This window comes from Gymnodraco acuticeps, unplaced genomic scaffold (genome assembly GCF_902827175.1).
Source record: "Gymnodraco acuticeps unplaced genomic scaffold, fGymAcu1.1, whole genome shotgun sequence".
NCBI lineage: Eukaryota > Metazoa > Chordata > Actinopteri > Perciformes > Bathydraconidae > Gymnodraco > Gymnodraco acuticeps.
The window spans coordinates 2,820,204-2,963,910 of NW_022990940.1; the positions used below are offsets into that span (position 1 = coordinate 2,820,204).

The 143,707-nt window shown below is 40.0% G+C and overlaps 9 protein-coding genes, 2 long non-coding RNA genes and 1 pseudogene across 13 annotated transcripts; 3 read left to right on the forward strand and 9 right to left on the reverse strand.

Moving 5' to 3' along the window:
* Positions 1-463: 463 nt before the first annotated feature.
* On the reverse strand, positions 464-12,706 carry mylk4a (myosin light chain kinase family, member 4a). Its single transcript, XM_034234599.1, is given in 18 exon segments — positions 464-1,733; positions 2,065-2,119; positions 2,473-2,551; positions 3,710-3,862; positions 3,936-4,048; positions 4,050-4,065; positions 4,156-4,196; positions 4,198-4,215; positions 4,217-4,231; positions 4,319-4,460; positions 4,719-4,828; positions 5,163-5,256; positions 5,738-5,843; positions 6,541-6,851; positions 7,062-7,431; positions 7,747-7,843; positions 8,309-8,446; positions 11,950-12,706. Coding segments are annotated over 17 exon segments (2,376 nt in total). The 5' UTR covers positions 12,469-12,706; the 3' UTR covers positions 464-1,733; position 2,065.
* An 8,629-nt stretch (positions 12,707-21,335) lies between these two features.
* Positions 21,336-28,813, forward strand: wrnip1 (WRN helicase interacting protein 1). The gene is made up of 7 exons (XM_034234598.1): positions 21,336-22,143; positions 23,365-23,559; positions 24,047-24,279; positions 25,409-25,629; positions 26,750-26,905; positions 28,200-28,279; positions 28,366-28,813. Exons 1-7 carry the CDS (start codon positions 21,511-21,513, stop codon positions 28,645-28,647), a joined length of 1,800 nt encoding a protein of 599 aa, XP_034090489.1. The 5' UTR covers positions 21,336-21,510; the 3' UTR covers positions 28,648-28,813.
* A 333-nt stretch (positions 28,814-29,146) lies between these two features.
* LOC117558412 (chymotrypsin-like elastase family member 3B) lies at positions 29,147-30,942 on the reverse strand. Its single transcript, XM_034234600.1, has 7 exons — positions 30,903-30,942; positions 30,640-30,811; positions 30,350-30,475; positions 29,951-30,087; positions 29,553-29,695; positions 29,318-29,470; positions 29,147-29,222 (listed from the first exon to the last, which is right to left on the reverse strand). Exons 1-7 carry the CDS (start codon positions 30,940-30,942, stop codon positions 29,205-29,207), a joined length of 789 nt encoding a protein of 262 aa, XP_034090491.1. The 3' UTR covers positions 29,147-29,204.
* Positions 30,943-33,238: 2,296 nt separating this feature from the next.
* Positions 33,239-34,950, reverse strand: LOC117558443. Of its 2 annotated transcripts, XR_004570834.1 has the most exons (9): positions 34,893-34,950; positions 34,750-34,800; positions 34,622-34,666; positions 34,442-34,506; positions 34,208-34,246; positions 33,752-33,905; positions 33,549-33,659; positions 33,347-33,444; positions 33,239-33,256 (listed from the first exon to the last, which is right to left on the reverse strand). It is a non-coding gene; the product is annotated as an uncharacterized LOC117558443 (long non-coding RNA). The 2 variants fall into 2 exon arrangements; XR_004570835.1 differs by lacking the exon at positions 34,208-34,246.
* Positions 34,951-37,035: 2,085 nt separating this feature from the next.
* Positions 37,036-37,863, reverse strand: LOC117558444. Its single transcript, XR_004570836.1, has 4 exons — positions 37,807-37,863; positions 37,510-37,672; positions 37,216-37,410; positions 37,036-37,141 (listed from the first exon to the last, which is right to left on the reverse strand). It is a non-coding gene; the product is annotated as an uncharacterized LOC117558444 (long non-coding RNA).
* A 1,020-nt stretch (positions 37,864-38,883) lies between these two features.
* Positions 38,884-48,598, forward strand: dhx30 (DEAH (Asp-Glu-Ala-His) box helicase 30). The gene is made up of 19 exons (XM_034234641.1): positions 38,884-39,091; positions 39,298-39,434; positions 39,544-39,654; positions 39,759-40,007; positions 40,109-40,258; positions 40,345-40,497; positions 42,327-42,812; positions 43,634-44,017; positions 44,109-44,187; positions 44,300-44,404; positions 44,492-44,667; positions 44,772-44,978; positions 45,089-45,170; positions 45,617-45,810; positions 45,921-46,080; positions 46,183-46,340; positions 46,971-47,074; positions 47,163-47,302; positions 47,954-48,598. The coding sequence occupies exons 1-19, from the start codon at positions 38,923-38,925 to the stop codon at positions 48,211-48,213; spliced, it is 3,504 nt and encodes a 1,167-aa protein (XP_034090532.1). The 5' UTR covers positions 38,884-38,922; the 3' UTR covers positions 48,214-48,598.
* On the reverse strand, positions 48,281-52,355 carry LOC117558339 (annotated as a pseudogene).
* Positions 52,356-52,395: 40 nt separating this feature from the next.
* On the reverse strand, positions 52,396-66,132 carry LOC117558340 (alanine aminotransferase 1-like). The gene is made up of 20 exons (XM_034234457.1): positions 66,000-66,132; positions 64,510-64,614; positions 64,329-64,418; positions 64,105-64,213; positions 63,287-63,420; positions 62,951-63,194; positions 62,783-62,862; positions 62,554-62,690; positions 61,871-62,045; positions 61,591-61,746; positions 61,382-61,494; positions 57,632-57,644; positions 57,256-57,345; positions 57,075-57,164; positions 56,849-56,957; positions 56,066-56,199; positions 55,730-55,973; positions 55,562-55,641; positions 55,333-55,469; positions 52,396-52,561 (listed from the first exon to the last, which is right to left on the reverse strand). The coding sequence occupies exons 2-20, from the start codon at positions 64,573-64,575 to the stop codon at positions 52,396-52,398; spliced, it is 2,367 nt and encodes a 788-aa protein (XP_034090348.1). The 5' UTR covers positions 64,576-64,614; positions 66,000-66,132.
* Positions 65,994-75,955, forward strand: LOC117558441 (ranBP-type and C3HC4-type zinc finger-containing protein 1-like). Of its 2 annotated transcripts, none has more exons than XM_034234644.1 (9): positions 65,994-66,484; positions 71,961-72,135; positions 73,325-73,417; positions 73,515-73,656; positions 73,746-73,836; positions 73,917-74,202; positions 74,636-74,730; positions 75,021-75,119; positions 75,218-75,955. In XM_034234644.1, the coding sequence occupies exons 1-9, from the start codon at positions 66,215-66,217 to the stop codon at positions 75,266-75,268; spliced, it is 1,302 nt and encodes a 433-aa protein (XP_034090535.1). In that variant the 5' UTR covers positions 65,994-66,214; the 3' UTR covers positions 75,269-75,955. The 2 variants fall into 2 exon arrangements, with proteins under 2 accessions (XP_034090535.1, XP_034090534.1); XM_034234643.1 differs by having other exon boundaries at positions 65,996-66,484; positions 75,018-75,119.
* A 1,388-nt stretch (positions 75,956-77,343) lies between these two features.
* gpaa1 (glycosylphosphatidylinositol anchor attachment 1) lies at positions 77,344-83,333 on the reverse strand. The gene is made up of 13 exons (XM_034234642.1): positions 83,092-83,333; positions 82,630-82,744; positions 82,128-82,307; positions 81,526-81,637; positions 81,271-81,418; positions 81,087-81,188; positions 80,435-80,631; positions 80,132-80,328; positions 79,859-80,012; positions 79,425-79,496; positions 79,139-79,335; positions 78,246-78,416; positions 77,344-78,161 (listed from the first exon to the last, which is right to left on the reverse strand). The coding sequence occupies exons 2-13, from the start codon at positions 82,701-82,703 to the stop codon at positions 77,918-77,920; spliced, it is 1,848 nt and encodes a 615-aa protein (XP_034090533.1). The 5' UTR covers positions 82,704-82,744; positions 83,092-83,333; the 3' UTR covers positions 77,344-77,917.
* A 667-nt stretch (positions 83,334-84,000) lies between these two features.
* exosc4 (exosome component 4) lies at positions 84,001-85,925 on the reverse strand. Its single transcript, XM_034234645.1, has 3 exons — positions 85,678-85,925; positions 84,630-84,836; positions 84,001-84,544 (listed from the first exon to the last, which is right to left on the reverse strand). Exons 1-3 carry the CDS (start codon positions 85,906-85,908, stop codon positions 84,185-84,187), a joined length of 798 nt encoding a protein of 265 aa, XP_034090536.1. The 5' UTR covers positions 85,909-85,925; the 3' UTR covers positions 84,001-84,184.
* An 848-nt stretch (positions 85,926-86,773) lies between these two features.
* On the reverse strand, positions 86,774-99,157 carry prkacbb (protein kinase, cAMP-dependent, catalytic, beta b). The gene is made up of 10 exons (XM_034234544.1): positions 98,781-99,157; positions 95,095-95,156; positions 94,885-95,013; positions 94,534-94,632; positions 94,361-94,443; positions 94,029-94,155; positions 93,842-93,937; positions 93,593-93,715; positions 91,592-91,756; positions 86,774-88,264 (listed from the first exon to the last, which is right to left on the reverse strand). Exons 1-10 carry the CDS (start codon positions 98,824-98,826, stop codon positions 88,139-88,141), a joined length of 1,056 nt encoding a protein of 351 aa, XP_034090435.1. The 5' UTR covers positions 98,827-99,157; the 3' UTR covers positions 86,774-88,138.
* Positions 99,158-143,707: the final 44,550 nt, after the last annotated feature.

A 143,707-nucleotide genomic window follows, 5' to 3' on the forward strand; every position in this document is an offset into this window, starting at 1 on the left:
GGTTTAAATAGACCTGGGATGAGATTTAAAAAGTTCTCACCAAAAATAGTTAACTTTAGATATGAATACTGTTTCTAAAAGAGAGTGTTCCCAGAGTTTAAAGATGTTAGAATTAAACTTACCCAAGAAGGAACAAGAAATTCTGCTGGAAAATTGATTTTTAGATTGGTTTGTTTTAGAAAGAAAGTAACATCACCTCAAATGTAATCTTATTCTAATCTACGATAAAAATGTACTACTTTCATTCATAATATTATAACTTTAATCATGATACTGTAATCAAACCTAGAAATTAGATGTTAACATTATATTCCGTAAGCAACTGGATTTGAATGAACTCTTGATTTTCATTTTGCCGCCTGAATATGAAAAAAATAATCAAAAAATAATCAATTCCGTAAACTCAGTCGTACTGAATGCTATTGTACTGAACTATGAGCAACAAGAAAAAAAGAATACATAATCTGATTCAAGACTCAATTTCAGTTTATTGGATGTGTACACACTGAAATTGTTAACACTGCGTGAGGAGAACTTATTTTACTAGCACTCTGTGTTCAACAACAATTAAAGTCACATTCATAATGAAGTTAAATTAAAACCACATAAATATAGGTCTAACAACATTGTATCATTGTAGGCAATGTTAGGTAGGTAGTCTATTACTTTCAGTTCGGGAACCTTCACAGAAGGCATTTTAGTTATATCTTTGTTTTATGTGAAAAAGCATCTTCAGTAGCATGAATAAGCAGCTAGAGTGAAAAAAAGTTTATAAAATATATTTCTATGTGTATCTAGTTTAAGTTTCAATGGATAAATATACATAGAAAACATGCACAAATAATTAAATAATACAGTAGGGTGATAAGACATAAACTGTGTTGGTTTGATGTAAAGTAAAACTGTTCTTTATTACACCCAGACAAAGTAGGATATGAGTACATCTGACCACACAAGCTTTTTCAATGGAACTATGTAGCTTCATGTATAATATATGTTTAAATAAATAACTTTATAAAGTGCACATACTACAGCTCATGACACCGATCGAAAAATCCCATTCTGTCCATACGTACAATACACATCCACCAATTTAATGGAGACCATCCCCTAAGATATTAGCACATTTTAATTTAAATCTACAGAGGAGCAATTATTTACAGCATGAAACATATATTGGATATTATTTGTGACTGAGAGGGGAGAAATGCAACTTATGTTATTAGATTCAGCTAATACAACACATGATGTATCCTTGATACAAAAGCAGCGAACAACAACAGCACAGTGTATTTGGTTAGAGAACAATGAGAGTGCCTCACTGGGTAGATATTTCAAAAGTAAAGTACATAGAGCACATTCAACTTTAAAGGCACAGATGCCACACACAATCAAGCTCTTATATGATAGTACATGAAGAAAGTAGGTTAAGATTATGACATTATTTTTGAAACGCTATATACGATAAACCAAAACAGTTGCCATTTGATGTTATAGGATGTTTTTTTTTGTCAATTATAATGCACAATCTTTTTTATAAAGGTACAGTCTAATGCAGGGTGATCCAGTTATAAATCCTAAATTCACAAATAGATTTTTCTGTGTATGCGTTTTTGAATATTGCTTACATTAACACAGCATCATTGGATCACATGTAGGGTAGCCGGAAAAGTAACGTGGACAGGAGGGTTGGTCCAAGTGGCCGCAGCTCAAGCCATCACATCACTGTCGCCCTAAAAAATAAGCAAAATGTAAATGGGGTGACTCTCAGAAGGTCACAGTTATATAATCAGTAACAGGAAGGTATGCAGACTCTTGTTTCTGCCGCGCTACACAACTTGAGACATGCTTCCCCCTTGTGGATGATATGAAAGCATTCCTGTGACCGGCAAATGTTTCAAATTATGATCTCTGAAGATTCAAATTCCAAAAACTTTACATAATCCAAAAACGTTATAATATACAAAATAATCATTCAATCATGGGCTCACAAACAACCTAAAAACCAATGTAAGACTTACATGAAATGTAACTGATAAAAAATAGCGAAGAAAAAATACCAACCTCAGCTGTCATTCTGGGGCACACACGATGATCTCCGAGATTTGCACATAGTTTTCTGTGAAATAATTTAATAACAAAAAAATAATATATTAGAACAAATGTAAAGCACAGCGGCATATGATAAGGTTTCGCTATTCTTCAAACAGGATTTGATATCTTTAATGTTTTTAATATGATTATCTAATTAAATTCAAAACATTTTAACTGATGATTCTCTATGACAACAAAAAAGTTCAACTATAAGCTTAAAAAAAGTGTGCACATTTTTTCGATAAAAGTTGAACTCTTGTACTTTTTTGTAAACTTTTTATTGTTTCAATGTTATTTTGGGGGATACAGCTTTTTTTAAGATCAGCAACCTTGTGTTGTTTGTTTATGATAAAAGTAGGCGAGGATAGTGAGTTTTACCTTTGTATGAAGGCGATGATGAAGGGCGGGGTCAGATAGCCAAGGATGTCTCAAGGCCTCAGATGCCCCTATCCTCCAACTGAAAACAAACACATGAGAAGTATACAGTATATTCTGTGAAAAATGACCATACATACATACACACACACACACACACTTGGAAGAGCAGTCAAACAGAATTAAAGATGTTTACCTAATTAGAAATAACAACATTTCTTATCATAATTACGCGGATGACACCCAAATCTACATATCACTTTCCATAGATGAATACGGTCCGACTGATTTATTGATCACATGTCTAAAACAAATACATGACTGGATGTGCCGTAATTTCTTACAGCTCAACACAAAAAAAAACGAAGTAATTGTTTTTGGAACCAAAGAAGAAAGAATTAAAGTCTCTGCAAACCTGGAATCACTATTACTCGAACCGAAAAGTCAAGCAAGAAACTTAGGTATCATTTTAGACTGACCTCAATTTTAACAGCCACATCAGGGCAATCAACAGATCAGCCTACTACCATCTAAAAAATATCTCGCGTATTAAAGACCATATGTCCAAGCAAGACCTTAAAAAACTTGTCCATGCATTTATTTTTAGCAAGCTTGACTACTGCAACAGCATCTTCACAGGCCTCACAAAAAAATCACTCCGTAAACTCCAACTAATTAAAAATGCTGCTGCCAGAATCTTAACACGGACAAAGAAAACCGATCACATCACTCCAGTGCTGAGATCACTGCATTGGCTTCCAGTTAGTGAGAGAATTGACTTTAAGATTTTAATGCACATATAAAGCACTAAATGGGCTAGGACCCCAAATATATCAACGACCTCCTTCAGTGGTACGAACCCAGCAGACCCCTTAGGTATTCAGGCGCAGGCCAGCTCACTGTTCCATTTGTGAGATCAAAGCGTGGGAAAGCAGCCTTCTGCATCTATGCTCCTAATGCATGGAACAAACTCCCAGAACATCTGAGAATGGCTAGCACTTTAGAATCATTTAAATCAGGTTTAAAAACATTTCTTTTTAATATGGCTTTTCAAATTTAAATGTTCTAATTTTCGAACTGTTAAACATGGTTTTCTTTCTTTTAATTAATTATTTTGTGTGTTTTGTATTTCTTCTCAATGTATTGTGTTTGCTCTGTTTGATCCTGTAAAGCACTTTGAATTGCATTACTGTATGAATTGTGCTATACAAATAAATTGCCTTGCCTTGCCTTGCCTTACCTTTTATTCACAATGAGGAGTTTAGAGATGAAGTCTTTGGCTTCTTCAGTTGTATCTACAAACTCTTGTTCGTCAAAGTTCCACTTGCAGGCCAAGATGTTGTTCAGAGTCTCGTTGTCATCGTCGCCAAGGAAGGGACAGAGACCGCTCAGACTGAAAGAAAGAGACAGTTATTAGCATTAGTTTAAAAATGTGTGTGTTCCCGTGCGTGTGTGTGTTTACTCACAGCATGTAGGTAATGACCCCGAGGCTCCACATGTCTGTGTTGAACGACACAAAGTCGTAGTTGATTACTTCAGGAGCGAAGAAACTCCGGGTGCCAAATTAACCTCGCAGTTTTTTCACGTGGTTTGTATCTAGGTGAAGAAAATTACATTTGTATTGTGTATGATTACAGCGGTCAAAGAAACTGTCAATCAAAATACAAGGCGAGGGTTTGTACTCACATCCTAGCAAGGCCAAAGTCGATGATTTTTGACCCCTTATTTTGTGATTCTGCTCACACAACAGAATGTTTTCGGGCTGTAATTTAAAGTAGTTTGATTAGACTACTTCAAAAATGGATTAAGTCTGGTTTAAAAAAATACTTCAATGACTAAACGTTATTACCTTTAAGTCCAAGTGTAGGATGTACATTTTGTGCATGTGCTGCAGTCCTTCACAGATCTGCCTGATGAACAGTACAGCGTCCAGCTCCATCAAAGTGTCGTTTTCGTCAATGATCCTGTCGAACAGCTCCCCTCCACCAACACTAAGGGTAATGACAAATGCATAAAACACATAAAACAACCATAAAACTAAACTAGAGCAATTCAAAACGTTTATTTTAGCAGATGTATCAATCATGAATCAAGAAAACATTTAATAAAACAAATTTAATCAAAAATCAATTTCACACACAGTATTTAAAGAAGTTTAAAGTTCTATTAAAGAAAAGTTATTGGTATTTGCTTGGTTTAAAAAAAAGAAATAATAACATTGTGCTGAGAATATAAAAGAAGGAGCATACTATTCAAGTACAAGGATGATGTCATTCCTTGACTCATAAGCTGCATAGAGCTGGATCAGGCTGGCATGGTCCAGATTATTCATGACCTGGATCTCATTCTTCACCACCTCCTACCAAAAACACAGGCGCAGACAGACAGACAGACAAACAGATAAGGATGCAGACATACACACAAACGAGCGTGCACACACACACATGGTCATGATGAGATGTGTCAGCTGTTCTCTGCTATGAGACAATGCATCTTCTCTTCTAGGTCAAATATGTCTCACCTAAGTGAGAAGTATTCCCTATGCTTCTGTTCCAAGCGGCCTTGTAGTGCAGTAGTATGTACTGAAAGTTACAACTGAGCCTGTTGCTTTTTATATCATGTTGTGTGGCTCTTGCTGTAGTATTAAAATAATGCTAATTTATTATGATTGCACTGAACATTCGGTGCTTTACCTTTTCCTTGAGGCTCCTGGCGTTGATGACCTTTGCTGCCAAAGTGAGACCAGAGGAGTTTTCAACACATTTGTGCACCTGGCCAAAACGACCCCTTTAAGACAGGGAGGGAGAAAATAAAGTTTTAGAGTTGCATGGTAACAGTCAGATCCTAGCATCCTAGTAACAGTTGTGAAACAGCACTGAGACCGTGTGTTTTATGTTTCCATGACAAATCAAAAACTGATCTTCTGTCAAACGGAGAGGTTTTAGTTCAGGGAAGAGCTTAATCTGTTATTTCATTCAATCTGAGCTGGCCAGTGTCTCCTCTTTGAAGACGTGGATTAACACTTAGTGATTAGATACCAGCTGGCACCAGGGATACTGTTTCACATACCACCCAGTCCTGGAGTAAAAATAACTGCCGTGACTCTGGAGTTATGAACCAGGGGAGAAGAGAAGAGAGGGGGAGGGTTACGCAATTAGGCTTTGTGGGAAACTCTTTCACACTGCCTTTGATCTGTGGTAGATCAAATGGTCGTCAATAGCTTTCATTTTTTGCATGACATGGAGATTTGAAAAGTATGGTTGCTCACCCGCCCAGGACCTCCTGCCAGTTGATGGAGTAGAAGTTGATGATCTGGTTGGGCTTGGCAGAAACAATGCGGTGATTAAAAGGGGCCGATGGAGGAAGACTGGTGTCTAAAGTAGGATGGGGGATCAGAGAAAATATATAATCTGTTTTAATAAGTTATGAGGAACGTGAGAACATAGGAGCTTTGTTGTTAATTAACTACAGTGAGGCTTTCGAACGGGTGCGTGGCTGCTTTAATCAAGTTAGCACATTGTGCATTACCGCACTATGATAAACATCAACTAGAGGCACAGTTGTAGTCTAAATATTGCAGAGGAGTACCCACGCTTTAGCACAACACATCTTCTAGTCATAGTGCCAGACTCCTTCAAGGGTTTTATTCTGATACCTACTACTGTACTGTACCAACTTAGCATAGACCCTTCTTATATTAGGAAGGAGTCAAGCATTCAATGTATGATATATAACCAGAGCAAAGAACAATACTAGACTTCTGAGGCTGATATTGATATTGCAATTTAGCTGATTATAATATTTTCTAACTGTATTTCATTTTTCTAAACACTTGTGAAAAAACAACATACTTAGTAGGACATTTTACAATTAAAATAAGCAATCCAGCTCTAGTACTGTATGAGGTGATTTACGAAACAACTATAGACTTCTATACATGACCTTTATTATTTAAACTACTTTGCCCTGCCATACAGAAGATTTAAACGGCGCTTAAACTGAGTAGATTAAGTTTAGTTCCTCAAACTTTAAACTTCCCACCATGATTAGTGCTGGGGAACCCAGACTTACCAATGAAGTACCGCTCTACCTCTTCATCTTCATCTTCATCTTCATCATCTTCCTTTTCTTCATCCATTTCCTCTCTCGCTCTCTCGACCCTTTGTTTTAGGTTTAACTGGAAATCCATGCCATCTGTGCTGAAGACAGCCCAGCCCTCAGACTCGAGGCTCTGATCTTCCTCTTCATCCTCCAGCTTCCCCTCGGTGTGTTCCTCCACTATGAAGTGTTCCTTGGTCAGACACAACATGGTACCTGTGCTGACTTCTGATATCTGGTCCTGCTCAGCCTCTGGAGATGTGGAGGCATCTTTGTGGTCATCACTGCCGGGAAAAAGTATGTTTATTTCTGTTGTTTTATTCAATACAGCTTTCATATCTTATTATACATACAGTTATTGACCTATCCAATTCTCAAATTAAATGTTGAAATTAAATGATTAGATGATTATCTAAAAAATTGCATTTGTAGATTATTTATGGATTAATTGATTAAGTGATACATCTTTGCATCTCTTATGGGGTCAAATATACCTTGTGTTCTCTTTTTCATCCCCATTTGCCTCAGGCAGCTCTTGTTCATCAGATGCTTCCTCTTCCTTCTTTTCTTCTGGGAGCTTTTCTTCCTCTTTCACCACATCCTGCACATCCAGCACATCCAGCTGTGGTTCTTCCTCCTCACTAACCGCCTTGTGTTTCTCACCCATATCTGTTTGGGAATCTTCACGCAGGAGGTCAACCAGGTTGCAAGCAGGCGAGTCAGGTTGTTGACTTTTAGGGGACACTCCGGCCTCCAGATCCAGATATCCAGTGGTTGTCTTGTGACCTGACTTCTGTGCATTCTCCCTGTTGAATTTCTGCACCTCTTCGAAGAGCAGCACCTGCTTCTTAAGGGAGATATTGTCTACAAGAAGAAAGCCAAGCAGGATCTGGATTTAATCTCTGCAAACCACAGTGAAATTCTTCGAAAGGTTATGGAACATCATGAGGCTGCCCAATATTTCCCCTTGACCTTCTGAGCTTGGTTTCTGTGTCACGATGTAAATGCCACTCGGCCACAGCTGTACATGTAATAGAATATCCCTCTAACACAATACTTAGATGAAACTCTAATGCAAGCGCGAAGTGAAAGATCATATTTTTTTATTACATTTTGCTGCTGCTGTGTCTCACTAAATAAATTCTGCAAAATAAATAAAAAAGTATTTGATCTAAGCACCTGTTGTGTCTGGAGGCTTCATCTTCTTCTGAGCCTTCAGGCCCTTAGGGCTCAACGAGGGTTTATCTGTCCCATCTTTAGCTTTGTGGTCCTTCAACTGTGGAATACAAATACAAAAGTTAGGGGGAAATCTGGACAATCAGCCATTTTGATATTTAAATGTATTATTTTTTAAGAAAATAACTCAGTTAAAATGTTATACTAAAGGATATGTATTCATGTTTTGTTTTTTTTTAGATGATTTTACTGATTCGGCAGAACTTAGCTTTATTACCCCTTATACCTTAACATTTAAATAAAATTAACTAGATCACACTAGTATTATTTACTGTCCCAAAGCTAAAATAAAAAAGGTAGCAATGTTCTTTTTTCTTGTAATGCAAATGTAATGCATTGCTCCCTTCTTGTCAATTGATCAAAACACTAATATTAATATTATGGAGGCAGCCTTTTGAGAAAACATGGAAAAAAAAGGAGACCAACATGCAAAAGAACATATTAACATATTATAAATAAAAAAAGATGGATTGCTGTATAAAGTGCATAAGCACAATAAACCTACTAAGTTTCCATATTTGCGAGAGGCGAGGTAACTCTTTGGTCCATGGAGCTTTATCTTGTGAGAAGTCTGTAGAGAACTGGGCTCACATGCAGGAATTATCTCTTGTTTCCCTTTATTGGCTTTATTAGAGGTAGGTTTCTAGTGAAAAGACAAGATGACAAGGCTTAGTAGGGTTATTGGAATGCACATGAAATGGAAGAAACATTAAATGTTAGGAATGACTGTCAATATGAGGGACATGAGGTTGATATGATGACTTTTTGGTCACAATAAATGCACACAACATGAAAAATAACATTTATAACTCAATGAAATGACAGTGACAGGTTGATTTGATGAAGTTAGGACCACATGAAAAACACACAACACAATAAATGAATCAAACAACAAATTAATGTCAAATGACGATACATTAAATAATGACAAAAGGCAAAATATAAGCAACATTACCTATGTATTCATCATGTCTCCATGCGCAGACTCTCTTGTATAATGGCATGCCTTTGATTATTCATAGCAAATGGATAGATGGCAGCAGGGCAGTGAATTTATAGCTTATCACTTGTCGCTCTCAGCGACGGAATGCATTGCTGACCCGGAGCGGAAAATATTACAAGCGACCATGGGCTGTTGTTCAAATTTCTCAGCTGAGGAAACTCACTAAACACTCTCCGATCAGGTTAGCATGGAAAAAGCTGCGAACCCAGGGGTGTCTCACATTTGTTCTCTGAATGCTGTTGCAAGGTAAACATCAGAGGGTATATTTCCAGTGCAGTGACAGCAGTGTTTTCTGGAATGTAAAACTCTGATAGGGAGACTGTAGGAAGTAGGCCATAGTAACAGCAGTTACTCGTAAGATATCTCACACCTATGGAGGTGGATGATGATGGAGCAACCGTCTGACAAGGGCTCTGACGATCACAGAAATTCCCTGAAATGTGAGTCACATAAAAGCCATCGCCTTGGTATCTGGTCATTAATCCTCAGAATATAATATGCCATTACATTTTGACAGAGACTTTGCATTGGCTTGATTTTTATGAGTAATATCTTGACGCTAGGATGAGTAATGTATAACAAAAAAAATCTCTGTCCTATTTAAAAAGAATACTATTTACATCCCGATAGCAATCAATCAATCAATGCTCTGTCAAAAAAAAGAAAAATACTTGGTATATACAAGGGGTCAATAATGTAAAAAATATATATAAAATCACTGGACATAAATACACTGTTTCCACAACCCATGTTAATATATTAGTAGTAGACCAAATATGTAGATAGATATGTCACTATATGTAGGCTACAGATGTCCATTTTCACTTTTCACTTGTCACTTTAACTCATTTCGTACTTCATAATTTAGATGACCAAATATGTATATATGCTGACAGTTATTTTACTCTTATTTTTACTCATCTCCTATTTCATAGTCTTTTATTATTATTATCATTATTTATTTATTTTTAAATCTTGATTTTATTTTTGATTTTATTAATCTGTGTAAATCTGTGCTATCCTGTTTTTTCACGCTTACCCTGTTGCTGCTTGTACAACTGAATTTCCCCACGGGGATTAATAAAGGTCCATCGTATCTGATCTTATTTTATATGTTGTCATTTGTTCGTAATTCGGGCCACATTAAAGATACGCCAACCGACATGCCTTTCTAACAACCTGGCAGAACCAGCAGACACTAAATCAGGGCGCTCCTTGTGCATTACCAGAGTCTTCCACAAGCTGCTAGCTAACTAGCTATGTTTGATGTTTACGTTCATTACCTTATGGTTAAATTCATTATCTTATGGTTAAGTTCATACCGATTATGAGAGAGTGGGTTTGGAGGGAGGCCTGAAAGGACAGGCTGTTATTCTTTCCATCTTGGCAACTTTCTGGCTAGATTTAGCGACTTTTAGCCAGTGCTGCTAGCTACTTTAATTGGGAAAGAGTTGTCAACAAAGGGTTGTGTTTTCGGTTGAATAATTGTTTATTTAATTACATTTTTGGATAAGATTTACACTCTAGCTGGTTCCACCAATATGATCTAACAAAGCTGTAATTACTACAAATATGAATTCAAAAACCTGACTGCATCGTGAACTATTTCATACATATTTTAAGTAGGACCTATGTGCTAACTTGACGTCACAGCCACTCAGGTGAGTTTGCCCTTTGCTTGCAGGTCATAGAGGAAAGAGATATGACTCTAATGTATACGCAAGTATCTACGCAAGTGATAGGAATGTTTTGATAAGTTGCTTTAGGGTGTCTGTAAGTGCAGCTCATGCTGTTGATGCCAAGCAGCACTTAGTGAACTTTATATAGGGTCATGATTGACCAACATGTCAACATGTAAAATAAAGATTACATCTGAAGTTTGGGGATGACTTCAGTGTCACAGTAATTGAAACGGTTGTATAATTACTCTAATCCGCAAATAAAGCCAAAAACTTTAAGTTAGGCACCTAAATTCTAACATACCAGTTCAAAGCACAGTGAAGCAACAGACACCAAGCTGATAATATATTTAGATTAGTACATGTTTACTTTTTGACTTTTCTGAACCTACCGACAAATCCTGCAACACTGCATGCAGTGGTAAATACAGACATTTAATTAAAGCTCTAAATCAAAGTTGCTGGACTCCCAATTAAATCTTATGATGAGCTTTATTGCAGCTCAGGAAGTTAGGTAATTTTCCAAGAGTCCCATGGCATTGAATTTCGGCAATACCCACTGTTAACCTACTCGAAACTGGTGGTGTAAAAAAGTCGTGTGTAAAACACATAATGTCCTTACTGGCTATCAGCCTTGATTTGGACACAATCAAGACCAACAGTGTTCGATACAAAAACATGTGCCTTGTTTAAGTAAGTCAATAAGAGAAGTGAAAAAGGGAGAAAGACTGACTCATCACAATTTGTTGACACCTGGCTCCTAGTGAGTTGAAGTGGTTAAAGCCCTTTTTGACCACAAACACTGCAGCCCTGATCCAAAACAGCATTTACAATCTTGGCCACTCACATATCACCCCTGGCCTCACCTCTTGTGCCCTGCCAGGGGGTCCCAGAGTGAGCCTCACGCCAAGGAGGCCATGTTGTACCGAGCATGGGTAGAGATCCAACAAGTATAAATGTGCTTCACAGAAACTACGAGGGACATATTTATTGCCCAGGAGCTTAAATAACACTATAAAATTGGCGTTCTTAATGACTTTAACTTCAATCAGCAGTTGGCAAGTGTCAACATGTACATTCTTAGACACTACCTTTTGAAACCAGCCCCATTATATGGGGTATAACACACAAACCAAATCACATTCATAGAATAGGCTGCTATGATCATTTTCGCATGTTCTGCCAAGAACAACCAAAACATCTTTGTGAGATCTAAGAAATCAATAAGTCAGCAAGAAAAATAAATAGCATCCCTTGAAACAAACCGAGACTAGATGTACTGGATGACGATATCCAGCAATCCAAACCAAAACATTTATATTTAAAATTGACAAATTATCAAACCTTAATTCATATAAAAAATTCTGTAATTTTTTCTTCAAAACATAACTTTTTCAAAACCACCATAATGCAGCATTTGTTCACATTTTCTAAAAGCTACACGCAAAATATCCTTAGTCTCACCTGGTCAAGCTTCTTGTTTATTGTGTCAGATGATTTCCTTTTATTGGCTTGCTTGGCTTTGTCTTTGAATTTGGAGCCCTTCCGAGTTGCAGGGCCTTTGAACATCAGCTTCATAACCCTAGAACTCTTCACCGTCTCCCCAATAAAGCTGATCACTTGCTGCATGTTGAGGACCAGCTTTTCCATTCCTTCAAGCTTGTTAGCCTGCAGCTCGGACCGCTGGTTCACCACCGACATTATGGTGCTCATCTCCTGGCATATCTCCCTAACTTCTCGACACATGACCTGCGTCTGACTCATCATCTTTGGTGGGATATGGATCTCCTCCTGGTCAACTTTCAGATTCTCCATATCCTTTTCAATGCCGTCTATGTCCTGAGACATCCCATCTAGCCGGTTGAGGACCTTTTCTTGAATGTTGATGAGCTTGTCCATTTTGCTGCTAAGTGACTCAATCCGGTTCTGGATGAGGTCAAAGCTGCCTTTGCCATCTCCTACTACTCCTACCAAGGAACTCATGGCTTGCGGTGATTTAGAAATCACGTTAGGACACCAACTTGAGACAAAAATAGGACCAATATAGTCCTTGAAACAGACGAAAATACTTTTTCAAAAATCGTAGCCAGCTCTGCCCTTCAGTGCTCCCCGTTGGTGTGCACACTTGATAAATAAATAAAAGTGGAACAGAAGTGATTCAAGGTTTTTTAAATCACTAATCACCAACACCATTTCTCTCACACTGTCCCTGGTGCCTGCTTCCCTCCACACAAGAAGTGGTATTAAGAATGGAGTGAGCCGGTGTCCCTAAATGTAAATGGACGGCCTACGTCAGCAGGGGTCAAGTGTTTGGGGTGGGGGCTTGGCAAAGTTTGGTCTATGAGACATTTGAGAGCCTTTAAGTGTTAAGCCCACCACCGTCACTCCCCTGCTAGGTGTCAAAATGCTCACTGACACAGAACTTTTTCACTGTTTAAGACACATGCTCATCATTTTTTTACATTATTTTTCAAATGGCATTAACATTACCTCATAGTGACTGATGGTCTGTCACTCTTGAGTGAACTTCACAGGTGTAAAATAAAGGAGAAGAGGATCATAGGTATGAGTGGGGGGAGTTCAGAGTAAAATAAGATACTTTATTGTAGATTTTTCTAATATTTAAATAAAGTTCATGGCATTGAAAAGTCTGTAATGGTGCTGGTTAGTTGGTACAGCTGTAAGTGAGTCTGCAACATGCTGCAATGCAAATACCTTCCTTATCTCATGAATGCCTGTAACTTGCACTCAGTGTTCGGGAAACGTGAAGAAGCATGTGGCTTCTGGCTAAGGGGAACTACAGTAAGATGTTTAAAGCCCTTCGACTGAAAGAAGAGATGGGTGAACCAAATGATTTATACGAAGCCTACTCACTGACAAAACATCCACCAATAACCTCCCTTAAGAGAGGAAGGGATCCATTCTAACTTAGCTCTTGTAATATGACCGTAAACCATGTTCCCTATAAATCAAAATATGTATGATTCATTTGAAAAACAACATGTGTTCATGTCAAAGCACAGGGTATATACAGAAATGAAACACTTAAGCAAACACTGAACAACATGCTAGTCAAAATTATTAAAAAGTATGGTTGGTTACTCAAACTATTTCCTGACAATTTTGTCAAACTTATTGGACCTATCTCCGTAAATGTATAGCTGATAACGTTTAGATGGAATCCAGCCACCATGACATACTTTGACCACAGGGGTGCAGACAGCAAACTGAGCCACACTAACCCCCCCCGCCCCCCACTCACTAAAAAGTGGGGGGGGGGGGTTATGAACTTGGCAGATAAAATAGAGACCAGTGAGGTAAGGTGTGGAAAAAGAGGTTTGCCTGTCAGTTTGAGTGTATTGACAAGTCACCGCACCAGCTAGCAAATGACTCTCTTACATTTAAGATGGCTACAGCGGAAAAAACAAATGGCAGAAACAGATGGGAGTAAAATCATGCATCAATCACTCAGAGAGAGACAGAGACGCTCACACCTGTCCTTGCATGCCAACAGATGACAGACAACGTAGGTCATTTGCAGCATGTTGGGTCAGCTTCTTAGGGTGTGCATGGATCAGACGTGAAGAATATAAAATAGATTTTACTTTACAAGAAGAAGGTACATGTATTCTGCCACGCAGCATCGTTATTATGCTGCACGTTACAGGTTAGCACGCATGACTACAATATCTTTCATTGCTTAGAGGTAGCGGGTACTTAAAGGTTATTAAACCCTGCAGGGGATATAAACAGACTCCTTGGCCTCTGAGACCTATTACATAAAGTAAATATCATATTTATATCACTTACACTTTACAGTGAAACCAAGGCCAAAGAAAGTATCGTGAGTGGTGCTTAAAGTTCTCTCTCACACTTTTTGCCAAGCACAAGTATTTGTACACACTGACTGAGCACACAGGTGAGAAATCACTGCCCTGTCAACTGCTGCATGATTAAAATGTTGTTTAGTTAATGTGACAACATTCTTGGGATGTTTGGAGCCATTGCTGAATGCATGAATGTTCAAAAAGCATTTATAATAAGTAAAAAACAACTTCATGTTTGTGTGTTTCCAGTTTGACCTTGCAGTTTAATCATCTACTGACTAACAGACGTCAAGAGTGGAGAACATGTTAAGGTAAAATTATATGCAGCAGAGGGCTTAGCTCCTTTAAATAGTACAACTCTAACATGCATCCTGTGTTATGAAACCTGTATCCATCCATTACAGTGTCATATATCTTCTAGACTAGAGCTTGCTGATTATTTTGGTTGTCTATCTTTGTATTATTTACTTGTTTACTTGATACAAAATGTAGTCTATATAGAGTAATGTTACAAAAATCGAATCAATTTCCAAGAGCCCAGGCTGATAACTTAATGAATCTTATTTAAAAAAAATTAAAAAAAACATTATATATATATATATAATTACATTACAGAATAAAGCCCCAGTCCGTTATTAAAAAAGCTTTTTGCAGCTGTAATACATTGTTGATTGTTATAGGTCACAATAACATGATTATATTTTTCAAAATAAATGAAGGCAGACATTTTATCGACCAAATAAAGTAGTTAGGGCAGATTATATTGACTCTATATAAACTCCTGTTAGTCAAAAGGAGAAAAATCCACGTATAAATGTAGAACTAGTCAGTACTTGTGAGGGGTTATTCTGTCAGGTTAAATAATGTGACCTGCATGGCCCCCTCTAATAGGCTATTTGTTTGGCAGCGGGACAAGGTGAACAGTTAAAAATGGAGCACCACCTCTTAAAGAGAACACAATGTACTAAAACATGAGGGCTGTGCTCTGTGGCTAATGTCCAGTCACCTCACAAGTCTCCACTCACACAACACAGTGTGCCAGCTCGGCTATACTTTCTCTCGGAAACTTGTTGGCTTAAATATGTGTGGCAGCCGTGAAACTCAAGTCCATGTGCTAATGTCTAAGACGTCTACTCTGTTCCTTCCCCCTCATGTTTTATTTTGGCATGTAAACGCATTCTGCTGCTGCACTTTGACATACTTTTTTTGGATTTGTTATACAAGTTATAGGCGTAAATCCCCACAGGCATACATGTCTGTTTGTCTTGTGAAATGTGATAGACCTATAGAGAATGATAGAGACATTTTATCGAATCCAAGCTCAAGTATCCGAATAATGAGAAATGTCATGGTAGATGCACTGATGCCTTTTATTGGACACGCTCAGAAAAACTAAATGATGTGAAACTGTATGTGCCTGGTCCAATTACTCAGTAACTCAGCTTTTATTTTGAACAGCAGGTGGCATTGTTCATCCATGTAAAGCATGAACAGTGAGCTTGCAGGGCTCAAACGTCATATTTAAGATGAAACTCCACCCTATATCCAACATTTTCAGTTTGCACAACACCCAACTCCTTAGATTTAAAAATAGTGGGGAAAAGGTCCATAGAAACCACTCCTGAAACATGATACACGACGTGTCTGCTCATGAGTTTAAGTGCATGAGCATTGTGACAGTGATTAATATGAGGTAGACGTGGTACTAACTTTTGAGGAATTATAGATGCAAATCACGATTATCTTTATTATTTCCGAAAACAGTAAAAATGTCAAAAGCCAAAGATATCATTTTTAAATTGCAGTTTTTTCTGACCAAGGCTGAAAACGCATAAGTACTCAGTCTCTAACCTCAAAGAAGTGTGAATATTCACCATTGTTCACATAGTATTCCTAATTTCATCCTTATTAATTAATCAACCAATTTGTTCAGGTGTAGTCATTTTAAGTAGGGATATCATGTTACTAAGCACTGCTCAGTGTCATATCAGAAAGAGCTCCTGTCTTACTTGTATTTATATTTAATTTGAGTCAAGTGCAGTGACTTTACTTGAGGAAGATAATCACAGAAGCACTATTATTATCATAGTAGAAATGTAAGAAGAGCTTTACATTGAGGATGTCATAAAGGTTATTGACAGAATGCAAAGAAAGCTTAGTCACATACACCTTGAAATGTCAGTGTGGATCTCCTAAATGCCAAAAGAGGAATGGAAAGAAGAGAGGGTGAGAAGGCTCCAGGTTTTCTTTGACATGTACTATCACGACATTAAGACGCAGTATACAGCTTTGTGCATTTAGAAGCGTGATGTATATTCATACTTTGGCAGAAGTCTCTCAGCATTAAAAGGCATTATATAATATAAAACAGGAAAAGTGAGACTGAGCCATATCTAATGGTTTTGAGAGAAACAAATAACAGGATTATGAAATGAAAACAGATAAGCTAAAGTCAATATCAGACATCCTAGTGAGCACCAGATATTAAAGGGTAAGAACATGCTAAATATTATTCAGCAGAAAAGCTCTCATGCAATGACACATTTGTACTACTAATAAAGCAATGCTACATCATAGAAGGAGTGTGACAATCACTAGATGGCAGCAAAAGCAGGATTTCAGGCCTCACTGAATCACAGCAGTGTTGAAGTTAAGATCCACTGCTAGGGCTCACTCTACGTTCAAAGCAGATTCTCCAAACGCTGCACTCATAAACTCATAAACCACCAATTCCTTATCTCATGTTTTATCCCTCCTGCTGCTGTATGTCACATAGCATAACACACATGCATCATATTTACTAGTTTCACCTTTCACTCAGATACTGAGCACCACATTACTACTGGAAAGATTACCCACCATATGTTGAGCTAACTAATTAAATTAAATGTGACATTTAGCTGGAGGATAACGAGGAAAAGTAAGTGCAAAAGTAAGCACTTAGTTGACACAAATAAAATGTACTTTAAAGTCAACACAAGCATGGCATGATATTCACATGGCATGATATAAGTAGACAAGGAATAAATCATATACATGTCAATTATATAAAAATGTCTATACAACACAACCTGTCAATAGACCTAATTAGTCACATACATGTACTAATATTCAGAGCTATTAAAATAAACAGCATACCGTATCTCAATGACATTTACAAAGCATGCATCTGCAGTGCTTGTCTGTCTGACATTATATCAATTATAGGACCATTATAAAAGATATCAGTCCCAAAGTGTCTGAGATTTTACTCTGCATGAAATGTGATGCTACAACACAGCAGACCCATGCCTCTGCTGTCTGCTTATGTTTAATAGAACTTGTGAGATGGAAATTGCCCACAGAATTCAAAGTCTTGTCAAGCATCAGTGATAAATAATTGACTTAATGCCAACCTTGCATCATTGCCTCTACTAAAAAATAACAACCAAGATTAATAAAAAGTGAAAAGAAGGACACGTTTGCCTCTGGTGTCAATTTTTTAAACGTGATGTTTAGGCCTAACAATTCACGATTAAATTGTGCTGTCAATATTTGCCTTTAACATATATAATTCAGCACTAATTATTGTCAGTCACATTAAATAACTGTTACTCAATGATTTTACAATGATCTTGGTGCTTGTTATCAAACTGTTTTTGAAATGACTTTTTCTCCAGCCAAGGACATTCCTACGAAGACAGTGAGATTATCAAGTCAGGGAGGTAATTAAATGATGATGGTGCAGCTGCTGCCATCCCCTCTGAAGACAGTCCAAAACATGTTGACAGGATCTATAAGATTAGAAACTGGCCAAGGCATTCTCTTTAAAGGCCATCAGGAAGCAATTAAACAACACTTTTAGTTGTTTAAGAGAATAAACAAAATGACAATAAATTATTAGATTTCTACAGTAAACACTATATTCCTGTTTGTCAGATGCTTACAATGTAAACATTGCTTTTGTTTACATTGAAAGCATCTGGCCAAATTCATTTTTTTCCTCCAACTTTTTAAGCATCATAAAACACTATAAAGCTTGCATCAGGAAACATAGAAAAGTTGTGACCCAGCTGAGCTTTTGTTCTGCCTTCACTCAGTCGGTACATACGAGGCTTTTCAAAGAAAACGGATACAATACAAATTTACTTTCCTCGGAATCGTCAACCACAACACTGACAATATGAATTCTTGGTCCATAAACCATACAATATGAAAGTACAAATTTAAAATATTGCTTGCCCAACTAAATCTACAACTACCATTGCTGCAAGAGTTAATGTTCTAGTTATGTTCCTTTAAGAAAGCAAAACGGTATCAGCATTCCTCAGCTAGTTTGAAAGCTTTATTGAGCAAGTGAAAGAGCCTTGTATATACCTGAATGGCAGGTGGAGCGGATGCTCTGTGTCTCCTCCTGTAGCAGAGTAAACCGCACAGCCTGCTCCAGACGTAGGAGGCCAACAGACACATGCTGTTGACTAGCCAAATGTCCCAGCTTGTGACAAAGCTCTCCATGGCTTTAACTTCACTCTTCATCCTTCTTCGATAGCCTTGATTTTCCTATCTTTAACTACAAAGGACCTCTTGGAGCTTAGGGAGAGGAGTCTCAAGTGGAGAGTAAAGAAGAGATGACAGCTCCTTCTCTTCGTATGGACCGCCCAGACATTAATGCTACGCTAAACCCAACAGCCTCTGTTAATTCAGTCAACACCCCTCTCCCATCAGCACTTAGAGCCAGAGGACGGGCAGTTTGTCCCTGTGACAAAAGAGTGACAGGTGCCAGCAAAGAGACACCCTCACCCTCTCACTTCATAATTCTTCCATCTTCACTACAAAACAGACCATTTATTTTCCTCTCAGATCCAAACAAACTATAAAACACAGTCTAACCAAAGCTAAATGAATCTTCAACACGGTACTGACATTAAAACGTGTGAGAATTGGGGATATAGTGTCCCTGTCAACACACACACTTGACTGAGGTGTAAATAAATAGCCTGTGCTATTGGATTGCATTCTAAATGTCACATAGAGACCGCATGGGGCTGCACTCACAGTCTCTATTGGGGGAAATGTACATGAAATATGTCAACAATATTAAATGCTACATCAAATTGAAAATGAAGGCATATCTTTTTTTATAAATTAGGTATCTATGAGGACATATAAACTCAACAATATAATCTGTATTGTGCAACAACACACTAAAATGCATGATTTAGATGACAGTGGCCAATAACAGCTATGTAAGGTATTCCTGGAAACACTCCCCGGCCTCATCTAACTTTACCTCCAGCTCTGCCAAATACAATAATGAGGTCATTTCTGGATGATTGCTGTGCCCTCGCTGCTCTAATTATTCCCATGGCTGTCATGGAGAAAATAAATGGTTTTTGATTACTCACAATGTCTCAGTTTGCTTTATAGTAGACCACTTAAATTACAACTGCAGCATGTGGTTAGTTGAATCCTAGGCTACATGTTTTACACTATTGGCACTCTTTGGTTATCACATTATTTGGCCAATTACCCTGGGTACCAGTGAGATATTCAAAGCTATCAAATGCCATTTATCACTGTACTTTGCTGAGTAGGCTTTTAACTTCGTGGTGTCATATTTAGCCACTTTGATACATGTGTTGTTGGTTGTTTTTGACTGTTTCAGGAAAACCTTATTTGAACATAATTTATTTATAATAATTGTATTACTATTAAGAGAGCAGCAAGATTTTTGTTTCTGCCCTCAAATTAAGTAGATTACAAAATTGTTCCCACAGTAGTGTTGTAGTACCTATAAATGTTTATAATATTATCGCCCTCTGCTGGTATTACTGCATACTCAAAAGGCTGATTTGAAAGAACTAAATATATCACAATCTCTGGACATATCCTAAGTATCTTTCATTTGGAAATTATGAGGTGCATGGATACCTTTGGTTCAAGTTTCATCTCCTAGAAGCGATGGATTGTTTTTCACCTTCTCTAAGTTGGGGAAGAAGGCCAGCTCGGTCATGTTTCGGCTGTTGGCACACTGATGAACTGACTACAGCTTGGCCATACTCCCTGAGGGGGACACTTGGCAGCCAGCCCTCTCCTTCTGAGGTCTCTATCCGTCTTCGTGACCTGGTCGACCTCTCTCGCGTGTTTCTGTTGGCTGTCTTTTATCTGAGCAGAGCAGGCAAGAAATAAAGTAAAAGGCATGAGCAGCATAGGTTTTTCTTTTCAATTTTAAACGTTTTCTTTTTACTTACCTTCAATTACTAAAATACTTAAAGTACCACAATAGAGTACATATGTAGACTTTATAGTATGGAAAACCTTAAGTTATTGCATTTAAAAGCAAAGTTAAGAGTTTTGACTATATATTATCCAATATGTAATGTAATGTTATTCAATTGTATGTATTGTAATGTAATTGAATAAAGTAAATGTAATGTAAATCATAAGTGGCCATTGAAACAATGCAGAGATGGTGGGGGCTGATTTTTATGCCTCAAAATTCTCAAAACTGACACAATTGAAAATACATTTGTACACAAAGCCCTCTTCAGGATGAGCATCGTGATATGTTTATGAGAATCCATATTCGGGACCTTATCATTTCTATCACAAAACCCATTATCAAATTGTATCAATTTAAAGTTTACACACACCAGCTGGTACACGGTAAGCGTTGAGCTTTGAGACACAGTGGAGAGTTGCTCACTTTTCCCAAATGGTACCTGATTTGGCCATTTTAATCGATTAATTACCTTATCTTATGCAGGAAGTCGAAGGTGCGTTCATGTACTATAGCCTGTAGGAAAATACAAGTATACATCGAAAAAATAAAGTTAGAGTCACGTCTAATGTGCAGTTTTGCAAGACTGACCCTTCTAACGCTTAAATAAAAACAAAACAATTCCAATTTCACAATGTCCATATTTGTACTCAGTAAAGCGTGTGTCTGGACTCTGGAATATAAACTAGACAGAAATCTCCTGATGTCCGACCGTCCCATCAGAACGTGAATGCACACAGACGTAAATAAGGAAATGAAAATAAGATTGGTCGATTTACATTAACATTGCCTCTGACCATGCCTCTGACTAAACGTCAGAATCAGATAGTATAAACGGGAATACATGTTTGTATTTAACATTAAGGCAAAAACAACTTTGCTGCGTTAAGATTGGTGTTTGGTCACGTGATTGGGGTCAAACGTTTCGCGGGAAACAACATGGCGAGCGAGATGTCATCTCCTACCTTGGACGCTGTGCAATGTCCCGTCTGCTTGAAAGACTTTACACCTGGCACCATTAACCGACATCTCGACGTGTGTCTGCTGAAAAGCGTGGCTGACAGCAGTCCGTCGACAACAGAAGAAAGCGAGCCTCCTTTGAAGAAATATCGCATTAGTGCCACTGTCGAGGCTGAGCCACCCAGCACCACCGCGTCCAGCCCTTCCTCCGTGGCTGGTGCGGCTTCATCTGTGTTTTCTTTGTTTCAGACCAACAAGAGTAAACTTTTAGCCCCAGGTGAACGCAACGGGGTTTTATCAAGTAAACTATCTCCTGTCAACAAGGGGGTTAAACGTAATTTGCTCGGCGAGGCAGAACCAGGACCAGCAGCAGGTACAGAGGATATGAAGTCCCCTGGATTAAACGGTCATACTTTGAAGACATCCACTGATTTATCACCACGGACACTGCTGACGAGTAACAAGCCTCTGGCAGAGATACTGAGACCAAACACACTGGAGGAATACTTTGGTCAGAGTAAAGTTGTGGGACAGCAAACACTCCTCCGCTCACTGCTGGACTCCCAGGACATCCCATCCCTGATCCTCTGGGGACCCCCGGGGTGTGGAAAGGTGGGCCTCGTCACCTGACCTACATACATGTATTTCCATTCTGTTATGCATGACTTTAGCTTTCTTCCAAGCTTCAAAACAAAGTGACCATGTTCAAATTATTTAAATACATCTACCCTTTTCCCTTCTAGCAAAATAAGATACAATCAACAATCTACACAACGGTTTTTAATTTCAACAGTTTAAATGGGGAGGCTGTGGCTCAGTGGATAGTGTGCTGGACTTCGAATCAGGGGATAGCAAGTTTGAGTCCCACTGCAGTCAGCATGTCGTTGTGTCCCTGAGACACTTCACCCCAAATTGCGCCTGTGGGGATTGTCCACAGTATTGAGTGTATGTAAGTCGCTTAGGATAAAAGCGTCTAACAAAATGACAAAACACAACATGTCATGAAAAGTACATTCTAAGAGCACTTCAGGTTTAACACTTCTTAATCATTTTTATAAGCTCAGCTCTATACTAGACTAAAACCTATCTATAAACTGTCAAAGATTATGCTTATAGCTGTATTTCTTTTTTTATATCAAGGAAAGGTCATAATATGTATCAGATTTCATCTCTATGTAAATATGGCACAGTTAGCAAAGTAGCTGAGCTTCATCTGTAGGCTCATGGACAGGTCATTATGAACTGAAGGGCTAATATATATTATCAAAACTATACTTCAACAAACACTACAGTGCATCAAGATGTTATGTGTTACAATATGATACAATACATCAATTATATGTCCGATTTTTTGCAATCAACTAATCAATATTTCGCATGCTACAGCCAGTGCCAATAATAGTAGAGAGAGATCCTTAGTTTACAGCATGTTGAAAAAGTGATTCTGTCTCTGGCTGCTAGGTTGGTGCAGTACTTGCAAGTGTTACTTGTCAAACCTAAATAGTATACAGCATGTGAGGTAAGCCCAGCTATATTTCTACACAGCAGCTTCCCATTCTTAGACGTCGTCAACATGCTTCAGTAACACTTTACAGTCACAGCTCTCTGGTTTCAAAATTGGAAGGTTATTTTTGGAGGTTGTTATTAGCATGTACAGTAAAGACAAAATATTTTCGAGGCCCTAAAATAAAGGTGCATTGTAGGTCCTGGAATATGTGCTCTAAAGATGCTGTACAGGTGTTTATCATTGATTCCATTTATATTGATTCAAAAAAGGGCACATCATGTGTTCAAATCAAATGACTTTGTATATTGTAATGTGTTGTGTTTCAGACCACTCTGGCTCACATCATTGCCAGCAGCAGTAAAAAGAAGGGGACAGCTCGTTTTGTCTCTCTGTCCGCCACCAGCACGTCCACCAATGAAGTGCGAGAGGTGATCAAGCAGGCGCAGAACGAGCTCCGGCTGTGCAAGAGAAGGACCATACTGTTCATCGATGAGATTCACCGCTTTAACAAATCACAACAGGTGGAGTATTAAACCAAATGTTATCTGATCCATGTTCCAATTAGAAGTAGCCACTTTAAAATCCACCCTGTGTTGGTATTTGCTCTTCAGTTTCTGTATGAAATAGGTACAAAATAATGTAAATCATGAATAGCATTTATTTCATGTATAACATTGTCATTTATTAACAGCATTTTAAAATAGGTTTGGTTTAGTTCGGAGAGTTTTCAGTTAAATTGCCACTGTTGACTGTATGTATTTAACCTTTGTTAAGACAGGTAATCTCATTGAGACACAGGCTGTTTATCAAAAAAGCCCTAATAGAAAGCAATCTTCAGATTTGATGTAGTTGTATGCTTCATGACTTTACTTTCTCTATGTCAGCTACCAAGGAGGCTCAGCTAATAGTAGTTTAACAAATACCTACTGTTGATATCTTGTTGTTTTAGAAATAGTCATTGTTGTCCCTTTTTTTCCTCCCATGGTTAATTTGTGTGTGTACCTGTAGGACACCTTCCTTCCTCACGTGGAGTGCGGAACGTTGACTCTGATCGGGGCCACCACAGAGAACCCGTCCTTCCAGGTAAACGCTGCGCTGCTGAGCCGGTGCAGGGTGCTGGTTCTGGAGAAACTCTCTGTGGAGGCAATGGGCTCCATTCTGGACCGGGCTGTGGCCACACTGGGGATTAAAGTCCTGGGACAAGATCAGACAATTCCCAAAGAGCAACCCCAATCAGATGAGTAAGTGCGCCCTTGGTAACCAAACAGAGTGAGTGACACACATCAATCATGATGGGATGTCAGCAGACAACTCAAAATATTTGATGGTTGAGCCTGTTGTTGTCTTCTGTTCCTGGCTCACTGGATTCATTCAGATAAACAACGGGAGTGGCTCACTTTTATCTTGGATAAATTGCCATTGTAGCTCATAATAAACAGCTTATAATACAATTACAAAATTCAACCTATAGATAATTTTTAAGGCTACCGTTTGAGTTTTTGCTTTTAAATTGTAATGCAATATATGAACAGCTTTTATTTGAATCACCCAATTTATCAATTAGGTAAATGGCAGAAACACTCTTTATAAACCAATAGAGAAACTGTCATCTACGTTTTTTTATAATTCAAAGGTTGTTATATTTCTTGATAATGTTATTATTTTATACCTCGGATTTCTGGATAGACTAATACTGTATCTTTCATCCAATCCAATCCAATCCAATCCGTTTAGCCGGGCCGGCTAAACGGATTGGATTGCCTGCCGCCCTGTCTGTCAGCCTTCCATCTCGTGCACGCACAAATGTATCTCGTGCCCTCATTGGGCGTGCATTGCAGCAGTACTTCAATGACTCGCCAGGCGGCCACTTTCACCAGTCTGCTGACGTCATGTGCGCGTTCATGTGTGTTGGAGGAGGTGCTCTGTAAGGAAGTCTGAAGGAAGGGGCGGATTCTTTTCGGCTGTGTATTTTCAAATTTTAGTGCACTCGAGCCGGTTTCTGAAACTTACCTACCCCACCTTTAAGGGAGGCACTAGGGATATTGATGATGCTTTTTGTGTATACTTGAACACGGCTGAGCATAGTTTGAATGTTGTGGCGCCCTCTACAGGGCACAGATGAAAATACGTTTTTGGGAAGGACGTTGTAAATGTCCGACATTCTTTGTGGTTTCTAGTTACAAACAGATCTATACATATGCATTGAGTCCATTTAAATTAGTAAGTCTCTTAACCTTTTTTTATTATTGATGTTATCAATATTTAATTAGGAAATGTCATTTCTCATTTATTTCTTCCTTACAAAATGGAATATATTTTAAAGTATTGCAACTGGTGCACTATATCTGATATATATTATTGTTTTCCCAGGCCAAAGATCTTCATTGAACAAAAGGCTCTGGACACAGTCGCCTACCTCTGTGATGGAGACGCGAGAGCAGGACTCAACAGTCTGCAGCTGGCTGTTCAGGCTCAGCTGAGCTCGGCCCGGCCCGACCCCTCAGGGCAGGGCGGCTCTCAGGAAATACTGGTGAAGGAGGACCACATCAAGGAGGGTCTTCAGAGGTCCCATATTCTCTATGATAGAGCTGGTAAGCTTATATGTTCTTAATTACGAAATGCCATGTGCAAACTAAGGGCCCAATAGATTCACCAAATGAATAGTAATAGTAGAAATAGCTTTTTTGGCCACGGTGGTTATTTAAAAAAGGGTTGTTATTTTTTTAAACAATTAAAGACATTTCTGAAATGTTCAACGTATAGTTTGTTTCATTTTTTTTTAAATGTTTAGATTACACCAAAATAAAAATGTTTACAACAACATCTGTGATTTGGAAAATGTCCTTCTGATTAGAGGACATTCGTCTAATTTTGAAACCCTGACACTGCTCATTTAAAGAGGATTCATTATGTAATAGGCAGCTGGGACAAAGCGTTTTTTAGGATTATACAAGGGGGCGGGGTTGTCACATAGTCAACAAAAGCACATTAACACCATTAGCACATTGCTACATATTTCACAAATCCACATATTTAAATCCTCCCATCAGTTTCAGTATACCACCTGCCATCAATATCTTTACTTTACATAACATCTAAATAATCTGAGGTTTTAAGCTTAACAGCCCCATCATATTGCTTTCCAAAATGCGTCCTGTCACGGGGCTTTCATATCAAATCACTGAATGATATGGGATGAGAAGAAATCTCAACCATGCATATCACTTGGGGGTGTACTGTCTACAGCTGTGCTTACGGTTGCTTAGTGCCACATTTTACAAAGTATACCCATTTAAGTAACACCCAGCGTTCATACAAAGTGATATATAAAATGTCTCCAATTATAGTAGACTGTATTTTCAGCCTCTCCAATCATTTACACACTCCCATCCTGGTCCCACCCACCCACCCACTCTATGATCCTCTGACCATCCACTCCATCCTGTTGCATAACCCTTCAGCTGTCCCAAACGATCGAGATTTACTGTCCCGTGCTTCAAAGGGTGATGAAAATGTCCGTCAGCATGACTAGTGACCTTCAAGGAGAAAGTATTCTTCCTGTTTTTTTGTCTTTAAATAATTTGATCAGTCTTTAATCTTTTGTTCCTTTTGGTGTTTCTTCTCTTCAGAGTCAGACCTTTGGGAAGTTTTGTAAATGTTTGATGTGACTTCACATATCTTGATGCATTTATTTGTGTGTGTTACACAAAGGTGAGGAGCATTACAACTGCATCTCAGCGTTACATAAGTCTATGAGAGGCTCCGATGAGAATGCAGCTCTGTACTGGCTGGGCCGCATGCTGGAGGGCGGAGAGGATCCTCTGTACGTGGCCCGGAGACTGGTCCGCTTTGCCAGCGAGGACGTGGGTAAGACCTAATGGAAATTATCCTTTTTATCATCTCTGAATTTAGTGATTTTTGATCATTTACCCCGTCCAGAAAATTAAACAAGCAGCTGCCAACTTCTCAAAATGAGACCCAAAACACTGGTTTGTTCATCAGGTTGTAGCTTTGCAGGACTGTATCTTGCACACAATTAGACATTAGATCGTAGCTACAATGAAGACTGTTCCCAAAATCCCAGCCTCTTAGTCCCTTGCTTCTTTTAAATCTTTTTTTTATTTTTACTCTCGCTTTTGTTTTATTACGGAGCCCCCTAGGGGACATGGAGAAGAAAAATAATAATAATTTGAACAAAAACAAAAAAAAATGTTTTGCGAGATCTCGCAATACTTTTGCGAGATATCGCAAAACCCCTTTGCGAGATCTCGCAAAAGTATTGCGAGATCTCGCAAAACCCCTTTGCGAGATCTCGCAATACTTTTCATTTAGTACTTCCTGGTCAGTTCGGCTGCTACGGCAACACAGAAACCACAACAATGGAGTGGTTCATCGATTTTACTTTGAGCTTGGCCTTAAATATAAAGATATAACATCAGTGCTTGGCAATAGGCACGGGTTTCACACATAGACTGTATATATAAAAGGGTTTCACATAAGTGAAGACACCTCAAGAAAACACTCAGAGCGAGGGGACATGCACGTTTCGTTTCGCGGATCAATAACTCATGAACATAACGTTGTAAAAATATGACTTTACAATCATAGCAAGGTAGACAACGAGCTGAGAATAAGAGTCGTTTTTATCAGAACAGTTCGATACGCGCCGTCATCCAAGCTAAACATCAAGAATTGGTCACAATCCGCAGCTGGAGGAGGGAGAGGAGTGCTTAGGGACCGTCTACAAACTGCAACGGGGTTTTGCGAGATCTCGCAAAACATTTTATTTTTAAATAATTTTTTTTTTCTTCTCCATGTCCCCTAGGGGGCTCCGTATTTTATCAACTACTTTAGATTGTGTGTTGTTCTTTTTTGTTTTTTATTATGCGTAATCTATTTTTTAAAGTTATATGTTTTGTTTTTCTTGTACTAATTTAAACCTTTTCTGATTAACAGTAGGATCACAATATCGTTTTGGATATTAAAATGCTTTTTTTACTTGTAAAAGCGTTATTAATGTACATAACTCTGACTCCTGACCTTTTGATCATAAAATAAGAGGAGTAGGGCAACAAAGACAAAATGTGCTATTTTATTTTATTACAGTAAAGGAAAAAACATCTGAAGTGCTTACAGAGAAATTGTCCCATATCTTCCTCAGGTATGGCAGACTTCGCCGCTCTTCCTCAGGCCGTGTCAGCCTTTCAAGCTTGTCACTTTATCGGGATGCCTGAATGTGAGGTAGGCTTTCCTGACCAATCAGTGATGGTTCTGAGTCATATCAATCAGATTTTCAGTCAGTCTTTACCTCTGTTACTGCTCAACAGGTGATCATGGCTCAGTGTGTAATCTATCTGGCACGAGCACCCAAGTCTGTTGATGTCTACAAGGCCTATGCTAATGTGAAAGCTTGTTTGAGGAACCACAAAGGGCCCCTGCCTTCTGTCCCCCTGCATCTTCGCAACGCCCCAACCAGACTGATGAAACAACTGGGCTACGCTAAAGGCTACAAATACAACCCATCCTTCAGCGGCCCTGTGGAGCAGAAGTACTTACCTGACGAGCTGCAGGGAATCAACTTCTTCACCTGGACGCCTTCAGACCTGTGAGGCTCTGCTGCTACAGTGTGTTGTTAAACCAAAGTCTGCTGAATTAAAACAATCCCATCAAATAATCACTTGTCGGGAAATAATTGTAATTCAAGATAAGGTAAGGACGCTTAAAGTATTTCATTAGTTGATCATAAGAAGAATAAACCATCAATCATTCAGTTAACCATCATGTTGTTTTGCATTTCTGTCAGATTTAACTTAATTCTGTTATGTTATGTTCTTTTATCAAGGAAACCCTAACCATTGACTTAGAATTAATTTACTTATTGGATTAAAGTCCTTTAGTATGTTCAAATAAATAGAAAAAACATACACAATCTTTGTTTTCCCATTATCAAATGTTTGCTTTGGTCAATATGTGTTTGTTTATCTTCATCCTGTCTATGTGGCGTTGTCAAACATTGTTTAATCTGATGTTAATGTATGTTTCTTTGTCATGAATATATTTGTTCATAATCTGTATATATTTTTGATAAAATAAAAGACGGATATAATATTAAAATGTCAAATGATAGTTTATTGCCCGTTCACTTCTTCAATCATTGAACATTTCTTCAGTTTTGGGCCATGGTCTAAAGGGAGAAACACAAGATTAGGCTAGTAAATTACACAAATTGAATATTTTTATTACATGGTTGCTTAATGCCATTTATTTGGTCTTCCTCACCTCACTGATCCAGGGGATGAAAGAGGCCACACGGGTGAAAATGGTGGGCTTCTGAGGGGTATTACAGCCCCGTCCATCCACAAAACTCGTCACTCCTTGCACATACCACTTACCATCTCTGCCCTTGCAGTTCAGAGGGCCTCCAGAGTCACCCTGGGAGGTAATGGCAGATATTAGAGCAAATAAAAAGCTAACTGTGTTGCACTCAAAGCATGACTTAATGGTTCTTCCTCACATGGCATGCTGACTTGCTCTCTCCTCCTGCACAGACCATGGTTGTCTTTGCTGAGCTGCCCCACCAGTCACTTTGACTACAGATTTCATGATCCACAACAGGAAGTAGGGCTTGCTGTAGTGTAGTAGCAGAAGGACCACCAGCTAAAGAGAAAATAACATAATAGCATTTGAATAACATTAATACATTTCACTCATCTAAAGGACATTTTTCCACATACAACTATCTCAAATGAATGAAAAGGTGTCACTTGAGAAAGGAGATCCTGCAAACTGCTTTTGATCAGCATCACAATGTATGAATGTATTACAGAGTGCGGGATCTCCTTTTATTACGTTTTATTTACACATGCTACACCCCATGTGATCTTGATAAGCAGAATTGGGGACAGGTCTTACAGTAGAGACGACCCCAGCCTGTGACGTAGCAGGGTTGGTTGTGGGCGAGAGTAGCACCATGCTGTGGCAGGCAAGCCGGCTGGACCTTGTCATTGATAACAGCACTTTTCTCCAGCTTAAGCAGGGCAATGTCATTCCTACAAAACATGATTAAAAAGGCAAAATTAAACATATCAGCAGTACATTTTCTTTTAACCTCTCAAAGTATATGTAAATGTGTAGAGAGCTTTTTTTCTACAGGTGAAGTTTTTTTCATTTATAAAACTTCTATTTACTCAGCTGCTGCTCAATAGGAACTCACACAGTATACTGTACTGATAGGCACCTTTTTTCAAGGACATGTTTAGTGTAATAATCCACCACAGATCTGGAAAATAATATGTTGGGATCATTACCTACCCACAAGACACGCAGTTCCTGTTCCATTTGGGATGGATGAACATTTTTGCCACCATAATGGACTGTTCAGGTCCTTCCTCTGTCTTCATGTCATGCTCAGCCAGAACAACCCTGTACGTGTGGAATCTGGATTGGAAAATAATAAACTTAATATATTGTGTATTAGTGTAAAAAAAGAAATGTGTATTAAATCACAGACAAAAGGGGTCACATTTTCATCCCTTGAGTTCTGTTGGAACCTGTAAATGCATCATCAGAAACAATTTAAGTTGAAATGAAGTTCTCCTCACGTAATGCAATGTGCAGCAGTCAAAACCCAGTTAGGAGCAATGAGTGTTGCTCCACAAGTAGGGAAAAACGACTCCAAGGAAACCTGCCATGGCCAGCTGTATGGACGGGCTTCTTCCCCATTCACCACACGGCTGGTGTCCGGCTGGTAGCTGGGCACACCACACCCAGACACTTTAACAAAAGGAGAGACGGAAGAAAAAGGATTACTTCACATTCACATTATATATCTATTCCAGTGAAGGATTTAGTTTAATGGGCTCACCTGTTGTTACAACCAGGAGGAGGACAAGTGCTCCTTCCATCCTTTATTTGTCCAACTGGGTTATCATGCAGAGCTATTTATGTGAACCAGCCCAGATGCTGCCCTTGCAGTTTTTCAATGATATTTTCCAGATGTCACAACAGCTGCCTGTGAGCCAACCAAGAATCACATAGTCGCTGAAAATCCCACTGTTTAATATACAGATTGATAAATCCAAATGATGCAATGCAATACAACTAGGTCCAAATCATAGGGGACCCACAGCTGTTCCAAAAATGTCACCTCTGGATCTCAGGGTTACATTAATATGTAAATAAAATGTATGTGTAATACTCCTAGTTAGTCCAACCATTAGGCTACTGTAACAGGAGTCTTTAAGTAACAATACTAATTTAACTAATGTTATAGCACACTTTAGTCTACATTGCTAAACTTCTTATGTTATAAATACTGCTGCTACTTAATAACTACCTGAATGTGTAATTTTGTAATAATGTGTACTTCAAATACTATCATTGTGCATGCATGCCTTTTTATATAATAGTGTTATATTTTCTTCGCCTGTAACAACGTAAATGTCCCCGTTGTGGGACGAATAAAGGAATGCTGATTATGTTTCTACTCGGGGAAAAAACTGTGAGAACTGTGGAGTTAAAAATAATTATAGAACAGAATATCATATTTCATTGCACCATGAATGAAACAGAAAGACACACTCTTACTGATAGTTCAAGTAGCATGGAGAGAACTTTACAATAGTTTGAGAACCTCCAACCAAGAAGAAGGTAACCCTCCTCGTCAGTGGGGGTCGCTGTGGATCTCGCCACCTCCGGTGTTTTCTTCGCTGCTCGGTGTCAGTACCAGATATGTTCGGCCTACCAAATATGTTCGGGTGTATTTCCGTCGCATCCGTCATCCGTCATATCCGTCATATACTCACCTCCCTCTGCTCCCAGCGCTATGCTGCCACACACCGGCCGTCTGCGGAACTGCAGCCGGAGGAACTCGGTACAGCTTGTTATGTGTGTGTACTTAATTATTTACAATTAAAAAATATATATATTCTGCGTTACTTTAGCCAACACTTTTATAATATATAAGCCTGATCATGTCGTTGAAAGCAAGTACAGATGTTCTCCCTTTTCCACAGTTCTGTGTGAACTTCATCTAAGGTAGATGCTTTGCTTCTGCACCAGTTTAGCAGAAGTCTGTTTTGTAAGACTGGTTTTGTTGCAGTCTGTTCATGCTATGTGTTTCTTGCGTAAGACTATATACACACGGAACACATGTATTACAGGGCTGTACCCAGTGTGCTTCATAAACATTTTTGAAGCTTATTTTTTTAAATTAAGCCGTTTCCATGTTATAACAGCATCTCGTTAAATCAATATCGGAAACAATAATTGTCTTTTTGTGGTTATTTAAATGTAATTTATGGTGCTATTAGAGTGCTTATAGACTGACCCGTTAATACAGATGCCCCCCCCCCCCCCCCCCCCCCCCCCTTTGTGTGCGGTGAGCTGGAGAGAAGGCAGTCTATTTATTTTGGTGAAAAAAAAAACCCCTAACATATATGGATTGAATCAGAATATTGTGTTGGATCAAAACATATTGTACATTTTGAGAATTCTTACATCTATTACAATACATTTTGAGCTTTGGACAATGTTTGGATCAAACGAGCCAGAAACAACCTTAAGCAGCCACCACTGGAATATTATTGCAGTAATATCATAATACTAGTAGCCTTATATTAGTGTAGCCTAATATTGATCGACAAATATTTAGAAATAAATCTGGTTCTGCCTGCCTGCCTCATCGCACTCTGCCCTGCTGCATTACCATGTATAGTATTTACATTCATAATGATCCTTTTTTGTTGGCAGAGCTTTAGAGGCTTTAAGAGACGAACTGTCAATGATGCCAACTTGGCGACCTACAAACTAGATATAGCAATCTTGGAGCTATTGCGGCTAGCTACTTTCATTGGAAAGAGTCTCTAATTTTTTGTATGTATATATTTCATATATCCATCCCAAGCTTACCTACCCAACTGAATGAATTCACACATTCAAGTAAATAGAAAGACAGCACAGCATTCAAGTGTTTATTGAGAATTTGAACTTCAACGTTAATGGAAAAAGCTCCAAACTTTTCTCTACAGCCCTTAGTATCAAGAAATCCTTCTAGTTCCTTTTACATGTGGATAGGAAAACAGCACAGATTGTTCAGAATATATGAGGAAGCCATCAGGGAAGCAGCATGACCCAAGGCAGGACTGCAGAGACAGGTTCAGCCACGACCCGAAGTCCACGACCCGAAGTCCACGACGGGCAGCGTCCGGGAAAACCAAACTTGAAGGTAAGATATCAAATGATGATCTTCATTAATTGCAGTGACAATTTAGTCTATTCTGACATTTGTTTGTGTGAGTTAATCTTTACCTATGATATCTGGTTGCAGAAGGGACTGCAATAGCCTGGATGTTGGTCATCAGAGTAGATGCCCTGCAATTCTCCTCTTTTACCTTTCCCAACATATCCTATGAATAGAAAAAGAAAATATTGTAATTGAATCACACTAGGACCACAACACACTAAATATGTAATGACACATAAACATTATTATCCAGAATAAGAAGTCTACCTGGTTTGCAGTTTTTGTAAGGCTCCAAGCATCCACGGCAGGTGTCAATGGTGTACATGACGTTGAAATCCTGCTTGTATGAAGCAGAGAACAAACTCCATGTAGCAACACCTGTGTAAAACAAGCATTTCAATAGAGCCATTAAAAATATGCATAGACACCACAGCTGTCGTATACTGCTGCACCTTCACTGAATCACTTACTCTCAAGCCAGCGAAAGTGGGCCCCTCTTCTGAAAGACACAGTGGACATTGTGTCTCTGAAGGTGGTACACACTAGAGTGAGTGATGAGTACGCTTTGTCACCTTCCTGGAGAACCACTTCCATCAGAAGGTCCGAGAGAAGACAGTTTGGCAGCTGTGAAGTATTGGTCAGACTAGATCAAACATATTTAACAACACATTGACTAGACTGTTGCCAGCACAATCGAAATACCAAGATTATTTGGGCTTCAGGTAGCAAAAAGACACATTTTTAATATTAATGTTGAATATATCACACACATTTTTCTTATGTTTTGTTATTCTTCTCCTTGAGGTAAAAAACAGCTATCAATAAAGTTAAAAAAAGCAGTGAGACATAATAGTTGGAAATTCTGCCGTGATCACAGGTCGTTTTTTAAACAAAAAACAGTTACTGCTTCACTGAAAAGATATTACCTCCAATATGAAGCACATGTCGGACTTTTGAAACTGGACCTTTGAAGGAAAATATAAGGTGTGGGTCATGTGATTGTTTAATTACATGTGTATACAATTATCAATATGTATGCATGTGTTAAATAATCTGGATCTGTCCGTGGCTATAAAAATCACATAATATCAGGATGAAAATGTAAATCAGTGTCAAAGAAACTGTTGTCTATAAAGTAACATTTAAAATGTATGATTTACCCTTCAATCTGGTACCGTTCCATGAGCATAATGCACCACCATTTCCGGATCTGTGCTATGTCCCGCTAAAAGAAAATGTAACAATAATAAAGTTGAAAATGAATGGAACCTCATCATTTGTCTACTCAATGTTAGCCCCCTCTTCCCCCTGAAATACTAACTCAGAGGATAAATACTGACCTCGGTAAACCAAAGTAGAGCATCTGTGCTGAAGTTGAGTGCATACTGTGAAAGGATAAAGATCTGTTAAGTTATGAGTTTCAAAAACTAACAAACCCCTTAAAAAAAGTGTCAAGGGAGGAATTTACCATCAGTATGAAGACACCACAGTCATTGCCCGTGGTTTGGTGAGGCTAACCCTGTAAGAATTTGGAATATAACAGTGATGTTCATGGTCAAATGGAAAATAAAGACATGTGAAAGCAGGTGTATGAGATGGTGGAGAATGTACCTTGACGTCTCTGCCGAACTTTACTGTCCACTGACCTGGAGCAATGCGGTGCGCTAGGGTCACTGTCAAAAGAAATGATAAGACATGGGAATTGATTTGGTGAAGGAACGCTATACACAATATAATTCATGTTTTTGGATTTCCTTACATTGAACTATTGCATGCCTTAAAAGAGGAAAGTTATGAAAGCCACTGAACGGGGCTAAAATAAAACAAACAAAAATACGTTTACCAGCCGCTGAACAAAGCTGAACTTGAAAACAACCTTTGAACAAGGCTTATAACAAAATGAATATTATAATTCATAGCATCCTGTTGCAGACTCTTTTCTTTTGGTTCCACTAAGGACACTCCAGACTTGTGGAAATGGAGATATATTATAAATGAATTTGATCAGATTCAGACCCCTGGTCTACAAGATGGTTACTGCAGTATTAGAATACTATAAACTATTTAGAACTCCCATACAAGCCACAGAACGGTGAGGGGGTAATCATGTTACAAAAACCTAAATATGTCCTTGTAGGAATTGTCCCCAAAGCCATCTGGCTTAAGAGGGTCGAGCAAATATAACTCTCTCTTTGCTGGCTTGATCACCTGTCAACCATTGACAAAATAGCTGAAATTAGACATAATCAAACACCAGAAGAAAACCACACAGCACAACTTATGTTCATTTTGTACATGCTGGTGAGATCATTTGGAACAGACTCACGCAAAGCAAATAGTGATCTGCCTTTCCTTGCTGCCGACTCCAGGCAGGGATGAAAACCATGTCCTTGGTGGCCAATTGGTCAGCCTAGTATTTTAAACAAGGGATTTTAAGTTGCTGTATATCAATTTTCAAGAAACATAGGTCTCAAGCAACAGGAACTTACTGGAAAACTGGCCAACACGTCAGCTGTTTTGGACTTCCAGGTAGGAACCACATACATATCCACGATGTATATATCTTTGCCCTATATTGATAGTTTTCAAAAAAAATGAAATCTTCATAGAAGTATGTTCAACAACAAGAGACAACCACACTTCACGAGATTGGAGTTTCACCACTAAACAGCTATTTAGAAAATATGTGTTATTCAAAAGAAAAAAGCAGGCCAATGATGTCTGTTGAAAACCGTACATGTCTTTGGGTGGCTTCTTGTACCATCTTCAGGCACGTGTTTCCAATCTGAAACAGTAACAACAGTAAGTTACCTGTGCCATTTATTTGAGACAAGATGAAGTTGGGAGGAAAGCTCAAGTATACCTACATTTGACTCCATGCACTGAGGAAGACTCAGGCTCCAAAAGTCCTCTCTGGTCAGGCACACATCACCCTCCTTCACAATGACCTCTGCTCCAGGCCTATTGTGGTCTAGCACATAGCTGAGCTGCAAATAACAGATTGCAAAACATACTTCAAGCCAATAGAAAACATAGAAAAATTAAAATCAAAACAATGCACCTCCATCACTGTGCATGAAGTAAACATATATCTACCAGCTTGTCTTGAATCGGATGTAGATCCTTTGCGTATTTCGCACCAGAGAGGGCATACTGGTGGTCAGCAACTGACCCCTCCGAATCCAACTTCGGTTCAGCTGTTATTAGATAGACACAAAATAAACAGTATTATTGAAGTACCACACATGAAGTATACCTAAAATGTGTCCTTGTATTGATAATCAAAATACCTCTCAACATAGGCCTGATAAAGGGCTTCAGCTGAGACACATTCACACTCTGTCTCAGCTGAGCTCCTGTTGAGCTCAACAGGGTTGCCACACCCTTGTTGGTGATTGAGGAAAACCACATAAGGGCCAAACCAGTTGCACTCCAGTTTTTCCACCTTTTCGGCCCTCCTTCCTCTTATTCCGCTCTTAGGACCCTCATCTCCAACGTTAATCAGGAAAGATTTCACATTCTTTCCCTTGCGTTTTTTCAAAAGAGATTTTCTGTCTCTGTTGTGCTATTTGGATGTTCTGGTAAATCTGAGAAAGATATGTAACAGTTATCATTTACAGTCCTTAACATACGCTTGCATTTTTTAGGAGTTATTATGTTTTTAAATATTGCCATTTTATTCTCACCTTCGAGTGCAAATCTGCAATGGTTGCAGCCTTTGCCTCAGCTGCTGTTCTGCCTCATCAGCAGGCACCCAAAACAGAGGTATCATCCCTGTCATTGACTGTAGCATTTATAACACCCGGGACGCGAGGGTGCCTCCCAAACTGGGCAAAATAGGGCGTGCACTTGGTTGACCTCTGAAAGCATAAAATTCCTTTTAGTATCTCTGTTTGAGTTATTGTTTCCATCTGCATTTGTTACAACATTGTACCTGCTTTGAGGTGTTAATGCTCGCCACAATGCCCCTCAGATGTAAATCCCAGTCATTCTGGTCCTCTCCACAGTACTTTGCAAGTGCTTTTTTTATGTTTTGGTTTGTACGCTCATCTTGGCCATTGCACTGGGGATGGTACGCTGAAGTGATGCAGTGTTTTACACCCAGTGCATCAAAAACACCACGGTTGACCTGCAGATGGTTTAGTGTACACCAATTACCAAATTACCTGAAAAATCGTATTACATTGTTACACATAACACATACACTGTATTAGATAGATTATTGTACCTCATTGACAAAATTCCGTCCTTGGTCGGTAATGATCTTCTCGACAAGACCGAAATCGAGAAGAATATTTACAATCTTTTTTGAGACCTCAACAGCTGTTTTGTGGTAGAGCGTTTTTGCTACCACCCACTTCGTGAACAGATCAGTCGCTGTTAGAATGTATCTGCAATATAAAATGCAGAATGTTGTAAATACATACAGAATCACTGTAAATGATTTCCTTCTTTTTAAACCAGATTCTTCACGTTTAGAACCTTTAAAGGAGGTTACACATGCTTCAGCCCATCATGATAGTACCTTTTGCCCTTAGCAGTGGAGGGAAGTGGGCCAATGAGATCCACACATGTCTCACTCTGTTTCAATGTACACATACAACACATTTCTGTAGATCAATAATCAGTCAGTCAGTCAAAAACTCCCACCCCATTTCTTCACGTCCTCCCGCATAGTGGACCAGTGGTACGTTGCCAAAACCTCTCGGTGGTGCGCCTTCTCCCTGCATGACCTCCGGAACCCAGGTTATCATGGCACTCCTTCAGGACATTGATAATTTGGTCCTTGGTGCACACAACCATCCTCTCATTGTCCTTGTATGTGTAGTACAAATCTCCAGCTGGCACAACAGGAACAAACAAAACAAACATTTAGACATGTGTAGAGATGACATTATGACTAAAAGCTGTTCAAGAAATCCAGTGGCAAATGTGGTTTAGACGTAACAACTACAGTAATGTAAAGTGTGTATAAAAGAAAAAGGAGAAACAAGCTGTGGAGTCCTTGCGATTTACTGAAAAATGTTGGAATTGCATATGATAAATCATTAGAGGTATGATCACTTTTGCACCAAAAACACCATTAGATAAATAGATAGATAGATAATATACTTTATTGATCCCTATAAGTAAAGGGAATGTGATGATGTCACATGTACAGGGGGTTTATACCTCATAATAAAAACGTATGTTCGTGACTTAACCATGGTCTTATTCTGTTACTTACCTTTGATCAGGTATTGTTTGGATGCCCTCCGAATTAACGCCTTCCTTTTATCATGCTTTTCAGCGGCGATGGTGAGATTGTGGTAACCACCATTGAGCACGTACTGCTTTATCTCAGCATAAAAGCTCTCCATTTCTGTCATGAAAGTTAAAATGGTCGCGGTAATTATGGGGAAGCGGAGGGATCTAGATCGTTCACACATAACACAGCTGTACCGAGTTCCCTCCGGCTGCAGTTCCGCAGACGGACGGTGTGGTGGCAGCATAGCGCTGGGAGCAGAGGGAGGTGAGTATATGACGGATATGACGGATGACGGATGCGACGGAAATACACCCGAACATATTTGGTAGGCCGAACATATCTGGTACTGACATCGGCACAGATCTGGCTGGCGCAGATGACAAAGTTTCAAAGATGGCGGTGCCCGGCAGTGTACTCATGCGGCTTAGAGCTCTCTGTAATGTTACAAAATGTTTTCAAACCGGAGGTAAAACGCCGTCCAACTTGGGCAGAGAGCTGCGGTGGTACAGCACCACAGACCAAGTGTTTAAGGACGACGGGTCATCCTCTGCAGAGAGTAAAGGTGAGGGAAGAATTAGCAGTTAGCATAATTGGATAACCGGTGACAGCAGCAGCAGTGTTTAATCTCAAGGGCATCCATCATGTAAAAAAACCCATTAATGCTTGTGTTCGTGGTCTTTCCTTCATGTTTACCTGAGTTAAGAATGGAAAAAAGCTTTCTTTGACCTTGCTGTGTGTGTGACCTTCGTTTTTTTTGTAACTCTTTAGTTGACGTGAGTCCGAGCCTCTTGAAGGAGTTTCCAGATCCTAAAGGTCTCCTGAACAACATCATCAGCCGGTCACTGGGAGTCAGCGACCTGGCCCAGTTCATCCAGTATAGCTGCACGGAGAGTGCAGGAGTCAAGGTCAGATCACAAGTCCTAATGGGATGGAGGGGGGCTTCTGAACACATCATGTCCATTGAGGGCTAATGACTCTGAAATTAATCTTTATATTGTAACTGTGTTTCTGCAGAAAGCCACCGTTACACTGCTGTGGCCCTGCAGGATTGAAGAGGAAGGTTTTGCATCCAAGAAAGTCGACGCAGAACGATTTGCTGCAGCGGCTGCTTGTTTCAAACTCAGAGTAAGCCGCATTGACCTCAGACCGTATCAAGTAGACATAATTTTGTCTTGCAATCTGTAGTAACATTTCATCACTTACTTTATTTTGTGTGTGTGTTTGTGCAGGAAATGGGTGTCATTGGACCAAATAACCAGCTCCCTGTGAGGAGATCGGGCAGGGGAGAAGGTTTCCAATCACAACTACATAATGAGGAGGACAAATCAAGGACAAATGATGTATTTGTGCCTACAACTAAAGCGGTGGCACAACATCAAGAGCCTTCCAAAGTCTCTGAAGCTCTTTCCATCTTTCCACAACCTAAATCTCTCCTCACCAGGGTCATCCAGTTGGCCACGTCATCCAACAGAATCAAGGTTTGTACCATTTTATCAACTGCCATGACTGCACAATTATAACTAAGCAAAGATAACATCATCATGTGTTATTAACTGCCTGGGGTTCTCATTTTCTACAGGAGAATATGCAGTTCATAATAACACCAGGGAAGCTTAAGAAGTGTGTCCTGACGCTGCGCTGGCCAGAGGAGATGAAGTTCTTCGCCATAGCGAACAGCCGAGTGAAAGCAGAGAGGATGGCTGCAGCGCTCGCCTGCATGAAACTGAAGGTAAAGATTATTTTGTCAAATCTACTGTACCTTTAACCTCAATGTTTAGAGCTGTGCTAAACCCTGCATCCTGTCACCTGGTCCAGGAGCTGGAGCTACTGGACAAAAACAACAGCCCTCTGACTCACGCCAAGTACAATCGAGAGAAGGTGAAGGAGGCTGGAGAGCGGGAGAGACGCCCCCATCCCATCGAAGTCCCCCAATACCTGGAGGAGCACTTGAGAGGGTACTTTGCAGAGGTCAGTCTTCACCTCATGTGATAAAAAACTTAGAGATGTTCTTATCATCATCTTTTGGTCTTTGTAGAAATGTAACGATTACATTTATCAAGTGGGATGCATTGGTGGGTATCTGTTGCTTCAGGTATCAGGTGAGAAACATTTTAAGTAACAGATCCATGAGCTAAAAGCAGTGGGGTGGGGAGGGGAGTTACTTTGGTTTGAGAAGTGGGGGGACACAAAACAGAGGGTCTGTGGGCCCTCCGCAATGGAAATAGTTCTCGATTTGAATCCCTTTTCCTGCCTTTCTAACAAAAATATTTGTTAGGACTATGGTGCAATCAAAGAAAATGTGTAGTGTTTAATGCCTGGCAAACTTATCTATTATCCTATCCATGTGAACCTGCTTTATTTGTGAGTGGACCTCACATACTCTAGGGCAGGGGTTCCCAACCTGGGGGGCGCGGATGATTTGAGGCCAAATATCATATTTAGACTTTTTTATTTATTTATTTTTACATATAATTGTAACGCAATACATGATTGTCGTTTAAAAGCCTTGTCTCTACATTACAATCAAATTTAACAAATAATTGATTAATTAATTAAATTCAAGTTAGTAACTATTAAAGGCATAAAAAGACAAATGTATAATTCTTTCTTTAATAGAAATGTTTCTTCTGCCCGTAAAGTGTCCAAACCAGGCTTTTCTGGATAAGCGCATTTTTAAAACAGTCATTGTCCATGCCGGCTTCAATTGGATTATTTGTCACAGTTGCTCCGATCAGATCGGTCTCCTCCATTTTGTAGATTATTTACGACTTTTGAATCCACATAAACACATCGGCATAATCCGGCTTACTTTGAGCATGTGTTTTAAACACGTGTGAATTGGTTCCACTTGCGCCGTCCTTTAATTTCTTCATACAGCGGGAATCCAAATGAATTCATCCTGAGTCCAATAACCATCAAAGTCACTCCAATAGTGCTCCTTAATTACGCTTTCATCCTCCTTTAACAAAATACTTCACATTCATCCAGTTTGTGACAGGAGTTGTAGCATTTTTGACATATTTGTTTACATGACCAAACAATTTGAGACTCACTGAGATAATTAAAGTTAACTTTCCTATCACTCGGAGAGTCCTTTACCTCACCTGAGCTGTAGTTATCAGCCTCTCAGTCTGACAGGAGAGAGCTCTCTCTCCAGCTTGTTGTAGAAACAGCTTCTAACATCCGTTAGCTCTGAGCTAGCACCAGATGCTAATAACAACAATCGCAATGTGCTCGTGCCACACACACACAGAGGCTGTGTGCTCCTCCGTGACGATGACGGCTTGAGGTTAAAAAAATCATAATAATTGAATTTGACAGTGGGGTGGACAAAAACGGGATTTTGAACAGTGGGGGGGGACATGTGTAAATTACGCCCAGGACGTACATGACCAACAGCAGAGCTCGTAGCTATAATGCAGATTTGTGTGACTTTTTTTACACTTTGTTGTTCTCCTCCTTTCCTCCGCTCTTGTCTCTGATTGTGAGTGTGTGCATTCGTATGTGTATGTCGGAAACAGAGCGGAGGACAGAATGTGAATGCGCAAAGCAGTGCAGTGGACACTGAAACATGCACATGCATTGGATAAATAACATAAGTGTTTAGTTTATTTAATGAAAGAGCACATGTTCAATGTGAAAAGAGACCGTAGATAGATTATTTCAGTTTCGAAACTGAAATATATATATATATACATTCATGGGGGGGCGTGGGGTTCTGTTGGGGACCCCCCCCCCCCCCCCATCACAATGGTAGGGGAAACACTGAGGTGTACTAATGGCTAATGATTTCACAGTACCCAGTGGAAACAGTTGTGCAGAAGATTTGGGAGGAGGAAGAGGCTGGAGGAAAGCAGATGCTGAGCCATGAGGAGGAGGAGGAGGAAGGGGAGGAGGAAGGGGAGGAGTACTTGACGGACGCTATCACAGGCAAGCCGTACAGACCTCTGTCTGAAGATCAGGTCAGGCAGCTCAACGCCCGCCTGCAGAGAGACTGGGAGAAGGTGAACCCTGGACTGAGTGTGGAGCTCCCGGTCGATGCCTACCGTGAGAAGGTGATCTCAGCGGTGCAGTCGTCCAGGGTCGTTGTGATTGATGGAGAAACAGGATGTGGGAAAACAACACGGATCCCCCGCTTCCTGCTGGAGGAATGTGTTAGGGCTGGCGAGGGGGCGAACTGCAACATCATCGTGACCCAGCCTCGCAGAATCAGCGCTGTGTCCGTGGCCCATCGTGTCACTCAGGAGATGGGTCCAACTATAGAAAGCTCTGTGGGATACCAGGTAGATACACGTTTATAGAGTACTGATAGTACTAATTTTAAGCGTCTTTGGGTTCAAGAAAAGTGCTATAGAAATATAATTTATTATTATTACTGTATTTAGAACATGTTTACAATTTGTCAATGGCCATTTTGAATGCAAAATAATTAAAATGCTACATTACTGGGAAAGCAGACTGACAAATATCTAAACTATTTCATAAAATGAATGGTACATTTTCTACTATTAATTGACTTGGTTGTCTTTAATTATGACCTTTTCCGCTTGAATTAATAATGATTGTTTTTGAAAATAGGGCAAAATATAAAAATAGCAATACTGTTTACCATTTGGTCAAAACTATCAAAACTGATTTTTTTTCAATTATGGGCACTTACAAATATGTAAATTGTATTTATTCCAATTCAGAACAAATTGTTTGACACAAAATAGATCTATACATTTATAGATGTCATCTAAGGTAATCATACTGAAAGTGTTTCAAATCTTCACATCCAGTATTCTCTGAGTAATGGAGATGTTTTTTTATTTGTGTTTGCATTGGTATTGTGATGAATAGGCAAGCACACATATACGTATTTATTTAAATAGTTCTAAAGCTAATTATTTGATAAAAATTAAATGAATACACCAAGAAGATAGTTTTTGTTCTAAATATAACTTCCGTAGACTCCTGGCTTTTAAGACGGGCAATATACATTTGATTAAGTTACTGTAGAGCTTGTTCCTTCCTTTTTGTTGTCTCATATTTGTAGTGGTTATTCACATTATCGGATAGTGTTTTCCGGTAGAAAAAGTAAGTAATTACTTTCTGTGCGTAGGTGAGACTTGAGAGCCGGCCACCAAAGCAGAGCGGAGGAGCTTTACTCTTCCTCACAGTGGGCGTCCTGCTGAAGAAGCTGCAGTCCAACTCGTCTCTGAAGGGAATCAGCCACGTGGTGGTGGACGAGGTCCACGAGAGGGACATCAACACGGACCTGCTGCTGGCTCTGCTGCGCTCCACCTTAGAGGTAAACCCTGACCTGCGGGTGGTGCTTATGAGCGCTACTGGGGACAAGCAGAGGCTGTCCGAGTACTTTGGGGACTGCCCGATAGTTAAAGTCCCCGGATTCATGCACCCAGTGAAGGACAGATACCTGGAGGATGTGATAACAGAGATGGGACTCCAACCGCCAGTCCAAAAGAGAAGGGACAATGACAAGCAGGTGAGACTGGAGTCTTATGTGTTCCAACTTCAATATGCTCAGAGTTTATTTTCCCTTGTGTCTCATGATGCTATATTTCATCTTGTTTAAGGGAGGAAAAGACGATGTCGCACCAAATGTAGATTTAATAGCTGATGTCATCGAGCACATTGACAAACATGGAGACCCAGGTAACTATCTGACAAACTGTCACATTTTGCTTTTTTTAAATTATGCTTTTCCAAAGTTTAAGGAGATGGATCTTCATTATTTTTGTCAAAAAAATCTTCCCTCATGCTTCAGGTGCAGTGTTGTGTTTCCTCCCCGGATGGCAGGACATCAAGGCCGTTCAAGAGAAACTGGAGCAGAAGCGCCACTTCTCCTCCGGCTCACAGATGATCTTTCCATGTAAGTATGAGACAAGTTTACAAAGAGCGACCTTTGTCCTCCAAGTATAGAGAAGATTTATAATTGTATTTTCCCTTTTTCTTTTAGTGCACTCTAGTTTATCAGTATCGGACCAGCAGGCGGTGTTCCGGCGCCCCCCAGAGGGTCGGAGGAAGATCGTCCTCGCCACTAACATCGCTGAGACCTCCATCACCATCGATGACATCGTCCATGTGGTGGATACAGGAACTCACAAAGAACAGAACTACGACCCAAAGACTAAGGTTAGCATCACAGTTTCAGTTTGACTATGTACTCTTTCAGATCTACAAAAACAGACCTTGTGATTTGTTGTCCTTTCTGAGTATGATTCCTTTTGGTTTTCCAGGTCTCCGGTCTGGACACAGTTTGGATTTCTCATTCTAACGTGACTCAGAGGAAGGGGAGAGCAGGGCGATGTCAACCAGGACAGGCTTACCATCTGTTCCCACGACAACAGCTGGAAACCATGATGCCCTTCCCCATCCCGGAGATCCTGCGCACCCCACTGGAGAATTTAGTTCTTCAAGCTAAAATCCACAGTCCTGACTGCATGGTATTTTTAAAGGGAACAAAAGGCTTTGGTGTATTTTTATTTTTGAATCGTCACTTTTTTGTGTTTATCTGCCGTCTAAATAATGTCATTCTGTGTGTGTTTGTGTGCAGGCTGTAGATTTCTTATCCCAAGTATTGGACAGTCCAGAGCGGTCAGCTGTGAGAGATGCTGTCCGTAATCTACAAGACATTGGTGAGTGATATTCTGGATTGTGTGGTCAGATATGAGCAACGTTTCTTGTGTGTTAAACTGGTTTGCATGAAACCGGTTTCTCATATCATGAATCGCATTAAATTAAATCATGCAAAAACACTTCAGTGCCTGTGCACATACTTATCTGGATGGCAACAACCCAAAAACTGTTAAATAACACTACCCTTGTTTAGAGGTCAGACACATGGCAAGCATCCATTCATATTGACAGGCTGATTAGAATGTACTGTTGCGACTGAGTATCTCTGTCCACAGCTTGAGACCTACTTTTTCACTACAGGTATATTCAAGCAGCCTGAGGGGGGAATCAAATATGTTTTTTGAAGATGACAGCATATAAACCTGTTCTAGTAGAAACCTACAACACAAGTAAGAACCTTGAACTGAGCTTAACATCTCTTCTGTCAATCTTTTTTCTTTTGTAGGAGTTCTGGACAAGAATGAAACCCTGACTCCTTTAGGGGAGCGTGTGTCCTGCATGTCATGTGACCCTCGTCTGGGCAAAGTGCTGGTACTGAGTGCCATGTTCAGATGTGTCCTGCCAATGCTGTCTGTAGCCGCCTGCCTGACCAGAGACCCTTTTTACAACAGCATGCAGAACAGAGGTCTTATTTGCAAGGTAAAACCCACATCATCCACAAGGTTTTACGATATTATATAGGAATTTGTAAAACAACACCATGTAAAGTCAGCTAGTAATTAGTTAACGTTTGTGTTGTGTTTGTCCAGGTGAAAGAGAATCTGAGCAACTCCAGCTTCAGCGACTATCTGGTGTTAATCAGAGCTGTGTTGGGCTGGAGGAGGGTTCTGCATGAGGGGGACAGAGACGACCGGGATGAATATCTGGACAGACACACTCTGTCCAGGTTCAGTCTTCGATTCATCAATGGTTCGTACAAGCACACAAACATTGCGTCAACACATTGTTCGCATTTTAATTTACCGTTTCTTTTACATCAAATCATTTTGTTGTTGTGATGTCACTCTGCAGGTCTCATCATGCAGTTCGGTGAGAACCTGCATGAAGCCCAGCTGGTGACTCGTGCACAGGACTGCCAACACAACACTTCGCTCTACAACCAGCACAGCCACCAGGACGAGCTGCTTAAAGCTGTGCTGCTGGCTGGACTCTATCCCAACCTCATTCAGGTACAACAAAGGAGTCTATTATACTTATTATTTACCTGCTCTTCTCCATCAAAGGTTAAAGCCAGAATTGTGAGATTGAGATCTTACTGTAGAGGAAGAGCCAGGTAATATTCTGTTCTAGTGGTGATGTTTCTAAGGTGCCAATATCATTATCTTAATAAAGTAAGATCCAGTTTTTGAGGTTGATGTCTCTCGAAAGCTCACTTATGTCGTGTCAAATGATCTTATAATGATTTGAAACGTATAGTCTTAAACTCTGATACTGTTCAATTGTATTTTTAGACTTCTATGTGTTGAACAGAGACATTTACATTTCAGGAGGGCAAAAGGAAGTGTAAAGGTGGATTTGCAAATGGTTAAGGACAAGGGGGTTTAATGATGGGATGTAGGACCAGTTGGCTGTTTCCTTTCATGAATATATAGTGTGACTGTAAGCTGTGTTCGGGGTGCAGAACTTCTTTTTCCTCTGAGGATGAAGTTGCTCCGTTTCTGCATTTTAAATCGATTTCACTTGTATAATGACTTTCTTTATTACTTTATTAAATGTAACAAAAGACACATTTTGACCATGAATAATCAGTTTGTCTTAAGAATGTCCTCCACAAATTACAACTCCTACCTTTTTCTCAGGTGAAGAAAGGTGTTGTGGACAAAGGAGGCCGCTTTCGCCCCAACAATATTGTCTACCGCACACAAAGTGGGCCGGTTCTTCTTCACCGCTCCTCAGTGAACAGGTTTGAACAAACTCCAAAATTCAAAGACACCAAGTTTTTACTCTTGTATTGCATATGTAAAAATGTTGGCTGCTTTTTTTTGTTGCAGAGGGAAAGAAAAGCTCCCTAGTCGCTGGTTGACCTTCTTCAGCGCTGTCCAGTCAAACGGGACTGTTTTCATCAGAGACTGTTCTACGGTCCACCCCCTCGCCTTGCTGCTGCTCACAGACTGCGATATCACAGAAACAGGTAGGACGTGTACTGCCTTCCAGAAAGAGGATTTTAAAAACAAAGGCTCTGTGCTTTTAGGTGGTTGGGGAAATGATTTTAGGGCAAAGAACCCTGATAATCATAATGAATAGGGATTTAATGTCATCACATTATTTAATCTCATATTGTGTTCATGTTAGCCGATAAAAACAAATCCAAATGAATGCTAATGTGGCTCTGTAACTGCTAAACGTGGAAATGGCCAACTGTTTCTTATCAAGTTTGTAGCATCAACTATAAAGGTGATAATATGTCAGTGTGTGTTTACAACTTGTTTCCGCTTGTGGTAAACAAAACATTTGTTAGACGAGGTTTAACTTATAAATAGTGACGTCCTTTTTAACTGATACATTTTTTTCAAGATCTTGATAGCCCTTGTTTTCTAATATCTGTTAATAGACTTACTTATTTAACTATTTAACTTATGTCTTCCATTCCATAGACATATTTGCCATGTCATCATTTTTTTATTTTGGATTGTGCATTAAAAAGCTCTGGCTCAATACAATAACTACAAACTGTTATGTAGATATGCTCATCAGAAGCAATAACATATTATCACCTTCTTAGATTCACAGACAGTCATTTCTCCTCTTCATAAATAACCCTGTCCTTTCCCTCCTGTCCCAGTGAACGGAGACAGAGTGGAGGTCTCATTTCCTGGACGCTCTCTGGTGCGCTGTGAGTTGCCGGTTGACACCTGGGAACTGCTGTGGCAGCTACGCACCTCCATTCAGAGCATGATGTACCGCAACCTCAGCAACCCCAGTAACGCAATCATCAACTCTTCTCAAGACGGAAAGCTCATCTCCTTACTGGTACAGCTGCTCAACAACACAGAGTCAAACCCTTCTGCTCAGACCGACCACAGCGACAGTGAGGTGGATTAATGACATCCAGGACTTTCATTGGAGTGTGGCTGGCTGGTAGAGAGGAAGCAAAGAGGATGGTGGTCTCATGGGGATGTTTTTTATTAAAAAAAAGTTATATGCAGTGTGCTGCTGGTATTGTTGAGGTAAATGATGAACTTCCATGTGATGTGAGGAAATCCATTGGTTTGGATTTTGGACTGTGTTCGGTAATTTATGGATATTAGTTTTTTCTGGAAAACATAAGTTGAATTTGACCTAGACCAAATGTCAAACGGACTGCATGCAATAATGAATGTCATATGTATTGCAAAAAATGCTCACATGAGGTAAATTATCAGACCATTGTTAGTTCAGCTTCATCATTTAACTGATCATAGATAACAAAATAAACAATAATAATTCATGGCTTTTTTCTGAGTGCCTTCATTCAAGAAAAGTCTTTCATAAACTGTGTGAAAGCTGCTCAGGCGGCTCAGTATTTCTTCCATGGTGTCCTCGGGGTTCATAATGCAGAATCTGCACAAAGAAAGAGTTAAAGGTAAAAAGTCCACTAATCCTGAATAAACATGTCTGAATTATACTTTCAATGATGGTCATGTCTGTCTTAGAACAAGCACCTTCATAGGACCTGATAATGTGTTTATAATACCATGCCAAAGTGACATTGTATGAACAAATATCAAATTCCAACACAACGTATTCTAACTACTTTAGCCATTCACATTATGAAGACGCATGAAGACCAGATATGTATCATAATGATCCATTTCTGAAATGTCTTAGAAACATCACTTACAACAGGACTTATAAGGACTTATAACAGGACTTTGTGAACTTAAACTAAAGTGACTGTTTAGGGTTATAAGCAGTTGATACTAAAACATAATTACGAGGACTTTTGAGCAGTGTATGCTTGCTACAAGTAAAGTGTAATTAAAACCGCACAACATCAGACCAACAGTGTCCAATGGTACGACAAGAGTGGGGAAATAGAAGCCCATCTCCCTGGACTGCTGTGAATGTGCAACAAAGAGTGAAGCAGGACATTGCTGTAGAAAGGTGAGCTGAGCTACTGGGTTAATGTTAGGATGGGTTGCAAATAGGTACCTAGCTTTGCAACAAAAACTTTTTCTAACAATAAATTGCTTCATGCCCTTTAATAGATGACCAATTACATGAACTCCGTGATCCCTTTGGCATTGAAGTATAACGCGTTATAAATGTTGAAACCTTAGTAAAATATGTCCACCCCTTATAGTACTCATGCATTATTATAAAGATGTTAATGTAGTTACAAAACACATTGTAATGTCTTATGGATGTGCGGTAATGCATTATGGTCTGGTTATTTTTTACTAGGAAAAACTATTTTGCAGGTCTCCCTTGACAAAGAGATCGATGATGTTAATGGGACCACCTGGTTAAATAAAGGTTTGAAATTAAATTAAATGCTTAGTAAAGGCAGTTAAATATTTTTACCTGATGTGGGTGCCCTCCTTTGGTCCGTTCTCCATGCCATGTTTGACTAACACACCAGCTTCCTCCAGGAGTCTCAGTAGAAAAATCTGGTTGCATTTCCATTTCCTAATATAAACAAAAACATAACCAAATGATTATTTATTGTTGGTGATATTGCTGTGATTTTGCAGTGTGTACTTGGTTCCAGTGGCGTTTTCTCCCGGAGGCCAAGGGAAGCCAGGCTTCCCTTGTTTTTTCGGATTGTAGTTATAATTTAAATAAATAAATAAAAACACTTTGTTTTGTTTCGATAATTCTCCTTTGCTGTGTGTTGCTGCCGGCCCGTCGCTCCCCCATTCTCATTGAGTATTTTACAAAGAGTGAAACAAACAGCGCCCCTCTAGATGTTATGGTGAAACAGTAGATTGCACTCTCTGTTGCGAGAGGAGGCCAGCCGAATCTAGCTTCCCTTGGTGAAAAAAAATGGAGGGATTGACCAATCAGATGAGGCCCACGTGATGCCCCTGCCAACCTGTGATTGGTCAAGGCCATGCCAAGGGAAGCCAGCCGCCTCTTGCTTCCCTTCAGAGGCGGCTGGCGGCTAGCGATTTGATTGGACACTGCCATCCAATCAAATCACATCAACATCAGTTTTAATACTGTAACTGTCATCACCGCCGTCAGAAATTATCAAGCAAATGAAGCATTATGGAGGGTGGAGATTTGGCGTACTTAATCAAACATAACTTTACTAAACTTCCGCTACAGCAGCAACTGAAAATTAAATCAGATGACAGGCCAATGCCCGCACTCGAGCTGTGTGTACACAGAGGAAAAAGGGAGAGAATCGGACGTTCAATGTGGACAATTATGTCCGCACGGAGTGGCTAACTGGAAGCGCTAAACTTCAGCGTCTATTTTGCTGGCCATGTCTTCTTTTTGACAAGGATTCGTGCTCCCTGAACAATCCTTGGGCAACTTCAGGATTCATCGACCTTGCCAACCTGTCACGGGCAATTGAGAGGCACGGTAAATCCAAAAATCACATAGATTGTGTGATTGTCTGCATACATTAATAAGTAAAATGCTTAAATTAATAAGGAGAGTTTCAGCTGGAGAGTGCGTGCGGACCTTTCGGTTAGATAACAGGCGAGTGCAAGTCCTGCATCTGTGTGATACAAATGTGTGTAAAAATGATACCGGGTGCTGTAATCACTCATCTGGTTACGTTATTGACCACCCCCCCGACCCAAAAAATGGGCTTCCCCTACATTTTTCCCCACGCCACGCTACTGCTTGGTTCTATGAGATATATAACCTTGGCCTTCTGAATGGCTTTAGGTGGAAGATGCAGTCTGGGGAATGCGAAGCCACCTCCTTCCACCGGCTTGCAGGAGAAACCCGGCAGGCTGTTCAATACCTCAAAGACTCTCTTTACATTATGAACCATCATAAGAGGCTTCTCAATACTCAAATTTCCCCTCCTCGACTCCTCGGTCCTCCGGTAGTGAAGGACATCTCATTTCTCTAAATGCACACCGAGGACCGAGGATCGAGCGTCGAGGAGGCTCTCTGGAGGAGCTCTAACCGAGGATACACTGATGGTTCCTCCACGGCTCCTCCACGGATGCATTTCCGGGAACGGTGGAGGCGTGACGCACGGCCGGACTTATCTCAGCCAATGACAGCTATGCATGCATCCCCTGGATATTATTTTAGAAACTGCTTTCATCGCGTCGCGATGTTTCCAGAGAGAACAGCTGTAAGGTCCATGCAGAAAGCAGAGCAGTGTGTATAATATATATCACTCAGTATAACAGGCCTACTCTCTTTATTTGCTTTAGTTTAGTAGATATCTACAAACAAAGAGTCGATATTTTTCTAAGACCATTGCTTCACATAATAAAATACACAACGGCTTATGCTTTAGGAGCTGTAGGTGTGTGTGGTACAGTGTGTAGGTGTATGTGGTACAGTGTGTAGGTGTGTGTTGTACAGTGCGTAAATGCGGCGGACCGACGGGTCTCAGTTGGTTTGGTGTCCTATGCTTACTTTTAATAGGCTACTTGTAAATACAACTTTTGGCCCGTAATTTCAATTGCCCATTTCAGCGACCAGAGAGAGGGGGGGATATATCCAGTCTCTGATTGTGTTACGTTATTATGAGAGTGCTCTCATACTTTAAATTGTATATATTTATATAAATATATTTGTGTGTGTCCGCATCTGTAGCCTGTTATTGTCTCATTATACCGCACTCTCAATGAATTCAAAGTAAATATGTGGGGGAACAATGTTCAGCTGATCTAACAGAAATTATAAAAATACAGCGCTATGACAAAACACTCGACAGCTGATGCAGCTGTTGCCACGTAATAATGAACGGACGTCTCTTTAAATGACCGCTCAGAGGAGAGGAGTTCTCATTTCTTTAAACGTCTGCTGCTTCCCCTCCTCTCTCCTCGGTTCCTCTCCTCGGTTCCCCTCCTCGGTCCTCCGCTCGCATCTCCTGTGGGCGGGTCTAAGTCTCGAGGAGGGGAACCGAGGAGGGGAGTCGAGGAGGGGACATTTGAGTATTGAGAAGCCTCTATAGTCTTGATGTGTTGTGTCTCCTGCAGAAGTTAAAGGCAAGAACACAAAAATACAGAGGACTTGAGGTTTCCTATTTTAAAACGTCTTGAGAAAACCAGGATATTAGGCATCCTGCAAAATAGAAATCTGAATTGCTTCTCTGATCTCACCTCACTGGTACGATGGATCTCCTGGTTGTGGAGGGTTGGTCATCAGATCCAGGGCAATCTGGCTCAACACAGGAGCACAGGTGTCTGCGGAGAACAGCTTGTAGATGCATTTCATAACATCAGGGTCCAGATTTACCAGCTCCACATATCCACCACGCAGACCACATCTGGGGGAGAGAGAAAAATGAAGAGTCCCTGAGTAGCTTGTTATCGAGCTTGATCTTCATATGTTTGCCCAGCTGTTATAGAAACTCATAGATATTCAATTGTATTGTTCTGAGCACTTTTAGGACTTCTTATCTTGTCAATCTTGTAGTGACATTTTTGTTCATGTTTCCAAGATCATGGTTATCTTTCTTTCCTTGAGAAATACTTGACCCTGTAAACAACCATTTGTATTTAAATTAAAACCAGTTTAGCCCTGAGCCTGTTTTTAAGTTCTCAGGCTCGAAAATGACATTCCCAGAACAAATGACCATATCTTCCCTTCTAAAAGGGTTAAATTAATAATCCTTTTTCTCAAAGTAATGATAAACCTGTGGGTTGGATGTAGAAAAGTCAGAATCAATATAGATGTTTTTTATTTGAAAGAAAATTCAGATTGAACATAGTAAAAAACTGTAAATTATAGTGTCCGTCCAAAAATAATTTGTTACTTATAGTGAAAACTACCCTTGGATGATGGTAAGGTAGACTAAAAGCTTTAGGAATCCAAAGTACAACATATAATAAATGCCCTGTATCAAGATTGATGCAACAACAAGTGACATTTGACCTTTTTAGAGAGGTTTAGCAAAAAAACTCCACCTATGAGATGATTTGGGTGGAAATGGGGGTTTTACCGTTTCTCTGGAACCCATTGGTCGATTTTGGTGATTGACATCTCTTTCTGACCATTAGAGCCAATATAATCAAAGGGGAATCTCCCCACTCACACACATGGTAAAACAAAAAGGTGGGGGCTTCGCCCACCCAGTTTTGCATGAGAGTGAACCTATCTCTCACTCTGACATCTGAAAACCGAAAAGCAGGTTTATTGCTCATGGATTATCAGAAATCATTTCAAAGGGACACAGACACATTGGATTAACCCAGTGGTTCTCAAAGTGGGGGGCGCGAACAAAAAATTGAAATTGAAAAATAATTGAAATTGAAAAATAATATGATGCAGTACAGTACTATTACGTCTGGGTCTCTGTGTTTCATTAAAGCTCGGCTCTGTGTGTGGGTGCGAGAGAGAGAGAGAGAGAGAGAGAGAGGAGAGAGAGAGAGAGAGAGAGAGAGAGAGAGAGAGAGAGAGAGAGGAGAGAGAGAGAGAGAGAGAGAGAGAGAGAGAGAGAGAGAGAGAGCACCGGTACCGGAGATCGTTGTTGTTAGCTTCTGGTGCTAGCGAGCTACGCTAACGGTAATAAGGAGTTTTTTCAACAACAAAGTTGAGTCTCCTGTCAGACTGAGAGACTCCGTGAGCTAAAGGACTCTCTCAGTGTTATCTCAGTGGGTCTCAAACGTTTTGGTCACCATTAATGTAAACAATTATTTCCAAGGCACACGTTTATAGTGATCATTATAGTTATAAAAAAATAAGAGAATAAATGAAAAACAGGTATGAAATAGGCCTACTATATGGCAGTAAAACAAGAATAAAGTTTAAAAGGGTTATTTGTAAAATATCCATAAAGAAATAGTAAATCTGTTTACAGTTCTGTTTCATATGGGTGTTGTTGAGAGATGTATCCATAGATCTCTTCATGTTGCTCTCAAAGTGCACCAGATTGATGCATTTAACTTCAATATTTAAAAAGAAATCTTCCCGGGGGAGCTTGCCCCCGGACCCCCCTATGTGAGGTCCACACACCACCTATAAAAATAGCAATTTACCCCTGCTTATACCTATATGCCTCGAGCCTTCATTGTAACTGTCACACTGTATATTTGCGTGGGGAGTGTTACAGTAGAAATGTCCACTAGTGACCGGTACATTAATGGGAAACCCTAAATGTTTGAGCACGCTCTATGAAACGTCAAGCACCCCAAAATAAATATCTGGCACCTCCACTGAGCCTGACTATTTGTGTTGGGGGGGCCCGACTTTTTTTTTTCTCCAAAGGGGGGGCCTGACAGAAAAAGTTTGAGAACCACTGGATTAACCTATGGATTAACTTCAGCAGCGTTTTTGTATCGTTTTAATGCCATGAAGACCACTTTTGACCAGACTACGACACAGGTGAGCCATGTTAGCGTTTTTAGCTACCTAGCGCCATATATGTTGATGTCTGTTCTTGTTATTATCTCAGAGAGTTCGTATAATTGAATGATAATGAAGGGTACCCCTCGATTCTGTGTCCCCTCACGATGTGAAACGATGGGTTGGATGTGCAGCAAAGATACATAATAAGGTTTTGTGAGTGAATTTCGGTGCAGTAATCTGTTAGCATTTTTCGCTCGTTGCTAATTCAGAGGCTCAGCGTTAGCATTGTGTTTTTTTTAAATTTAATTTTATTTAAAATGATCAGTTAGATGAGTTTCTTCCCGTTACATGGATATAAAACATTCATAGTTTATTAAATTAACATGCCCTCTCAGACACTGTTTCCTGCAATATGTTGCAGGAGGGCCCCGGTACCGGGGTCTCTCGGGCTTAACAGGTTTTAATGAGCCAGTGCTAAGTTGGTTTCTTGAAGAAACATCTGCTTTTCTCGCAAGCCTCACTAGAGAATAAAGAATCCAAAAACAGAGAAAGGTTTGGCCCACTGTGAGCCTAAAATGTAGTATACCTTAAACAATAGCACAACAAAACATCAGTTGGCTCTTTGTCAGACAAATAGCTCATTATCCTTTAATTTATAACTAATTTATCCTGTTGTATGTTCAAGTTTGCTATGTTAAAAAGTAAAAAGTTGCTATTGTTCGGGAAGTAGAAGGCAGACAGAGAACGTACTCTCCCATGAAGCCTTTGGATGCTGAGTGGAAGGATGCCAGCTCCACCGTGTCTGAGAGAGGAGGACCCATCTCAGACAGAACTCTCTTGTAAGAGAGAAACTCACTCTTTTCCCCATGAACACATTCCTGATAGACCTGTGGAGGAGATCACAGAAGATCCAAGCGTTTATTTACACATTTCTGTCACTCTTGATGAATTCTCTGGTTAGATGACAATGCTTTAAGACCTCATCAGCCAGGAGGGAGAGCCTCTTCTCTGAAGCAAACCGGATCACCTCTTGCATTGTCTTTCTGCTTTGAACATAACCTACAGGAAACACGGCATGGCATGATACCATATTCTATGATTCAAAATATATACTTAGATGATGTCAATTCTGTTTGGATTTGACTACCTGTGGGATTTCCAGGGTTGATGACATACAGAGCGACAGGGTTGCAGAGTCCCTTTGCAGAGTCCAGCGCTCGATGCAGCTCCTCCACCTGCAGCTCCCAGCCCTGCTCCTCGCTGAGGTAGTACGGGACAGTAACTCCTCCCAACTCTTTTATTGTAAAATTGGTGAGGGGGTAGCACGGCCCTGGAGTCAGCACACCTGTTCTGGGGGAAGCCTGGCTGTTCACCAAGACCTTGAGAATGTTCTAATAAACACAGGAAAAGATTAATTTAACTCAAAGATGATGATGATCCAGGAGGAACAGACACAGTATGGCAGTATTTCAGTAATTATTACCCTGAGAGCCCACTGAGAGCCGGGGCTGATGTAGATGTTTTCAGGGTCTGATGGAGCCCCGCCATCTCGTTTGGTTATGAATTCAGAGATTCTGTGGACTATTTCTGGTATGCCAGCTGTAGCAGTATAAGAACCTGAAGGAATAACCAGGAAAGCTTAGGAAACGCAATAATGTTGGTAGTAAAAATGGTTGTATTTTTATTGCATTTATTTTATAACCTTGTTTTATGCTACATCATTGAATGAATTTGAATTTATATAATAGCATTTACAGTTTTATTAATATAGGGCTTAAAAACTGCATCAAGGCTAAGCACATATATGATTTTAAAAAACCGATATACTTCAGTATCTTTTTAAGCATATTGTATATCTTATTACCTACCCTTATATTATGCATTTTGAATTTGTTATTTATATTCTTACTATTAATTAAATGTACTTTTTTAAATACATTTTTATGTTATTGTATTTCTTAAACATTTTTAACTCATGTAATGCTTGACCAAATCAAATCCCAACTTGGGATAAATAAATTAAATATCTATCTCTATCTGCATAGTACACACATCTCTGCCCTAGTTGCAAAATGAGGTATCCGGATTTCCGTTTTCTTTATGTAATATATTCCTAAACTTAAAATAACTAAGCTTGTATGCAAAAGAAAAAGTAATGGTAAAAACATTATTTGAATGGGTTAAATGGTCCAGAAATCTTGAAGACAGATATCCCATAACTCCATAACATTTCATTTTAATAATATAACACATGCACATATCTTACCTACACTCCCTCCGGCACATTCCCCAAGCAGCCTCTGAGCCCTCTGTCTGACGTCCACTGGAAGCGTGTTGCTGTTCACAAGATCAGGGAAAAGACAAGCTGCTAGAACCTGCAAAAGAGAAGACACATAGTAGATAAGAGTGACATGCATTTCTATTCAGAAGAAGATGTATGAGCTTGCATATTAATCCCAGTCTAAAAATGGACTTTGAAGGTTACAGATTACCTGTCGGACAAAGGACAGAGGCTTCACACCTGCAGCGTGCGGGTCTCCCCAGTACAGATCTATCACTTGCTTGTATGGCTTTCTCAATTTCTGCAGACAGTGAATTTAAAGCAAAACAACAGGATGGAAATGTGGCTGACAGAAACCATTTTGAAAATATGTCAATAAGCCCTTTCTTTACCTGTCTGAGCTCTTCCTTGATCTGGTTTGCTCGTCTGGCGAGGACTGTAGAATCTAACTTCTTCATATTCTTCAGATTCAGACTGATCTCCTGCAGGTTTTAGTGCTTGGGCAATGATATCAGAGGAGGAGCAATACAGGTAACTACACAGATGTAGTCCTAAAAGCCACCCGACTATTCCTATCTAAAAACGATGTGTGAAGTAAGTAAGTAAGTACAACTTTATTTATATAGCACCCTTCTCAACACAAATGTACAAAGTGCTTTACATACAGTAGTACACAGTACAAAATACAACTATAAAATGTATAAAAGGCATAAAACACACAAGTAAATGATAGGATAAAACACCAATGTAGAACAGCTACAAACTCACCTCCTCCGTGTTGCTTGAGTAGGGAAGAAATAAATAATTCCCTATTATACATGATATAGGTTCAAGGTTCAAGGCTTTTATTGGTCATGCGTACAGATAGCTACAGTATAGTTATGACGATGAAAATCTTAGGTCACTGGCTCCTCCAACAGTGCAGTACAATAAAACAGAAAAAATAGTGCAAGTAAATACAAAAAGAAAAATAGCTTTTAAAAAAAGTGAAATAGTGGAATAGTGCAATAAGAGTCTATATGCAAGTGATTGAATTTGATATATTAGATAAATAATTTCTAAATTGCAGCCAGATTAATGTTGTGGATGTTGTTTAAAAAATGCTGGTGTTTAACAGTCTTATGGCCTGTGGGATGAAACTGTGAGGTGGATTAATGACATCCAGGACTTTCATTGGAGTGTGGATAATATTCTGGCTGGTAGAGAGGAAGCAAAGAGGATGGTGGTCTCATGGGAATGTTTTTTATTAAAAGAAAGTTAGTATACAGTATATGAGCAGAGCCCCACAGTTATCTGCAGTGTCCTGCTGGTATTGTTGAGGTAAATTATGAACTTCCATGTGATGTGAGGGAATCCATTGGTTTGGATTTTGGACTGTGTTCGGTAATTTATGGATATTGGTTTTTTCTGGAAAACAGAAGTTGAATTTGACCTAGACCAAAGGTCAAATGGACTGCATGCAATAATGAATGTCATATTTATTGCAAAAAATGCTCACATGCCAACATGAGGTAAATGATCAGACCATTTTTATTGTTTCAACTTAATTATTTAACTGATTATAGATAACAAAATAAACAATAATAGTGCCTTCATTCAAGAAAAGTCTTTCATAAACTGTGTGTGAAAGCTGCTCAGGTGGCTCAGCATTTCTTCCATGGTGTCCTCAGGGGTAATAATGCAGAATCTACACAGAGAAAGAGTTAAAGGAAAAAAGTCCACTTGTGCTGAATAAACATGTATGAATTATACTTTCAATGATGGTCATGTCTGTAATGCAGAACAAACACATTCATAGGACCTGATAATGTGTTTATAATACCATGCCAAAGTGACATTGTATGAAACAATAATCAAATTCCAACCCAGCGTATTCTAACTACTTTAGCCATTCACATTATGAAGACACATGAAGACCGGATCTATCATAACAGATTATAAACTAGAGAATGCAATTCCTGAAGAAATTGATAGTGGGAATGCTTTATGCTGAAAAGCTGACGCTGAACTGCTATGCTGAAATGTAACATGTAAGAAGAAAGTGAATAATTTAGATTGAAATGATACTGAACACTGGGGGCTTGAATGTGTGATGAGAGAAGAAAAGAAAGTAAAAAGGCTTGGAAAAGCAGCAGAATATTTGAACTGCAAACTTTTGAACTAACTTGATGGTGAATGATCTGTCGCCATGCCAACGGCATTTGATGACATCCCATAATATGCTTAGATGCGTTGATGCGTGGCTGCATCGTTACCAAACCTGTGAAGTTTTGGGCCATTTGGAGCATTTTCACTTTAGTTATGAGAAAACCGTGTTTCACGGCGAGCATTGTGTTGCCATGGCAACAGCATTTGAAGAAATCTCAAAACTGTCCCGTAGATGTCTTCATGGCTGGACTGTTAGCACACATGTGAAGTTTGAGCACTTTTTGAACATTTTCATAGGAGTTATAGGGACATCGTCTTTTATGGCAAGGGATGCATTTCCATGGAAACGGCATATGATGACACCCCATAATTGATGTAGAGCTGTTGAGGGCAGGACCATTAACCGTTATCTGAAGTCTGCTGCTCTGAGCATGTCAGTTGGAGTTATGACATCATCGTGTTCCATGACACAGGTGTTTATATTTGAGCTAACGATGTGTCAACATGCAGTAATCAGTGAGAGGAGAGCATTTTCATTGTTCTGAATGAGAGATAAACCTGTTACATGTGAACGTTTTGTTGAAGAACTGTAACAGATATCTGTGAAGTTCCAAAACGTGAAGCATGTCAAGGAAGTTGAGTATCTGAAGTGTAATTTTTGTGTACTTTCGGGTTAATAATGTGGCCTTTTTGGCAGTTTAACTAAAGGTGTGCGGCTGCTGCCGTGAGGAAATATCAGCCTGAAATTACAACGGGCTTTAATGGAGACATGTTGAAAGTGTTTGTCACTTCATGCCCTCAAGAGGCATTTTGTTGAATTATTTTGCTTAATTATTTGTCATCTTTCAAGCTACAAGATGTTTTCCTACGTTTGTCATGAAAGATTATGTCTCGGGAATGTAGGGTTTGGGAATTATGGCAGTTTAAAAAAAAATAATGAAGACAAATTTCAAGATTTCCTACCCTCTAGCTGTGACATCACGCACTCTAGTTAATGTTAAAATCTGAAGAAGGCCTCTTTACCAAGGTCTGAACAATGTTTCATATCTCTAAAAATAAGAATCAGATTTAAAAGTTGTGTTTCACGAATAATGTCAGAAAGATGTGTAACATTTTAAAGTTGGAATGAGGTTTCTGAGTGAAAGTATGAAGGAGCAGTTAGCAGTTGAAGTCGCATGAAGATTTGGTGAAGTCTGAAGAATTTGTCCATTGACTTCCATGTTAAAAATGTGATGAATTATTGGATGTATCTCTGGAATTATGAAAGTTATGAATGAGAAAAGTAATAGCCATTGATTCCCGACCGAGTTGAACGTTTTGATGTTTGAACGGAGTTTCTGCGATGTTCAATGCGGGAGGAGAAGAGGGCCAAAATACCGGCAGAATAATAATAAACCTTTTGTGCGTAGCATAACAGATAGTTGGAATGCTGTTATCAGCATTCCCACTAAATTACGAGGACTTTTGAGCAGTGTATGCTTGCTACAAGTAAAGTGTAATTAAAACCGCACAACATCAGACCAACAGTGTCCAATGGTACGACGAGAGTGGGGAAATAGAAGCCCATCTCCCTGGACTGCTGTGAATGTGCAACAAAGAGTGAAGCAGGACATTGCTGTAGAAAGGTGAGCTGAGCTACTGGGTTAATGTTAGGATGGGTTGCAAATAGGTACCTAGCTTTGCAACAAAAACTTTTTCTAACAATAAATTGCTTCATGCCCTTTAATAGATGACCAATTACATGAACTCCGTGATCCCTTTGGCATTGAAGTATAACGCGTTATAAATGTTGAAACCTTACTAAATTATGTCCACCACCTTTAATACTCTAAAAACCTAATGAGTTGTCATGCATTATTATAAAGATGTTAAAGGTGGGGTCGGTAATTTTGGAGAAACCAGCTCGAGTGCGCTAGAATTTGAAAATAGACAGCCGGAAAAAATCTGCCACTTCCTTACAGAGCCCCTCCTCCAACACACACGAACGCGCACATGACCAATGAGGGCACGAGATAAGTTTGTGCACAGATGGAAGGCTGACAGGCAGGTAGGCCATCCAGTTATTTTAGCCGAGCCGGCTCAGATGATTGGTCGTGCTTTTCACAGTACCACGGCTTCCACAGATGACATTTTGTTATGGATTTGTTGTCAAAGCACTTAAGATATTCATTGCTATCGGGATGTTAAGAGCATTCCATGGAATATAACAAAAAGTGTATCTCGAGCCGATTTCTCAAACTTACCTACCCCACCTTTAATGTAGTTACAAAGCATGAACACATTGTAATGTCTTATGGATGTGCGTTAATGTATTACAGACTGCTTTACTAGAAATTACTCTTTTGCTTAGTAGGCAGTTAAATATGTTACCTGATGTGGTGGGTGCCGTCCTTTGGTCCGTTCTCCATGCCAGGTTTGACTAACACACCAGCTTCCTCCAGGAGTCTCATACAGTAGAACAAATCTGGTTCCATTTCCATTTCCTAAAATAAGCAAAGATATAACCAAATGATTAATTACCACATGTGACACTTGTTCGTGATATTGCTGTGTGTACTTGGTTCTATGAGATATATAACCTTGGCCTTCTGAATGGCTTTAGGTGGAAGGTGCAGTCTGGGGAATGCGAAGGCACCTCCTTCCACCGGCTTGCAGGAGAAACCCGGCAGGCTGTTCAATACCTCAAAGACTCTCTTTACATTATGAACCATCATAGTCTTGATGTGTTGTGTCTCCTGCAGAAGTTAAAGGCAAGAACAAAACAATCATTGAGGTTTCCTATTTTAAAACTGCTTGAGAAAACCAGGATATTAGGCATCCTGCAAAATAGACATCTGAATTAGTTATCTCTGAGCTCACCTCACTATACAGTGGGTACGATGGATCTCCTGGTTGTGGAGGGTTGGTCATCAGATCCAGGGCAATCTGGCTCAACACAGGAGCACAGGTGTCGGCGGAGAACAGCTTGTAGATGCATTTCATAACATCAGGGTCCAGATTTACCAGCTCCACATATCCACCACGCAGACCACATCTGGGGGAGAGAGAAAAATGAAGAGTCCCTGATCTGCATATATTTGCCCGAGCCTGATCTTCATATGCGTACAGCCCAGCTGTTATAGAAACGTATTCAATTGTATTGTTCTGAGCACTTTTAGAACTTCTTATCTTGTCAATCTTGTAGTGACATTATTTTTCTTTCCTTCAGAAATACTTGACCCCTCAAACAACCATTTGTATTCATTCATTGTCAATGAATGATTAATTAATTCTGGCAAGCCTCACTAGAGAATAAAGAATCCAAAACCAGATTAACGTTTTGCCAACTGTGAGCCTAAAATGTAGGCTACCTTAAACAACAGCACAACAACACATCAGTTGACTCTTTGTCAGAAAACTACCTAAAATAAATTAGCTTCACTGACTTTAATCTATGTGTAATTTATCCTGTTGTATGTCCAAGTTTGCGCTCTTGAATAATGATTTTAATTGTCTTCTATTGTTCAGGAAATAGAGCGCAGACAGTACGACACAGAACGTACTCTCCCATGAAGCCTTTGGATGCTGAGTGGAAGGATGCCAGCTCCACCGTGTCTGAGAGAGGAGGACCCATCTCAGACAGAACTCTCTTGTAAGAGAGAAACTCACTCTTTTCCCCATGAACACATTCCTGATAGACCTGTGGAGGAGATCACAGAAGATCCAAGTGTTTATTTACACATTTCTGTCACTCTTGATGAATTCTCTGGTTAGATGACAATGCTTTAAGACCTCATCAGCCAGGAGGGAGAGCCTCTTCTCTGAAGCAAACCGGATCACCTCTTGCATTGTCTTTCTGCTTTGAACATAACCTACAGGAAACACGGCATGGCATGATACCATATTCTATGATTCAAAAGATATACTTAGATGATGTCAATTCTGTTTGGATTTGACTACCTGCGGGATTTCCAGGGTTGATGACATACAGAGCGACAGGGTTGCAGAGTCCCTTTGCAGAGTCCAGCGCTCGATGCAGCTCCTCCACCTGCAGCTCCCAGCCCTGCTCCTCGCTGAGGTAGTACGGGACAGTAACTCCTCCCAACTCTTTTATTGTAAAATTGGTGAGGGGGTAGCACGGCCCTGGAGTCAGCACACCTGTTCTGGGGGAAGCCTGGCTGTTCACCAAGACCTTGAGAATGTTCTAATAAACACAGGAACAGATTAATTTAACTCAAAGATGATGATGATCCAGGAAGAACAGACACAGTATGGCAGTATTTCAGTCATTATTACCCTGAGAGCCCACTGAGAGCCGGGGCTGATGTAGATGTTTTCAGGGTCTGATGGAGCCCCGCCATCTCGTTTGGTTATGAATTCAGAGATTCTGTGGACTATTTCTGGTATGCCAGCTGTAGCAGTATAAGAACCTGAAGGAATAACCAGGAAAGCTTAGGAAACGCAATAATGTTGGTAGTAAAAATGGTTGTATTTTTATTGCATTTATTTTATAACCTTGTTTTATGCTACATAATTGGATTAATTTGTATTTGTATAATAGCATTTACACAGTTTTATTTATATAGGGCTTAAAAACTGCATCAAGGCTAAGCACATGTAGGATTTTAAAAAAATGATATACTTCAGTATCTTTTTAAGCATATTGTATATCTTATTACCTACCCTTATATTATGCATTTTGAATTTTTTATTTATATTCTTACTATATATATAATTGCCACTAATGTTATTATTTTATTTTTTTACATTTGTATCTTATGTCTCTTAAACATTTTTAACTCATGTAATGCTTGACACTGCTGCTGGAACAAAATCAAATCCCAATTTTGGATAAATTAAGTATATATCTATATATCTATATATCTGCATAGTACACACATCTCTGCCCTAGTTGCAAAATGAGGTATCCAGATTTCCGTTTTCTTTATGTAATGTATTCCATAAACTTAAAATAACTAAGCTTGTATGCAAAAGAAAAAGTAATGGTAAAAACATTATTTGAATGGGTTAAATGGTCCAGAAATCTTGAAGACAGATATCCCATAACTCCATAACATTTCATTTAAATAATATAACACATGCACATATCTTACCTACACTCCCTCCGGCACATTCCCCAAGCAGCCTCTGAGCCCTCTGTCTGACGTCCACTGGAAGCGTGTTGCTGTTCACAAGATCAGGGTAAAGACAAGCTGCTAGAACCTGCAAAAGAGAAGACACACAATAGATAAGACATGCATTTGTATTCAGAAGATGTATGAACCTGCATATTAATTGTAATACAGTCTAAAGATGGACTTTGAAGGTTACAGATTACCTGTCGGACAAAGGACAGAGGCTTCACACCTGCAGCGTGCGGGTCTCCCCAGTACAGATCTATCACTTGCTTGTATGGCTTTCTCAATTTCTGCAGACAGTGAATTTAAAGCAAAACAACAGGATGGAAATGTGGCTGACAGAAACCATTTTGCAAATATGTCTATAACCCCTTTCTTTACCTGTCTGAGCTCTTCCTTGATCTGGTTTGCTCGTCTGGCGAGGACTGTAGAATCTAACTTCTCCATATTCTTCAGATTCAGACTGATCTCCTGCAGGTTTTAGTGCTTGGGCAATGATATCAGAGGAGGAGCAATACAGGTAACTACACACATGTAGTCCTAAAGGCCACCCTCTATCTAAAAACGATGTGTTGCTTGAATAGGGAATAAATAAATAATTCCCTATTATACATGATCTCTAGTTAAATACATTGAGGATATTTGGTATTTATTCACAGTCAGTGCAGTTTAGAGACAAGCTTCTGTGTAATCATTTTCCTCTGTCTTAAATATTAACTTCCAGGCACGGATTTGACACCTACAAATCAGGCTTTTTTAAAATTATGCTCAACAACTGCAATACATGCCCAAAGGTTTTTATCAGTAACTTTTGTAGTATGAATGTCAGATTTATTTGAGAAGATTACTGAGCAAGTAATGTTTAACTTCACTAAACGATTGGCAGTGGTAAAAAGATGGGTATCATAGTAATAGATTAATATTAGGACATTCATTTAATATTTTAATAACAAATTAAGAATACTTTCATTCAGTTTTCTACCAAATGTTTATATATTGTTTTAAATATATATTTTACATCTGAATAAGCTAGAGGTGGGAGAAGTACTCAGGTCTTTTACTTGAGTAAAAAGTAGAAGTATTACTTTAACGCACGCCGCTGTGTGGACGGGCCGTCCACACAGTACTTTACTACAGTAGTACTGTGTAGAAAACTTCTGTTAAAAGTAAACATCCTGCATTCAAAATGTGACTCAAGAAAAAGTACAAATGTATAATAATCTAAATATACTCATAGTACCACAAGTAAATGTACTCATTATGAAAATGTGCCAATTTCAGATTTATATATTATAAGTTTTGATTATAATTATTGATGCATTAATGTATTTATGAAAGCTGGTAAAGGTGCAGCTAGTTACTTTGTGTACTGCATGGTAGATTTACTCCAGGTTTAACTAAACTCGTATTCAAGCGTTGAAAATATTTCACATTATTAATACAAATCTGCAAAGTAACTAAAGGTATTAAATAAATGTAGTGGAGTAAAAGTACACTATTTACTTCTGAGTTGTAGTGGAGTAGAAGTACAAAGCAGCAAACAATTGAAATACTCAAGAAAAGTGCAAGTATCTCAAAATTGTATTAAAGTACAGTACTTGAGTACTGTAAGTAAGTAAGTAAGTACTTAGTACTTTACACAACTAGAATAAGCATACAATTAATTAGTTTTTTTAATTAAATGTAGTGGAGTAAACCATTTTTACACCACTTTCTTTCGCTTTATCTACTGTTAACATTATTAAATTGATATAAATATATATATAATATTTTCTACCACTTTTAGCTTTTGTATGAATTTCATTCATTCAAGAGGTTTGATCGGTTGTTCCATAGACACGTTTCTCCACGGACATAAATAAAAGACGTACCTTTCTACTTCCTGTTTTGTTTTTCTTTCTACCCCTCTGCTCGGGTCGGGTAGAAATGGAATTCGCGGGGCGAGAAGTCAACCACAGTTTCCCCGTGAAGAAACGCGCTGTCTCCAGACACCGGTGGACCTTGTAAACCGCACAGAAGCAGCGGGCCGCAGTAGCACCTGCCGCGGGGCTTCAACACCCTCACTCCGCCTTGAAGTGTCCGCGACATGGCTCTCAGCTCAGGCGGCTGGGCTCCTCCAGCCCCGGTGCCTGCCTCGTCTCAGCAGGCTGCATGCGGCGGCGGCGGGACAGCGTTTACTCCCTGCTGCAGCACTGTGTTAATGTCAGTCCGGGTGTCGGTGTGTCATTCCGGGATCCGGCCCCTGTGCCTCCCCGGTACCGGCAGCGAGGCTCTGCGGCTGCAGCTCAGCATGGACCCGAGCCGGGCCGGAGAGTTCCGACTGGCGCTGAGGGACACCAGCGGAAACCGCAGTGTGGTAAGATATGCTCTAATACACATGTGTGCTTGGAGGGTGTGTTCCCCTACCATGCTTTATATGTACCACTTTAGTGAATCCTTTAAAATTGTAAACCAGTAAAGGCCTGTACACGCCATTTTACGCAGCACTACCATACAGCTCCACAGCTTCATATTTTGGGATAAAACAAAATCAGATTGTATTGTAGGCTTGTGTATACAGCTTTTACACCACCCATGAATGCCCTCCATGTTTTGTAATGATATACTGTATAACTTAGAAACAGTAAGAAGTCACCTGTTAATGAGATTTTCACTTTCACTTTCATTTTCAATTTTCCCAGAACGAAACATTGTTTTTATTTGAATGATAACATCATCAGGGGAAAATCTTACAGTGCAGTAAGATTGTCCTTGTCAGGTGGGAATTTCCAAACAGAATACAGCCTTTAGTTTGTCATCTGCAGAAAGACAACCTTATAATATACCATCACACTTGTCACATGGTGTGATCATAAAGTCTATATTCATCCCTTAAAATTATGGAATTGACAATTCAAGCATTGGCTGAGCAGAGGGAATTATTGGCGTCAGATACTCTCATTATTCTCCTTATCAGATCAAAAATAAAGTGACTGAGTTACTAAGGTTAGACCAGGACAATTGTGGATTTCATATACTGGTAATTAATCTGTGTATAGTTTTTGTTCAATTTAAGGATTCACAGCTCTACTCTGGCATGAAATGGCGAACTCAGACACCATGTGCGTTTACTAGTAATGCTAAAATGTTATTATATTTTATAATTGAAATATATATAATTGAAAATAGCAAATGCTTTGTATTTCTCATTCTCCCAACTGCTTTGTTTTGTGGTATGTACTCTCGTTGTTGCCTCGGAAAGCTACCAGTGTCTTCTTCAATCTTCAGTGGTTTGTTTTAAGTGGTGTCAACAGGAGCAGTTCCCAATAAGCCTTGGGTCCTACAATTCCTATAATACAACTAAACACAATTATCATTAGACCGTCTCTCTCTGGTCAATGCTCTCATCTCTCACACCTAAACTTTATTTGCAGACTTTCTTTCAAAAATGTTTGTCAATTCAAGTTTATACTTTACAACTTTACAAATCTCTAGAGTTACAACACAGATCATGCAACAGTTTTGAGTAGCCTACTTGTGACGAGGTTAAATATTCTCATCTGTAAAATTGGCGGAGGACACAAAACTCATATTTATTTCAAAAAATATATTGTCAGATTTTCTTCCCTGCCTTTCTTCGTGTGGGTTTTATATTGTTGCGCATTTCCTCTGGTTATTATCTGATGGGGACAAATCTGTTTTCTTCTTATCTTTGTTTACAATTAGCTTAACTTTTAACGCTATATTAGATATTTTTTTCATAGGAGGCACATTTATTCTCAGTTGTACTGCTTGAATGACAAGTCAATTACTTAATTCCAGAAAATGTACAAGCAATTACAGTGGGGCAAAAAAGTATTTAGTCAGCCACCAATTGTGCAAGTTCTCCCACTTAAAAAGACGAGAGAGGCCTGTAATTTTCATCCAAGGTACACTTCAACTATGAGAGACAGAATGGGGGGAAAGAATCCAGGAAATCACATTGTAGGATTTTTAATGAATTAATTGGTAAATTCCTCGGTAAAATAAGTATTTGGTCACCTACAAACAAACAAGATGTCTGGCTCTTACAGACCTGTAACTTCTTCTTTAAGAGCCTCCTCTGTCCTCCACTTGTTAACTGTATTAATGGCACCTGTTTGAACTCGTTATCAGTATAAAAGACACCTGTCCACAACCTCAAACAGTCACACTCCAAATTCCACTATGGCCAAGACCAAAGAGCTGTCAAAGGACACCAGAAACAAAATTGTAGACCTGCACCAGGCTGGGAAGACTGAATCTGCAATAGGTAAGCAGCTTGGTGTGAAGAAATCAACTGTGGGAGCAATTATTAGAAAATGGAAGACATACAAGACCACTGATAATCTCCCTCGATCTGGAGCTCCACGCAAGATCTCACCCCGTGGGGTCAAAATGATCACAAGAACGGTGAGCAAAAATCCCAGAACCACACGGGGGGACCTAGTCAATGACCTGCAGAGAGCTGGGACCAAAGTAACAAAGGCTACCATCAGTAACACACTACGCCGCCAGGGACTCAAATCCTGCAGTGCCAGACGTGTCCCCCTGCTTAAGCCAGTACATGTCCAGGCCCGTCTGAAGTTTGCTAGAGAGCATTTAGATCAGGGGTCCCCAAACTTTTTCCTGTGAGGGCCACATAACTTTTCCCTTCTCTGATGGGGGCCGGGTCAGTTTGTAACAGAAAAAGTGTGACGATCGCATGGGTGTCTAAACGTAAACATGTATTGTTTTCTAAAAAGCCACACATAACCAAATATTAATAACCCTTTCCGGGATCTTCACAGAAAAAAAGTCAGGAAATAAATAATAACACTATTAATGAAATAAATAACACTATTTATAAAATAAATAATAACCAAATAACCCTCTCTGGGTTCTTCACAGAAAAAAAGTCCATTGAAAATTACTGTAACTTTCTGTTGTGCCGTGCACAATCTTAACAGGTAAAAGTTTAGCTTAGTTGTCAGAGCAGAATCTCTCAAAATAAACGTGGATTTACGTAAAAAAAACTATTTTTTCGGGGTTCGGGTGTTTTGTTTGATTTTAAACAAACAAAGTCTTGGCTTTCAGAATATGAAACTTTTATTTCCTATTTATTTCTCACTCGCAATCTGCTCTTCCGCAGCGCCGCCCCCCCCCCCTCACTCCGGTGAAATTATGAATGTAAGAGTATAGTAATCATAGATAACACGGCAGGGTCCGTTACAGTTTGTTTTCATCTGATTTTAATTAAACAAAGTCTTGGCTTTCAGAATATTAAACTTGTTTCGGCAAATTCAGATGATAAATACAACTTTGAAGCTTCGGCATAATTACAAGCGGAGAACGGCAGGCATAAGAACAGCCGGTGTTTCTCGTGAGTGTTTTCCCCGGGAAACAAACACAATACACACAAACGCAAAATTACACAAGCACACACACTCACACACACACGTATACACACACACTCGCGAGCTTCCCCTCCAAACGAAAATATCTTCCCTCGGTAGTATTTTGATCATTTGCTCCGCTAATAATCAATCAGATCGATGGATTCCAGAGAAGAGACAACTTTGAAGGCCTTTTTCTCAAAATGAGGACTCGGTGACAGTCATTATATAATGTGACATATTTCGCTTAATATTTGAAGTACAAAAACAATCCTGATATCATTAGAAAGCTAGGAATATCCTCTTTCCAACAGTGTATACAACTCAAAAGGTGTCTTCGGGTCAATGCGACTGATTTCGATAGAGCAGGTCACAACATTTTGACAGGGGCTAGTCTAGGATTCGCGTGGCCAGAATGAAAAAATAAAATAAAAAATAAAAATCATAATGCGTCTTTGGTATTGTTCAGGGGGCCGGGCCAGATGTGGAGGCGGGCCGTACCCGGCCCGCGGGCCTTAGTTTGGGGACCACTGATTTAGATGATCCAGAAGAGGATTGGGAGAATGTCATATGGTCAGATGAAACCAAAATAGAACTTTTTGGTAAAAACTCAACTAGACGTGTTTGGAGGAGAAGAATGCTGAGTTGCATCCAAAGAACACCATACCTACTGTGAAACATGGGGGTGGAAACATCATGCTTTGGGGCTGTTTTTCTGCAAAGGGACCAGGACGACTGATCCGTGTAAAGGAAAGAATGAATGGGGCCATGTATCGTGAGATTTTGAGTGACAACCTCCTTCCATCAGCAAGGGCATTGAAGATGAAACGTGGCTGGGTCTTTCAGCATGACAATGATCCCAAACACACCGCCCGGGCAACGAAGGACTGGCTTCGTAAGAAGCATTTCAAGGTCCTGGAGTGGCCTAGCCAGTCTCCAGATCTCAACCCCATAGAAAATCTTTGGAGGGAGTTGAAAGTCTGTGTTGCCCAGCGACAGCCCCAAAACATCACTGCTCTAGAGGAGATCTGCATGGAGGAATGGGCCAAAAATACCAGCAACAGTGTGTGAAAACCTTATGAAGACTTACAGAAAACGTTTGACCTCTGTCATTGCCAACAAAGGGTATATAACAAAGTATTGAGATGAACTTTTGTTATTGACCAAATACTTATTTTCCACCATAATTTCCAAATACATTCTTTAAAAATCATTTTGTCTCTCATAGTTGAGGTATACCTAGGATGAAAATTACAGGCCTCATCTTTTTAAGTGGGAGAACTTGCACAATTGGTGGCTGACTAAATAATTTGTTGCCCCACTGTATATTATATTATTTTTCATAAACTGCTTTTGTTTTTCTAATTTTAAGGCAAACATTTGTGGGATGATTTGCTTCTATTTCATCATATCTGGGCTAGATGTAGTATGTTTTAAAGTTTTGGACTGTTGGTCGAATAAATCAAGCAACTTATCTTATATAGACATTTTAGAGATAACACCATTGGTTGAGTACAGAGAACATCCCCCTTCTCTTTAGATCCAACACAGTTGATGGTTACATCAGCACCAAGTGTAGTTAAGTGTTATGACGTTGACCTCGATTTGCCTGTCTCACCAAACTTTGCTCTCCATTCTGTACTTTTTTACAAGTTATCTGTGAACTGTTATCCTAAAAAAGGCCTGACAGTCTCAGTTTTGGCTTTTCATCTTGGTGAATTCTCGAGCCAGACAGATTTCCCTCTGGCAATTGAGATGCTTCTTGATTTGCATACTTTTGCTTTGATGCCAGCTTCCTTTTAACTTTTCAGTCTGAGCTGGCAGACTGTTCTTACAGAATCATATCAGAGCATAAATACACTCTCTGGCAGGAGGAAAATCCCTCTCTGCTTTTTTTCTTCCACCTACAATGATCCTCCAGTGATGGCAGATTGTCTAATCTCATTTGCTTTTTGCCGTAGTTCAGGCAGGCTTTTCTTTTCTTTATATTTTGCAAAGGGTAATGCAGTTTGCGCCCACATTTTGTAAATGTGTTGAAGTTCATCACAAATTGATTGTCTGATGAAAAATTAAGAAAAGTTGTCATCATCAGCAATTCCTCCATGAAAAGAAAACAAGATAAATTATTCAAGTGAAGTACCAAACATTTGCTGATATAAAAAAGTGAAGGTTTAAGAGTAAATTGGACTTCTTTTGGACTGTTGGTCTGACAAAACAATCAATTGTAATATGCATTTCTCATAAACTAAACAATAATCAATTCATTGAGGAAATAATTATCAGATAAATCAGACGAAGCCCTGCAATTCTGACTGAACTAGAAATAGAACAATTAGAATTATTTTTGGTGAATTGAATGGAACAGGATTGATTGACCTGTTTTATTTAAGGTAATTTCCCTAAAACTGTCCCTGCAAGATAAAAAGCCATTTGTGATGAACTTGTATTTACCCCCCCCAGTTTATCGCAGACTTTGATCTCCGCTCGGTGCAGTACGAGGTGAAATGCGCTCGCAGCCATGAGATGCGTCTGGTCGCTCCGCCCCACGACTGCATCCGCTTCAACTTCCGCTGCGACCGCGAGGCCGAGGAGTGGGCCACGGTGGTGATGTCATCACTAAGAGAGTCACATAGAGGTTTGGAGACTATTTTCTTTATTCCTCAAATATGTAACAACAACAATGTAACCATTTCTGTATTTAAGATCCATCTCTCTTACATTTTTTTATTCAGGAGTTGCTTGTTGCTTTCGTTTGATAATTGTTTGTGTTGACCAGGGACGTGCACAGACATTTGGAGGGGCTATTGCTCTAAACTGGAAAAAGGGCCTCCCCCCGAAAAAAATATAAGACCTTTTGAAAATTGTAACTTGTTTTTAATGTAAAAGAAACCAAACGATTATTACATCAACTAAATTGAACAGTGATTCACATCTCATAACAAAATAAGCTAAGGCGAGTACTTGAATTCGGTGGCTTGATTTTAAAAATGTTTTGCGGTCCATATCTCATTAAAATATCTAATGTTAGGAACTATTAAAGATAAAATGGGGACAATTCTGTTCTAATGTAGTTTGACCATTGCTGTGCAGACATGATAAAATAGGGCCTCTAACTAATTACCTTTAAATAAACTCACTAATTAATGAATCTAGTTCAATACGCATTATTCTTATTCTTATCATTCTTTATGAGCGCAGTAACGGTAAGGTATCTAATTACTTATTTATTTAGTATTCCATAATTTAGTAATAGAGATGGTCAAACTGAAGTGGTAGAGACATGGCAGAAATCCTACACTGAAGCGGGACATTGAACTGTTCACCCGTGAGAGGGCGATCAAGAAAAGAGAGAGAGCGGCGCGTTGAGGGAGTTTACAGATGAGAGGAGACACAGAAAGACAGAAGCACAATAACAACAAGTATGCTATATTTAGGTGTTTTTTTGTAAATAACCGACGGTATCAAGAGGAAGTAAAGTCCCCTGGTTTGTCCCTTATACCCTAACTGCCATGAGACAACTCAAAATCAAGTTTCCAAAATCCGACACTGAGGTGGTCTTAACGCACCGGCAGATGACAGCGCTGACAAAGTGTGTTTCCCGCAGCGAGACGCTACAATACTAATTGTGGGCTTATCATGTTGATTCGGCCACAACAGAACAAAGAAAAACAAACTCTCGCTCTCTCCAGAGGGGCAGGTCAGCCAAGAAGGCCAAACGGGCCGTTGCCCGGGCAACAATAGCCCGTACCTGTGCACGTCCCTGGTGTTGACAGCCCTGCATTAAGCACTTTTGTAACACAGTTTTCAATTCTCTCCCCTGACAGTTGCGAATATTAAAACGTGTGAATCCGATGGCAGACACACTGACAGCGCAGCAGCACCGGAGCCGTGGAGCTCTGCCTCGCTGCCGCTCGCTGGTGGGTTTCTCTGTTTACCTGTGTGCGTTTTCTCATTCTCTGTTCAGAACATGCTCTAAAAATGTCACTTTTGATTGCTACCTCTTCCTTTTTTTAGAGGAGCTCTGCTTGGAGCTCGCCCGGGCGATTGAAGCAGGCGATACTCAGGCCGCCTCGCAGCACGCGTCCACTCTGGCTCGACAAAAAGCTGTGCTGAGGATTCAGATGTCTGAAAAGAACTACGCAGAGGGAGAAATAAGGTAAGAAAAGAAAAGTGTTGACCTGAGGGACGGGAATTGCCTCCAGGATATGTGTTTTTTAGACTTATAGTGCTGTATCTGTGTTTCAGTGTATCCGTGGTCGTGGAGGACGTGTCGTCTTCCTGTTGTGTCACAGTGAAAGTCTTTCCGTACATGACTGTGGCTACACTCAAGCAACAGGTAAGAAAACGGTCAATTACCCAGTCAAATGGGTGTAGATGGTTTTCCTTTCACTTACTGCCAACACTCTGGTTCTTCAGGTGTTTCTGGAGTACGGTTTCCACCCTCGGGTGCAGCGCTGGGTGATCGGTCAGTGCCTGTGCACCGAGCCCAGGTCTCTGGCCTCCTACGGGGTGCAGAAGGACGGGGACACGGCGTACCTCTACCTGATCTCCGCCCGGCAGGCCCGCATCACCCGCCAGCTGTTCCAGCAGGACCTGGAGAGCGCCCTCCTCGCCCCCCCTCTCCCCCCAGGAAATGGCCCCACCTCCCAAGACTGGAGGGGTTACAGCACTCTGCCCTCAAGGCTTCCCCACAACAACCAGGGTAACTTCAACATGTCACAGTTTAGGCAGAAAGTATTACAACAGTCATTTATTTCTTTTCATTTTCTTGATATATTTGGAATTTAAATTATATATATATATATATGAGCTTTAAGGGCCTACATTTCAGGTGTAAGGGTTATTACATCCATATTAGGTGAACAGTATATGACTCATAGACTAAAGAATGCTGTAGGACACTGAGGATGAACATAAAGCTTCAGTCCAGTAATCATGTGTTTGTCAGGTTTTTGAAGTATTGTTTGAAACTTCCCTTTCTACATGGGTGATCAGATGGGGATGTAAACACAGTCATTGAACTTATGGTGATTGTTTTTGAAAAAGTGTCACTTTTTAAAATGTTCTAGGCTAATTGTAAACTTTAGAAAGTACAGCTCTATGAACTCTAGTTTTTGTTTTGTTTCGGGGCACAGGTGGAGGAAGTGACAGACCTGGTGATATCACTAATCTATTGGACATAGATAACCTGCAGCTGAATGATCACACCAACAGAGCCACTAAAACACAGGTATGTAGGCAGTCTGTGAAGCACTAAACGCAATAAGAGTACATATACAAATTATTTTATTTGAGTGGGAATGGTACTTTTCGTCCTATGTACTTGGACACAATCATGTGGGCTTTTTATATAATATCTATATTTTAGTGCCATGCTGAATAAAAAAACTGCTAAGCTGTGTCCACATATACATGCACATTAAGAAATGTTATCTATGAGCTAAATGCAAAGGTTTAAAATGTGATCACAAGCCTAATTATTCCTTCTTGAATCTGTTGTATCTCCCCTCCTCTCAGCAGACAGAGTGGGCTTGTCCCTCATGCACTTTCATCAACAAGCCGACCCGTCCGGGCTGCGAAATCTGTGCCACAGCCAGACCTGAAACACACATCCAGCAGGTACTGCATCATAACTAATGAAATACCTCTGTGTTCTACTTCCTGTTACATATTAACTGACGGTTGCCGCTTTTTATGTTTACCATTCTCTCGCAAAGGAGAAGGGAAGAAGAGAGGATCGAGGAGAGCCTGGTTTAAGCAGCAGCTGACTGCCCATCGCCAGCTTGCCATGTATCACTGACTTACACACACATAAACACACAGTGAGGATGCTCAACAACAAAATACTCCCATAAAGACTGTATAGTGCACTGAAGCACTGTATCATGACAGAGCTGCACTGGTGGAGGCTCGGACTATAAACTGTGGACTGGGGCGTCAGCTTGGACCTGTTATCTTCACGTAACATGACATACATCTGAATTTGGCAAGAACTCTTTGTTATTTATTATACAGGGTGAGTGTGATGCAATCAACACAAACGGCCTGATATTTATTTTAGGTGAGAGAATTTGACAGAAGTTTGTTGCATTTGATCTCGGCTGAAGTTGAGGGAATGTTAAAACTTTCGCCAACTGTGAAGCGAGAGAAAAGCGTTGTGCCGTTTGTTCAAGTGTTATCTGCCAAATGGTGGTTTTAAAGCAAAATAAGAAGCCATGGCTGATGAGAGAAGGTGTTTTGCGTTTACAGGGTTGGTTGTCAAGTGCTTTTATTTTTTTATAACATTGTAATGAGTGTATTATTTTTAACAAGATGCATTGAGTAATTGATGTACATTTTATCCGTTGATCTAATTTTACTCAATTCCCTGTGAGCTGTGACTGGAATGATCTGTTTTCAGTACATTATACTGTAAAAACGTGCATTACCTGAATAAACAGTGCAAATTAAACTAATCCCATTTGATTGTTGATCATTCTCCTGAGATGATTGATGAAGTATGTATGAACCAGGTTAAAATGAAAAAAGAATGTTAGTTTGGATGTGTTGAGCAGTGTCTGGGGTACTACTTCATAGTCAGTGTATTTGGATCATCAACAACTCACGTGAATGATCGCAAGTGGAAAACATTAACCTCTTAAGCCCCAAGGACCCCCTCGGCGGGTCCTTTTTTTTTCACGACACTGTGTCTCAGGGGATCTTAATATTTAAGAACCTATTAATGTGTTATACCAGATTAACGGGAATAATCTCAGCTAATTGACGAAACAAACCATTTTTACCAAAACAAAACACAAGTCTCATAAGAAGCATCTTAAATGACCCCTGAGCGAAAAATACTAACGCACTTTAGCACAGAACTCAAGATAAAAGATACCCTTATTACTTATCGTAGCTGCACATACAAGATATCCGATTAAAGCTGAGGTTCCACATATTATTTAGGTATATATATCATCACTAAGTGATCCGAACTCGCCACAGGGGAAGCAAACTCAGACATCATAACACGTACCTTTACGTAGCTTTTACAGGAGATCGTCTCACCATAGCTGTCAATCTGATCAAAAGACTGGTTCAATGGCATTAAAACGAGAAAAAACGCGGCTGAATCGGTTAATCCATAGGTTGATAATGTTTCTGGGTAATAATTGTTTTTAGAATAATAATTCATAATTCAATTTGAATGTAAAAATCGGAGAGTAAAAGTTAGCTGCTAATGGTAGCTACCAGAGTTATCGCAGCTTCCGGTCTTGGCTATGCGGCAGTCTCACACACATTACCAAATAAGGAGTATGTGGGAGTTCCCCTCGATTCCATTGGCTCCGACGGTTAGAAAGAGATGTCAATCAGCAAAATCGAACAAGGGGGGCCAGAGATAGGTCAAATGACCCCAGAAGTGTTTTTTTGTTGCTAAATCTCTCTAAAAAAAGGTCAAATTTCACTTGATTTGCATCAATCTTGATACAGGGTACTTATTATATGTTGTAGTTTGGATTCCTAAAGCTTTTAGTCTACCATCCCATCATTCAAGGGTGGTTTTCACTATAAGTAAAAAAAAATTTGGACGGACACAATAATTTACACTTTTTTACTGTGTTCAATCTGAATTTACTTTAAAATAAAAACATCTATATTGATTCTGACACTTCTACATCCAACTCACAGGTGTAACCTTGCTTTGAGAAAAAAGATTATTAATTTAACCCTTTTAGAAGGGAAGATATGGTAATTTGTTCTGGGAATGTCATTTTCGAGCCTGAGACCTGAAAAACAGGCTCAGGGCCGGCTTTCCGGCGTTACACAGGAAATATTCATAACGGTATATGCTTAAAACAAAAGGTACCTTTTTCAGTCTTTATTTTGGCATTTATAAATAGCAGAAAAACATGTTTCACTTAAAGTTATCAAAACAAATATAAAAATATAAGATGTAGTGTATACAGACATCTTAAAGGATGCAGATGTCCAACAAATCGTTTCTTCCATTCCAACCGTTGTTTCCTGTAACTGTTTTCTTTCATGCATTACAATCCTGCCTGATAAAGAGCTTAAGAAAAGAAAAAAGAAAATGGACTCATTATGTATCCCAAACAAAGACATCCCAAAAAGTGTTTAACATGACATGTGAAAAAAGATCATCCCTTCTTCCAATCAATTACGTAAGATGTTTAGTACAAAACAGTCCGTTCTGCTTAGTTTATAAATAATTTTCTCCACTGTTTGAAGAGTGAAACACAGACAAAATGTCCAGACAAAGGCAGTTACTGTATTCTACCAAAGCCACATCCTCTTCTTTTCCAATCTCTCCAGAACTGTCATTTACATTTCCACCGGTGAAGACAAACCTGAGAACACCTCAGAGGGTTTTATATCATCACAATAAAAGCTCTCAGTAGTCCTGTGTGACTTAGCATTTACTTCCAGAAGAGGATGTTCCAGAAAATTAGCCAGCAGGGATAGACCAGCAAGGCTATGAGCGGGTAAACCAGAGAGCCGTACAGGCAGTGGTCCAGGATGCCCTGAGAGATGACTGACAGGTACAGCATCCAACCGTCCAGGAAGCTGATGGGCATTTCCTGCAGCTCCTGGAAGAAAAACACAGAGAAGAGGAGGGTACAGGCCGGGCTGAGGACGATCATGACGAAGGCTGATAGGAACCTAAAGGGAGAAAAGCAAGGTTTTACTTCCACCTGGCGAACATATGGCAGTACAATGAGCAAACAGTGTGTGTAGGTGTATTACTTTGGGACGTGGGGTGTGACGAAGGCGGCCACGGGCACCAGGGTGATAGCCAGGATGAAGCCCAGGGAGAAGTTGATGAGGGCGGTGCAGCCCAGCAGCACGGCCAGGTACAGCACGGCCACCAGCTTCAGCACCTTCCAGCCCTGCTCCGTGCCCCCCCCCGACAGGAGCCTACGACAGACAGCAGGACGAACAAAGGTTGTACAAGTTTCCCACAAAACTGACTCTGTTCTTGGAATTAGCTAATTTCTGTATGCCATAGCTTCTTTTAGCCAGATGTCAGCAGAATGTATGGTTAAAGTAAGGGTGTGTATGTATTTGAGCTTGTGACATGATGTTCAGGAAATATTTTTAAAGCTTTTAGTTCATCATCTTTTATAATCCTGTGAAAAAATACTAGTTGGTCATTTTTTAAAACTAATTTGTATTTGAAATATAATAAATGAAATAAAATGTGCCCACAAATTATATCATAAGGTCACTCGGGCCAAATGTCATACTTGCTTAAAAAAAAGTAAATGTCTCTGTTTTTAATCTGTTCTTTTTCGAGATTCTTCAAACATGATATAACCTCAATGTTAATTGAATTGAACAAGAGACCATCTTGTGATCAAATCACACTAACCATGACGCCAAATTGGACCAGGGGCTTAAATTGATTTTGAACCTCAACGTAATACCTGTAAAGCTACAACAGACATATAAACACCTGGCAATGTACTCAAAACAGTTTGGTTAAATAATGGCTTAAGTGCACTACACCCTGCGAGTGGATCACTTAACATGTTTTGCTGTTTTTTTTTTTAGACATTCGTCATTACCGCAAGTAAGTATTACAAAAAGAAAAACAAGTCTAATATCTGAATCAGAGTGTTGCAGGTGTAAGCATCTACCTGTTAGTGTTATGAGGCAGAGCCAGGCCTGCTGTGTACACAGCTATAGCCGTCAGGACCACAGCCTCGGTCTCAGACACTGGGAAGTGCTCCACAGCCATCTCCTGGAAGCGGATGGGCAGCGTGTACAGAGCCACTCCGGTCAGATGGCTGATCACCAGAGGGGTCAGCACCGATAGCACTCCTGGACTGGACATCTGGGAGGAAGCAGATCAGATTTTTTAAGAAACTGATTTAATAGACTCGAGATAAGTATTTTAGTTTCAGACCTGTATCTGTGTCTAACCTGCTCAGGGTCAACGACTCCGTCTTCTGTTCTCGGCGGTGGAGCTGTAAGTTGAACCCACAAATCTAAAGCCTGTATCATAGTCAAGGGCAAATCCGACATCAAGCACATACATTATATTACTGTTAAATGTAATACTGTACAGGGTTTCCCACACATAGACTTTACTTGGGCGGGGCCACCCAGGTATATTAACTTATATTTCGCGACCCATTTAGGTTTAATCTTTTTTTATCCGTCCGCGAGTACGCCATCTGCGATCGATTAATTACCCCTTCTGTACCTATGCTCTGCTATCGCGTGAAGGGTCTGCTTTATGCGCTCCGCAGTAACTCTGCTGCGAGGCTCCGGCGAACAGTTCATGAGCGTGCTCCACTAGCACCCCACCCCCATGCAATCAGGGCAAATCAATTCAAATAATTGTGAAAGGATACACGAAGCAGCAGGATGACGGCGAGGAGGCCGAAGGCCGGCATGTAGTAACCAATGGAGACGAAGTGAGAGAGGGACGGCATGAGGTAGAAGAAGTAGGACTGGTGTAGGCGCTCCAGTAAGTTATTCAGTTTACGATACATTCCTTCCATGAGCCTATAAATTAGGACGAGAAACAATAAAAACAGAAATGAGGTGTCAGTCAGCCTATAAAAGGTGAGTGAGTTCTATACACAAAAGCACGTCAAAGCCTAAATACAAATGTTTATTCTGACCTGCCAATTGTGGTGATGTCAGTCTTGTACTGACGGAAACTGTTGATGCCCTTGATGGTAGCAGCCTCGATGTGGTACCGCAGGAAAAGACCGTGATCCCCCCAGGACCGCCCGCTGGCCTGCTTCATCACCATGAGCATCATGGTCTGAACCGCATGGCTGTACCCCGACACACTGTCCCAGTCATTCCTCTGCAGCTATAGAAACATCCACAGGAAACATTTAAATAAACCCTCGGTCCTAACCACTCTGCTCACCAAAAAGAGAACATTTTTGCAGGTTTAAATCTCATCACAAGCTTACCTTGCCCTGGGTGGTGCAAAGGACTCCAATCTTCTGACAGAAGGCGTAGAACAGGTTGACTAAATCCAGGTTGGGGAGCTGCCCATTGAGGCCTTCCAGTACCAGGTCCAAACTGGTGATGACATCACTGCTGAGCTCTAGAGACAGAGCGGCCTGGATCGAACCACCGCGGCCTTGAAGGGGAGACCAGTCCATTCCTAGAGGCACCATTACAGAAGAAAAGTCCACTGAGGAGGCAGTCTTGTATGGGGGTGATAGAATACTTACAAGGATATTTGTTCATTGTTAGCGGTTAGCAGAAGAGAGACAGTTTATAAACTTTACAGTGGCAATCTTACCATATCTTGTATTTAACTTCCTCACCATTAAGAAACTTGAGTGCACTTTTTGTTAAACCAGCCTAAGAGTCCTTTTTCTTTATTGTTTTGGTTGTGTTTTTATTTCAGTAAAAGTTGTTGTGTTTTCCAAAGTCTGAATGTTTTAACAATGAATTATTCTTTGTAAGGCTGTGCTTGCCTTATTATGCTATAATATAATTGTATGTACATAAAATGCTCTCAAAATGACGATAATCGTTTGTGTATTTCTGAAACATCCCGAATAAAAGTAGTCATTGTGCCAGGCCTAGTTGTGTCTGGTTGCTGGTGGTTACCTGTAGTGTTGGTGTGATGGTAGCCCTCCAGCCAGGCCTGCATACCAATCAGATCATGCTCATTCACCAGGAAGATGATGTCCTTGGCCCAGAACACCTGACCTATTGAGGAACACAGCAGCCATTAAAACAAAAAAAGGATTGCCAGTCAAATGGTGGAGAGGGCCGTGAGTTCTGTACTTACTCCTGAAGTACTGTGCCAAGCCAAGCAGCAGCCCCACTGCCTGGTTGTTGTTATCACCGGGGGTGCAGGGGGCACTCAGCACCAGGGCTTCAGTACGGGAAGCTCTAGGGGCCCGAAGGATCCCGTAAACATTTGTGCCTTTTACCATCTGATAAGAGGAGTGAGGTGAAGAGGAAACAAGTATTATGCTTAGATATAAATGAGAAAAAACATTAGAGAAAAAATGTATCCTTCACACTTCAATCAAAAACGTACATATCTCTCTTTGTTTTCATCGGGAAAGGGCAGCGTGCGTGAGAACCTCTGAGTGAACACCTCCAGCCCGTGAGACTGCATGGTCTTCACCAGCCAGTCCACTGGCATCCCACTGCAGAGACACAAGTTGCAAAATTAGACTGGTGGATTAAAACAAATATTATTTGACACTTTTAAAATGCTATCAAACTGTGAAAGGACTCATCTATGTTCATATTACTAGTGTGTGAATAATGTAACGGCATAGACTGAGGCCTGATTGATTTGGAATAAATATCTAAATGGATTACAAATAATACAAGATCAACCATCAGATCTGTTAAATACATTTTGACCAGGATCTTTTCAGCACCACATAACCTAAGTCAGAATCATATTTTGAGACTTATTTCGCTTTAACACTTCCTGCAATTTGGAAATATCATTGTACATTTTGTCATTTTGATAAACTTCTAACTATAAAGCCCTGGCTCAGACATATATTTCCTAGAAAATAACCCAGTAGTCTATTCTATGCAGACCTTCCATGCTCTTGAAAATAAGCGTCCAAATCAGTGTTATGAAATGTTTCATGTTGTATTTACGCTATTTGTGTTTCTTACCCTGCTTTCTTCTTATGTGCTGCAAACTCTCTGCCTGTGGCCAGTGCCCTCTCCCCCGCTGGAAAGCGCTCCTCCACCATGGTAGACCCCATGGCGTTCTCTGACATGTATGTCCGCAGAGTGAACGGCTCAAATGCTAAGCCCATGAACCAGGCCACACCCGCCATGTAGCAGACCACACTGGAGTGGATAGAAATAAAGACAGAAATCACAAGTGAGAGAGTATCATCTCATATTCAAGGAGGCCATACAGAGACACATTCAAAATGTTAAGATGCAGACAAAAAATACTAAATGATACAATGGTAGACAAAACTGCTTAATTGAAAATGCACACATTAAAAGCAATAAATTAATTTCAATGAGAAAAAAAATCTGAATTAGTGGAAAGAGGAATAGATCTCAGAATGAGAAAAATCATGTTTCCATCAAAGGAGCTTGTGCATAGTTGCGTTTTGTAATAAAGTAAACTTGCATTGTCACATTCAAACTAAAGACTCACCAGATTGGGGCATTGAGGCGGGTTAGCAGGCTGATCAAAGCCCTTCTCCTGTTGGGGTCCGACAGCAGTCCCATGTTATTGTCCGTTGCAGCGAAATTCCCTGATACACTGGAGGCTGAGGGCAACACACGCACTGTTACACTAAATATCAGCTACACATTGGCAACTGATGAGATATTCATTTTGATCGAGGCAGAAAACAAACAACAAATGATATATTAAGTTTGATGACGACCCAACATTCAGATGAAAGATATTTCCATTCAGCTTGAGTTCATAAATCGCTTCCTGCCACCCATTGTCATCCACTGACAGCTGTGGTTAGCTGGCTGCTAGCTAGCTGAATGGCTTCGCCAGAGTGTAAAATGTATTCAAATGTTTTCCTCTGCAAAAGTGATCATTATGAATAGTAACGTGGTTCATATGTAAATATATATCATCATTATATGCATGAAGACAAACCTATTTCCAGTTTAAAGCCGGTCACATCCACCTGCAGAGGTGGGGCTTCTGAAACCGCTGCTAAATGTTTTCAATTTCCTTGTTCCTGCGGAAACATTACTGCAGCGGACCCACTTCCGGTGTGAAAAATAAAAAATAAAAACCAGTCATAAACGGCTCTGAATAAAACTATTCCCATTGAATAAATCTAAAATGTTTTTGTTTTTTTAAATACAAAATAAATAAATGTTCTTCTGACAATTTTACATTTCTCGAAAAAGGTAAATTAATTTAAAATGTCTTAAACCATTGGTGTAACTATTAAAGGCCAGATTTGTGCTTTTATAAATAATAGAAACTTAAGGATTTATTTTATTTGTTAAATGATTTACAAATAATTCAAAATCTATTGTATCTGAGGTTATTCAGATGAGGGTGTTGCACTTGTCTTTTCCTTATATTGTACATGTGATGTTTTGGTGTTGTTTTGTTTCTTTCCGTTAACCGTCAAGTGGGAAATAAGTATTTGTTTTGTGTTTCTCTTAGTATCCTAAGATACTGTTATGTTTGCCCTTCATTATTATGAAGGGCTGACCATCTATTTGTATGTATTTTGTTTTTTTTAGAAAGGGGCAGGTCACATACGATCGTATTCTTCTCCCTGCTCCTTTTCGCTCAATGGTGTTTTGGTAAAGTCATGTTTTGTGGCAATTATTGTACATTTGGTTTTGCGTACCATGAGCGGGACAAAAAAAATTAAATGAAATTCTTCCATGGTGGTTATCATTATGTTTAATTTAGGGTCGACGATTGTACCTTTAAAATCTTACATTAAACTTGAAAATGTTCATGCTTGTTGTCTGGACTTTGAATGAAGGACAAGACTTAAGTGCAACTGCTCACAGATGATCAAACAACACAACAATAATGCAAGGTTTATATATTTATTAATAGCTTCAGCACACATAGACTGTACAAAAGTATAATTATCATGGATACATAAAAAAAACATTCAGTCCACATTGTCTTCCCATCATGCCTCTCCATTCAGTTCAAGAACACTTTCCAGCCTGAAACCAAATCCACAGTCGAGATGTTCATTCCTCTTCGCCCATCACTCTGCAGAAGGCACAGAAGCTTCTTGGAGATGTTGCCGCACCACCTGATCCAGCACCTTGCTCACACCTTTACAAGCTGTCATGGCAGCTTCGATCAGAGCCTCCAAGTGATCCTGATGTAGTCTGGCGTCCATCTGCAGTAGAGCGATCTGTCCCCCCCGGGGCAGCAGTGCTAAGGCCAGAGAGCTCACTCCTCCACCTTCCTCTGCATAGCAAAGGTCAGCGAGGGGCGTCTCATCCACAAACCCGACGGTGCAGGCACACACATAGTCCCTCATGGGGATGCCTGCGTCAATCACCGCCAGAGTTGCAGCATTCACGCACACGCTGTAGTTCCCGCCGTCTGACTGCAGAATCTGTTTGGAAAGAAAGATTCTGGTTTCAGCACAAATAATAAATGTCTGTATTTTCTTAATCCATTATTTCTTGCTCATCATTTACCTTGACATAGATATCTATTTGGGAGCGTGGGTAGAGCTGGGTCATCACAGCGGCTTCAAACGTCTGCTTGAGGTGGAGGCTCATCTCAGTGGACTTGCGGTCCCCGTGGGGTCTCCTCTTCCGCTCCGCCGTGCTGAAGGTGGCCATGCTGTACTGACAGTTGATGACAGCTTGATCATGACGAATCCGGCTGCGTGAACCTCGTACCTAAGGGTCGACGTATACATCAACACTTCTGGCCTTCTCCATTCAACGTTCAATGATTATACACAGCACTTTATCAGGTACACCTGTACATGTAATGCAATACAATATAAAGTTAAGCCATACATTTTTCATAAACAAAAAATAATAATTTTAAGTTAACACCATCATAGAGCTATTAAGTTAACTATATTTGTATTATTAATTTGAGGTTGACATATACAGTGATATTAAACTAAACTACTTAATGTGATTGTATATAATACTTGCATGGGGGAAACACATTTCAAAGGTTGTACGCTTCAACACCACATTAAGTCATCAGTGATTTAAAAAAGAAACATTTGAAAATACATCCCTTTGCAGGACGTTTTACAGATAATAGTCGTTATAAGATTCGAAGACCAATAATTTGGCAGAGTTGTTGTACTGGACTCCTTTCAATAGAATGTAACCATAGCCTATGTACCTGAAAAGATGCCCAGGGATTGTATTGTTATCAAAACATCTCTTTAAGTGTATATGAGTTGTGTGATATTGATTTTAACAGTTTTGTCCAGCCTAGACAATTCAAAATGTGGGTGGGGGAAACAGAATGTAGGCAGTCGTATACTTTGAACTGTCTGTGTGATAACTTATGATGGGCATAAGCGGAAGTGTATATCTTCAAACCACGATGTACAACACAACAACAGCCTGTATTGTTTTGCATGACATTTTCTCTTGACACATGCAAATACAATTATTTTTCTTCTAACGCTTGAAACTTTATTGTACATTAACCCCAATTCTGGCAGATTAAACCCGTCCTGCATTACCGTTATTATACATGCTTGCTACTCACTTCATGCGGCCCGTACACCACAGCCAGAGCCTTGGTGTTTCCCTGCTCTAAATACGCCGAGCCGTCCGCCTGAGCGAACACACCCATGCGGGCCTGAAACTTCCGCAGCTCGGTGGCTTTTCTTCCATCTAAACGGTATCCCTGGTCCGACAGCAGCTCCAGACCCGCCATCTTTCTGAAAAGTTGGAAACGCAACGCCCCACGTGTCTGACGCTGTACTACATTACCCATAGACCAGTGCTTCTCAAAGTGTGGTCCGTGAGTGCCCCCTAGTGGTCCGTGAGTATATTGGTAAAATGTAACATTTGAAATAAATAAATACATTTAAGTTTTCCGCACTCTCGCGGGAATATCTCTGCAATGGAGCAGGCTTAAGTTTCAATTCGATTGCATGATATAGCCCAGCGCAACACCTTCATCACACATGTTGCCACTTGTTTGTACAATTTTCCGGCGATCTGTTCTAGAAAAACGATGTGTTTTTGGATATTTGTGGAGTTAGGTGGCAACATAACTCCACAAATAGAAGGACTACGGCATGGAAGGACTACAGCAAAACAAAAGGTCCAAATTCACGAGATTATTTTTTGCCATAACTGTCAATCATCATATTACAAATATACAGTAGGCCTATATACATTGCAATCATTTTAAACAATACAAATTAATTGTTTGCATAGTGTGGTTTGATTGAGCATCAATACTGAATTAATTATATATTGTACTAATAGTTTTAGTTATATAAATAAATGACTAAATAGCCAGACAGGGGGTTATATCCTCGCAAAATTGTCAGCATTTATTGTTTTACAAATAGTGTAAAAAATCTATTTTTTGTAAGTGCATATACTTTAATGACTTATTTTCCCTTTTAATGAGTTGGTACCAAATTGTTAATATATGCACTGGGACGTGACTTCATTTCCAGGCATGCAGGTTTGCTCTAATTAGCTGACTCTTAAATGCTTATTGTTCTGGGGTCCTACTATGTCTGGACTATGTGGATGAGTTGGGACATGGCTATACAATTTCTATGCAGGTGTTCAAATGAATCGAATGTCAGTCTGACAATGCATGGAGAGTATCACAACGTAAACACTTTTAAAAATAAAATTTATTAGCATCTCTAATGTGTATAAATAAAAACATATATGAAACAATGTATATACGTATGATGTAATGAGATTAACAATAACAGGGTTACATGTGATACAAAGGAGCAGTCTTTATTTTAGCCAGTGTATTGTGAGGAAAACTGTACCTTTAAATCAAGCCTTCAAATATGCATACCTATAAGTTGCAAATCTACATTCTTTGATAAGAATGAAACAGAAATCTGTCAGGGGTTGTAACAGGGAGAATATGGTGAATATGCAGTTTTGCGTTCCTGTTTTTTAAGATTTTAAAACATCTTTGATTTAATACATTACAAATTCTGTACTTTTAAGGTTTCACTGACAATGTCGAGGCACATAGCCTCAACACTATTCACACCGACGTTCTCAACTTAACATTACACTCAATAAAAATCCTCAAAAGGATTCCACTTCACTCTTTTCTGTTTACTGAAGTCACATTGTTCCACAGACTCGTAACAAAGGTCTTTATACGCAGACCTGAAATCTAGGGACAATATGACTATAATGTTAGACACAGCGACAAAAGAAAAGTTAGATACCAAATGACAAACTTTACATGTGACTAACAGATCCAAAAGGATCAAACAAACAACTGGATTTGCATTTGACCAATGTAACAAGGTTTGTCATTTTCTGCGATGGCTTGCTGTGCCTGGGTCAGAATACCAAGAGGACAGTGAATGGATACTTTCGTGGGAGCCTCAGGACTTGGCTCTCAGAGCAAAAAGCAAAGAAAGGAAAGGCCCTTTCTTCTTGTGTCACCCAAAGTTGTCTATTTGGTCATGCTTTTAACACTCAACATGTTCAAATGTCTTAAAAAAACTGACAGATATGCACATAGGACGAATGCTACCTCTGAAAGCTGGCCACATTTTTTTTTTATAATAGCCAATGTGATTTGTAACAGACCATAAAGCACACACCGCTGACAACTGGAGGGAATAGCTTACAACCCAACTGTCACCATGTCAGTTACAATAAGTGGACTATTATTGGCCATTGTCTCAGTTTTTCCTCATAAATTGAAAAAGATCACATTTTAAAAGGGGAGAACAACATCTTAGACTAACTGCTTCAAAGTAAAAAAACAAAACGGTGGATAGGTACAAAAAAAAGAAAAAGTGGTGTGTCTGCTTTAATACGCAGGTGTACGTGACAGTGAGAGGTTATCGGCACCCAAGGATCATGGCGACCTCATTCAGCCTTATGGAATGAAGGGACTATGTAGTAGATCTGAAAAACGATGGTCTCTGCTCCATCCCAAGTCTTTAGAAGAGTGCAAAGATCCCCTTATTTCCCTGATATATCCATGGTAACGCATCCTAAAACTCTGCAAACTCCTTCCCGCATTTTTCCGTTACAGAAACGCGGATTTCTTCCTCCTCGTAGTCGTCGAAGTTGCTGGTGTCCCCTGGGCCTCTGCACTTTGGTATGAACGGAGCTTCCACCTGCGAGAACAAGAGCAATACATATTTTAATAGCCAGAAGAAAGGAGATAATTTATTTCTTCGAGGAAGGACAGACTGTCTTCCAGAGAAATCGCCAAAAAGGTTAAGTAACCTACCTTAAAACAATGAACCTTCTAGTATAAAACTGGCATGAATGAATGATGTTAACACTGAATTAAAGTTTGAAAGGCTCTGTGTTCTTTAAACAAAGCTTTTTGAGACCTTTAGGGTGTAAAACTCTCTTCCTTTACACAGACAAAATAAGGGAGAACTGGTCCAATAATTTTTATGAAACTCTCCAAAGCCACCATACTAGACCCACTTTCAGTCAGTTGACACAATATTCCTGATTTGAGCTTTCTTCTTAAGTTCATCCATCCATCCATCTTCTCCCGCTTATCCGTGGTCGGGTCGCGGGGGTAGCAGTTCCAGCAGAGAGCCCCAAACTTTCTTTTCCCTGGCGACATCAACCAGCTCTGACTGGGGGATCCCAAGGCGCTCCCAGGCCAGCGAAGAGATATAATCCCTCCACCTGGTCCTAGGTCTACCCCTTGGTCTCTTCCCAGCTGGACGTGCCTGGAACACCTCCCTAGGGAGGCGCCCAGGTGGCATCCTAACTAGGTGCCCGAACCACCTCAACTGGCTCCTTTCGACGCAAAGGAGGAGCCACTTCTTAAGTTATTTTTGTGAATTAAAGAAAGCTTCTTCCTGGTTCACAAAGAAGTGCAACGCCATAGATTTCTTCAAAAGAGAAAGTATGAATGCGTGCACCTACATTTCTAAATAATCATGTCTTCCCCTCTTGACAGCAGGACACTTTCCCACCTTCAAGTGTTGCAAGTTCAAATGTTATAAACATTTTTGCTTTTGGATATGGTCAGACCACGCTTTGTACAAAGTGGTTCATCTCAAGAATACTTCAGCATTAGCAGGGAATAGCTCAAATCAAAGATTTGGTTTTGCATATTTCAGTAAACCTTGCCTTGATTGAAAACTATTACGTGATGTGTTTTTTCACAATGATTAACCATCAAAAGTAGATTTTTAGATTTACCACCGTTTTCACGTTTTTCAGATTTGTCTTGTAAGGCCCCTACACACCAAGCCGATTTCAGCCGTCGATAGACGAAGCGGAAGTGAAGAAGGCACACACAGACGGCTATTATTTTTCATTTTCATCTCACCTGGACGCAAGAATTTATTTTACATCATGGCGATCTGGAATGAAGAAACCGAAGACCAACTCAGTTGCCACGTAATTTGCTGCCACACTTCCTGCATGAGTTGGACAATAGCTTCTTCAAGTATTTAACGGACAGGACCCTGGACGATGTGGCTATTTTTTTTATTATTGTAGGCTTATTACTTACTATTTTTATCTTATTGTATTTTAGTCGATTGTTTACATTGTACAGTTCTACATTTGATAATAAACCACTTTTTACCGCTACTGCAAAATACAAAACTTTATTTCGTACCTTGATACTACAGCCATTAGATAACACAACATTAGAATGAGGATAACATTAGCTATACTACAATAAAAGTCAGAAGATACAGATGTACATGATGATACATCATTTGCCTGTCAGTGTTATAATGTTGTATATGAATATAATCTTGGATTATAATTACTGATGCATGGAATGTGGTAGCAGCAGTACTTTAAGGTTGCCAGCCACAATGCTTAAATTGTTTCTTTCTGCTTCAGAGAGCTGAAGTTTGTATATATCACGCAGTCTGTCTTCCGGTTGCCTCTTTTGAATGACGAATACACACTACTGTCGCCTGCTGGTAAGGAGAGTTATTGCCACTCACGCATGCGCAGTTCGTACGTGCTACTTGGCCTTCGGCTGAAGTCTTTGCGGTGTGTTCCAGTGCGACTGTTGGCCAAGACGCAGGAGACGTGAGTTGACACAACAGTCCGTCCGTCGGGACGTGTTCTTTGGTATCAGCTTGGTGTGTAGGGGCCTTTACACATTTCAACATATTTCTAAATAAATGTTCTAATTGTTCGACATTTAATCAATTATAGTTCTTGCAGAGTATATAAAACAACATCAAGGCCTTCCTGGCTGTGATTCTGTTTTCACAATTTTTTTGAAATAAACCATTTCATCAGCGTTTTCTCATTACAGTTTTTTACGGAGTGAAGTTCATACTCTCTGAGGCCAAGGCTTGACATGCCACAAACAGAAATCTTCAGTGTACTGTTTCTGCAAAGCAGTCAGTCCACCTCCCTTTACTCTGTGTTTACTAAACACTTAGTGTTTGGCTGTCTGAGAATAGTCAATGAAGGTGGAAAGATACAGGAAGACATGGCTTTAGCAGGGATTCAAAGCGTAGATGGGTGTGTTCGTGTGCAGGCCAAGCCATCTGAGGTCCTTTTCAAAGTTCAGGACAATGAAAGGTTTATGAAGCTCGGAGTAACTCAAAATGTGTCATCACTAACCCCTTAATGTAACTTAATGGAGAGATTAATTAAAATGACAATTTATTTATAAATGTGCACTGCAGATAACTAAATAACATAAAATGAATCTGGTTACTTATCGGTACAGGTGTGGCTATTTTTGCTCTTCTCATCTTTCTTTCATTTAAAACAAAATACATGTATTATTGAGGAAAAATGTAGTCCATGTCTACCATAAAAGTAAATTCAATCAATTTGGTAACTATATAGACTTAGTAATTATCAACAGTAACAAATAAACATTGTGAAAACTAAAACACCTTTTGCAACAAAAAAAAACATTACAGTCTGACGTTGATACAGCAATCTTAAGGATGCCAAATGTACTTCACCAAATAGTCGCCGTAAACATACATTATAGTGTCCCAGATTTTCTGTTGGTTAAAGCAGCTATTTTTCACCACCAGTAACTATTGTAAAGCATGTGGTAAACACTAAATAAAGGAAGAGCATCAATAGTTTAAGCAAAAAAGTAGTATGATTGTATAACGATTAAAGGTTAAACACAATCAACAGATCAATGGAGTTCTAGCCTGAGCTTAATATGTACTTTGATTAATCGAAGAGCGCCATTATCATTGTCACCCTGCAAAATGCCATGTAGCTCACAGCCAGCAGAGGAGCTGAGTCACTTCCAAGTGAAAAAAAAAAACAGCACTGGATTGATGAAGTGTCTTCTGATAACTTCCCAAAAACAAAATAGTATAAAACAATACAGTCGAAGCATCGTGGCTGGGAATCTTTCAACTACCAAATAAAGAAATCACTATCAACAAATCAATATCTAATTAACTTATTTTTTTTAAAGAGGTAACAGTGTTTGGTGTGACCACAAAATGCTCTTGGTATCTTGCCTTTCTCTCGTAGATGGCGATCCAGTCTGTTGTGGCGAACCATTTGTGGCCTTTGATGTCGTTCACTCCGTTCTTCAGGTTGCCGTAACGTTTGGTCAGATCCACCTGCAGCAGGTTTCTCAAAAGGTCCTTCAGGTCGGAGCTGAAGTGGGACGGGAATCGTACCTAGAGAGAAGAGGACAAACCTTTCTTAGAAAAACGTTTTGGCAGTTAAAAAGGGAGATGGGCTAATTTATCATCTATTGGTTGAAACTAGACGGTTGTCAGCTTATCCGCCATGACTGGTCATCATCTTTCAGTCTTGCCAGTTAAATTAACAGACAAAATGGTTAACCTTGCACAAACGGTAACGTCAAAGCCTTACTCATACAACATGACGCCCCAGTGGAATTTTTTCAGACATAAAGCTTGCAATTACTCCGCAAGTCCAAAATAAGCGAAAAAACAAGGTTTTCACAGAAGGTCCTGATATTGGTGCAGTTTATAAGAAAATTTCAATTATGTAATAGCTAATTTTTTATTACTAAACTTAGAATCAATTAAAATATAATATAAAATGTTCCATTAAAAAAGAAATTACAAAATGTTTGTGTATGCTGTCAATATATGGTTTGCAAAGTTAGAAATCCAAAATGACAGGTCTAACAATTGCACATTACATCTCTAGATGAAATCTGGGTTTTGTACATGCACACCTATATCTGTCTTTTACCCAAACCATAAAGAAAAAGCACAATTAAAAGTGTTTCATGTAAACGTATTAGGGGTGTAACGGTTCACAAACATTTCGGTTCGGTACGTACCTCGGTTTTTAGGTCACGGTTCGGTTCGGTACGTTTTCGGTACAGCAGAAAAAATTATCACAAAACATAACATATTTTTTTCAAATTATTATTAAACTGTGAATATTCACTCAAATAAATACAAAATATAATAAAATAAACATTAAGGTGCAGCATTTCGATGAACTGAAATAATCTGTATTTTAACTTTACTGTACTAGTACTCACAAAACATAAACTACTAGTTTTGGGTTTTTAATTATTATTAAACTATGAATATTCACTCAAATAAATACAAAATATAATAAAATAAACATTAAGGTGCAGCTTTTTAATTAACTGAAATAATCTGTATTTGAACTGTACTGTACTAGCACCTAAGCAGCCAGTTTGACATTATGACTTGCTTGTCATTGTATTTTCATGTTTTTTTAAAGAAAAATGTACTTGTCCACATTGCTTGCCGAAAGGGCAGATCTGCTGGCACTAACAATGTCTCCTGCTGTGGAGAACACCCTCTCTCTAGGGACAGAGGTAGCAGATACAGCCAGGTAACGCTTTGCTAACATGGCAACATAAGGATATTTGGCGTTTGTAATAGCTTTGGCTCGGTCTGAACTTTTTGCGAGTGGTGGAGGCTTAAATGCTAGTGGGAGTTGGGTTTGCACTTCAGTCTTTTGGTACCGGTGATATTCACGTTCGGGTGATGCCTTTTCAAATGAGTGTGCAAGTTTGATGTATTGCCAGCCGCGTAACCAATTTTAGTTGAACAATGCCGACAAACAGCTTTGGTTCGGTCCACCTGTCTTTGTCCGTCATCCTTGTACGTAACTGCGAAACCAAAATGTTCCCAAACCGGAGACTTCAATGATGCTGGAGGATTTTCGAGCTCAACTTTATCTGCGTTCGCCATTTAGACAGTTCCTCAAATTACTGACTACATTTGAACGCATCCCTCTGACATAGTATGCCTCTCGTCCAATGAAATGACTTGCTCGCTCTATGACGCGTTGAACACAATGGGAGCAAAATACTCTGAATGCTGCGACGCAGCACCTGAGATTACTTCCAAGAAGTTGTTCACGTTCTCAATTTTTTAAGTTTAACGTTATATTCGTTCGGTACACATGTGAACCGAAGGGCCCGTACCGAATAATTTCGGTACGGGTACGTGTACCGTTACACCCCTAAAACGTATCCAAAAACGAAAAAACCTTACCTTTCCAGACACGATCTTCTCATAGATCTGAATGGGCTGATCTGCAAAGAATGGAGGGTATCCAGCTGCCATTTCGTAGATGAGGACTCCGAGGGCCCACCAGTCCACGGCTTTGTTATAGCCCTAACAAGAAAAGAGACAGATATTGCTGTTACTTAATTGTTAAGACGTCCTTTACATTTGTGCTACCAAGTGTTAAAGATCACTGTTGGATCTGTGCATTTAAGATAACTGTAAAAGTGTCAATACTTTGCTGAGGATGATTTCTGGTGCCAGGTACTCCGGTGTCCCACACAACGTCCAGGTCCTGCCTTTTACCCGCTTGGCAAATCCAAAGTCTGTCACCTTTAAGGAGCATATATACAATGCATGGGTCAAGTGTCGCCTTATAAGACAGAGCAGCATTATGTTTTGATTTGTTGTTGTTGTAGCTCACCTGAATGTATCCGTGGTGGTCAATGAGAAGGTTCTCAGGTTTCAGATCTCTGTATATGAGATCTAGTGAGTGGAGGTACTCAAATGTCAGCACTATCTGGGCGGCGTAAAATCGAGCATGTGGTTCACTGTAGGAGGAGGAGGAGGAGAAGGAGGAGGAGGAGGAGGAGGAGGAGGAGGAGGAGGAAAAGGGTGGTCACTTCTCTGTAGCATTCTTACGAACAAATCAATGTATGTTATGACACACGGCAGAAAATAAAAGATGATCTCAAGAGTAAATTCAATATTTGGACACTGTGTATTTCTATGGAATTAGTTGATGACAAAACTAACCTGAACCTTCCAATTCGTCTTAGGTGTGAGAACATCTCTCCTCCTGGAACGTACTCCATCACCATGTACAAGTTGGAGTTGTCCTAAAAGAAAAATCAAAAATAAACTTGCTCCAAAACTGAATAATGGAATTTCAGCTACGATAATAAATTAATTAAAAAAGCACACTGTACCTTAAACGCGTAATCGAGTCTGACGAGAAAGGGGAAGCTCACAGCCTGTAATATCCTCTTCTCGTTTAGTGTGTGTTCTATTTGCTTGAGTTTCACCACCTGACAGATAACAAGAGATAAGATGACCTTGTCGGGGAAATCTCACTTACACTAGCAAATAGCTGGCACTGAAAGCAGCTTTTAGTTTTCTATTTATTTATTTTACTTGTGTCCCCTACAAATCAACACAAACACATTGTAATGTTATTTTAGGGAGATATGGAGGTTAGTGTATTAAATGTACACTGCACATGTAAACACTTTTATCTAGTGGAAACTGTTCCATGAGGCCTAACTCTGGCTCCCACTGACCTTTTGCTTGTCCAGTATTTTCATGGCAAAGTATTGCTCTGTGCCTTTGTGTTTCACCAGCATGACTCTTCCAAATGAGCCAGTACCCAGGGTCTTTAATCTCTCAAAGTCATCTAGGCACGTCGTGCTCTGTGGAAATAAAACAGTTTGTTAGCCTCGATGGACGTAGCTACGGACAATTGTGTTTAAATCATTTTTCCTTATTCCCACCTGTGCTGGGCATTCCCATTTCCGTAAGAAATCTTCTTTGGCTTTGGCTAGAAACTCTTTTACTACAAAACGAAAGAGCACAGACAGATACAGTTAGCATACACTCGTCTAGTGAAAAAGCTGGATTATTTACATTAAAAACACATTTGAGTTCAAGATTAAACTGGCAAAAATACCAAATGCTATCATACTAAAAAGGGGATAGTTAAAACATATCGGAAATGACATTTAAACTGTAAATCAATAGAGAAAAACATGGGCAACGTCAACTCTCATCTGGATATACATTAGATGTGACTACCAACACTTTGCTCTGAAGAGACATGACAAGACACAAAACACAAGACAACAACATTCAAGACTAATGATGCATGCCAAGACACTCAGGATATTCTGTTATTTAGTAGCCTTATTCTCAAAAGGAAGGGAGAAAAGCAACACTTATAATTACAGGGTAAGGCTCTCTGGGCATCTTGTGAATAGATACATATTACAGTATGGGGGAAGGCTATTAAACACAGCAGAATAAATGGTAAGCAAAGACAAACCAATGTATGGAAAATCCAGATTGAGAGAATGAGGATAACAAAAACACGGACTTATTATCAAAGCACACAATAAAGGAAAGCACAACTAGCAAGTATTATGAATAAAAACGAATGTCGTTCTGCCATACTGGTCATCTTTGGGAGGAATTAGCATACCAAAAGTCTCTATTGATCACCAAGGTTTTGCAGGAACAACCACCCAGATGGATGGGATGATACGGAAGAGAAGACAGAGAGAAATATAGAGTTCATGTACATAACAACAAGTATAAAAGATCAACAAACATGAAGATATGCAGTGAATAAAAGAGACAGGAATGGAAACAGAGTTGACAATCACCCGAGGAATTTAAACATAGACTGACAGTCTACTGCGGTATTTGAGGAACAGGTGTAACAAAATGGCATGAAGCTGAGATTCAGTCGTGCATATTAGGTCAGATGGACAAGATAATACTGCATGCTAGAGAACAAACTATTGCAAACCTATATTACCCAACAAAGATTTAAAAGAATGTATGAAGCCTAATGAGAGTTTTTTTCCTGCGTTTTAATCTGAGAATTTCTCTCCTGATAATAGTTTTGAAGCTATGAGGAATTCTTTGAGAAATATTGAATTGAGTTGAATCAACAATATAGTTCACATAAAAACGATCTGCAACTATTCTGATAATTGATTACATTTTAAATAAAAAAGGGAGACAAACATTTCATAGTTTTAGCTTCTAGATTGTCAGGATCTGCTGCGTGTGTGTCTTATGTAGGAATGAAACTATTATCCATACTATCAATACTATTATACTACTGTACTATTATACTATTACAACACTACTATATCAATACACCAACCTCTACTATATATACTATCTACAAAGGCGATGATGTCTGGCCAACCGTCCTCAAACCTCAAGATATTCTTATCTTTGGCATTGGCATTCTTGCTTGAAACAGTTAATACATTAAGGTAATTTACATTTTAAAAATACTACACAGACTAATCACTTTAGCAACAAACCTTTAACATGGTAGGCAGCTCTGGTTTATACTAACCGATTAAAGAAAATAATGTGCAGATTGCTTGAAATTTAAAAAAGTTAGTTGCAAGGCAACAAAACAACATTCATTATGACTTAATATCCCCTATCCACTCACAGAAACTTTAAACAGTTAAATAATACGAGGGTATTTTTGTCCCAACAAATGTCTCTCCCACATTTGGTACCTAGGGAGACAAACAAAATGGTCCGAAGCTAGCACAGTTGGCCATCTTGAAAGCAATGCCAAAATCCGGACAAGCATAACATGGTTCAGTTATGTCGGCCTGTTCTGTTACACAACAGAGTGAAACACAATACACGGGCACAGTGAAATAAAATAGGTGTCATGATGGCAGCTGTTTAATTTCCCTGTGCAAGTGTGACTGCCTTGGTGCTACTGGCAGCTATATATACAGTAAACACAGGTACTCCAGTGTATATATACACAACTCCGTAGGCCCCCAGGTCGTCCTGTCAGAGCGACTACGCACCACACAAATCTGCAGCTCAGGGCACAGTGTCAGCTTAAACGGGTTTAACAGTTAGCCCCAGCGCAGGATCTAGGGATCATAGTTACACTCAAAAGATATGCGTGGCACAAAGGGAAGTATTGCTGATCTGATCATCTCTGTCTGCCTGCGTATCTCTGGCTGGCACTGCTCACTGTGCCTGCCTGCCTGCATGTTCTTTCTCAACAGGTCAATAAATCTCAGGGAAGGTATTTCACTGCATCATAAAGTGAGGCTACTTCAAACAAACTAATCGTGTAACTGAACAGACAGTACTCTGCGTGTTTTTAAAATAATACAAATAAATGAAGGTAGTTTCAGTGACGGATTTTGTGCAATCAATTCTGTAAAACAACAACACCCACAGCTTTTATGTTTACAGCCAGGTATAGGGAAACATTAGTGATTTATCACTCAGGAGGATGCTCAATGATGACCAGCTGAACACATAAAAGTATACCAGCACAAAGTAACACTGTCCTAGCCCCAGTTACGTCAAACCGTTCAAAGCTTGTAATACCCCTTATCCTCTGACGAAGGTCTGATGACAAGCCGCTCCAGTCAATGACGAGCTCAATGAGAGAAGTCAGCCTTGATGGACCTCTACCACGGCAAGATTAGAAAAAGGGGCTCTAAATAAACACAAATGTCACAATACAAGTGTTTCTGTCTGAGCGGGTGTGCATATGCTGGGAAGACACTAGTAGGTCCCAGTTTTATGAATGGAAAGAGCACATTTGTCATTTCTTCACCATATTAGGTCAGGGTGCTGTGCAGTAAGAAAGCTTTGTTTATGTAGCCAAGAATAAGATGTGGCAGAGAAGACAGAGGCAGAAACAATCCCACACTGTCTTTAAGTTAAATGTATTGGTTATTAAAAACAATAAGTGCAATAAGACTCATATACTGATTTGTATTAAGTAAAAGGGGGGATGATGAGATGATGCTAATTTGGAGACGTTTAGTCTAAGGGTTTAGATAGTAATCGACAAAACACGCCACGGCTAACTGTGTGTGTGCAGGCCTGAACAGCTACGACCATCAAGAGGCAATGAAATGACAGGGGCCTTCTGAGGGCTAATCCCCCTCCCCACAGCTAAAGTTAGCAGGCTAGCTGGTCATCAAACTGGGTCTTTCTTGTGCTCCAATTGCCATGCAAACAACCCCTTTAACGCGTGAAATCATCAATAAGGGGAATGTATCGATACCTATTGATTTCACGGCGCTGTAACAGGCTTTAATGGGATGTTAACACTGTCAACGCTCCCCCTGCTCCCCACCCCCTTGCAGCCAAGAAAACCACAACATCCACGGGGTCTTTATGCTAACAGCTAACTTAGCTATGCCCTTTTTGTACTCATGTAACGCGCAAAAATCACACCAAAAAATTCCAAGCTTTGACAAATATCGACACATAAAAAGGGCGAATGTTTTGCAGCGCTCTTTGGATAACAGTGCGGGGGATGACGGACGCACGGCCCTCCCCTGCTTTCAACAATACTGTACCACAGTTTCAGTGTAATAACAGGCTAGCTACCGTTATTGAGGGTTCATAATGTAACATAAAACACAGTTAAAGCCCAAAAACTCACCGCTCTCCAGCTCGTTGCCCTTCTTGGCGGTGGCAGCGTTCCCCATGGTGTGGAAGACACGGCGGTCGCTCCGACTGAGAGGAGATGGCGGTGGCTAGCTAACACTTCTTCCTACAGCTGATATCCCCCTTTTAAAAAATAGGGGGAAAACCCAAACCGATGCAAATGTTAAGTCGGTTCAAACGTCAGGAAATACAGTCGAGTATCCCTTCCAGCGACCCCCCCTCTGTCTCTCCCTCTCCTTCTTCCCTGGGACAGATTTCCGCTGTTGCAGGTTCAGGAGTGTGGTTGACATGAAGCTAGCGGTCACTTGTGTCTCAGCTGCTCCCCCCCTCACCCGCAACACTCAGCTGCATTCACCGTGCGCTGAGAGATGTCTGTGTCAAGATACCAAAACTTGTCTTGCTTCCGCAGTTTTGGAGCATCATGATTGCATTTACAGACATGAATGGCATTCAGGTACACGTTTGCGTGACTTAACTAGAGGGTTATTATAACCCAGGCAGGCAGAAATGCACGTTCTTTTTTTGTATTTGCATTTTGTTGGCTTATCCAGCTGTTAATGGATTCAAAGGCGCCTTCAGCAGTGTCCGTAGGGATATAATAAGCTGTGACTAGAAGCCTATGCAGTGGTGGAAGAAGTCGATATTTATAGTAAAAATAGCAGTGGTGTAATGTAACTAATTTGCTACACTAAGTACATTTAATAGCCTACTTAAGTACAATGTTGAGGTACATACTTTACCTGAGTAATTCCATGTTATGTTACTTTGTACTTATATTCGACTACAATAGGTCAATTGTGAACTTCTACTCCACTATATTCATGTGAAACCTTTAGTTACTTTTCAAATGTTTATTAATGATTGGAATTATATTCAACACTTAAATAAGACTTACCTGGAGTAACATTCGGCAACCCTGCAGCATAGATATTAAAGGTCACCTATTATATTGTTTTTCATCAATATATTACACGTCTCAAATGCCCAGCTCCCCACCTACTGGTCGGGAGCTGATCCATTAATGACTTCTAGGACCAATACCGGAGCTGATGCGAGCAGAGAGCTGTAAGCTGGAGCAGACGTGGAACCGTTGCTGAACTGAGTGATCCATCGTGAGTGAATTGGAAGAGCCAAAGGAAAAGTCTGGTGTGGGACATCAGAAGAAGCCTACTCTCCTTGTCAGCAAAATAACTCCTCCACATTGCCAAGGAAGTGGGTCCAGTGTCAGGCCAGGAACCGTCTGAGCTCGAGGAGGGAGACGATGAAGGCTGCTTCAACTACATCAGTTTATTTATGCACAGTAAGCACTTGCTTGAGTCAGAAGATAGTGGGATGGCTCACTTGTTGATGTTGAAAGATGCTATTGATGACATTGTGAAAGACAGAGAAGTAAGTGTACAGGGTTTGCCACATGTAGAACCACACTTAGAGATAAACACAGGTAACAACACTAAGCAGATATTTGAAGCTGAGACAGATCTCACCGCTTCTCCAGTCAGTTGTAATGCTGTAGGTGATAACACAAATACTGGGTTACTGGAAATGCTTAATAGCTATGAAGACCCGGGTAAAAGGTTAAGACAAAGCATTATGGCACCTACAACACAGACACTAGAACAACCCCCACTGTCACCAGCACACACTAGTAAGTCTCATCATAACATCCCACACTCACCAGCTCAGTCTGCTGCCCAGTCTGGCCCAAAGACAATGATCTCCTTAAGAGAGCTCTCCTACCTCCAGAGGAGGGAGTTTAAGGTGCAAGGGGGTCAAGTTGGTGATCATTCTTCGGACATAAGCTATAACAATGTCTGTAAGCAAATCGAGGAAGGGATTAGAGAAGGGGTCCATGACGGAGACATAGTTTGTGGTGTGCTCTGAATCATAAAACCTGGAACTTTCAAAGACATGCTAATAAATAAGGATGATCTGACAGTGATGGAGCTCAAAGGCTTTCTCCAGGCCCACTTAAGAGAGAAAAACAGTACGGAGTTATTCCAAGAATTAATGTGTGCTAGACAGGATGATAATGAAACACCACAACAGTTTCTCTACCGAGTGATAGGGTTAAAGCAACGTGTCCTATTCACCTCCAAACTGTCAGACGCAGGCATTAAATACAGTCCAGCTACTGTTCAAGATGTATTTCTACATACGCTCTTGCAGGGACTTGGATATAAACACAGTGATGTACGCAGAGAACTAAAGCCTCTTCTGTCAAGTGGTGAGGTGAGTGATGAAACAATATTACGCCATGTAATAAGAATCACCAGTGAGGAGAGTGAGAGACAGAAGAGGATAGGTCCTTCTCGTCGGCAAGCAACAACTAGTGCTCATAGCGCACAACTTGAGCTTAACACAGTCCAAGAGTGTGGCAACAAACAACAGAGCACAGCACACAAAACAAAGACAGACCCAATAAAAGAGCTTGCAGCCAAGGTAGATGAGCTAACCAACATGGTTGAGGCTATGAGACAACAAAAGCAGCCACATCCAGCAGACATGATTAACCATAACCAATACTCCCAAAACAGAGTGAGACCCAGCCAGGAGAGAGAAACCTTTTGGTTGTTCAAAATGTGTCGAACAAAACCGGCCAGATTGTAACCATTGTTTCTATTGTGGGGATGGAGGACACAGGGCTGTGGGCTGTTTAAAGAGACAAGAGAGTCAGGGAAACTCAAGCCGGTCACTGCAGTGGGGTTGCCAGTGATCGGATCCACAATCCGACCCCAAGCTGAACATTCTGGTGAGGCAAAAGCGCAAACCAGTTGTGAGGGCAAAACAGTTGAAGTAGCTGGTGCACAGAATAGTTACCAGCAAGATGAATCCTCGACTCAGTTTTCTTTTGGTTCACCAGGGGTGAAACGTAGAACTGTTGCCAAGCTGATAGGAAAAAAGTCGCTAATACAGTGTAATCTAAACGGATTGGCAGTGACTGCATTGCTTGACTCCGGTGCTCAAGTCAGTATCATAAGCCGCGCCTGGAAAAAACAATATCTGCCTAATCTTGATGTTCGACCAATATCGCAGATTATCGAGGATCTAAACGAGCTAAAAGTGTATGCAGTTAATGGCGAACTTATTCCGTTTGATGGCAGGGTAGCCATTATGACCAATCTGCCAGGAAATGAAGAACCCATGCAGTCTTTCCATCAGTGTTCCATTCCTAGTCACAAGCTTGACCATGGAGAGACCATTGGTTGGTTTTAATGTTTTGGAGGAAATCATTGAGGGACAGCCAGAACGATTGATATGCACTCTGGTTAAACTGCTTCGTGATGCCATCAGTGTTCCGGTGGAGAAAGCCGAAGCAATTGTGAGCTTTATTCAGGCAATTGAACCAAGTACGTCGCAGGGACGCCTAAGAACAGGTGTCAATGACATCGTCATTCCGGCTGGTCAAGTCACCTGGGTGAGGTGTCGTGTTTCCCAAGCCTTGAATCCCTCTGATCATCTGGTGTTGTTTGAAGCTGATGAAGACAGTCATCAATTATCGCAGCTGGATTTAGGGACAGGTTTGTTTGAGATACAGAACCCTGCAAAGCCTTATGTCACAATTCCAGTAGGCAATAACACCAAACATCATGTCACCTTACCACGCAAGACAGCCCTGGACGTATTGCAGCACATTGAAAGGTTTGTGGATGCTGAATACTCTTGGTTCAGCATTCTTGACCAGGGTAAGGCATACCACCAGGGTTTTGTGGCTGAAGGTTCACGCCATCTGACCACCTTCATCACACCCTGGGGGCTTTATGAGTGGGTGAGAATCCTGTTTGGTCTTACGAATGCACCAGCAGCTTTTCAGAGGAGTATGGAGGAGATGTTGAGTTCTTTGAGAGATGAGTGCTGTATACCTTACCTGGACGACATCCTGTGTTACTCCCAGACCTTTGAAAATCATGTGGAGGTGGTTCGGAAAGTGCTCCAAGCAATACAGAGTCAGGGAGTGAAGCTTCGCCCTGAGAAGTGTGAGGTGTTCAGGGGAGAAGTTCGCTATGTCGGACGCCTGGTCTCTGGTGAGGGTGTTTCGAGTCGACCCCAAAGATCTAGAAGCTGTACTGGCCCTGAAACACTGAAGACTGTAGGTGACTTGAGAAGAGTCCTCGGCTTTCTCAGTTACTACAGGTCGTACATACAAGACTTCTCAAAGATAGCAAAGCCATTATATGAGTTGCTCCAAGTGAAAGCCTCAACACAAGCTCGACAGATCAAAGCTAAAGGCCCCCAGCTGTCATCCAGGGCGCCTATATAGTGGACTGCTGTGCATCAGACTACACTTGAGGAACTAGTTGACATGTTAACTCATCCTCCAGTTCTCGGATACCCAGACTTTGACATGCCATTCGTCTTGCATGTGGATCACATCACTCCTGTTCTGAAGTCTTTACACTGGCTTCCTGTGTGTCAAAGAATAGATTTCAAAATACTGCTGCTGGTTTAAAAAGCTTTGAATGGTTTAGGCCCAAAATACATTTCTGACCTACTGCTAAATTATGAACCATCCAGATCTCTCAGGTCTTCAGGGACTGGTCAGCTTTCTGTCCCCAGAGTCAGAACTAAACATGGAAAAGCAGCGTTTAGTTATTATGCTCCAAATATCTGGAACAAACTCCCAGAAAACTGCAGGTCCGCTGCAACTCTGACTACTTTTAAATCCAGACTAAAGACTTTTCTTTTTGCCGCTGCTTTTAATTGAACTATTCACATCTTAAACTGCACTGTAACTTTTATCCATGTCTTTTTTCTTTTAATGTTTATTATCTTTTCTTTTTAATGACTGATTTTAAATGCCATTTTCTTAAAGGTGGGGTAGGTAAGTTTCAGAAACCGGCTCGAGTGCACTAAAATTTGAAAGTACACAGCCGAAAAGAATCCGCCCCTTCCTTCAGACTCCTTACAGAGCACCTCCTCCAACACACATGAACGCGCACATGACGTCAGCACAGGGCTGGACTGGCCATATGGCATACCGGGCATTTTCCTGGTGGGCCGATGTGCCTTTTGGGCCGACACGTCATTTTTTTTTTCTTCTAAAGTCCCGGCCCATAAAACGGGTAGATTGGCCCTCTGTTTAAATGTTTTTAGTAATTGACACTGGGCCGGCCCAATCAAATCTTTAATCACCTCCCCCTTTGGGCCACTCGGTGTGCATCATTAAATCACGCCCCCAGGAGGTGAGCCGGCCGTTGAAGCCAAACTGCCTTTTTTTTCGAGAAAAAATAGTTAGAAATGGAGAAGGCGAAGACGAAGGCCAAGCGAAAAGGGGGAGCAGAAAAATTGCGGGCAAGACAAAAGCAGGCCCTTCGTGCTGATGCTGCCGCTTGTGTCAAAATAACCGACATGTTTAGTACAGGTGCAGGTCCATCTTCAGCACCCGTGGCCGATATAGGTGGTGAGGAAGATGATGAGAGGGAGAGAGATCAGCGTGAGTGGGGAGAGGGAGGAGAACTCGCGGTAAGTAGAAGCTAAGAAAATTAGGAAAAGATTATTATTAAGGTTATGATACTCTGTAGTTCTGGAACCCATTAATATCCCCTTGATGAAGCACTAATAAGACAAATATTATAAGAGAAACATTCGTTAGCCTACAAGCTAGTAAGCTGGCTTTTTTTAGGTTTTCCCTGGCAAGTTAAAATATAGCTTAATGGGACTCTGATACGTTGTCTCATTGAAATAATGTCATTATTTTGTTAACCACCATTCATGAACAATTACTGTCAGCTGGCAGCTTGTTTTGTTTAGTTTATTTACTTATTTGGTTATAAGGGCAACAGTGGTCTTTTGGGACCTGAAAAAAAAGTTTATAGTCAGCTTTTTGTGGTAGTTTTGATTGACAATATATGAATAATATAGAAATAAATAAAAAATGGAGGCACACATGTAGTTTTGACCATTAACTGTGTGGTATTGTTATGTCAATGCCTATTTGTATGGACCTCTATCAGGGAATCCATTCATTCTGTATCATTGTGTTGAGCCAGGTAGCATCCCCAGAGGAGGAGAGTGTCAGCGAGAGTGAGGAGAGCAAAGAGCAGGAGGACATAGATTACTTTGCCCGCCCGAGCCATCTATGTTACAGATGTTTTTAGAACAGCACCCACAACAACATACCAGAAATCCAGTTTTGCAGAAGGTATTCACCTGTAAAGATGGCACCAGCAGAAAGTGGCTTACATATTGCAAGGGACGTCATATGTTGTTTTGTTTTGTATGTCTGGCATTTGGGAAGAGGACTGACACTGGCACATTTAGAACTGGAATGTCAGATTGGAAGCACGCACACCAGCGTACAGAGGAGCACGAAAAGAGCATTACACATTCAACCTGTGCTGAAGCTTTTTTCTTACGGTGCTCTAAAGCAGACATCGAAAGCATGTTTGCTGGCAGTCAGATGTCTGCTCATAGGGAACAAGTCCGGTTTTGGAGCATGTGGTGGATGTGGTGAAAGTGCTTGGGAAGAGGGGGCTAAGCTACAGGCAGGTGGAGAATGAGGGAGCATATATGCTAGTTTACAACACCATGGACCACGGTAACTTTTTGGAGCTCATCCTTTTATTAGGAAAGTATGATTTCTGCTTAAAAGAGCATCCTTTTTGACTCTCCCAAAGCCCCCCAACTACACGCAAACAGACAGACACACACACACACACACACACACAAACTCCTACCCCGAGGAATGGACGCTGGACATAGTGCCCCTCTCCACAACAAGCATTCATTTTAGTTATTTCAGTCTAGTATATAAGTTACTTTGTATGTACAGTATATATATACAGTATATATATATCTTGCTAGTTGTGTACTTTTGTAATTTATGTCGGCATACCCCCCCAGACCCCCCAATTAGTGCTCGGTCACTGTTCGCTTTGTGAGAAGGTTTGAAGGTCTAATTTCTAATGATTGATAGTTAGTTACACATACTTGTGGTATGTATTAGTTTTGTTTGCCCCTGGTACGTAAAAAGGGTAATAATAGCGTTTTAAAAAAAATTAGACTGAGTTATTCTTCTTGTCAGGAACCGCTACTATTTGTTTGTTTTATGGATTTGGGCCGGTCTGGGTCTAAATGCCAGGGCCGATTTGCTGTCCCAGTCCAGCCCTGCATTAGCAGACTGGTGAAAGTGGCCGCCTGTTGCTGGTGAGTCATTGAAGTACTGCTGCAATGCACGCCCAATGAGGGCACGAGATACATTTGTGCGTGCACGAGATGGAAGGCTGACAGACAGGGCGGCAATCCAATCCGTTTAGCTGGCCCGGCTAAACGGATTGGATGTACTTTTTACAGTATTACGGGTTCCACAGATGACATTTTTTTATGGATTTTTTGTCAAAGCACTTAAGATATTCATTGCTATCGGGATGTTAAGAGCATTCCATGGAATATAACAAAAAGTGTATCTCGAGCCGGTTTCTGAAAGACTATCATGGCGGCGGCGGAGCTCAAGTCTAGTTTCTCCACCTGGAGATATTCTCACTATTTCACTTTTGTCGAGCACAAAGAAAATAAAGTTTCTGTTAAATGTAAGTTGTGTCTTGGCGGGTCAAAGATCCTATCTACTGCCCAAACCAGTAATTCAAATCTCTTAAAACATCTGCAAAAACAACATGCTGGGACGAAGCTAGTAACTAAGACCGGCACAGACCCAGACTCAGCCGACGCCACTCCACCTCCACCTACGTAAGCAACAGCGGCGCTGTGCACATACTTGCACGGTATGTTGTAGAACACATGCAGGCTATTGCTACAGTGGAGTCACCCGCTTTCAGGGAGCTAGTTAGCATGATACCATGTCCGGGCGGCACACGACATATGGACTACCTGGAGAAAGAATATACAAAAATGGAAAGCCAGCTAATATCGATGCAATCCAGATTGCATATAATGCATGTCAAGTTGATCAACAGATTGTATTATTCTCCAATGCAATAACAGTACTGAAATGAAGGCTATAAGGGCATTAATGGGAGCCCTTTTTTTAAGTAACTAAAAAGTTACTTTTCACAGTAACGCATTACTTTTTGGTGTAAGTAATCAGTAAAGTAACTGAGTTACTTTTGAAATGAAGTAACTAGTAATGGTAGCTAGTTACTGGTTTTCAGTAACTAGCACAACACTGGTGAGAAGTTTAGAGATTACCTCTTTTATGCTCCTCACTTCACCATCTACACTGACAACAATCCACTTACTTATGTTATGAGCACGGCCAAACTCAATGCGGTCGGTCACCGTTGGGTGGGGGAGTTGTCAGACTTCCGCTTTAACATTAAGTACAGACCTGGAAGAATGAACATTGATGCGGATACACTGTCCCGTATCCCTCTTGATATTGACCACTACATGTCAACGTGCACAGAAGAGTTGTTGCAAGATGTGGTGAGTGCATCCTGGGAAGAAGGTCAAGCAGCTCAGAAAAAAGATGTTGCCTGGGTAGCTGCCCTCTCTGCCTCCTCCCTTGACGTTATCCCACAGCCGTGCACACCTCTACAGGAAATAAGTCACAATGAGTTGGTTCAAGCCCAAAGGGAAGACCAAACGATTGGAGAGATTGTAAGGCTAAAAGAAGTTAGTGATAAACTTTCAGATGATATGAGGAGGTCAGTCAAGGGAACCGCGTGTAAGCTTCTCCACGAGTTTACACCTTGAAGATGGAATCCTATATTGGCGGACACCAGAGAGAAAACAGCTTGTCCTACCTCTGAAATATCAGTCTTTTATCTTGAAGCACCTTCATGATAACATGGGACATGTAGGCACAGAGATAGTCATTCAACTAGCCAGAGAAAGGTTTTACTGGCCTCATATGAAAAGATTCATAGAGGATTATGTGACAAAGAAATGCTGTTGCATTAAACAGAAGAAACCAACGGTCCATGTGCGTGCACCAATGAGCAGCATGAAGTCTAACTCACCCCTTGAACTGGTCTGCATTGACTATTTGCACCTTGAGAAAAGTAAAGGAGGCTATGAATATATCTTGGTGGTAGTCGACCACTTCACAAGGTTCGCACAGGCCTATGCAACCAAAAATAAATCCGGACGGACAGCAGCAGAGCAGATTTCTAATGACTTTATACCCCGTTTTGTGTTCCCCAACAAACTGCACCATGATCAAGGAAGAGAATTTGAGAATGATCTCTTTTGAACACTCGGGCAGCTCGCTGGAGTAGGTCACTCTCGAACATCTCCTTACCACCCGCAAGGAAATCCAGCTGAGCGGTTCAACCGAACTCTGTTACAGATGCTGCGAACGCTGACAGACAAAGAAAAAGAGACACGGAAAGAACATCTTCCAAAGGTTATAAACGCGTATAACTGCACATGTCACGAATCAACCAGTTATTCGCCTCACTTTCTGCTCTATGGTTGTCAACCTCGTCTCCCTGTGGATCTCCTGTTCGGCCTGTCAGATGAGACAGATCCAGTGACACACAAAGGATATGCTGAGAAATAGTGCGAAAGGATGACAGAAGCATATCGGATTGCTACTGATAACAGTTTGGCGTCTAGTGCAAAGTCCTATTATGATCAGAAGGCGAGGGGAGTGGTTCTGAAGCAAGGGGATAGAGTGTTAGTCAGGAACCTAAGTGAGCGCGGAGAGCCTGGTAAATTGCGTTCCTATTGGGAGAAGAGGATATATGTTGTAAAGGAACAGGTTTCAGATAACCCAGTATATGTCGTCCATCCAGAAAGTGATGCAAAAGGGAAAACCAGAATCTTGCACAGAAATCGGCTTCTGCTTGTCAATGACTTGCCAGTGTAATTCCCACCACAATTAGTCAAACCAACCTCAAAGCCACCACAGAATCAAGGAAGCCATCCAAGGAGACAAAGGGATGTGAGAGACCAAAATGCTGAGACATCTGATTCAGAGGATGAGTCAACAGGAGGTTACTGGTTGAGGATACCAGCAAATCGGGTTAAGCCTAACACAACAGTTACTCTAAAAAGACCAAGTATGTTAAGAAGAGAACAGACATCAGTGTGGGAACCACATTCTTCTGAGGAGATGTTTGGAAAGACTACCAGGAACTCTGGTGTAGAGAGACAGCTAGAGTTCCAAACTTTACCTGACATGGACATTGGGAAGCTGGAGAACAGGCTAGAGGTCTTTGTGAAGAAGAGTACTCGTCAGACAGGGGTGAACTTCAACTTGTGGATGAACCGGAAATATCTCATCAAACTGACTCAGAGGAGGACAATGAGCAGACAACTCCTAATGTACCTCGGAACGAAGATGAGCAAGAGTTGCCTCAACGTGCATGTCCCGAGGAACGGGTACAAGACCCTGAACCTTACTCACCTGTCCCACTGAGACGGTCTACTCGGGAGAGGCGACCAGATCAAATCCTGTGGCACCCCTGGGATGTGTGACCACATTAATATAATTATTATTATTTAGAGTTAGAATATGCATTTATTTTGTACATCTGTTTATTTTCATTTCACTAACGGGGTCGATAGATGCAGTAAGTAGTGAGGTGGAACGTTTGTGTTCGATTCAATGGTTCCGGGGTACCGATTAAAGCGACAGACATTCCCGGGGTTTCCTCAGAAGTAATCTGGAAGGAAACTGAACACAACGGCCCTTTCTCATTTCATAAAATCCCCCTCCTCGACTCCTCGGTCCTCCGGTAGTGACCCGGAAATGAATTTCAGCGCGCCATGTTGAAGGCTATCTCATTTCTCTAAATACACTTCGAGCACCGAGGATTCAGGTGATAAGGTGTGTGTGCCAACCAAGGATTACCTTGGTTGGTTATTGGCTAATGGTTACACAAGCCAAAAAAACCTTATGACATCATAAAGTGGCCAAAATCTGATCAGCTCATTTTAGGATAGGTCAATAAGAGAGCGAATCTTTTTTCCTGAAACATTCAGAATCTCAACGCAGAGGGAACACATATTTATGTATAAAAGACATAGAAAAGTAGATTTTACATAATAGGTGATCTTTAAAACTAGCTGCACCTTTATCAGCTTTGATAACATATTAATGCATCAATAATTATATTTTAACTGCAGGGCTTTTGCTTGTATTGGAGTATTTGGTATTGCCACTTTTACCTAGTCCTTTAATCATAATCTTCAAAAGTAAGACATAAGAGTCAAAATATGCTTTAATTGAATAAATAATTGGATTATTGGATTATTATAGGTGATGTATTAATATGCTCATCAATGTAATGGTACAATTGTTAAATTTGAAGCTAAGTTTGTAATATAACTATATGCTGAATGGCAGAACCTATAATACTAATCTTTTATTGGTTGATTTTGACACATATGAAACATATGCTTCGATTATTCTATTATATCATTACTGAGTTGCAATTCTATGTATGTATGTATACATGAAAAGCTAGAAGGACTTGAAATATAAAGTATTTAAAGAGAACCTAAAATTAAATAAATAAATCAAAGATGTAAGTGTTCATCCAGGAACAGTGATGGAAGAAATCAAATCAGTTTTGAACTGTTAATAATAAGTTAACTTTACATTTTGATCAAGTAACATTATACAGAATAGTAATTAAAAAGAGTAAAATAGCTACATAACATAATCATGACCAACGGGAACAGTTAGTAGAATGATGTTGCTAATTCTAACATATGGGGGAACAGATCTAAGTCCTGTGTGACTCAGCTTTACACTCTCTCATCAGGATCCATTCAGAACACTTTTCTAAGTATTTTCTCTTCTCAGCACCGTCTGTTTACCTGTTTAATATGGATCAATATGTTGGAATCACCCACCTACAGCTTACATCTTATTGATGTTACACTCCCTGAAACCTACATTATCCAATTTGCAGGCAAGACAGTTGTTCAACATTGTTATCCTCACTTTGGCTTAAGTGATTTAAATGCCAATATAAGTCTAGACCAACTCAAACAGAAGAGCAACAGGACAACTTTCAGAGGACTTTGATTTAACATACATATATATTTTTGGCACATGTGTTATAACTTTAAATCACTAGGAAGACATGTGTATTATAGTGTTTCTTATTTATCATATTAGGTAAATATATAGCTGGGGAATATTAGGAAAACAGGGATGACCGCTTTAAGGGAAGACATAGCTTGGTTATCTGTCATCTGTTCACAAAACATGTTTACATTTTAAATAAAAGTAATAAACAGTAACAAATGATAGTTTAACACTCTGAAATGGGTAATTCTGACTGAGAAGTATTTATATGTTTGATGCATTTAGTACTATATGTTTATACTTGCACACATATTTGAATGCACAACTTTTATTTAAGTATTTTAAAGACCACTGTAGTTTTTCTTACTGGTTCACTATTTCAGGCCTGTGTGGTCAGATAATCCATCAGCCCAGTGCGGTTAAGACCAACAGCAAGTTTATAAATGATAGGATAACCAGGGGGGATAGGCTGAAGAGCTCAGGAGACAGGGGGTACTATAGGGTGCAGGTTACTATAGCTGTGGCGGTTTGGATGGAAACTCTCTCTGCTCAGCCCTATGCAGATACCATACGTCTAATTATCATCAGCATGTGGGATGGGAGGTTCCTCTTTCACTGACACACGCAGCCAGCTGTCATATTTTGATAAGGTGTCTGATGATGTGTGTTTCCTGTCTGACTGCAGGCTTGCATAGCATGATCAGTCATTACACTGTTCCTCAGGATTATTTATGGATTCTCCCTTGATATATGTTACATAAAAAGTGTTAAAAACACTTTATACTTTACTAGGGCTCTAAAGAGTCAAAGTGAAAAATGCTAATCACAAATTCCTAGAGTCCATGGTGACATCTTCACTCTTGTTTTGTTCAACCAACAAGTAAACCCTTATTATTATTATTATTATCAATTTACAGTTATATGAACAGCAGAAAGTGTGTTTATACCCGCTATTACTAAAAGAGGACTTAAATTAGTACATTATTATCAAAATAGCAGCATATCTACAATTCTATTTAGCTTTAATTTTTGGGCATGTTGCCCCACAAATCAAATTGATGGTGTTACATATTTCTTTAAAGGTCCCCTATTATACTGTTTTTTTATCAATATATTATAGGTCTCAGATAAATACAAACATGTCTCTGAAGTGTTTGCCTCGAAACACCAAACAGATCGTGCATTGTAGCATCCCATAAACCCCTCTGTTCCCGCCCTGTTTCAAAAGTGCTGATTCTCTGTCTGTAAAAATAAGGAGCCACTCCCCACGCCCTCTGAGAGATATTTGGTTAAAAAGAACAAAATGGTGCTCTAGGAGGAGATTCAGGTGATAAGGAGGGGGGGGGGTTACCTTGGTTGGTGATTGGCTAATGGTTACACAAGCCAAGACATGAAAAAAATTGATTTTGCATAATAGGTGACCTTTAAACAAAGTTTCTTTAACAACTATATTCCAAACACTCCAACTACTTTTCAGTTTTTCATCGGATGTCATTTATATGGTGTGTATTTTCCATTGTTCACTTCTACTACACTATAGTTTTTGACTCAACTACAGCTTTAGTAATTAGTTGAATGACCTAAATAAAATGTCATTGTTCCAGATCATACAAATTCACTTGTACAACGACAAGCAAAATACTTTTACTGGAATAGCTGTAGTGGTATTTTACTTAATAGATGACAGGATCTGAGTTCTTTCACCACTGGAAATGTTGTTTTGGGTCTAACAGTCTGCTCTCTTAAATTGAGTTGAAATTATACATGTGTACACCAGAGGGCAGCAGACCTCTGTTACACAATCTGTGACGAAAGCCTGTGCCAGTTTGTGCTCGGTGATGTTTTTGCTTTGACCACAGTCACAGGGCTTGATTCAATTACTTGGTTTGAGTTAATTGTGGTCACTGTTTCATTCTGTGTGCCCTAATTATATTGCATTGGGCTGATGCAAGTCTGCTGGTTGTCTACTGTGTGAATTAGTGATTTAGATCTACAAACGGGGCTTTCCGTTGTTAGCAACTTTCAGAGAGAAACATGTGAGGGTAAACATGTGGTACGTCTCATGGTTTTAAAAAACTTTTTTGTATGTATCTATTGTTTCCAGAGTTTTTCAACTCATCAAAAAGTACAGTGCTTCATGTTGTTTCTCACAGGAAACGTGCTTTCCTGTAAATAGAATGTTTATTGAATGTGACGCTCATCTGTTTTCACTCTTGTATCTCCTCATTTATCCTTTCTTTCCCCTTTCTTCCCAAACAAACAGCATGTCATATTCATCCCAACTGCCCAGCTGCTCTCCATATTGGCTTTCTCATGTTCTTTGCAAACATACTCAGCCGAGCTTCAAAGGGAATGATTTATGCCTTAAATGAATGAATAAAAAGCCATATATTTCCTGTTTTCAGCTTCCCTGTCTGTTTATAGCTGTGCCGTGCTGCGTTACTTCAGCCTGACATGTACATGTAGTTTTAACAACACAAACGAAAATAATTATGATTACTCTGTTTTGCTGTTACCAAACATCTAGGTCCTCTTGTTTACAAAGATGGTTTGGGAAAACAGATCATAACTCACTATTTTAAGCCTCTATTTGTTCATGCAATTGAAATATTGGGTACAGTGGTCTATTTCAGACACACCCTGCTACACATTCACACAGGAGCAGCCTAGTGCAACCACAGATTTCGTCTGCTGGCTACCGACCAACTCCACTCCAGTGGTTGGGGCTTGAGTGCCTTCATCCAGAGCACATCAACTGAATTTATAGGTAGTGGGGTGTGTGATATTTGTAGCTCTCCAGCTTCTGGTTGTCACTGGATCCCTACATTTCCTTCCTCTTGCTGGGGTTCAAACCAACAACATTGCAGTGGCATCTTACTCATATAATTTTAAGATGATCAAAACCTAAGGAGTAACATTTTTTGACTCATTCTGCCTTCAAACTATGTGATTTTCTGTTTTTTATGGGGGGATGTGGCCTGCATGGTGCGGTTGGTACTGCATGTATGAAGACGTTAATTGCTAAATATGATTTATTGAAGCTATGTCGCAAAGAGAGAAAACGATGTCTTAATTAGTGTTGCAACTAACGAGTATGTTCATTATCGATTAATATGCCAATTACCTTTCTAGGTTTACCAATGAATCGTTTGGTCTATAACATGTTGGAAAGCAGAGAAATGTCTATTACAGTTTCTCAAGTGTTTTCATGATTTTAAATGTCCAAAGATATTCAGTTTTAATAAACAGAACAAATCAGGCGTTTTCATATTAAAGGCTTAATAATGAAATAAAAAACTGAATTTCCTGACATTTTTGCATCAAAAAGTCCATGACTATTTTCCTGATGATTGACTTATCAATGCAGCTCTAGTCTATTTCTAGTTTATGAGCTAAAGAAAGGTTACAGTTTGGTGACAGGCAGAGATGAGCTGGTTATCTCCTCCTTATCAGTCACCAGCTCCCATTAGGATGTTGCATGTGGTTCCAGGACATTACCCATTTCCTCCTCTGTATATCAAAGCCTCAAGGTCCCCCTCCCTCCCACAGCCTAATTCACTCCAGATGAGCACAATGGGACATTTGATTTAGTGTGCAAAGACACATGTATACAGCTGTGTCAGCCTGCCTCAAACAGCTGGCGTAGAGCTTCAACACAACTTTTAATCATGCATTTGTTGATGTAATTAAGCACCAAGGACTGTGGTTGTGTTGTCCTCAGCTGCAGACCGATCAGATATTTCAGTGTGATGTAGGTCCTGTCTTTGTTGTAATGCATACCGCGAGTGAATGTTCATGGTTTAATGACATGCAGGTGATACAAATCATGTGCAAACTGCAGAAGGTCTTCCAAGTGTGTGTCAACATGCATGACGGCTCTCACAGTGAATATATTTCTGTTGAATATGTACATTGGATCCCGGACAAGCAGCTCAAATGACCTGTTGCAAAGGCCTAAGTCTGATTTTGTAACTAACATGTAGTAAATGTTTTATTGGCTTTTCTATGATGTTCAAAACTGGAGACAGGAAAGGGAATAAAACTGAGGAAACATGAGCTACAAGTATAAAGAACATGCCTTGTTCCCACTTCCTATTTTTCTTATACAGCCATCAAGTATTGATGCTGGTATTTGCAGCTCGGTGCCCCCTTCCTGTGGCAGCTCCAAGAAGGGTGAGCTCTGGGCATCAAAAGGTATCATATGTACAGTAAGTCTGTCTGGGAATGTTGATCTGAAAACCATAAGGGCTTGTCTCTATTCATTGAACACGGCCTATTTTGTGGTTTCATGCGAGCGATATCTACATGTGTATTCTTTGGCATCCTCAACGATGCGTTACAACATAAATGAAAGTCAATTAACAACCACAAGATAATGTATTCTTACCAGCAGAGGACGGTCTGAAAGTGCTCATACAGTAAAACAGGACGCTAATTTGGAGTAGATGCACAATATCCCTTTGAAGTTGTGCTTTAGTGTTAGTGCTCAGAAATTCTGCTGCCTAAAAAACAGCACACAGCAGCTTCTCTTTAGTACACGGTTTTAGTTGCTGAAGGGTAGGTAATGTTGCATTTGATTAAGAGTAAGGCTTTCATTAACCAAGCAGGACATGCATGAGGAGTCTAAGTGCAAAGTAAGAAAGTGGTCCGGGTCACCTTAACAGAGTCATACTTGTATTTTCCATTTCAAAGAAATGTATAGTTGACTTCTTCCTCGACAGACTGATCATGTGTTTTTTTGGACGTATTTGCAGTTCCTTTAGAAGATCTCTCTCCAGTTGTTATACAAAGATAGGGTGACTCGTGTTTTCTGAGAGGAGTGAACATCTTGGCCAAGGCAGTGTAGAAACAGAGAAACCCAGTCAGTGTCTTTTCCACTGCAGTGTTTCAGAGAAGGCAGAGATTATGGGAGGATAACACTGCACAACATGGCCGCCCCAAACCAGATCAAAGCAAAGACAATCAAAGCCAGAGTGAAAGCTACAGCAGTAAGCTCTTTTAAATGTCTGCCTCCCCCGCCCCAACTGAGCAAGAGAGTTACCCTAAACTCAACTGTTTCCATCCCCAATCTTTCAACTTCTGGGATCGACATACTGTAAGCCCATACTGCAAGGATACTGGACAGAGAGTAGGCCGGACATAAATCCTTCAAAGCAATGTAAACAGCAAAGTAAATGACCTATGATAATATTAAACCTGAACCGTCTTGCTGTAAAGCCTGTGTAATGCCAGTGCTGATAAGACATGACACTGGTCATAATCATTAATGGCGCTGGGTTGAGGCTATATAATATCGTCATGACAAACGACTTGTCATGATTAATGGTTGGTTTTACATGAAAGGGTGTAACCACAGGCAAAGCATAGTCAACGTTTTACCCACTTTCTCACATAGATTATAATGCAGGCTCTGGAAATCGAATGACAGCTCCCAATACATCTCAGGAGTCAAGCCTCCTTGACTTTTCAGCCTTTGACCTTTGACCCCTTTGACTAGTGCCCACATGTTTTTAGATTGATGAATGAATGTTTTCTACCTCCCAGACAGCTTCTGGTTTCAGTTCACTTTGTATGGTATGAAAATCAACATCAGAGACTTGCTAGAAAAAGGTAATCCATCATAATGGACGTGTTGTCATCTTCATACTTAGTCAAGGTTATGTTAATAGTTGCATGGTAATGCACTTGGCTTGGATTGCTTTCAAAATGTTTTCAGGTGCTGAGAAAGCCAAGACTTGTTTGAGAATCAGCTGTTTAACAGCAACTGTTTTAATGCACAAACCTACCAAATTCATATTTTCATAAAGGGAAATTAATTAAGCTTAATTTAAACTTGCTTACATTTTGAGCAATTTTGAGTACAATCCAACTCTAAAGCTTGTAGACATTTGTGGTGCATTGTTTTGGATTGTCAGTATTAATTGTTGAGTCTCACTGCATTTATGTACACCTCTGTACTCAATAGCAGCTGAGCTAAAACCTACCATAAAAACACTTAACAGTGGCTTCAGAATCAAAAAACAGGGACATGATGAACTGGAAAAGCAATTTGAGAACCTATTAATTAACAAATCAACATATTTACTGTGAAAAAAGCAGAGCTTAAAGGCCATTAAAAAACTGAACTCACATTTGTATGGCCTCCTCAAACTGTGGTTGGAAGCCATCATTGCTCTGTGGTGACATGATTTATAAGTAGAGAATTGTTTGCATAACAACATTACGAACAAAAAGGTATAATCTCAATACAGAACACTGCACCCATCTGTCCATGCATGTCTACAGTTTTGACACATTGCAAAAATGTTGTTTGTGCAGTTAAAAAAGTTTTGATAGTGTAAAACCACTACAAAGCTAATTAAGTTGTACTTTATTGTTCCCCTCCGGGCGGTTTGTCTTTTAGTTATTTTAACTCTTTAGTAGAAGTGGGTAGCCGCGGCTCCAAGAAACAATCTCACTTACTTAGGACTGAGTGTGTCTATGTGCGCAACTTTTTTGTCTTTCATGTTTGAATCCGAAAGTCCCCCCAGCACTTGAATGCACCACCCAAAGTAAGCTTCAGCGCAATCAATCATTTTAATTGTATCACCCAGCAATGTTACCTTTAACTAAATAATTCATGATAAATGTGTAAAAAATATGCTGTAATGAATGAACTATCTGAGGCAAGTCTCAAATCTCTGCAAATGAATTTAAAATGGAAGGAAGCATAGAAAAAAGCATTGATCAATCTAAAAGGCGGAGGTGTGCTTTGAGAAATGTTTGGCAATATAAACAATGTATACTAAGTAGGCAAAGGTATTACAGGTGAGTTTCCGCAGGAATATCTCTGCTTCGAACTGCCAGAAGCATCAAAGATGGAGGTGACAGAGAGAGTGAAGCACCTCCCAGGGACAGGTTTACATCAGGGAGCATGGATCAAATGTTTCAACGGGACCTGCGGCGTTCGGGGACAAACCTGTATCAATTAAAAGCATCGTAATGATTACGACCGAGATCAAACCACCAACCTGTCACTGCTTGTCAATTCCAACGACAGCTGCTTGTGGAGTGCCTATAAAGTCTGTGAGAGCCGGGATGAGGACGCTGAGGGGGGATTCTCAATTTGATGATGTTTTATCAATCTGGGTGACTTTTTTTTTTTTAGGTCCCACCCTGTGGTTTAAAAACAGCTTTCAGTCTTCGTGACTCATCGTAATATTTTTCCTATGCTGGGATATCTTTCACCAAATTGGATCAAAGATAGCTGACAGCACTTCATGTTGATGGTGTTACTGAAAATGCTATGGTATCTAAATGTACTATTCTATTAAACTGAACCACAGGTTAAGTGGTTTGTTGGCTGGTTTGTGTTAAAGTTTACAGAGATATGTCAAATTGAAGATGAAGATAGAAGACTTATCAGGTTAATCTTGCGAATGTTTTTGACTCAATCATAACTCTGTGTTCTCAGTAGTTTCAGCTGCTGACTTTTGTATTATTTCAACTTAAAGTTTAATCAATAACGTTTCTGCGTTTGTGACAGTTTAGTCTATAACTTATGTATTGTATTGTTTCCCATGTCTTTTTGGCATCAGCACAGAACACTGCAGTTGTGTGTTTCAAGAAAAATAAAAACAACTGCTGCCTCTGCTCTCAATATTTAGGCTTTGCAAAACTGCAGTTCATGCACTGAGTCTACTTTGATACGATGTGACTGTGTCTGGATTTAAACTTCATTCACATTATTACAGTTTTGAAATACCTAATTTTGCCTTGGACATGAGTGGCACTTTTGGCCCTATAGTGTTCAGCAGGGAATGAGGTTGTTAAATAGCTTCAAATCAGAGCTAAGGAGTCCGCTCAGGATTCTCACATATGCTGCTCAAGACATTGCCGATTCCAGGAGTACTTTCTGATCTTTCCGTATTCACTTTGACTCCTACATTCCCTTTTATACAGCTAGAGCAGAGAAGGGGCATTTTCAGCTCATCTTGCTTTTTTGTAACTCTCCTAATAGCCCTGCTTCCTATGTTCAACATGTTTTTGTAGCCCAGGTCTGTCTGCTACCGTTGGGATTAAGACCAAGAATTAGGCGACCGGAATCGGATGAAAGGCTCGTAAAGCACCGCTGAATTCACTATTCGATATGCCAGAGGCCAGCTCAGTTACAGACCTAATTCATATTCCCTTTGTTCCTCTCCAATCTCACAGAGGGCTCGAGGCAGCTGAAGGACTAGTGACAATATAACAGGTATTAAATAGACAATTTTCAGTGTCACCATGTGGTAACTGAAGGCTTCAAAGAGCCAACAATTTGCTATGAAATTAAACCAGGGATCAGTCTGGACCACATGATAAAAGTATATCTTCAGCACTGCAATGTGAAATGTTACGATTGAGACATTTGAAGTGGCCACAACAGAGACCCTTAACAACATTATTTCCCCGCAGATATTAGTCCACTGTGGCAATCATGAAGAGTTATGTTTATTTAGACTGTATATAAATCAAGATGTGATTTTCTGTGGCATGGAGCGGAGTGTGCTATATCATCCATTTCTCCCCCTTTTGGCTCAAACCCTCTAATAGGCTGTTTCAAGTCTATTTCTGTAAACATGGCAGAAATTATGCTACCTAACCTTGCAAGTGAAACGATTCTGTTTGTAAAGCCTGTTTGGTATTCCAGTCATTCCCAGCTGAACCATCTGGTGGCGGTCTTTGCTCTCTCCCAGTGGAACATTACTCTTAGTGATCTTGTTGTCCTATCAACTTGCTACCTCATTAAAATGAGTGATGACAATACATCCCAAAGGCCACGTGCAATGAAATCATATTGATCTTCAAACACACATGCAGATGCAAACCCCACCATCATATTCACATATATCAATCCAAGAAAAAACCTGCATAAGCAGTATGAACTATACTCTCCGCTCTGCTATTCAAATATTTCATTTCAAATCCCTTTTCACAGCCTGTATAGGTGCTCAGTACATCCACACTATAGACACATTCTGAAGGTTTTCAGAATACAGACCAGAGAGGAATGATTAATCAGCCAAGGTCAGTGAATGTTGCCATGCACTGTTGTTGTGGGAGAATAGAGGGACCATCTCTCATCTGTATTCTGTTCAGATGGCTTGCGTTAGTAGGATCATGCAGATATGGGATTTTTCTCTGATAATTAAAACCCAGATGTCATGCTAACAGACACACAAATCCTCACCACAGTAAAATATTATTTATGGCTCTGCAGTCAGCATAACTAATGCCCCACACTCAGCAATCACTCACTGTGGACAAAGCAACAATTCTCCTCAATTTGAGCTTGTTGGCAATGATCCATTTCGACCAGAATGTATCCGCCCCCTCTAGGTCTACACACACAGAGAGATTATTTCAGAGAAAGCAAAAATATGTTTTTTCTTGATTTTAATCTCATTGTGGACTCTGCTATTTCTGGATGTAAGAGTGAATGTTAAAACAAATCCGGAGTAAAGGGACTTCAACAGCACACTGCATAAATACAATAGCTCGAAAAATCCTACACTCTAAAGGTCCTATTACCTTGAATGTTGGATGCACAGAACAGACTGCTATCACATTTGAATGTTTTATGTAATGTTGGATGTGAAAGGTCTCCAGATAATTAACAATTACTTACCAAGGTGAAAAAGGAACATCCTGTATCCACATCATATATGCAATATGAAATTGCATTTTCACACACACACACACACACACACACACACACACACACACACACACACACACACACACACACACACACCACACACACACACACACACACACACACACACACACACACACACACACACACACACACACACACACACACACACACACACACACACACACACACACACACACACACACACACACACACACACACACACACACACACACACACACACACACACACACACACACACACACACACACACACACACACACACACACACACACACACACACACACACACACACACACGATGACAGGTCACATATCAAAAGCTTTTCTCACAAATAAATGTTTTAATGCATTTCTCTTCATTTAAAGGTGGGGTAGGTAAGTTTCAGAAACCGGCTCGAGATACACTTTTTGTTATATTCCATGGAATGCTCTTAACATCCCGATAGCAATGAATATCTTAAGTGCTTTGACAAAAAATCCATAAAAAAATCTCATCTGTGGAAGCCGTAATACTGTAAAAAGTACAACCAATCGCCCGGCTAAACGGATTGGTTGTACTTTTTACAGTATTACGGCTTCCGGGTTTGGATTGGATTGGATTGCCGCCCTGTCTGTCAGCCTTCCATCTCGTGCACGCACAAATGTATCTCGTGCCCTCATTGGGGGTGCATTACTCGCCAGCAACAGGCGGCCACTTTCACCAGTCTGCTGACGTCATGTGCGCGTTCATGTGTGTTGGAGGAGGTGCTCTGTAAGGAAGTCTGAAGGAAGGGGCGGATTCTTTTCGGCTGTGTACTTTCAAATTTTAGTGCACTCGAGCCGGTTTCTGAAACTTACCTACCCCACCTTTAATGTAGTTATGATAAATTCACGTGTGCAGAGCATCACTGTATCTGCAGATGAATTTGACAATATGACATTCATACATTTTGTTGTGTTGCATAAATCCCTGATCCATCCTGAAGTGGCAATTGACTGAGCTACAGATACGGGCTGCCGAGAGCCTTTTGCATGAAAACAGAGGCTTTGATGTCCCCCAATGAATTGTGCTGCAATAACTGTGTCTCTACCGAAGAGATAACATTAACACATTGCAGGTAGGATACAAGCAATGTAACACAACACACTCTCACTCCATAATCGTCCAGGAGTGACGTTTGGTCAGTGTCCGTGGCGTGCAGTTGTGACGCTCCGCTCCTTCAGCTTCATAAAGGGACGCAAATAGCTTTCAACTGATTGCAATGTATTCCCATCTGCGGCGGGATTTGACGCTCATGGAAGCACGGCATTCGTTTGTGTCGGCTGCCCTTAAAGGCAATGTGAGCGTCCATTCCCATTGGATAACGGAGAATTGTACACCCGGAAGTAAGTATTCTCCTTACTGTCGAGTGATGTTACAGTGATATCTGCACTACTCATCGACTAAAAAACAGCAGATTATCCTTGTTAATTACACAACATTGATTGGTTTAAATTGTGTACAATGCTTTTGTATTTTCCCCCTTCGATTCGGAGAAACAAATATGTTTTCGGAGTAAAGGATGGCAGAAGACACTACCCAGAATCCCCAGCTATCATTTAGGACTACACCATGTGCTCTGTTTGACAAACCCCGTGATTAGTTCTCAAGCTCTGTGATTGGTTGACCTCCAACTGCATTCAATATGAAAAAAAAACGTTTCCTAAAAGATAAAATCATACTTTATTCAGCAGTGCTTGCTTTACTCTTTGAAAGTCATCACATGAATGCATTAGGCGCATTCACACTACGGTACTTTTCCCACAAAGGTTCATGTGAACTTAGTTCATGTGAACTCTTTAGTTCGCATGAACTAAGTACAGATCGCGTTCACACTGGAATAAATCCCTGGGGGTGGATTAGGCAAATGAAGCCGCTGACGTCACTTGTTCTTCTTCTGCTTTGGGTTTACTGGCAGGCCGCAAACCACTTCACGGCGTATACTGCCGCCCAAATTCCCCGGCCGGAAGTCCCCGGCCCGGAGTTAGAGACTGGCTTCAGTAGTTCTACTGAAGCCTTCCGAGTAAATCGCCAGAATGCCGACACCTCCTCATATCCACCGCTCCCATGTTTTATTTTGTGTTGCCATAAGTTAGTCTCTCTGCGTTTCTGCGCTGGGCTAATGCTAATAATGCTAATGCGAGGATAATAAAATGGCGGCTTCACAAAACTTTTTGGGAGTTTTGCGGGGCGTGGTTTGCAATCCTTCCAGCCAATCAGAAATGTAGCTCTTTTCTCTGCTCTCTAGCAGTGACTTTCGAGGGGGTAAAAAGGTTCACATGAACTAATTTGAGTACCGGCTCTTTTTGGTGTGAACGCGATAAAAGAGTTCACATGAACCTTTGTGGGAAAAGTACCGCAGTGTGAATGCGCCTATTGTAATAATATGGCGCGTTTCCACTGCAGCGGGTAGCCCCGTTTAAGCGTCCTTAACCGTCCTCAAGCGGCCAGGCCGGTTTTTGGTGGCGTTTCCATATAGCCTAGTACCGGCCAGCGGGTACTTTTTCCCTCTTTTTCCGGCCTCATAAAATCGTGGTTCCCTCAGACCAGGGCCAGGGCTGAACTAGTGACGTAAACACTCTCGACTGGTCAGAGAGAATCGTCACAAGATCGCGCGCGAGTTCATCCCTAGCGTCGCATATATATTTAGAAGCAAGCTTGCAGCATTTTTATAAACAGCATTTTGTAAACGGATGAGCTACAAAAATGGCTACGTCTAATAAGAAAAGCACACCGTGGTCGACCGAGGAGGTGACGATGTTCCTACATCTCATTGGGGATAATCAAATCCAGCGGGAGCTCGACGGAACAACTCGAAATGTGAAAGAAAACAAAGCCGATCGCCCCGCCTACACTGCGTTGCTACCCCAGGTCCTAAACTGTAATGGAAATGCGCCACGGCCTGAGCCGGCCAGCGAGGCAGTCCGAGGCCTGAGCGAGGACGCTTAGGGACGCTTAAACGGGGCTACCCCGCTGTAGTGGAAACGCGCCAATAGATGGTTCGGCTGCATTAAATATATTACACATCTGTCGTAGTTCTTTTAAAAAAAATGTATTTATCTACAGAGATGGGGCTCAGAATAGACCGGAAACTATTCTTTTACCGTTCAGTTTGAATTTCACAATAAAGTTAGTAGTAATATTTTGTTTTGATATTATTGTTTTTTATTAACTACTAGACCGCTGGGTCATGTTAAGACCATCTTTTCTGTGTTGCTGTGGGTTTTTTCCATCGCTTTTGTGTTACAAATATCAAAACAATAACTAAATATATCCGTCGTAAACTAAACCATAAACAGCAGTATATTTTATTTTGTTAACACTGTAAACTTGACAGCTTTTTAACCCAAACCACCTACTGGTTAAAGCACATTATTACACGTTTAGAGTAATGCAATGCAGGTAGATTGTGTTGCTTTTTAATGACTGTTTAAAATGCCTTTTTCTTAATGTCTTTTATTATTATTAACTACTTGTTACTTGTTGCTAGGGACGCTGCTATCGATATTATTTCTGTTATGTTGTGTAACTGTTTAATGGTGTTATCTTTATTGCTACCCCCTTCCCCGTCGATGTATAGTGTTGGTCCACAACGCAAACGTATTAGTTTAACAAAATCCGCATCTAAAGATACGTTATTTCCCCCTGTGCAATTCCAGTCTCACACATCTCAGAGCACATCGTCATTAACAACTACCGGAAACAGACCGAAAACATTTTTAAAAAATACTTTATTCAGAGTGTGCTTGCTTTTCTCTTTGAAAGTCATCATATAACGGCATTGTAATACACGGTTCGGCTGCATTACATATCTGCCGTAGTTCTCTATTTATAGAGCCCTGATGAGAAGACTTCTAGACAAACATGAGGAACTGCCGCCAACACTGAATATGTGACGTGGATCATAAATATATCAGCAGTTAAACAACATCTTACATTTCTTTTCACACAATACGTCTCCTTGCAGTATCAACACTAATTCGGCTGACTTTTATATTTGATCCAATTGGTAGATAGGCTGTATTTACACCATAAAGGTGCACAGCTGATATAAAGGGACACCTAGTGGTTAAAGCATGTTAAAGCTCATCAGGGTCGGCTCCAGAACAAATCGAATGGGGGGGAAAGCATTTACCAAGGGGGGGCACACACTGCCGTCAACAACCAACATTAAAAAAAACATGCTGTAAAGTGTCTTTCACACACATTGCAGGGGTGTAGTGCTATTTTATAGCGCGCCTATGACTTGTGCATACATGCACGGTTGTGGCACGACCACCAAAACAGAAACATATAAGGACATAGGCCACCATATAAAAAGTGTGCAAATGTATTTATTATCCTATCCATGTGAACATGTTTTAGGTGGGGGTGGACCTAACGTCCTCTAGGAGGGTCTGGGGGCATGCTCCCCCGGGAAGATTATTTTTAAAATATTGAAGTTAAATGCATCAATCTGGTGCACTTTGAGAGCAAAATGAAGAGATCTATGGATAGCCTACATCTCTAAGCATCCATATGAAACAGAACTGTACACAAATGTACTTTTTCTTTATGGATATTTTACTAATCACTCCCCTTTTAAACTGCATTCTTGTGTTACTGTCCTATAGTATTTCATACCCGTTTTTCATTTATTCTCTTATTCTTTAATAACTATAATAATCATATAAAGGTATTCCTCGCAAATACTTGTTTACATAAATGGTGACCAAACCGTTTGAGACCCACTGAGATAACCTACACTAAAGTTAACTATCTAAACACTGAGAGAGTCCTTACCTCACTGAGCTGAGGTTATACGATCCTCTCAGTCTGACAGGAGAGGACTCTCCTCCACCTTGGTGTAGAAACAGCTCTTTATATCCGTTAGCATAGCTAGCTAACCAGATGCTAACAACAACATTCGACGTTACCACTCGCGCACTCACAAAATGCGCTCGTGCCACACACACACAGAGCCGAGCTTGAATGAAACACAGAGACCCAGAAGTAGGCTACTTGTACTGTACTGTATATCATATTATTTTCGATGGCTTTACTGTATAATCAGTGTAACAGATGAACAGATCGCCACTGGGCTTTCATCTAAACACACAGCCACGTGATGATAACAAAACAAAGGTCGGGGGTCATTGGTCAAGCAACACACCAATCAAAGAGCAGCAGTGAGCACACCTCAGGCTGTGTTTTATATTTGTATTCTTTATTTCTGATGTATTTCACACAAAAAACCTTTAGTGGAAACGTTTTCACTGATATGATTAAAAAAAAAAAAACCCGGCAAAGTGGCAAGGCTTGCCCACCCTGCTTTGGGGGGGCACAGTGACTCATTTGGGGGGGAATGGCCCGCGAATGACCCCCCATGACGCCGACCCTGAAGCTCATCCAGAATGCAGCTGCTCGCCTGGTCTTCAACCTTCCTAAATTCTCCCACACCACGCCGCTCCTCCGCTGCCTTCACTGGCTTCCGATAACTGCTAGAATCCACTTCAAGACAATGGTACTTGCGTACCATGCTGCGAATGGTTCTGGCCCTTCCTACATCCAGGACATGGTTAAACCGTACACCTCAGCACGCGCACTTCGCTCTGCATCAACCAAACGGCTCGCTGCACCCTCACTGCGAAGGGGACCCAAGTTCCCATCAGCAAAAACACGTGGGTTTGCTATCCTGGCTCCAAAATGGTGGAATGAGCTCCCCATTGAAATCAGGACAGCAGATAGCTTACACACCTTCCGGCGCAGACTGAAAACTCATCTCTTTCGACTCCACTTCAAGCGATAGAACTATTAACACAGCACTTATATACTAATAAAGGGCTGGCTTATCTAAAGCCAGTTGAGTAGCACTTGAAATGTTTTTGCTCTATGAAGCCTGATGTACTTATATGATTCTGTTTTCTTCAAGTTTGTATTTTGTTGGTCGAACGCACTTACTGTAAGTCGCTTTGGATAAAAGCGTCAGCTAAATGCAATGTAATGTAATAAAGCATGTTATTGAATTTCATTATTTTTATTATTAGATATTAATAGGATCCCTATAAAGTATATTCATTACTCGTTATTCTCTACTAATAGTTAATTAAAGACTGTATATAATGACTATTTTGCACATCCCTTTCAAGATTTTCTAAGTTTTATTGACATATCATATTCACAAATGGTGTAGTTATGCACGGGGTTTGTCAAACAGAGCACATGGTGTAGTCCTAAACGATAGCTGGGGATTCTGGGTAGTGTAGTGTATTCTGCCATCCTTTACTCCGAACAAATATTTGTTTCTCTGAATCGAAGGGGGAAAATACAAAAGCATTGCACACAATTTAAACCAATCAATGTTGTGTAATTAACAAGGATAATCTGGTGTTTTTTAGTCGATAAGTAGTGCAGATATCACTGTAAAATCAATCGACAGTAAGGGGAATACTTACTTCCGGGTGTACAATTCTCCGTTATCCAATGGGAATGGACACTCACATTGCCTTTAAGGGCAGCCGACACAAACGAATGCCGTGCTTCCATGAGCGTCAAATCCCGCCGCAGATGGGAATACATTGCAATCGGTTATGCTAAGCTAATGCAACAAACAAATAAGGCCAAGGCATGAATATAGACACCAAAGAGCTGTTTAATAAGTCTGTCCTTTTGCGTCTAAGAAAATATCAATTATTTTTATGATTTCTACCTTACAAAAGAGAAAAAATATCCTGACTTTTTACCTTATAAACCCCAACTTCTTATGAAACCCCTGATGGTAGGGAACAAGCTGTACTCTGAGCTATTCTGCCCAAAGGCAGCCTGCATGAGCAGTGAGGTTGAGAAAAAAGGATTTCATGTTTTCATGCTTCGGGACAAACTAAAAACATTTAGCCTAGAAAGGTTGTTAAGCCTTCCTTTTATATCTTACAAAGCTTTATTTAAAATTGATGCAATATAACCACCATCATTTTTAAAATTCAGATCTGCAATTGTATTCAAACAAAGCTATTTCCTTGTCTTTCTTGTCCATTTTGATAGCTTGTTGTTTTGTTCTAAGTTTTGCAGCTTTATTCACTGGAATCACTTTGTATATAATGATTTATTTAAATATCTTAAAGCAGAAACAAAGTGATTAAAAAGTCTGATTCAGTTCAACTGAATTTGTTCCAAATATGTTGATATTGCATTTTCCCTTAGACAGGCGATACCAGTATGTTGATTAAAATACTAATGAAAAATATACAAGGGTCTTCATCCATTAATGTTTGACTTACATTTTTTTTGGCAAAACACACAGTTCTTTGGGGAACCTGGGAGTGAAACCTTTTTGAGCCTGTGCCCATGTTGCATTCTTTGTCCTCTGTCATTATAATTCCACACAACGGGAAAGCAGTCTGAGCTCGTGCCAGCCAACTATACTTAAAGCGGAAGACATTAACTGGAGACATACCTGAAGTGACACAAACTTGGCAGGGCCAAAATAGTTTCCAGATAGTTAATTAACTTCAGTGACTGGTACAGCGTTCATGTGTGGCTGGTCAGTCACAACGTGTGCAAGGATAAATACAAACCACTCATGTTGACATGTCACAGTACATACATGTCATGTGTGTACTGCCAGCTTTAACGCTTTGTTTATAGCCGAGTTCACGGAATATTTTCATCAAGCAGGGGAAAACGGTGCATAGCCATAACGTTGTGCAAACATACCAGAAGTCTCTCTGCCCACAATTACCTCAGGTAGTTTGTGAAATTATATTTATGTAGACTGTAGGTGATTTTAAAATCATACCAAATGTATATCACCTATGCCTAAAGGGTCGGCTCACAATATGACAAAAACATTTTAGAGATGTTTCCACTATATCAATATATGATATGAGTGTTGCTTACAGCATTCAACATTTCATTTTAAATATTAAACGGTAACATATCTCTTTCCAGAAACAGTGTCCTAATACTTTACATAAAGACAGACTTCAAGTTGTAATTGTTAACCACCAAAACACATATGCATTCGCACAAGCTTCATAACACTAAAAGCAGCGCTGTGTAGCTGACCGTTTGTTTATTTTGTGATAAAGGCAACAAATGTGTATAGCTTAATATATTAAGAAATATATTGATATTAAGCCATTACAAATCATTATTCTGATGACGGCAGCAATTTTCCGAAAGGACTGCATACAGTTATAGTTTGGTCACAACCAAGATTCTGTTTTAATGTTTTCAGCACCCAAAAATATCAATAACATACAAGTGAGAGTAAAACATATTTTCTATTACAGTTTAAGACAATAAAGCAATGATAATTAAACCCCCTGCCAATAAGCGGCTGTCTTAACAGGCAACGGTTTGACCAGACGTTGATGGCAATTCAGAAGAATTTCCAAAATGAACAATTATTATTTGTAAACACATTCAACAACCCAAATTATATCACATCAGTTTAGAGCAGTGGTCCCCAAACTAAGGCCCGCGGGCCGGGTACGGCCCGCCTCCACATTTGGCCCGGCCCCCTGAACAATACCAGAGACGCATTATGATTTATTTATTTTTATTTTTTTTAAATAAAAAATAAATAATAATGTCAGTCTGGCCACGCGAATCCTAGACTAGCCCCTGTCAAAAATGTTGTGACCTGCTCTGTCGAAATCAGTCGCATTGACCCGAAGACACCTTTTGAGTTGTATACACTGTTGGAAAGAGGAGATTCCTATAGCTTTCTAATGATATCAGGATTGTTTTTGTACTTCAAATATTAAGCGAAATATGTCACATTATATAATGACTGTCACCGAGTCATCATTTTGAGAAAAAGGCCTTCAAAGTTGTCTCTTCTCTGGAATCCATCGATCTGATTGATTATTAGCGGAGCAAATGATCAAAATACTACCGAGGGAAGATATTTTCGTTTGGAGGGGAAGCTCGCGAGTGTGTGTGTATACGTGTGTGTGTGAGTGTGTGTGCTTGTGTAATTTTGGGTTTGTTTGTATTGTGTTTGTTTCCCGGGGAAAACACTCACGAGAAACACCGGCTGTTGTTATGCCTGCCGTTCTCCGCTTGTAATTATGCCGAAGCTTCAAAGTTGTATTTATCATCTGAATTTGCCGAAACAAGTTTAATATTCTGAAAGCCAAGACTTTGTTTAATTGAAATCAGATGAAAACAAACTGTAACGGACCCTGCAGTGTTATCTATGATTACTATACTCTTACATTCATAATTTCAGCGGAGTGAGGGGGGGGGGCGGCGCTGCGGAAGAGCAGATTGCGAGTGAGAAATAAATAGGAAATAAAAGTTTCATTCTGAAAGCCAAGACTTTGTTTGTTTAAAATCAAACAAAACACCCGAACCCCGAATTTTTTTTTTTTTTTACGTAAATCCACGTTTATTTTGAGAGATTCTGCTCTGACAACTAAGCTAAACTTTTACCTGTTAAGATTGTGCACGGCACAACAGAAAGTTACAGTAATTTTCAATGGACTTTTTTTCTGTGAAGAACCCAGAGAGGGTTATTTGGTTATTATTTATTTTATAAATAGTGTTATTTATTTCATTAATAGTGTTATTATTTATTTCCTGACTTTTTTTCTGTGAAGATCCCGGAAAGGGTTATTAATATTTGGTTATGTGTGGCTTTTTAGAAAACAATAAATGTTTACGTTTAGACACCCATGCGATCGTCACACTTTTTCTGTTACAAACTGACCCGGCCCCCATCAGAGAAGGGAAAAGTTATGTGGCCCTCACAGGAAAAAGTTTGGGGACCCCTGGTTTAGAGAGATAAGTCAGTCTACGGAGTTGAACTTCAACTATTTAGATCAATCGTTTAATTAATTCTTGAGAAATACGTTTTCTGGATCCAGCTGTTGGAATATACACATTTAATGTTTTTTTTTTCTTTCAGTAAACTGAATATCTTTTATTTTTGGACTGTTTGGGCAACACATTACATTTAAATCTTTCAACTGTGGTTTAGTGAAACACTTTTTCTTAATTTTCTGACATTTTACCAAATAAGTATCCTTTAATTTAAAAACAGCTTTCAAAATGCTAATGAGAAGAAAATGTAGATGCAGCCTTTTTTAGATCACTTAAGGATGGCAAGTGAGTGAATACATTATTGGATCGCTCTGTTGGAGAGCAGTTAAGTGCCGATAGGTAGTGAAAACCACCCTGACATTTGAAGTATTACAGTGGTTTTGCTGCATGAAGTCCAGATGTCACTGCTGTGATTATATGGAGAAAAAATGTCAAGCTAGAAGGTGGCAGCCTAAAGTAACTATTAAGTCCACGGCGCGACACAGACATTTATGTGAATCACTCTCCTGGTTTGGAACGTTTCCATGTTTCTCACAACCATCAAAACCATTTCGACAAGATAAAAGCAGGTCTCCAACAGTTTCTATACATTGACTAAGAGTTAAACATCTGGCGGGTAACACACCTCAAACATTCTGGGGAAAGAAAAAAGGCATCAGATTTGTTGAAAGATATTGCATGTGTCGGAAAAATTGATATGAAGTTGTTCTAATGAACCCTGAAATGAGATGATGGAATGATGATAGTTGCATGGCTGTGATTACACAACTGAATAGAAAACAGGTGGAATCGGCATGCACCCACGAGAGACACTCAATTTTGCAAGTGTTAATTTTTTGCAGGCAGTTTCTCAGCCAATCCTTTTTTTGGGGGGAATTCAACAAATAATTCACATATGTTTCAGCTGCAGAGCCTCTATGTATCTTTCAAACTGTGTGCATGGCAGTTTCTCATACCAGGTTCATCCTCTTAGTTCAAACGATGGGGATTGAGACCTACACCTGGAACAAGGCCAACTACATCAGGGGAAAGTTCAGCATATGACTTTATTTAATCCCAAAATGTGATTCCTAAAGACTTTGGTCCAGACAAACAAAATGTAAGCATTAGTTTTGCAGCAATTTGTTAAGCAAACCTAGTCAGTTTGAAAAGATATATTAGCATGATATTGATGTCAAAAACAATCATGGCTGAAATGTTAGAGATCCCAACTACTTTCCTATGAAAGCTCTACCGACGTCATACCCCCACATCCATTGCCTGGCGTACCCCTGTCAAATTGCACCCTGATACTTTGTTTGAGCAGGGCTGAGGTGATTTAAGAAACGCTAACAGAAGAAGACATGCGGTTTGTATTCTCATGGCTGTCTCAGCTTAAACGGCTCCAGATTCTTTATGGCAGGGATTGTACGGGGTGATTTGCTGACGTTATTTACATGGAGAAGGTTTTGCAACCTCCCTGTTGGCTTGAACATCAGGATTTGGGAATTTCTTGGCAGTGACCTACATCTGGATTTCTGCACTAGAGGATGCCCCACCCCCTGTCAGCCTCACATACAGCCACAAGCGTGATTTCTCCCTCTTTATTGGAGTTTCACTGCAAGCCACAGCATTGTGAATGTTACCCTTCAATGTTGCCTGTCACACCTATCAGAGCGGCAGCCGGGTAAGACCTAAAACAACGTCCTCAATGGATCTCTGTTACAAATGTGAAGCTGAAGTGAAAAAGAGACAGAAAGACTCCTTCTGGCCTTTTTTTCACGCTCTATGTGGAACAGTATGTGGAGCACTAAATCTGGTTTTCATCCTCGTTGCCCCACCCTGGCTGAAATACGATGGATTGGGAGCAGGCCTGTGACTTTTAACTCACTCTGCAGATTCCACGCTCTGCCGCCAGTCTGGCCAATCTGCAGCCCAGAGAATTCCCTTGATGTGTTGGCCAAAGCAGCTTTGAATCTAATCATAAGGCCATAGGTTTCCTTGTATAGTACATCCATGTTCTTTGAGTCAGACACAGGGGGATTGCATCCATGGTCAGCAATGTGGAAAAAGACTGATAGATTTTAGCCATGAATCTTAGCTTCCAAATGTATTGCAAGTCACAGATAGTTTAGAAAACCATCTTTCTCTAGTTAATCAAACTCCCCAGTGTTCTTTGGCTTAAAAAACTGTTAAAATCTCATTTTGTCTTGAGTTGTTGAAATGTTACCATCATTTGAACATAAGATCATAAATAGCCTACTGATTGACATACTGTCAAGGGTGTAATCAAATCTATATTTGTCTTTGTTACTCCAGTCTGTTATTGCAGCACATGTTCCACAATAGGAACAAGAATGGACACTTTAATTAAAGAAAGCTGGGTTGAATGAGTGACTATGTCAGTCTTTGAAAGCCCAGTTGTTCATCCGTCAAACTTTGAACTGCAGTTCTACAGACATTCGTGTCTCCGCAGTGGGTTTTGAATGATTTTCTTGTTGTAGCCACCGTACAAACAAAGGCACCCCTGTAGATTTATGTCTCATCCCTCTCTCTCATATTGGACTCTGAGGGCTTTAAGGCTGTAATTAAATTCCAATCCCCACTCTCACTTCTCCACTGACTGTCCCCGTCTCTGTGGGAGGTTGAGAAGCTGGGTTTACCGCCTGTTGTGGTTTGTTTGAAAAATCCAGACTTCTCTGGAAACTCCAGCCATTACGATAAAATTCACACATGTGGTGCAGAGAGAGAGAGAAAAAGAATAAGGCGTGAGCTCATGCACAGACCAAAGACTGGTGTGACATCCGGTCTGCTCAAGCAGTTGAGACATGTGTGCGTGTTTTACCCGCATCGCCATCTTTCCCTGTGAACTTCAAAATGTGAGCATTCTCACGTCAAAGTCAGGGATCGTCATTCCAGCACGCTGCTATTCCATGCATATGATAGTGCTTTTGGGGTGTTGAGATGCCCATATCAATAACTCTATCATTGTACCTATCAAAGCTTTTGCTTTACCAGGCGGCCACCCACTGCCAAAGCACAGATTGCTGGCATCGGCCCGTAGCAGGGCCAACAAACCGGAATCAGCTGCAGCGGCAGGCTGTCAGTCGGGAATCTTGACAGCGATATGAGGGGCGAGACTGAGCAAGTCCAGTCCGGCGGGGACCAGCGGGAGAGGAAGGATGAGTTCTGCACCATTGATCCAAAGTGACAGTGATGGACAGGTTCAGAGCGGAGAGCTGATGGCTAAGGTTTTTCTCCTGTCTGGACATTGTTTGAAAAGATGGACATGACGGTCGCAAGGCTTGGAAGTCCAATAGGGCATGTGTGCCAAAAGTGTGTGTGTGTGTGTGTGCGCCTGAGTGCCTGTTCTAGAGTGTTGGTGTCTGTCAAACGGTCAAGCAGAGCAATAAATGTGAAAAGTGACACTGAAATATGAGATCAAAAACTTGTTTATTTTCAATTTTAGGTTTAGTTTAGTTTTAGACAGCCATGTGTTGAATGAACATGTGATGTAAAAATACACTACTTATACTGTATAATACATTTGTATTATCTATCTACTACTGATTGTTTGCAAATTAACTAATTAATACTTATTTGGGCCTATAAAATGTAAGAAAATAGTGAAAAATGTGTGAGTAGGAATGTAAGTAAATTACTGCAAAAGTGAAATCTTCCTTAATCATACGTCTTCTTTTGTCTTATTATTTATTAAACAAATAATCTCAGCTATAAAAAACAAACTGAAATGTGTTTGGTTGTTGCCATGACAACAATACGATCTCTTTTTTGTGGCCTAGCCTTTCCTGAAACTGCAATTACGGTTTAAGCACACGTAACAGAGGGACATTTGCTCTTTATAGTGTTGGGAATCAGATCCGTCTTGTAAAAACCTGAATTATTTGTCACTAACCATGCTCCTCTGCATCTCTTGTTTCATCGAGAGTCAGGGTTCCCGTTATTATGTCAAGAACAAATGTTCCCAAAGGCAGCAATTAATGCTGAACTCATAACACGCAATGACGCCCAAGGGCCTGGATCTAATATGAACGTTGGCACCCCTTGTTGTGCGGTTTACCCCATTGTCTTCTTTCAAGACTCACATACTTACACAGTTTTTCTTACTAAGTTGTGTGAGTGTGCTTGTTTTTTACATTTGTTCGTGATTTCTACGAACTAATGTCCTAGAGATATATTCTATGTGCTCTCCTACTCAAAGACAAGTAGTAGAACTCTTTTTTTTCAGACACATTATCGAATTGTACAACTCAAGGACACAGCCTTATAATATATCCTCTTTATGGTGAAATGAATCTCTTTTGACTACTACATGTCCTTCAAGATTTGCTGCTCCTTCAGGACATATATGTCCAGCACATCCAGGAAGGATCCCTTTCCCTTCTGGAAATAAGCTACACAAGCCTCCCTATTTCTTCTTGATGCCTTCAAGGTCTCCACGAGGCCATATCTCACATACCGCAGTCAAAATTTGAACAATTTTATTACAATTCATCCGTGGTCAGGAGATGCTTTCAAAATCAATACTTGACAGGCTCTGTAAGAGAAATGAAAGTGAAATGACCATCGCATCTGTCCTACGTGGAAGATTGACATGCAGCATTTGGAGGCTGCGGTTTGAGGGACTGCTTCCCCTTCTGCGTGAGGTGGTCACAGACTGCTCTGGGTTTGGGCTTTAGAGGCTTAGCGAGGTTGTTAAAAAAATGTTCCTGTTCACTTTTCCAGCTGCAGCCTTTTAACGGTGCATTAAACTACAGTTACCCCCGGAAAAGTCACCAGGGAAAACAAGAAATGCCGTTTGAAAATCAAGGGAAGGTCAAGCACAATCCTTTAGGTCTATTCAATCTTTTCTTCTGGAGTAGTTGGAAGAAAAACCAGAATGACTTTTTAGGCCAACTTAGTTAGGAAAGATTTACCTGAACACTTTGAGCTAAGGACATTTTTCTGTTAACTTGTTCACAGTATTTGCCACTAAATAAAATATATCCTATGATGACATGGTTCATATTAATACAACTGTATATATTACCAACATGAAATCACAATTATATCTACATTATGTACTACATAATAGAGATAAGAGATGTAATGTATTAACTACTTGATTATCAAACTAAGTGTTATACATTTTAATATAACAAGCCAGTTTTTGTATATCATACTTACAAAACTTTCATAATCTAATGTTCATGCTGAAAATGTACACCCTTTAAATAATAGAGTAAACAAGATTGTGTTTCGTGATTCCATTTGCTACCGCCACCATTCTTCATTGTTCACAATTGTGGCAATACTGATTCCCTGGACTGGGAAAGATGTCTGAAAATAATAACATAAACATAATAAATAAAACATTTACTTAAAAAAAGGAAACACACACATGTGCCTTCACAAAACGTTGTAAAAAGAATAATAATGATAGAATGGCTCTTTCATAAATAACAAATTGTATAATAAATAAAGCCTCAATAATGAATAAAGCTTTTTCGACAATAGGGAAATGTGTTTTTAAGTGGGTTTTCGATAGAAACAAACTCTTAAAAACTCAAGCCTGCAAGCGTTTTTAAGAGAAACTTAATTTTAAGAGATGATGTAACTGACGGAAACACATTTTCACTTTAATCGACAACTCACTTTTCTATGTAAACCAGGAGTTGTTTTGGGACGAAAGGAACACACGAGTTGGTCAAAAAGTACACCAAGGTATAAATGTGAAATGTTTGCATTATTGTGAATATTTTATTGCACAGGTATGTTTTGAACAATATATATTTAATAATATTTTGAACAAATATTTTGAACAATTACAATTTTGAATTTCATCAAACAGTAAGAACAGTTTAGCTGTTAGAGAAATGTTATCAATATCATTGATTCAGACAGTTGTATTGATAATACAAAATTGAGTTTGGCTCTATTACACTGGGGAGAGAGAAAAAGTGGACACCGGCAGAAGAGGGCAGCTGAGATAAGGACTCAGCCTCAACACCCCGTCACCAGCGGAGCTACCTGGGTGCCCCAATATCACTCTATGCCCTCAGTAAACGCCTCATGGGTCCTTCGCAGACAAAAGAGACACTGGACCCCAGGCAAAAATACTGTTAGTGAAATAAGACATACACATGCTAAATGCCGTAACACACACAGTGTGAACGCATTAGAGGCTAGGGGGGAATACGTGCTGTTGTAAGTGAGAGGGACGTAAGAAACATCTGTTACTTTCGTCCTGACTCTTGACACATAAACCTGACTTGCTGCTTTACTGAAAAACGTTTGCCATGCCAAGCAGACATTGCAAACTTCAGGATGTGTTAAAAAACTAAATAACCAGTCAAATCATCATGACCATAACTCATAAACAGATAAACACAACTTGAGTGAATTTACTTTGATCTAAAACAGTTTTTCCATCACATCACAACAGTACGGCATCTTTACAGGATTTGTGGTATAAGATCAGAGAATACCACCATCCTTTAGCGGGGGCTGCCCTATGGAATTCTTCCGTGAGAGGAAAGGCAAAGAAAATTAAATCCAGATAGGTTTAAGATTGCTTAAAATCACCCGCAATCAATAAGGTTAAGAGAGGAACATATCAACAGGGCCTAAAGTCCAGACTTTATGGCTGTACATTTCTGCTGAAAAAAGGTCTCAACCTAATCAAGGAAGGATCAGAATGGCCTTGGTGTGCAATTCCCTACCTCTCTTAGGTCTTAAACAAAGGACGTTGTCTACATTTAATTGGGAAATCCCAAATAGTACTAAAGAAGGAGTTCTGCCAAGGTTAAGCTAATATATTGTTTTCCATGTTTCTCTATCTTGCTTTAGAGTGTTGGCATGCCAACATGATCTAATATACGATAACACAAAGTAGGCCAACAGCTTACTTTGACTGATGGTGGTGCTATAGAAAAACCCAGGGGATAGCCAAAGTGAGTAGGCTAAAATATCAGTGCAATTGATCCAACGGTAAGATTGATATTGGAAAATAATATATGTTAACTAGTAGTGGACCAAGATGCTATCATCAAAGACTCTGCTTACTCAATTCAATACTATATTGGTTGTTGTATTGGCCAAAAAGCTACCTTTTGATTTGGCATTGTAACAAGAGGTGATTTTTTTCTGACAATTTTAGAAGCTCACACTTACAACCAAATACTAATTTATCTTATTTTTGTATTTTAAGTATAAACCCAAAAGAGAAAAAGCCTTCTCTATTGTATTTCTTTCACCATGTTTTAAATAAAAAACACAATACAGATGACTCACATTCTCAGCAATTCCTGACTCAAAATTGTGACAAAGAAGGAAACCGAGTGCACACAATAAAGACCCCGAGTGCAGAGGGGGATTTTCATTTCTGCATTTACTGAAAAATGTTTCGTCTTTGCTCTGCCAAAGCAAACAAGGGTGAAAGTGTGTGGGGGACAGGGGGTTATACCCTAATATGGGAAAAATGTAAATCTGCCCCCTCATTATTCTAAAAAATAAAATGGAAAAAAATATGAAAAATGTCAAAGCTTTTTTTCCTCCTTAATATTTTGTGTTTAATCACCTCTAAGATTCTGGAAGGTTACTGAACACTTCCTTAACTTAGTGTTCATGAACAACAGCGAACACAACAGGCGTGCACAGATGATCACCTACAGGTCTGCTGCAAAGTCTGTTTAAACAACAGATCTCTTATGCAAATGTTAAGTGTGATACGTTTGTTATTTGTAAAGCACATGTTATTGGGTGTCAGTGTGACAGGCTGATCTCAATTCATGTCACTACCTTGTTTTTTGGTAGGTCTGTAGTTTTCTAAAGATGTTAGTCACCTCTAATGTCTGAAGTGTTGCACTGTGCACTCCATAAACTAAAATCTGTTCGACGTCTGTAGGTTTGGGGCGAAAACTTAAGAAATGTTTCGAAATGCCTCAAGCTTTAATTATTTGATCTCTCGAAGAACCGGGAACACAGAGCTGCAGCTTTGAGTACATTTCCACAAAATCTCTTCTGTCGACTGCTGAATACTTTTTCTTACATTGCACCAAAGAAAAAAGAAAAGCTCTCTCTGAACAGAACAGAAGCAGATATTTGCACTTATTATTTATTTCGCTTCATTAGAATTCTTATATTTTATTATCTATCTAGGAAATCTAGCAAGTCTGTGTGAGCATGCTGGCTTTTTATCAGCTCTCTGATTTACATTCATACAGTCATTCACAACAAAGAAAATCTATCGAGCAGTTTGAAGAAAGATCAAGAGGGTCCAACTGTGAACGCTGCGTCTCTGGACCCCAGGTCTGTGAGCAAATAACAAGAGAGTAGGGTCCCCACAAAATAAGATGCCTCATATTCATTAGCAGTCTTTTTTTCAAATGTTTTCGTGTGTTTGTTGAATTGGGGTAATACCATGGTAAATTACCAAACAACAACAACGTGGTAACTCAAGATGGAAGGGATTTTGGCGTCTTGTAAAAGATAACATTTAAATAAGCCCTATAAAGCCATATGAAATCGATTGTAGTAAAATATAACCTCTAGAATAAAACTGAAAACATGACCTTCTTGTGTTGGTATTGAAAGTGATTAAAGTATAATGGCATGTGAATAATCTCATACTGCCTTCTAAACATAAACATGAATCTTGTTTTTCATACCTTGCTAATATTAAAATGCTATTGTTAGTTACATACAACCTTATTTTGAGAAAAATGATTTTAAATCAACTTGGTTGGTATTTGCTTTTACACTTTGAGCCAAAAAAGGGAAATTACACTTCTCATTTCTAGGGACCCTACTGTCTTCCCTTAGCTCACAGACTTGCGATCCACAGACGTTAGTTCAGGCCTTTTTTGGAAAGATGCCTTCAGGGAACGCTGATATTGGAAAGTTAAAAATGGCTGAGGAGCTTCTTTCTAAAAATGTGATCTCCCACTGTATAAAAGTGTCAGTACTTTTTCCACAACGTCAGAGTAAAGCATATTCACTGAGGTTATGAGTACGAGTTTATTTACGATATTGTTTAGATAGCAGAACCTTTCCAAAACAAATGTCACAATGAAACATTTGAGTTTGTTCTAGTTTATCTTCAGTTTTTGTATATTTGTGGGTGGTTTGGAGCATGTGTCAGCCTTAACTCCTAAATCAAATATTTTGATGAAATATGAACCTTTGTTGATGTATTCCACATTAAAGGTCATTTAGCAACTACAAGAAAGCAATATTAAACATGTCACAATGTGTAGTGGCTCTGTTCATCACAGTTTCAAGGCTGAAGCTGAACCTTTATTCAACTTTTTTTCTTTTTTTGTACCCGTCACTTTGATTTTCTAACCAATGGTCCAACACAAAACATTGCTATGGGCATCTTTTGAATGCAACTCCAACCATGACATTGATTATCTTAGCTTCATAATTATCTCCACATGCTACTGTAACTGTACCGCTGTGTTCAACAGTCAGACAGGGCTCAGTACATCCTGGGTGAGTGATTGTATCAACCGTAAGTAAATTAGCTCTGAATAAAAGCCTTTTAAATAAGGTAAAGAAGCCCTGCAGTTTAATGCTATACATGTTCTCAGTGATCCAGCTGTGAAGTCAGTGGAAGCAAAAAAAAGTACTTACTTCTGCTGCGACAAAGCTATTCAACTTTCCATTATTAAAGTGGTATTTTACAAAAAGAGAACTCAAATCAGCAGTGAAAGCCTCATTTCGACGTTTCCTTTCCTTATTTGGTGATGAATTAGAAATACTAAAATCATACAGATGTGTTTGTATAGTAGAGGTTTTTCGTGTAAATAATGGCTATCCAGTTTCTGAGATATATGAAAAACATCTGTGAGAATGGTCTGTAATTATCACTCTGAACCCCCAATGAATACAACATTTATATTATGTGCTATACAAGTTTCAGCCCAGAAAAGAAAAATATCTTTCTCATTCATCAAAGATGTTTCTGTTCCAGTTGTTTTTGACAACACTGTCTCCCTGAATTGGCATATCAAAAGGAGCTTTGAAGTGGGACATGCCGTAAAAATGACCATATTTTATGTTCAAATGTGTTTTTGAAGTCATGATGGATATGCTTGACTGGAATTTATTTTCACTTTCATATTTTTCTCTCAGTCGTGCATCCTTAAAATTACAATCATTACGTTTTGTCTCAAATAGCCAACAATTGGTGGTATCAATTTATTAAATAAGGGAAAATTCCTCTAGAGCTTTTGACTAATAGCACTCATATGTTATGTTTGTGTGTCAGGGTAATGCTTCTCTATTATTTTAACAGAGACAACCCAACACTAACACGGGCCTCTGTTGAGTGTTTACTGTATAATGGGTGTGACAGGCTACCTAGCCCAATTCTGAGGTCACTGCTGGTGTTTCCTACGAGGTATGGCAGTTTTACAGCGGCAAGGGCTCAGACTTGGATAGTTTCTGACATCTCAGACTGCTGCTGCTCTGGGTCTGTCTCGCAATTTTACCCTTCTCTTTCTCCCGCTTTCTGCATCTCAAACTCTCAATCTGAAACACTCGACTTTTCTTTCCTTCCTTTATTTTCTCACTCACACACAGGCAAGAAATGATATCAAGTCTTTCTCAATCAAACTCAAAGAGGACTCTTGAGCATATTTTAAGCCTGAAAGTCTTAATCCCCCATAATGGGCTTCTTTGTGGTTGTCGAGGAGAAAGCCCATATATCTTTTTAAATAGCTCTCTGTTGGTGTTTGAGGGGGCTAGATGTGGTTATTGCTATAACAAGCACTCAAACAACAAACTTCTTTTTTTTTTGCGAAATGCTTCATTTGCAATAATTGCACCAGGAGATTATGCAAGAGAAAAACAAAAGCTCACCAGGATTTTCACATTATGTGGTTACTATATTAGTATGTGCAGCTTTTCCTAAACGCACATGCTCTCACATTTACATCCAGCCTATAACACAGGCTATAAGTGCTATTTCTTTATGCACCACAGCAGTACAAAATGTGAGGGAGACTGATTACGGCTTGTTTAGCTGTTTTTGCAGACAGGCATTCTCTGTCTCTGCACAAGCTTTACATGTGCAGAGAAGCCGAGTCAGCCAAGACGCAGCAGTGTGTTCGGCGGGACAGTGGCAGGAGCGAATCAAATGTAGAGGAATGTAAGCTGAACATTTACAGAGGCCCTGAGGAAATACAATACTCTTTCTGCATTGTGGCTGTGCTAATGCAATTACGCATTGTTCCCGCAATAGCCAAAGATTGCAATCCAAGAATATAAAGATTGTCTGAAAGAACACCTTTTCATTTTAATAATATTATCATTATATATATTTTTTTTAAGGCCGATACGTAGGTGAAGCGGGTTAAAAAGCTGATCCTGTGAACATTATATGTATTCCCGTTTTTAACAGAATTAAGTATAGCTAAATATAACACACACTGGCCCAGGCCCTGTGATCTGATTTTGAATGCAGCATCTTGTTTGATGTCTTTTTGATGATGGAACATCAAAGAGATTCAAATGAAAACACGGTAATGTCTTTCGGACTGAGCGTTATTGCTCCTTCATTTGCCACTGCCCCATGGAAGCTGGGCTTTGACTGCGCACAGATAAAAGACGAGTTGATAAATGAGGCACTTTCAACTCCAGCAAACTTTGACAAGTTTTTCATTTACAGTGCAAACACTGCATGGCTAATATGCAGCATCCTAATATAATCAGATACTCACAGATGGTAATGTCTGAAAGTCAAAAGGTGCAGGGAGCATCTGAAGAGGATGAATGGCAGGATAACGAGAGCCCAGGATATGCTGATCATTGTACCAAAGACCCTTCCAGTGTTATTGGGGAAAGGATGTGATCATTTATATATTGTTCAATTTCAGAATCCAATGTACTTTAAAATAATAGGGTGAGAGAGCTAATACAGAGCACAGGTGACTTAGTGATAATGAACCAATATATATGCATCATACAAAACCGATCCTTATGCATGACAAAGCTCAGCACATTCATTCATCACAACTTTGTCTGTTATGAAAACACAGGTGAGAAAACTTTCCCTCCTCAGAGAGACATTACACCCCCCCCCCCCAAGAGATAGTCTCATGGGAAGCGGACAGTGAGCCGCTATGTCGATTCTACAGTGTTTATAATAAAGAAGCTTTCACAGACAATGCCTGGCCCGGTCTCCGTGAAGCGTGAGGGGGTCATCGACTTTGCATTATTTCTGATTTATATCTGAGCAGAAGCCAAGTTTCCAAATAATTCACAGAGCAGTTGGGTGTCTCTCTGGACTTTTTGGACGTCTCTGTGTAAACCGAGAGGCTGATGTTCAAACAAAGAGGCGGAGAGCCATAGTGGACTCAGAGCTTTGCCTTGGCCTCAGCGTCAAGTCTCTTGACAGCAAACTGGCACCAAGCTCAAACTAATAAAGTGCACCACCCATATCCTACAGCGGCTGCATGTACTGTTTGTCTACTGAGTGTGTGTGTGGTCAGTTGGAGCGGGACACTTGGAAAGAAGCAAGTCACGGATGAAAGACGTATCGAGCGCTAAATCTGTTAAATCTATGATGTGAGTCCCATTCACTCTGTCTCCTCTTCAGATGATGTGCTAACTGTTCAGCGCATGGAATGATTTAGACGGATATCACAAATGATTATCGGAGATCTTGTTAAACTTGCATAATTACTGTCATTGTGTATTCTTAAAGTGACAGTTATACGATGAGTCTATTCTGTATTTTAGAAAAATATTTTAAAATATAATATAATTCAGAATTGACTTGAAGTAATTGAGAACATATTCATTATCACAGGTTTCATTTTTCTAAATAATTTGACTGTTACATCTTAAATACATATACACTCAAACATACAAGTGAAATGTCTGGTAAACCTTGATTAAAACTTGATATTTGACTTTATTATTTGGTTATAATCTCAATGAGAAATTACATAAAGAAACACAATTGTAATGTCTACTGTCATACTGACAAATTCAGTACATTTTGTAAAATGTAACCTTAGTTTGCCTATTAAAGGTGGGGTAGGTAAGTTTGAGAAACCGGCTCGAGATACACTTGTTGTTATATTCCATGGAATGCTCTTAACATCCCGATAGCAATGAATATCTTAAGTGCTTTGACAACAAATCCATAACAAAATGTCATCTGTGGAAGCCGTAGTACTGTAAAAAGCACGACCAATTATTTGAGCCGGCTCGGCTAAAATAACTGGATGGCCTACCTGCCTGTCAGCCTTCCATCTGTGCACAAACTTATCTCGTGCTCTCATTGGTCATGTGCGCGTTCGTGTGTGTTGGAGGAGGGGCTCTGTAAGGAAGTGGCAGATTTTCTTCGGTCGTGTATTTTCAAATTCTAGCGATCTCGAGCCGGTTTCTCAAATTTACATACCCTACCTTTAAAAGCAAAATAATAAAACATTTACATGGATATGAGAAATAATAAACTGGGCCATTTAAA

Bases quoted from the DNA above. Each gene is read 5' to 3' on its own strand.
- wrnip1 (XM_034234598.1), top strand. From the start codon at position 21,511: ATGGCGAGCGAGATGTCATCTCCTACCTTGGACGCTGTGCAATGTCCC. The intron at 22,144-23,364 runs GTGGGCCTCGTC...GTTGTGTTTCAG, and splicing joins GACCCCCGGGGTGTGGAAAG to ACCACTCTGGCTCACATCAT. The intron at 25,630-26,749 runs GTAAGCTTATAT...TGTTACACAAAG, and splicing joins TATTCTCTATGATAGAGCTG to GTGAGGAGCATTACAACTGC.
- LOC117558412 (XM_034234600.1), bottom strand. From the start codon at position 30,942: ATGGAAGGAGCACTTGTCCTCCTCCTGGTTGTAACAACAG. The intron at 30,476-30,639 runs GTGAGGAGAACT...TTTCCAATCCAG, and splicing joins ACTGCTGCACATTGCATTAC to ATTCCACACGTACAGGGTTG. The intron at 29,471-29,552 runs GTGAGGAAGAAC...ATTACCTCCCAG, and splicing joins AGAGCAAGTCAGCATGCCAT to GGTGACTCTGGAGGCCCTCT.
- dhx30 (XM_034234641.1), top strand. From the start codon at position 38,923: ATGGCGGTGCCCGGCAGTGTACTCATGCGGCTTAGAGCTCTCTGTAAT. The intron at 40,259-40,344 runs GTAAAGATTATT...CACCTGGTCCAG, and splicing joins TCGCCTGCATGAAACTGAAG to GAGCTGGAGCTACTGGACAA. The intron at 46,341-46,970 runs GTACAACAAAGG...CCTTTTTCTCAG, and splicing joins TCTATCCCAACCTCATTCAG to GTGAAGAAAGGTGTTGTGGA.
- LOC117558340 (XM_034234457.1), bottom strand. From the start codon at position 64,575: ATGGAGAAGTTAGATTCTACAGTCCTCGCCAGACGAGCAAACCAGATC. The intron at 63,421-64,104 runs GTAAGATATGTG...TTATTCCTTCAG, and splicing joins ATGTGCCGGAGGGAGTGTAG to GTTCTTATACTGCTACAGCT. The intron at 56,200-56,848 runs GTAAGATATGTG...TTATTCCTTCAG, and splicing joins ATGTGCCGGAGGGAGTGTAG to GTTCTTATACTGCTACAGCT.
- LOC117558441 (XM_034234643.1), top strand. From the start codon at position 66,215: ATGGCTCTCAGCTCAGGCGGCTGGGCTCCTCCAGCCCCGGTGCCTGCC. The intron at 66,485-71,960 runs GTAAGATATGCT...TACCCCCCCCAG, and splicing joins CCAGCGGAAACCGCAGTGTG to TTTATCGCAGACTTTGATCT. The intron at 74,731-75,017 runs GTATGTAGGCAG...CCCTCCTCTCAG, and splicing joins ACAGAGCCACTAAAACACAG to CAGACAGAGTGGGCTTGTCC.
- gpaa1 (XM_034234642.1), bottom strand. From the start codon at position 82,703: ATGGGACTGCTGTCGGACCCCAACAGGAGAAGGGCTTTGATCAGCCTG. The intron at 79,336-79,424 runs GTTAGACACAGA...GCTTCCTCCCAG, and splicing joins GAGTCGTTGACCCTGAGCAG to ATGTCCAGTCCAGGAGTGCT. The intron at 78,162-78,245 runs GTAATACACCTA...TTCTCCCTTTAG, and splicing joins GTCACACCCCACGTCCCAAA to GTTCCTATCAGCCTTCGTCA.
- exosc4 (XM_034234645.1), bottom strand. From the start codon at position 85,908: ATGGGTAATGTAGTACAGCGTCAGACACGTGGGGCGTTGCGTTTCCAA. The intron at 84,837-85,677 runs GTGAGTAGCAAG...GTCGACCCTTAG, and splicing joins TGGTGTACGGGCCGCATGAA to GTACGAGGTTCACGCAGCCG. The intron at 84,545-84,629 runs GTAAATGATGAG...CTTTCCAAACAG, and splicing joins AAATAGATATCTATGTCAAG to ATTCTGCAGTCAGACGGCGG.
- prkacbb (XM_034234544.1), bottom strand. From the start codon at position 98,826: ATGGGGAACGCTGCCACCGCCAAGAAGGGCAACGAGCTGGAGAGCG. The intron at 93,938-94,028 runs GTGAGCTACAAC...TGCTCCTTAAAG, and splicing joins ACCACCACGGATACATTCAG to GTGACAGACTTTGGATTTGC. The intron at 88,265-91,591 runs GCAAGATACCAA...TTGTTCTCGCAG, and splicing joins TCGCCATCTACGAGAGAAAG to GTGGAAGCTCCGTTCATACC.